Source organism: Passer domesticus, chromosome W (genome assembly GCF_036417665.1).
Source record: "Passer domesticus isolate bPasDom1 chromosome W, bPasDom1.hap1, whole genome shotgun sequence".
Taxonomy (NCBI): Eukaryota; Metazoa; Chordata; class Aves; order Passeriformes; family Passeridae; genus Passer; species Passer domesticus.
In genome coordinates, this window is record NC_087511.1 from 19,859,330 (window position 1) to 20,003,508 (window position 144,179).

Consider the following 144,179-nt stretch of genomic DNA (forward strand, 5'->3'; position numbering starts at 1 on the left):
GCTCTTCCCTTTAGGCTCTGAGATGCAAACAACTCGTGAACTTCAAAGGTCGGGACGGGGGGGATATATACTGTGCTGGCACAGTTTCTCCTTGCTAGACGTAGTGGAAATGCTTTTTGCTGAGATGAAGATCGCAAGAAATGCAGAATACGGAGATACGGAGATGTCCGAAATTAAGTGACGCTACCCGGTGTCTTTCGGCAGAAGGAGTGTCCCGGAGAGCACCGCGAGCGGCACGGTGATCTCTGCGTGAAGATCAACTTCCGCGCATATGAGAGACGGGGAGCACAGCACCTTCTAGGAGGCGAAGACCGAAGCAGCACAACACCCGGGCTATGTCCGCAGCTTTCTAACTTCTCGAAGATAGTGGCTTGCCACTCGCCTGCCTCGTAAATTTTCATTAGCATTCGAATGGAAGGTATTCTTGGAAAACTTTTCTCTGCTTGCTGCTAGTTCTGACCCAGCCCTCCATAGATAACCTTGCTCTTCCCTTTAGGCTCGGAGATGCAAAGACTCGTGAACTTCAAAGGACGAGTCGGGGGATGTATACTATCCTGGCACAGTTTCTTCTTGCTAGACGGAGTGGACAAACTTTCTGGTGAGATGCAGAAGGCAAGAAATGCAGAATACGGAGATACGGAGCTGTCTGAAGTTAAGTGCTGCTGCCGGGCGTCTTTTGGCAGAAGGAGCGCCCCGGAGTGCACCGCGACCGGAACAGTGATCTCTGCGCGAACAGCCACTTCCTCGCATCCAAGAGATGGAGAGCGGGGCACCTTCTAGGAGGCCAAGAATGAAGCAGCACAACACCGGCCTGTATCTGCAGCTTTCTAACTGCTATAATACAGTGGCTTGAAACTCGCCAGCCTTTTAAATTTTCATTCGCATTCAAATGGAAGAGATTCCTTGACTATTTTTCTCTGCTTGCTGCTAGTTCTGCCCCAGCCCTCCGTAGATAACGTTGCTCTTTCCTTTAGGCTCTGACATGCAAAGAACTCTTGAACTACAAAGGGCGGGTCGGGGGAGCTATACTGTGCTGGCACAGTTTCTCCTTGCTAGTCGGAGTGGGAAAGCTTTCTGCTGTAATGCAGAAGGCAAGAAATGCAGAATACGGAGATACTGAGGTGTCCGAAATTAAGTGGCATTGCCAGGCGTCTTTCTTCAGAAAGAGCGTCCCGCACTGCACTGTGACCTGCATGGTCTTCTCTGCGCGAAGAGCCACTTCCTCGCATTCGAGAGACGGAGAGCGCGGCACCTTCTAGGAGGCGAAGAACGAAGCACCACAACACCCGGACTGTGTCCGCAGCTTTCGAACTGCTTGAAGATAGTGGCTTGCCACTCGCCTGCCTCTTACATTTTCATTAGCATTCTAATGGAAGGTATTCTTGGACAACTTTTCTGCGCTTGCTGCTAGTTCTGTCCCCAGGCCCTCCGTAGATAACCTTGCTCTTCCCTTTAGGCTCTGAGACGCAAAGAACTTATGGACTTCAAAGGACGGGTCGGGGGACGTATACTGTGCTGGCTCAGTTTCTCCTTGCCAGACGTAGTGGAAAAGCATTTTGCTTAGATGAAGAAGGCAAGAAATGCAGAATACGGAGATACAGCGCAGTCTGAAAGTAAGTGACAGTGCCAGGCGTATTTCTCCAGAAGGTGCGCCCCGGAGTGCACCACGACCGGCACGGTGATCTCTGCGCGAAGAGCCGCTGCCACGCATCTGAGAGAAGGGGAGCACAGCTCCTTTTAGGAGGCGAAGAATGAAGCAGAACAACAGACGGACTGTGTCCGCAGCTTTCTAACTTCTCGAAGATAGTGGCTTGCCAATCGCCTGCCTCTTAAATTTTCGTTAGCATTCTAATGGATGTTTTTCATGGACAACTTTTCTGTGCTTGCTGCTAGTTCTGCCCCTGCCCTCCGTAGATAACCTTGCTCTTCCCTTTAGGCTCTGAGATGCAAAGAACTCGGGAACATCTAAGGACAAGTCGGGGGATGTATACTGTGCTGTCACCGTTTCCCCTTGCTAGACGGAGTGGAAATGCTTTTTGCTGAGATGAAGGAGGCGAGAAATGCAGAATACAGAGACACGGAGCTGTTCGAAGTTACCTGCCGCTGCCAGGCGTCTTTCAGGAAAAGGAGCGACCCGGAGTGCACCGCGACCGGCACAGTGACCTCTGCGCGAGGAGCCGCTTCCGCGCATCTGAGAGAAGGGGAGCACAGAACCTTTTAGGAGGCGAAGAATGAAGCAGAACAACAGATGGACTGTGTCCACTGCTTTCATACTGCTAGGAGATAATGGCTTGCCACTCACCTGCCTCTTAAATTTTCATTAGCATTCTAATGGAAGGTATTCTTGGACAACTTCTCTGTGCTTGCTGCTGGTTCTGCCCCAGCCCTCCGTAGATAACCTTGCCCTTCCCTTTAGGCTCTAAGATGCAAAGAACTCGTGAACTTGAAAGGAAGGTTCGGGGCACGTATGCAGTGCTGCCACAGTTTCTCCTTGCCAAATGTAGTGGAAAGGGATTTTGCTGAGATGCAGGAGGCATGAAATGCAGAATACGGAGATACGGAGCTGTCTGAAATTAAGTGCCGCTGCCAGGCGTGTTTCGGCAGAAGGAGCGCCCTGGAGTGCTCCGCGACCGGCACAGTGATATCAGTGTGAAGAGCCACTTCTGCGCATCCGAGCAACGGGGAGCACAGCACCTTCCAGGAGGCGAAGACCAAAGCAGCACAACACCCAGACTGTATCCGCAGCTCTCTAACTGCTTGAAGATAGTGGCTTGCCACTCGCCTGCCTCTTAAATTTTCATTAGCATTCTAATGGAAGGTATTCTTGGACAACTTTTCTGTGCTTGCTGCTAGTGCTGCCCCTGCCCTCCGTAGACAACCTTGCTCTTCCCTTTAGGCTCTGAGAGGCAAAGAACTCGTGAACTTCAAAAGGCAGGTGGGGGTACGTATGCTGTGCTGGCAGAGTTTCTCCTTGCCAGACGTAGTGGAAAGGGATTTTGCTGAGATGCAGGAGGCATGAAATGCAGAATACGGAGATACGGAGCTGTCTGAAATTAAGTGCCGCTGCCAGGCATGTTTCGGCATAAGGGGCGCCCCGGAGCGCAACACGACCGGCATGGTGATATCTGCGTGAAGATCAACTTCCTCGCATCCAAGAGATGGGGAGCACAGCACCTTCTAGGAGGCGAAGAACGAAACAGAACAACACCCGGGCTATGTCCGCAGCTTTCTAACTTCTAGAAGATCGTGGCTTGCCACTCAGCTGCCTCTTAAAGTTTCATTAGCATTCGACTGGAAGGTATTCTTGGACAACTTTTCTGTGCTTGCTGCTAGTTCTGCCCCAGCCCTCCATAGACAACCTTACTCCTCCTTTAAATTCTGAGATGCAAAGAACTCGTGAACTTCAAAGGACGAGTCGGGGGATGTATACTGTGCTGGCACAGTTTCGCCTTGCTAAACGGAGTGGAAATGCTTTTTGCTGAGATGAAGAATGCCAGAAATGCAGAATACGGAGACACGGAGCTGATCGAAGTTACATGCCACTTCCAGGCGTCTTTCGGCAGAAGGAGCGCCCCGGAGTGCACCGCGACCGGCACGGTGATCTCTGTGCAAAGAGCCGCTTCTGCGCATCCGAGCAACGGGGAGCACAGCACCTTCCAGGAGGCGAAGACCAAAGCAGCACAACACCCAGACTGTATCCGCAGCTCTCTAACTGCTAGAAGATAGTGGCTTGCCACTCGCCTGCCTCTTAAATTGTCATTAACATTCAAATGGAAGGTATTCTTGGACAACTTTTCTGTGCTTGCTGCTAGTGCTGCCCCTGCCCTCCGTAGACAACCTTGCTCTTCCCTTTAGGCTCTGAGAGGCAAAGAACTCGTGAACTTCAAAAGGCAGGTGGGGGGACGTATGCTGTGCTGGCACAGTTTCTCCTTGCCAAATGTAGTGGAAAGGGATTTTGCTGAGATGTAGGAGGCATGAAATGCAGAATACGGAGATACGGAGCTGTCCGAAATTAAGTGCCGCTGCCAGGCGTGTTTCTTCAGAAAGAGCGCCCCGCACTGCACTGCAACCTGCATGGTCTTCTCTGCGTGAAGAGCCACTTCCGCGCATCCGAGAGACGGGGAGCACGGCACCTTCTAGGTGGTGAAGAACGAAGCAGGACAACACCCGGACTGTGTCCGAAGCTTTCTAACTGCTAGAAGATTGTGGCTTGCCACTCACAAGCCTCTTAAATTTTCATTAGCATTCAAATGGAAGTTTTTCCTGGACAACTTTTCTCTGCTTCCTGCCAGTCCAGCCCCTGCACTCCATAGATAACCTTGCTCTTCCCTTTAGGCTCTGAGAGGCAAAGAACTCGTGAACTTCAAAGGACGGGTTGGGGGATGTATGCTGTGCTGGCACAGTTTCTCCTTGCTAGATGGATTGGAAAAGCTTTCTGCTGAGATGCAGGATGCAAGAAATGCAGAATACGGAGACACGGAGCGGTTCGAATTTGCATGCCGCTGCCAGGAATCTTTCCGTAGAAGGAGCGCCCCGGAGTGCACCCCAACCGGCACGGTGATCTCTGCGCGAAGAGCCGCTTCCCCGCATCCGAGAGACGGGGAGAACAGCACCTCCTAGCAGGCGAAGAACGAAGCAGCACAACACCCAGACTGTGTCCTCAGCTTTCCAACTGCTATAAGATAGTGGCTTGACATTACCCTGCCTCTTAAATTTTCATTAGCATTTAAATGGACGGTATTCTTGGACAACTTTCTGTGCTTGCTGCTAGTTCTTCCCCAGCTGTCCATAGATAACCTTGCTCTTCCTTTTAGGCTGTGAGATGCAAAGAACTCGTCAGCGTCAAAGGACTGGTCACAGGACGTATGCTGTGCTGTCACAGTTTCTCCTTGCTCGACGGTGTGGAAATGTTTTTTTCTGAGATGAAGAAGGCAAGAAATTCAGAATACTGAGTCACGGAGCTATTCGAATTTAAGTGCCACTGCCAGGCATCTTTCGGCATAAGTTGCGCCCCGGAGTGCACCGCGACTGGCACGGAGATCTCTGCGCTACGAGCCACATCCTCGCATCGGAGAGATAGAGAGCACGGCACCTTCTAGGAGGCGAAGGATGAAGCAGCACAACACCCGGACTGTGTCCGCAGCTTTCTAACTGCTAGAAGATGGTGGCTTGCCACTCGCCTGCCTCTTAAATTGTCATTAGCATTCTAATGGAAGGTATTCTTGGACAACTTTTCTGTACTTGCTGGTAGTTCTGCCCCAGCCCTCCATAGACAACCTTACTCTTCCTTTTAGTTCTGAGATGCAAAGAACTCGTGACCTTCAAAGGATGGGTGGGGGGACAAATGCAATCAGGGAACCCCCAGAACTGGTCATGGAAGTTAGTGATCTGTGTCTGGGCCCACAATCACCTGTTCTGCTGCAACATGGCAAGTGAGCCAGGGGAACTGAACTATGGGACAGAACATGTCCATGGAGAGAAACATCTATGCAACCCCACTCACCCTTCTGGGCAACCATGGTTCCCCCATTCTAAATCATGGCTTTAGGTCACTTTTACTATGGGTGTCATGCATACTTCCTGATGCCATCCCTTCTATTTTTACCTTCTGCTTCTCTAACAAGGTCGGTGTTAAGCTCTATGACCTGGCCACCCTGCCTGGCCATGAACCAGAGCTACGAATGCTTTCCACTTGGAGGGCGGTCATGGACATGGTTAAAAAGGAGGGGCCGAGTGAGGCTGCCCTCAAGGCTACCTCTGAAATGGACCCAGCAACTGTGCTGCACCGAAACCTGCCCAGGTCCTACTCCCCCTCCCCCGTCCGCACGCCCTCCCTGATGAGTGCCAGGGATAGAGCCCAGTCGCCACATCCAGTCCCACCACCATACCACCAGCAATCCCAGAGCTGCCAGATGCTTATCACTTATGTGGCAGACACTGACTTGAGCAGTGAAGGGGAGCTGGACCATTTCAACCCCGGCCCTGAAAAAGATCCGGACTTATTCCCCTAGAATACGCACAATAATTGATTATGGATAAAAAGGAAAGGCCTTAAAGACAGAGACTTTGATACTGCAGCAGAAATCTTTGTGGCCCCTGTGTGACTCAGCCTGAGGGGGGGTAACCCACAATGGGATCCCTTAGGTCATTCAGAAATTAAGGAGCTGCACCATACTGCAGCAGAATATGGTTTGGGGTCCCCTTACTTCAGTAATTTATTAAGAGCAACTTTCACTACTCACCTCATGATGTTAAGTTTTTGGCAAATCTTTTGCTCACACTGACACAATATGCAATATTTATGGTGCAATGGAAAAAATGACTGGAGAATTTAAATGCAACATATGCAGGGCACGCAAACCAAGCCCTGACTGCCTTAACCACTGATCACCTAGTGGGGGAGGGGGTGCATACCAATCCTAATGGGCAAGCCACCTTACCTAGAGAAGCCCTAGAGGGGATCATGGAGGCAGTTTGTTTGGCATTTATCAAGGTTCCTGAGGCCAGAACTCTGCAACGGTCCTTCATAAATATTAAACAAACTCCCCAGGAGCCCTATATGCAGTTTGTGGACAGATTAAAACAAACACTGGAGAGACAAATTGATAATGATCAAGCAAGGGAGGTTGTATTCCTCAATTTTGCCATAGAAAATGCTAATGATGACTGTAAGCACCTCTTGAAATCCTTGCCCCTGAACCTGTGACTCCATTACTTCAAATGACACAAGCCTGCAATTGCGTGGGAACATTACAACATACTACGGCAATCAACTATCAAGCCATAAGGCAAGGCACAGCTGATGCTTTTGCTGCCCTGAAATTAATCCCTGGAAAGCAGTTGGTTTGTTTTGTCTGTGAGGAACCTGGACAAATTAAAAGAGTGCCAAAATGCACAAATACAAAAACCCAAGGCCCCAGGTATATGCCCTTGTTGTTGGAAAGGCCCTCACTTCGCTAATCTATGCTGCTCTAAGTTTCACCATGTTATAAATACATATTATGTTGTTGGTTTTTTTGCAAATATTAAGATGAATGTTATATGTATAATGTTAAAATAACTTTGCTTTTATTTCTGCTATTAACAAAAATTTAAGACATAGTAGTAGTGGTAGCTGATATATGAGAGATGCGGGACTCCAGGCGGCTCTTCCAAAACACAGTTTATTACATGCAAGATGTTAGAGCAGTCCAGGGTCGTGGGCGACAGAGCCTGTGCCTAGAGCTGTCAGCTGCAGCTGCAGGCAGGCCTGGAGACCCGTAGTTTAGGTTACAAATGCATTATATACTTTTCTCTCCTGAGCATCTTAATACAGTAGAACCAATCTATACCTTAACTTTTATCTATAGCCTATCATAACTAATACAATTACCATATTCATGTTAGTATTCTCCAATCACTAAATGTTAGTACATTACAGTTTAAGCTAGAAGTTGTTTTTCAGTTTTCTTGCAGTGGAAAATTCTGAGACCTGTTTTCTACTTGCAACATTTGCTGACTTGTTTGCCTGTGCTATCTTTCTGCTTGGTAAAAACATCTTCTTGTTTGAGGTGGGTTTATCCTTTGTTCTGAGTCATAAAAACCCCCTTCTAACTAACATACCCTTTGCCTCCTTGGTTATCCAGCAAGACTGGCTCAGCAATTATTTTCTTCTATATCAAAACTTGCTTCCATCTCTATTTCTTCCTCAGCTTCTACATTCAGAAATCTTTCTGCTAAGCATACATATCTGTGAGACTTTCTTGTCAAACTTTCATCCTTCCCAACAGATATAGTTATGTGTGAACTGTCTGTTTGGTCGGGATAACATCCAGTCAACATGTAATGAGGACCCTGCTGCAGATATGCCAACTGTCAGCACTCACCACCTGAAGACGGTATGGACCAAGGCCCAAACTGGAAGTGATAAGGAGAAGAAGCCAAAACCACAGCCAAGAAACACACATGCTCTAAAAAGGGGGACCCAAGGAGGGGCCATGTAAAATAGTTCCTGGAATATGTAAACTAGTCTATGGATATGCATAAGGGTCTGTGAATATGCAACAGGCTGATGTAATGGAAAAGGTATTTAAGGGGTATCCCTGAAGGTGACCTCGTGCTCTTGGCCGAGTGCCAAGATGCACCCGGCCATAATTTTGCTTTACTGTCTTTTGTCTCCTATTGTCCTTTTGAGAGAAACAACTGCTCACTTTAAAAATTTAAAAGGTTTATTAAACCTTAACAAAAATACAACAAAAGGACTATATAAGGAAACATTCGCAGCAGTGGGAACTGCCCTCGTGGATACCACATGGCCTGTTCATCTTCAAGATGGATGCTCAGTCTTCTATACCCCTGGGGGTTGTATGAGCCAACCCTGGCCCATCCTAAAGTCTGTCAGTCACCTCTTCTTTGCCATTTATTGGTGGAGACTGCTTTCTTGTAACTTGATTGGAGGTCCAGTGTTGCCATGCTGCACCCCCTGAGCAACAAGCTTTTCCATTCCCAACTGCCCCATGCAAGGGGCACATGTGCATGCCTTCTTTTTGACTGTTCTAGACAACCCAGGCTATCTGATGGCAACAATACGGGGGGGGGAGGGGGGGGAAGGGAACTACGGGGAGAACAGAGGACATCTAAACTACAATAACATAACTATACATCACTAAAGCTTTTCTTAATATTCACACAACAGTCATCTCTTAATTGCAAGAGCCGATCATCTCATTATCTACCTATAACACTTTATTAAAGTTCTAAAATTTTCAAAATTTTCACAGGAGAGTGAACATGTTTTTCACAACCAGAACAGCCAGCCTTTACAAGGAAACTCATCTCGGAGCACAGGACAGTGATGCGCACAGACACAAATCCCACAGCCGACAAATCAGCCAACACAGCAATTAGGAGCAACTGTGAATTTTCAACCAGCCCTGCCCCCCACCACTGGACTGTCGCCGACCTATGTGAAGCCACCCCAGGCAGTGCAGGACTGGACATATCAACCAATAACACAGTAATGTTATCTGATTGCTCAGTTTTTTTGTCTCCCTACAGGAATCTATGGACCCTTGAAACCCGGTTACCACGCTTTACTTATATGTAGATCATCTACCTCTATAAGAGAGTTTTTTGTGCTGCCAGGTGAGACAGTGGAAATTTTCCAGAGTAGAAATCCATTTTGATTTAGGTGAAATGTACATCTTTGAATTAAGTCTGTAGCTTGCAAACATAGCTGTTTGGTCTGACTGCTTGTTCTCGCAAAAAACCTATGCTCTAAGAAACTGCTTCAGCGAAGGACAGAGATAAGGAAGGGCCCCTTGAACTCTGAAATAGACTGAGAGGCTGCAGGAGACAGGGCAGGATGACCCAGGCATTCTTTCTGTATTTTCTGATAAAAAAACTGGCTGCAAGTGTAACTGAAATCAGTGAAATGAATATGTATGAATCTATTGTGAAATCGCATGCATATGGATTAGTGAGGGAGATAAAGGATCTGGAGTTCCCAGCATGTAATTTTAATGGGAACGATCCCCACATTCGTCCAGCACTGTAATAAACATACTGGCTTTACAACTTTTACAAAAGTTGTGGAGTTTGTTTCCTCTTCCACAAATCACAGGAGTCATTGACTTTGGCTTGGTTGAGGAAATAAAGATTATGCCTTGGACCACCCAGCTGCCCCGTGTGGTCCTAGCCGGGAGCAATATAGACCAATTCATACTTCTCCCAGCAGCACCCCTATCTGCACCCCCAATAGCTGAACAGAGGGGAGGTGGGTTTGGTTCCACAGGGGTCCTGCAGATTTTTGGGACACAACATATCACATCTCAGTGTCCCACATGATTTGCAGAAAAAGAACTAACTCCACAACTTTGTAAAAGTTGTAAAGCCAGTATGTTTTTTACAGCGCTGGACGCATGTCGGGATTGTTTCCCCTAAAGGACATGAGCACCCCTGAGAATTCTGAACCATTTTGATCTCACATGTACATATGCATAGAGTTTCACAATAGGTTCATACATATTCATTTTACTGGTTTTGCATTACACTTGCAGCTAGTTTTTATCAGTCTTTGTACAGAAAGAACTCCCAGGTCATCCTGTCCAACTCCTGCAGTCTCAGATTTGGGGTTTCGCCATTGTTTCAAAGTTCAAGGGGCCTGTCTTATCTCTTCAGCTTGGAAATTCTCATATTTCCTCAGCCAAGGCAGTTTTTGCTAGCACAGCAGAGTTTAAAAGACTAAACAAGTTAAAACAGCATATCTCGGCTATGCTAGCAAGCTACAGACTTAATAATTCAAAGCAGCACATTTCAGCAAAACCTGAAATGGATTTCTACCCTGTTAAATTTCCACTCTGTTTCACACATTCCAATGCAAAGTGACTCTGAAAGGCAGGGACATAATCTTAACAGGACTCATTAATACTGGTGCAGATGTGACTGTTATCTCAAAAAGCCAATGGCCCAGTGATTGGCCATTAACATCTGTGCCTCAGGTGCTCTCAGGGGTGGGTGGGAATAGCCAGAGCCTGTAGAGCCAACACTTGGTGCAAATTACTGGACCTGAGGAACAGATTGCTATGGTTAAGCCTTTTGTGCTGTCAGTCCCCCTGGTTTTGTGGAGGAGGGATATGTTGACACAGTGGACAATGTTTATGCATTCAAATTTTTATATAAGGGTCATTTGGATGCAGAGCACCCCCAAATTGACTTGGAAAACCTCTGATCCTGTGTGGGTGAATCAGTGGCCCCTATCATTAGACAAACTGCGTGTATTGCAAGAACTTGTACAGATACAGCTGGAAAAAGAACATAGAATCCCATCTAATAGCCCTTGGAATTCACCCGTGTTTGTGATCAGAAATCAATCTGGAGGCTAGAGGCTGTTGCATGACTTGCAGAAAATAAACAAAGTAATGGAAGAAATGAGAGCCCTCCAACTTGGGGTCCCTTCCCCTTCCATGATCCCCAGAAATTGGCATATGACAGTAATTGATTTAAAATATTGTTTCTTTGATATTCCGCTGCATGTGGACAATGCATCAAAATTCAGGTTTTCTGTGCTGAATGTTAATATGCAGGTGCCACTAATTCGATATTGTTATGAATAGAAAATTGTATTTTTTAAAGTTTCAGAGTTAAAAAAAGCAAGTCAAACCGGTCAGACTTCTTTAGGTGTGCTGCCAAAGAAAAGCACTTCAAATACCTGTTAATGGCCGGTGATTAACTGATTGTTTCCCTGATGCTGGCCACTTACCAAAAAAAGACACCAGGACAGACCCCTCCGAGGTAAAGAAAATAGGAGTGACATCGGAGCCAGTATGCAAATAAGAAATGCAGTGCACCTTGGGTTTTTACAGTTTTACAGTTTTTACAAGAAAAACCCCTAAAATCACGAGCCAACAAGTGACTTAAGTGACGTCTAAGGATGGGAGCATAGTCCCGTACCTGCTTGGACCTTTTTATTTCTCACCCTAACCTGAAAAGAAACTGATTAAAGAGACCCCCCGAGTTTTTAAACAAACAAACCAGGACTCCACGACTCTCCCGTGAGGACAGAGTCCCCAGTTCTGTCTGCAGACCAGCGGACAAAACTGCATCATCCTCCTCCTTCGTGCCACGCCTGGGAGCAACGGCGGCGAGGGCGCAACCCGTCGATTTCTCCCCACCTGAGCTGATTCTTCTTAATAAAGGCATTAAAAAGGAGAAAGATCTCCTGCCCATTTATTTCAGCTTGGGGGACTCGTCTGGGATAGCCACGCCTGAAGAGGACACCAGGACTGGGACGGCTGCCCACCCTGGACCTGCAGGACAGCTGGCTATCGGGACCAGAGAAGATCGGCTTGGGACAGTGACACGAAGCAGCACCGGATAGGTGAGAATATCCGGCGGCGGGAGAGGGAGGCGAGCGAGTGTGTGTGAGTGAGACGAGGGCCGGCAGCCCGGCCCCTCGAAGCGAGTGAGGACCCCTCAGTACCGCGGTTCCGCACCCCGCGAGGGGGCCGGCCGGGAACAGGGGGAAGCGAGTGGAATTAGTGATTGAGGCGCCTCCAGAGGGGTAAAAAGGACCCCCCTCCGGGCGTGCGGAGGAAATAGCTGTGTGAGTGGCACGCACCCCAAAGGCCCTGATACAGGTCCTAACGAAGGAAGTTAGGATTTAGGATATCAGGCAGTTTGGCCCTGACAAAGGAGGTCGGGCACCTCAGAAACAAGGGTTTCGAGGTTTGACTGTTTGAGTCTTGGCAAAGGAGGCCGAGGTCTCTCTAAGTCCTGACGAAGGAGGTCAGGCGAACCGCAGAGGTCAAGACCTCGAGGATGTTTTTTTTGTATTTTGGTTGTTTGTTGAGTCTTGGCAAGAGAAGGCCAAGGTCTTAACAAAGTCCTGATGAAAAGGGTCAGTGAAATTGGAGTTTTGGCAGGAGGTCGAGACTTCTTAAATAAGATATATTTCCTTTAGAGAAAAAAGACATCTTTGTGATTTGTTTAGAGGCAGAAAAATATGGGAGGGTGCGGTAGTAAAAAAAGTGGCCAAAGATTGAAGAATATACCTCCCCACAGTCCCCTAGGTGAACTATTAGAGAAATGGGACTTTATAGAAGGCACAGAAGGATTAGATAAAGTTAAGATGATACATTACTGTTCAGAAGTGTGGCCAGAATCAGAGGTGCAAAGAGGATGGCCGTGGTGTGGGACGAAAGACAAGTGGATGTGTCAACAGCTGAGTAATTATCTGACGGCTCGAGATACTGATCCTGAGGAATTATTGTATGTAGCTTGTTGGTTGAATGCTATAAAGAATGAAGGAGTGCAAATTTGTAAAGTGCAGAGCAAGAAAGAAGGGAATGAAAGAGGAGATGCTAGAATTAAGGAAATTGGTAAAAGGTGGGACCCCTAGACTACTTGCCTCCTGATGCCCCTCCACCTTATAATCCTCTCCTTCGAGCACCTCAAATAGCAGATCCAGTTCTTCTCCCGGCTGCTATGGGGGCCATTCCCTCACCACCCCCTTCGACTCATTTAGCTGCTTCTGCACCACCACTAATACCTACTACACCTGCTGCATGCTCCACCCCTTCTCCAGCTCCACCTAACATGCACCCAAGCTCTTCTCCCCCTCCTACTGCTGTCCCTCCACCTCCTCCTAACTGGGACACAAATTCCTCCTTATCTAGTAACCCCATATCACCAGGTACAGCCGTTGACTTACAGCAAGTCCAAGCTAATGCTAATACCCCTCAAATGAGTAATCTTGTGTCTGAAGATGGGCCATACTGTAGTACCCGATCCAAGACCTCCAAGGCAGAGAAACTTTTTCCCCTTAGAGAAGTTCCTATGGGAGGAGTAGCAGGATGTGTTGGTTTTGTAAATGCTCCTCTAACTGCTTCTGAGGTGAGAGGATTCAAGAAGGAGTTAGGGAATCTAGTTGAAGACCCCGTGGGCATTTCTAACCAAGTGGATCAGTTTTTAGGTCCAAATTTCTACACTTGGGGGGAGATGAATTCCATTCTAAATATATTCTTTTCCCCAGAAGAGTCCCGAATGATTAGGGCTGCAAGCATAAGAGTTTGGGAAAAAGATAACCGTCCAGGGCCCCAAGTGCCATCAGGAGAAGAAAAATTACCACTAGTGGATCCCAATTGGAACCCTAACCAGGAGGAAGGGAGGAAGGCCATGATGGAGTACAGGTCCTTGATAATTCGAGGGATAAGAGAATCAATTCCCAAAGGAACCAATACAAAACTGGCATTTGAGGGTATACAGGAGAAAGATGAAACTCCTGCCACTTGGCTTAATCGCCTCAGGCGGAACTTTCAATTGTACTCCAAAACAGACCTGGACACCAGCGAATGTGAAATGCTACTAAAAGTCCAATTTTTTACTAAATCTTGGCCTGATATACGGAGAAAACTAGAAAAGATAGAGGATTGGCAAGAAAAAGATATTAATGAGTTATTGAGGGAAGCATTGAAAGTGTATTTAAGGAGGGAAGAAGAAAAAGCAAAAGCCAAAGCCAAGATCATGGTTGCTATAGCTAAAGAAAGTGTGGGAGCAAACAACTCTTTCCTACAGTACAAGGCCACAAAAGAGTGGGGGGGTCCACCACCAGGAGCAGGCAAGGATAGGCCAGTACTGTCAGGGACAGGAGGCATGGAGAGGCCTCGAGTCCCTTTGAGTGAAAGCTTCTGCTATTACTGTGGAGCAACTGGACCCCCCCCCAAGACTGTTTAGCCTAAAGTTGTGAAACCTTTGCTAGCTGATCAAGATAGCAAAGGAAGCAGCTTTAAGACCAGAAGATCTGGTAAAAGTTTTTTTTAAGCAGAAACCACACCCGAGTAGCGAAAAAGAAAAAAAACCCTCATATTTTGTGAAATTTAAAGTTACATCAAGGGATATGGGGGAGTAGTTAACATCAGACGGACGGGTGTTGCTAAACAAAGCACTTGCTAGGATGGTGCTAACAGAACTACAGAAATTAACCCACTGGGGAGTCCAAGGACTATGTGATTATTTCCTAAGAAATAACCTGTGCATAAGTGTATATGACCTAGCAAAAACAATTATAAAAGAGTGTTTAACTTGCCAAAAAGTGAACCAGAACGGAATGGTGAATACCATAGACTCAGACCAAGGTCCACATTTTGTGGCCCAAACATTGCAAATTATAATTGAAGCTTCAGGAAGAAAATGGAGATTACGCTCCGTAGCACCCCCAGAGTTCTGGGAGGGTGGAATAAATGAACAAAACTCTCAAAAATGAATTGGCTAAAGTGTTTGCCCCTAGCGCTCTTGCGCATCAGAACAAAACCCCGGTCTGATATAGGGATTTCACCTTATGAAATGATGTTTGGACTGTCATTCTTGTTAACACCCTATAGCACAGGAGACTATCTGGAAGAAGAAGAAGCTACAAGGAAATATTTAGAAGTAATTAGAAGAACCCTAGAAGGACTTAGAAAAAGAGGATACCTCCCCCAAACCTCCCCTCTTGATACAAAGGCACACGACATCAACCCAGGAGATTGGATTGTAATGAAATCCTGGAATTATAGACCATTAATGCCTAAATTTGAAGGCCCCTTTCAGGTACTCCTCATCGCTAATTCTGCTGTGCGAACCAGAGAAAAAGGTTGGACCCACATCACAAGAATTAAAGGACCAGTCTCACCCCCGAGTATTAGACAAGATTCGTCAGTGTCTCCCTCTGGTATTGGACCAGATTCTACACCACCCTCACACCCTAACTCGGGACAGGATTCAACCGCATCGGAAGTTAATTCAGCTGAGTATACTATTATAAAAGGACCAAATGACTTAAAATTGACATTCAAAAAGACTGATGAACTGCATAAGAAAAAAGTTTAGAATCATAACATGTCTTGAAGTGTTTTAAGAAAATTGTAAAAGTTAAAAATTTTTAATAAGTAATTCTGGTTAAGTCGTCCCAACTTGGTACCAAAGACCCCAGGTTAATCTTCTGCAGAGTGCTCCCCTAGGAGGGACCAAATTAGCAGGGACAGATCAAGAGAGGTTTAACCAGAGGAGCAAGAGACTCTAAAGAACTTGGAGACTTCTTCTCAGTAAAATCCTCAAGAGGCAAGGCCGGGTGGGCAGGCTGTGCAAGATGACCCATACCGGACTCTTGGGAAGGGTAGCAGTGCTAGCTCTGATTGCTGGTGGTACTCTGGAGAGCCCAGGAGAGCTGTGCAATGAGTACTACCAACCTTTCTATGAGAAAGAAGTAAGCTCCTTGCTGAGAATCCACAACAATTGTATTAACCTCTCCCAATTGATCTTTTATCAAGAGAATAAGAAAATATATTGGATAGCCCAGAACACTGCCACCTTTAGGCAGCCACTCCTGGGAGAGCACCCTGTAGGAGAAGCCTGGTGGTGCTTTGAACGTGATGCTACTGAAGCAAACCTGGTAAATCTGGTAAAAGGAAAAGGTATTTCTAAATATTGGGAGGGCAGGACAAAAACTAATATCTTTCAGGAAATCCCTAAACACCTGTTTTGGGTCAATGGTACCACAGCATCCACTAAATTGCCAAGAGACTGGTCTAGTGGTGGCATCATTAGAATTATAAAACAAACTGTCTTTATAATACACAAAGAATCTGGATCAAGTTTAAGAGTTCCTATATATGAGGATTTAAGAAAAACAAAACTGAAGAAGCAATATATGTTAAACAAAATTTTGAAACTACAATCAGAATTAGAAGTAATATCTAATCAGACCACATTGGCTCTTAATCCCAGGACATGACCAAATCCACCAAACCAAAACAGTAATTTATCAAATCAAATTAATTGTAGCAGTCATTGGAAACACTTTAAACGAAATAAGAAAACTAGCATATTTAAGAAATCAAAGGAGTCCTACACTTGATTCCAGTTGGTGGGATAATCTATGGACTTTCAAAAAAAGTTAGAAAAGTATAACTTTCACTGTGGGTACACTTGTTAGTCTGTTCTTATTTCCATGTTTAACAAAAATAGTGACATCTGCTGTACAGAATAACCTAAGGATCTCTGAAGGAATTAACCTGAAAAAACCAAAAAGGGTAATGAAGTTTAGTAAATATGATCACCTGAGTGCTGAGGAAATGTATAATCAATACAAAAAATATAGGAAATTCTATGTTAATGAGCCAAAAATTATAAGTTGATGCAAGCTTAAGCCTGATCAAAGAAAAAAAGGGGGGAGCTGTTATGAATAGAAAATTGTATTTTTTTAAGTTTCAGAGTTAAAAAAAGCAAGTCAGACCGGTCAGACTTCTTTAGGTGTGTTGCCAAAGAAAAGCCCTTCAAATACCTGTTAATGGCTGGTGATTAACTGATTGTTTCCCTGATGCTGGCCACTTGCCAAAAAAAGACACCAGGACAGACCCCTCCGAGGTAAAGAAAGTAGGAGTGACATCGGAGCCAGTATGCAAATAAGAAATGCAGTGCACCCTGGGTTTTTACAGTTTTACAGTTTTTACAAGAAAAACCCCTAAAATCACGAGCCAACAAGTGACTTAAGTGACGTCTAAGGATGGGAGCATAGTCCCGTACCTGCTTGGACCTTTTTATTTCTCACCCTAACCTGAAAAGAAACTGATTAAAGAGACCCCCCGAGTTTTTAAACAAACAAACCAAGGACTCCACGACTCTCCCGTGAGGACAGAGTCCCCAGCTTTGTCTGCAGACCAGTGGACAAAGCTGCATCATCCTCCTCCTTCATGCCACGCCTGGGAGCAATGGCGGCGAGGGCGCAACCCGTCGATTTCTCCCCACCTGAGCTGATTCTTCTTAATAAAGGCATTAAAAAGGAGAAATATCTCCTGCCCATTTATTTCAGATATCATTGGGTTGTATTACCCCAAGGCATGAAAAACAGCCCCACTATTTGCCAGTGGTATGTTGCAAGGGCCCTGAGCCCAATCCAGGAACGTATGCCTGATGTTCTATTGTATCATTATATGGATGATATTCTGATCTCTGCAGAAACTGTGGTTCGAATGGAAGAAGCAGTGCTGGCCATCAGCCAGGCTGTTACATCAGCGGGTCTAACCTACTTCTGAAAAGGTTCAAAAGACATCCCCATGGAAATATCTGGGCTGGCGCATAGGAATGCACTCTATTTCAGCACAACCTTTGCAAATTTTAACTGAAATGAAAACTCCGCATGATGCACAAAAATTTTTAGGGACCATAAATTGGATTCCTCCCTTGTTTGGAATCTCAAATGCAGATTTGGAGCCATTGTTTGCCCTATTAAAGGGAGACCCCAACCTCTCATCACCTAGACATTTAAACACAAAGGCACAAGCTGCACTTCAAAGAGTAGCTGATGCTATCTGGCAGAGGCAATCAGCTCCCTGAGCTCCAGAGTTACCACTATGATTAATAATTTTAAACCCTAACAGTCAGCCATGTGCCTTGATATTTCAGTGGGACTCAGAAAAAAACACTCTCTGTTAATTATCAAATGGGTCTTTTTGCCTAATAATAAGCCCAAGACTATTTCCATGCAAGATGAACTTATAGCAATCCTAATTGTCAAAGCTCATCAAATACTGACTTCCTTAGCTGGAAGAACCATATATTTTTACCTCTTCCAATGTTCTATTTGGATTGGTTGCTACAGAAATCTGAGAAATTGCAAATTGCTTTAGCAGATTACCTAGGTCAACTATCTATCCATCCGCCTAAGCACAAAATGTTAAGCTGTTCTTTTAATTTCCTCCCAAAACCAAGGAGAAGTGAGATTCCTTTGCAAGCTATGACAATATTCACAGATGGCTCTGGGAAAACCCATAAATCAGTGATTGTGTGGAGGGATTCTGATACCAGAACCTGGCAATCTGACATTGCTGTTGTGGAAGTTTCTCCGTGGATTGTAGAATTAGCTGCTGTGGTCAGAGTGTTTCAGAAATTCAGTGCACCTTTTAACCTAGTAACTGACTCTGTCTACATCACGGGAATTGTGTCTAGAGCAGAAGCTTCTGTCTTAAAACAAGTTTAAAATTATATTCTCTTCTACTGGCTGAAACGACTAGTTTTTCTTTCAGGTCAAAGGACTGCTTCTTACTTTGTGATGCATATAAGGTGGCATTCTAATTTGCCTGGATTTCTTACAGAAGGCAAAGCCCAGGCAGACTTGTTAACCCTACCTGTGCAACATGTTTTACCAAAGTAGAACAGGCTAGAGCGAGTCACTCATTTTTTCATCAGAACGCTGGGGCTTTATTAAGACTTTTTTAGCTCACTCCAGCACAAGCTTCAAGTATTATTGCTACATGTCCTGATTGTCAGCATTGCTCTCTCCCCAATGCGAACACAAGGGTCAACCCGAGAGGTCTACAGAGCCTACAAATTTGGCAAACAGATGTGACACACTTTCCTGAATTTGGCCATTGGAAATTTGTGCATGCTTCTATTGATACCTTTTCAGGTGCTCTGTTTGCCTCAGCCCACACAGGAGAAACAGCAAAGGACGGTTGTCTTCATTTCGCTGCTGCCTTTGCCACATTAGGAATTCTGCAATAGATTAAAACAGATAATGGCCCTGCATACATTTCCCATAAAATCGCCAATTTTTTCTCCTTATGGGATATTACCCACAAGATGGGCATACCCCACTCACCCACTGGGCAGTCCATTATAGAGTGGGCCCATGGCTCCCTCAAGCATCTCCTAGTTCAACAGAAGGGGGGAGCCAGAGACACACCTGCTAAAAGACTGCAGAAAGCCCTATATGTTTTTAATTTTTTGAACTGTTCAATGATGTATTTAAATCCCCCTATGACTAGGCATTTTGCATCATCCACATCACTTTCCTGCAAGAAGCCACCGATACTGATCTGTGACCCAGAATCTGGTAAAATCCTTGGCCCTTACCCTTTGATCACTTGGGGGAGGGGCTTTGCTTGTGTCTCTACAGAGAAGGGACCATGCTGTATCCCCACAAGGAATGTGAAACCATTCCAGGAACCTCTACCAGCAGCTGACAGAGGCCAGAATGCTACCAAGCCCAAGGAAGAGAAGGGGGAGGAGGAACCACACCGAGACCACAGTTCATGACTAACATCTTTTGTCCCACCTGTAAAGGAAACTGTGAACCTTGGGTTTCATGTCAATGTAAAAAGTGTGGAAATCGTTGGTATTGCAGATCCCTTTTGGCAAAAGCATGGTGTGAATCCTGTTATGATGTGGAGTTACAAATAAGGCTATTGAATTTTTAATTGTAGTAGACCATGAGGAAAAGTATAGCCCTCACCTCCCTATTCTCAGGAAGGAAGTTTTGAGGGAATCTGAAAATAGTCATATTTGCAAAGTAGAGTGCAAACAAAACAACTTAGTGCTTTCTATTTGGCCAGTCCCTGAATGAGCTTGGGAAAGGACAAAAAGAGAATGTGCTAAAAGATATGCTTAGAAACTAAAATCTAAAAAGGGTTTTTTGCCACAACATAGTTAAGAAAAAAGCATGGTGTTAAATTGAATGATCCGCTTATGCTTATTAGCATTGCTTGCTTTTACTAGCACAGCCTGGCCTGTTGACCAACCCAAAATAAATATTTGCATAACTCTGGCTAATGTAACAAAACAAGATACCCAATGCTTGGCTACTGCATCCCCAGAAAATCCATTTTCAACCTGTCTAGTTGGCTTGCCATTAGATGACCTGCCAATACCAAAAAATACCGAAAGCGTTGTGCAGAGCTCAAATCCTGTTGATGCATGGGATCAGTGGATCCCTTACCTTCCTGAAGCACCCCTGAAGCCCCAAGAATTAGAGCTCCTGGGTTCTGTGAAAATGGATTTTTGTGTTAATTTTAAATACATGGGAAGGAATCAGTCTAAAGCTTGGGATGTTTCTCCCTATCACCCCATGTATAACAATCAAACCTCTTGGTGCAATTATACTTCTGGCAGCCCTTCTAAATCCAGTAATGGCCCCCTGCGGCTGCCATTGGGAATGTTTTTGGTTTGTGGAGATTGAGCCTGGGCTGCTATCCCTTCGCACATAAAAGGAGGTCCCTGTAGTTTGGGACGATTGACTCTGCTGACACCTAATGCATCCATGATTCTACAGCACAAATATTCCCGCAGAATAAGGCACAGTTTACATGCATTTGATGAATACGGCAATAATAAATTGTCTTTGTGGTCCGAGACCCAGATGAATTGGACATCCTTGCTTTTGTCAGGAGTGGCTGTAAAAAAGGCTTGCTGACTTGCAAAACAGACAAATGCCACCAGCTCTGCTTTATCAAACTGTCCTGGTTTAGGGCAAGTTTGGGAGATAACCCCCAAAGGGGCTTCTCTACAAAAGCAGATTCAATTGCCCCTCCCCCCTCCAACCGGTTCGGGAGAAAATATCTCCTTGGAGAAAAAGTGGAAAGAAACCTGTTTATTAAACAATAGAACCCAAACAATATTAAACAATAAAACTTCTCACTGATCCAAAGAAAGCAAACTCAGAACAGTCCCCTCCCCGGGTTGCAGCTCGGCTCACTCAGTCTCTGATCAGTCTCTCTGGTCCTGGAAAAGCCACGGCCCAGGCCCGGCCAGGGGGGCCACAGGTGGAGCTGCCAGTGCTCTTCTGGGTGTTCAGTCCAGAGCAGGCTTGAACAGGTCCAAGAAAAAAGGAAAAAATCACAGTCCAGGGAACTTCTTTGCCTCAGCTAGCTAAAACTAACTAAAAGCAGAAAAAAAGGGAAAAAGGAGCTCTGTCCGGCTGTCTGTCCATCTGCTGACAACACAGTCCAGGAGCAGGAATGTGGAGGAGTGAGAGCAGTCTGAAAACAAACTGCGCGCTTCTTCCCTCCCCTCCTCACTGTCTGGAAGAGAGTCTTAAAGGTGTAAAACTTATTATTCAGTATAAACAGAACAAGACGATTGGGGATAAAAGCATCATATAGTCAACCCAGGACATTCCACCCCTTATCCCCATATCGTCACCTTACTACTAAAACTAATATATATTCTAACTCTACAAACACATACATTATACATTCAATATACATCTATACACAGACAATTGTGGTAACATTCAGCAAACAGTGATATTTATACATAGTTCTCACCCAACAATCAGATCTCCCTGAGGTACACATCGTGTTCTTCCATCTTTTTGCATTATCCACCATGTGCAACCTGGTCCCTGAGCAAAAACAACCCCGCGAATGGGTCTGTCTGTACTCAAGGCAGGATTGATCCAAACTGTCTTCCCTAACAAACCCCTGACATGTACCACTGGGACTTTGTCTCCATCTACTCTGTGCAAAGGCTCGGATTGGGCAGGGCCCACTCGGTTAGTAGAACCTAGGGTATTATCTAACCAGGTGGCCTTTGCTAAATGCTGCTCCCAATTTTTGAAAGATCCCCCACCTAAGGCTTTTAAGGTGGTTTTTAGCAGCCCATTGTACCTTTCCACTTTGCCCGCAGCTGGTGCATGGTAGGGGATATGGTACACCCACTCAATGCCATGTTCTCTGGCCCAGGTGCTGATAAGGCTGTTCTTGAAATGAGTCCCGTTGTCTGACTCAATCCTCTCAGGGGTACCATGTCTCCACAGGACTTGCTTTTCAAGGCCCAGGATGGTGTTACAGGCAGTAGCATGAGGCACAGGGTAGGTCTCCAACCACCCTGTGGTGGCTTCTACCATTGTGAGCACATAGCGCTTACCTTGGCGTGTCTGGGGCAGTGTGATGTAGTCAGTCTGCCAGGCCTCCCCATAGTTGTACTTGGACCACCGCCCACCATACCATAGGGGCTTCACCCTCTTGGCCTGTTTGATGGCAGCACACGTCTCACAGTCGTGGATAACCTGAGAAATACTGTCCATGGTTAAATCCACCCCTCGGTCTCATGCCCACTTATAGGTGGCATCTCTACCCTGATGACCTGAGGCATCATGGGCCCATCGAGCTACGAATAACTCTCCCTTGTGCTCCCAATCTAGGCCTATCTTGGACACCCCTATCTTAGCAGCCTGGTCTACCTGCTCATTGTTTTGGTGCTCCTCATTGGCTCTACTCTTGGGGACATGGGCATCTACATGGCGGACCTTCACAGGTAGCCTCCCTACCCTGGTAGCGATGTCTTTCCACTCTTCAACAGCCCAAATGGGTTTTCCTCTACGCTGCCAATTAGCCTCTTTCCACCTATCCAGCCATCCCCACAGAGCATTGGCTACCATCCATGAATCAGTGTAGAGGTAGAGCTTTGGCCACCTCTCTCTTTCAGCAATGTCCAAGGCCAGTTGAACAGCTTTGAGTTCAGCAAGTTGGCTTGATCCACCTTCTCCTTCAGTGGCCTCTGCAACGTGTTTTGTGGGGCTCCATACGGCTGCTTTCCACTTCCGATTAATTCCTACCATGCGACAGGAACCATCAGTAAAAAGAGCATATTGTGTTTCTTCCGCTGGCAGTTCGTTATATGGAGGAGCCTCTTCAGCACGTGTCACTTCTTGTTCCTCTTCATCAGTGAGACTGAAGTCTTCACCTTCTGGCCAGTTTGTAATTATTTCCAGAATCCCAGGGCCATTCAGCTTTCCAATACGGGCGCGCTGTGTTATGAGAGCAATCCACTTACTCCATGTAGCACTGGTGGCATGGTGGGTAGAGGGAACCTTTGCTTTGAACATCCACCCCAGTACTGGTAGTCGGGGTGCCAGGAGGAGTTGTGCTTCGGTGCCTATTACCTCTGAGGCAGCTTGGACTCCTTCATAGGCTGCTAAAATTTCCTTCTCTGTTGGAGTATAGTTGGCTTCAGACCCTCTATAGCTTCGACTCCAAAATCCTAGTGGTCGGCCTCGAGTCTCCCCAGGCACCTTCTGCCACAGGCTCCAGGACAAACCATGGTTCCCGGCTGCAGAGTAGAGCACATTCTTCACATCTGGTCCTGTCCTGACTGGCCCAAGGGCTACCGCATGAGCGATCTCCTGCTTAATCTGGACGAAGGCTTGTTGCTGTTCAGGGCCCCAGTGGAAAGTGTTCTTCTTACGGGTGACTAGATAGAGAGGGCTCACGATCTGACTGTACTCAGGAATGTGCATTCTCCAAAAACCGATGGCGCCTAGGAAAGCTTGTGTTTCCTTCTTGTTGGATGGTGGAGACATTGCTGTGATCTTGTTGATGACATCAGTGGGAATCTGATGCCGTCCGTCTTGCCACTTCACTCCCAGAAACTGGATCTCTTGAGCAGGTCCCTTGACTTTGCTCTTCTTGATGGCAAAGCCGGCTTTCAGGAGAATCTGGATGATTTTCTCTTCTTTCTCAAACACTTCTGCTGCTGTCTTCCCCCATACAATGATGTCATCAATATATTGCAGATGTTCTGGAGCTTCACCCTTTTCTAGTGTACTCTGGATCAGTCCATGGCAGATGGTAGGACTGTGCTTCCACCCCTGGGGCAGCCGGTTCCAAGTGTACTGCACACCTCTCCAGGTGAAGGCAAACTGAGGCCTGCATTCTGCTGCCAGCGGAATGGAGAAAAATGCATTTGCAATATCGATAGTGGCATACCACTTCGCTGCCTTGGACTCAAGCTCATACTGGAGCTCTAATATATCTGGCACAGCAGTGCTCAGTGGTGGAGTCACTTCATTCAATGCACGGTAGTCAACCGTCAGTCTCCATTCTCCTTCAGATTTACGCACAGGCCAGATGGGGCTGTTGAAGGGTGAGTGGGTCTTGCTGACCACCCCTTGGCTCTCCAGCTCTCGGATCATCTTATGGATGGGAATCACAGCATCTCGAGTGGTTCTATACTGTCGACGATGCACTGTGGAAGTGGCAATTGGTACCTGTTGCTCTTCTCCCTTCAGAAGCCCTACTGTAGATGGATTCTCAGACAGTCCAGGCAAGGTATTCAATTGCTGGATGCCCTCTGTCACTACAGCTGCTATCCCAAATGCCCACCTCAGTCCTTTTGGGTCTTTGAAATACCCACTTCGGAGATAATCTATGCCCAAAATACATGGGGCCTCTGGGCCAGTCACAATAGGATGTTTCTTCCACTCATTCCCAGTGAAGCTCACATCAGCTTCCACCAAAGGGAAGTCTTGTGATCCCCCTGTCACACCAGCGATAGAAACGGATTCTGTCCCCACATGTCTTGATGGAATTATGGTACACTGCGCACCAGTGTCGACCAAAGCTTTATACTCTTGTGGTTCCAATGTGCCAGGCCAACGAATCCACACCGTCCAGAAAACACGATTTTCCCTAGCCTCTACCTGGCTAGAGGCAGGGCCCCTCTAAGCCTGTTTATCCTTCTTTCCTTGGGCATATGTCTTCGAGGTTCCTTCAAGGGGATCAGACATGTCATAATCATCATCATACCTGGCAGTTTGGCTATGGGCAACTGGAGCTGCTTTCCTTGTGGTGGAACTTCCTCTCTGAGCCCTGTCTTCCTTCAATTCACGCACCCTTCGGGCCAGAGCAGCGGTGGATTTTCCATCCCATAGCCTCATATTTTCTCCAAAATCACGCAGAAAGAACCACAGCTCAGCTCGTGGGGTGTACCTTCTCTCTCCATCCGGGGAACGTCTGCGTTGGGTACCAGAACCTCTGATCTGTACTGCCGAGATTTGGAGAAGGTCTTCTTTAATCTCCTCTCTGAGCTTCTTATGATTCTCCTCTATCTTATCCTCTAATCTCTGCAGATGTGTTTCCACTGCTGTGATTCTGGCATGTGTTGGGCCATGTACAGCATATGCATAAGCTCGGAGCTTCTTTGCCATGTCAAGCACGGTCTCATCTGTGTCATCCCGCTTCATGATAGCTAGAGCAGAAGCATATTCATGTGGCCCAAGTCGTACCAGTTTTTGCCACATCACAGATGTGCATGGTACCAAGTCTGGATTCCTAGTTGTTATGTCATCTGAGAAGATAATCTCCGCCACTGCCATTTCTCTCAGGCATTGAATCCCTTGTTCTATGGTCTTCCACTGTGTTTGCTGCATGTAGAGATCATCGGCATACAGGTATCTTTGCGCTACACTGTCCAAGACCCGTGCCCAGAGGCTGTGAGGGTTAGCCCCCCTCATCATGCCTTGGTCGATGACAGGATCATGTGACAGGGATCCCAAATGCCTCGCTTCCGTGCCATCCAGAATTGTAGCCTCGCCTGCAGCATCCCAAAGATGGACTAACCAGCTAATTATGGATTCATCAGATCGTCGGGTGTAATCCTTCCTTAGGCCACGCAGGTCCTTCAGGGAGAAGGACTCAATATTGGCTTCTGATCTTGTGCCAGTTGCTTTGACTCCTGATTTTATGTCAGGAAATGTTGAGGGTCCTTCTCCTGCATTATCATCATCATCATCCACTGATTGATCAGTCTTGTCTGTGCACTTCCCACTTCTAGTGCTAGTAGCAACAGCTATTGGTTGAGGCTTATTGTTTGGTTTAACTGCTGGCTTAGGCTCACTATGTGGTTTAGCTGCTGGCTTTGAGCCTGGGGTGTTGGTTGCAACCTGAGCGACTGGGATAGCTCTTGATGTATCTCCCTGCCCCCCTTCCTCTGTCTGCTGCCCTAGAGTATCTAGCAGTGTGCGATAAGCATATGCCAGGGCCCAGCTCACTGCAATGATCCTTTTCTCCTTAGGGTCATCATGATACTTCTCTTTCAGATATTTCCCCACCTCAGCTGGGTTCTGAATTTGTTCATGGGGAAAGTCCCAGACTATAGGGTCAGAGAATTCTTTCAGGATTTGGCCCATATTTTCCCTTTCTCCACCCCACTCAGGATTCTCCACACGTGGGTCTACTTCTGGGTCAGGGGTCTTATCAGCTCTTCTAGACATCTCAGCCCTCATTCCAGAGAAGCTGCAGACCATATAGAGGAAGCCTACCAGATTAAATACCAGAAAGATGGTCTCTTTAACATTCAGGGGAAACTGAACATTCTCCACAAGTGACGTAACAGATTCAAAGGAGAAGAAGGAAAGGAAAGGCTGGAAAGCCTCATTCCCTGCTCCTCCTCTAACCAGCTGGGCGCAATTACTAATAAATTCCCAAAACATACTGCTAGAACTGGGATGCAGGGTAGGACGAAGAAACCATAAACCATACATATCGTAAACAGACACCAGTATCTTTGCAAACGCCCTATAAATCATTATCACCAAGGCCAACACAATAGCTAATCCAATCCATGCCCCTTTACCGCAAAAACTACGTGATAGGGACAATAATCCTAGTGACCAGAAAGGTATTGAAACCTCAAAAAGGTCTAGAGACCAGAGCCACATAAAGGCCTCTCCGAGAGACATTACAAATTCAAATAACATGGCTACTGGGTACTTTAACCTACTACACACCAAGCACAACAAACCTGCAATCAATAAAGGGTTCTTTTCCACTTTCTCAAGCCACGCGTTGGGCGCCACTAACTGTATTTGTCCTGGTTTAGGGCAAGTTTGGGAGATAACCCCCAAAGGGGCTTCTGTACAAAAGCAGATTCAATTGCCCCTCCCCCCTCCAACCGGTTCGGGAGAAAATATCTCCTTGGAGAAAAGTGGAAAGAAACCTGTTTATTAAACAATAGAACCCAAACAATATTAAACAATAAAACTTCTCACTGATCCAAAGAAAGCAAACTCAGAACAGTCCCCTCCCCGGGTTGCAGCTCAGCTCACTCAGTCTCTGATCAGTCTCTCTGGTGCTGGAAACGCCGCAGCCCAGGCCCGGCCAGGGGGGCCACAGGTGGAGCTGCCGGTGCTCTTCTGGGTGTTCAGTCCAGAGCAGGCTTGAACAGGTCCAAGAAAAAAAGGAAAAAATCACAGTCCAGGGAACTTCTTTGCCTCAGCTAGCTAAAACTAACTAAAAGCAGAAAAAAAGGGAAAAACGAGCTCTGTCCGGCTGTCTGTCCATCCGCTGACAACACAGTCCAGGAGCAGGAATGTGGAGGAGTGAGAGCAGTCTGAAAACAAACTGCCCGCTTCTTCCCTCCCCTCTTCACTGTCTGGAAGACAGTCTTAAAGGTGTAAAACTTATTATTTGGTATAAACAGAACAAGACGATTGGGGATAAAAGCATCATATAGTCAACCCAGGACATCCCTTCGCACATAAAAGGAGGTCCCTGTAGTTTGGGACGATTGACTCTGCTGACACCTAATGCATCCATGATTCTACAGCACAAATATTCCCGCAGAATAAGGCACAGTTTACATGCATTTGATGAATACGGCAATGATAAATTGTCTTTGTGGTCCGAGACCCAGATGAATTGGACATCCTTGCTTTTGTCAGGAGTGGCTGTAAAAAAGGCTTGCTGACTTGCAAAACAGACAAATGCCACCAGATCTGCTTTATCAAACTTATTAATAGATGTTGACAGTGTAAGGCACGCTACTTTGCAAAATCGGGCTGCAATAGATTTTTGCATCTAGCGCAAGGTCATAGGTATGAACACTTTGATGGAATGTGTTGTATGAATCTGTTTGATCACTCAGAATCTATTCATAAAAGCATACAGCAATTAAAGGATAGTGTGTTTAAACTAAGAGTAGAATCCGTATCTGTCGGAACCCAGGACATCTCTCTGGATGCCCTGGATCTCTCAAAGCCCTGGCAGGGGCTCGGACACCCTGGCAGGAAGCCAAAGACACCTGGAAATTCGATCTTAATTCATGGAGCAAATTGCCAACCTTATATGAAGAATTACAGGCCACAAGAGTTTAAGTAGCATAGTAGCAGCAATCACAGGGTGAAGGGAAAAATTTTGGAGCACTGTACAGGGGGGTTTTGAACCTTGTACAGGGGGGTTTGGAATTCTGTGCATGGGGGTCAGGGGGTTCAAGATGGAGGGATTTGGGCGTGCCCTGTCCTTCTTCTTTTTTCTCCCTGGCATCCATGTCCAGGATGATGTTGGCACTTGTGGATTAGTTCATGGTGAAGGTGCACTTGTTAATAAGGATGAAAGGTATTGGGAATAAAAGGTAAATAGGTTATACATAGTTTTTACTATAAAAGACACAGTCGCCCCGTGGGCGGGCGGAGAGTGCTTTGGGCTGCCTTGCTGACCAGATCTCGGCTGGGCAGACAGAAAACTTTGTAGACAAGAAATAATAAACAAAATTGAATACCAAAAACTTGAGAGTCCAGATTCGTCCTTTGAAAAGCAGGCTGCCCAGAACCACCTTACGTGTATCGGCGCAGAGACGAAACAGCGAACCCCGATATGGACTTTTGCTGGATAACCTATTTAGTGGATAGGGTTTAGCAACCTGGCTAAAAGATTTTTTTAGGATGGGTAGGCATGTGATGATTTTGATAATAATTGCATTAATCATACCTTGCTTGCTTCAGTGTGTGCAGAGATTAATTAGTAAGACCATTAAAGAACTGGTTTTGATTGAAAGAGAAGGGGGAGATATTGTTGCAAAGACAGACAGTACTTTGGGACCTGATTAGCATAAGAGATTTGATAACCAGAATGCCTTGGCAAGACCAAACAGAGCTTTGAAGATTGCAAGAGGATTGGATCAGACTGGTGACAGGAAAGAAGATTGAATGAATTTCTGCAAGTAGAAGAGATGTTGCAAAAATGTATAAGTTTTTTTGTGTGATGATTAACCGAATCATTGTAGTAAAAAATTACTAGCCTTCCTAGCAGGATATGTAGTCCACAGTAAATTCGGATTCTGATCACCAGTCAGTTGTCCCCATCTCTCTCAATCACTGATACATTTCTGCATCCCCTCTGGACTTTATGCATTACAGGGGGACGGTTTGTTTTACCATAGTCCTTACCATGGCTTGCAGAGGAATCTCAGCTCCGACACTTGAAGCATCTCCTCCCCCTCTTTTTTTTCACTGACCTTACTGCCAACATGCTGTTTGCCCTCACATGTCCTCACTTCCTCCTTTTCTCTGACTAGAAGAAAAATTGCTACTTGTAGGTACCATTGCCAACAAGTCCAACTAATTCAAAGATAGCTGCAGGATCCTGCAGTGCCAAGAGGTTGATTTCATCCAGGTTCTGCATAGGGGAATCGCCCGCCATGTTTTTGCTGCTGGCCACGGGGTGTCCGCCGCCACCGCACAGGCGGTGGCAGCTACCATGGCGCTGGTGCTATTTAATTGTCTTAGGTTGCAAATGCAAGATGTGGCTGGGGATGTGCATTCTATTGCCATCTGTTCGAGGCAGGGCAGTTATCTTCTGTTAATTGGACAACCTGTTAAAACCAGGTGGGGTAGTTTTTTTTATCTCTTACACTATACATCCTCCCTCCGGGAAGATATCTTCTGTTAATAGGCCATTGAGTATCACTGCATGACTGATAAAATTACATCATCCCATTGTGAGATGCTCTGCCCAGGGGGAGGAGCCAAACATTCCTACCTGGATATACTCGGAGATTTGGAACACCACAGGTGTCGGAACCCAGAGCATCTCTCTGGATGCCCTGGATCTCTCAAAGCCCTGGCAGGGGCTCGGAGACCCTGGCAGGAAGCCAAAGACACCTGGAAATTCGATCTTAATTCATGGAGCAAATTGCCAACCTTATATGAAGAATTACAGGCCACAAGAGTTTAAGTAGCATAGTAGTAGGAATCACAGGGTGAAGGAAAAACTTTGGAGCACTGTACAGGGGGGTTTTGTATGTTGTACAGGGGGGTTTTAAATTCTGTACATAGGGGTCAGGGGTTCTAAGATGGAGGAATTTGGGCGTGCCCTGTCCTTCTTCTTTCTTCTCCTTGGCATCCATGTTCAGGATGATGTTGGCATGTGTGGATTGGTTCATAGGGAAAGTGCACTTGCTAACAAGGGCGAAAAGTATTGGAAATTAAAGGTAAATATCTTATACGTAGTTTTTACTATAAAAGAGACAACCGCCCCGTGGGCGGGAGAGAGTGCCCTTGGCTGTCTTGCTGATCAGACCTCGGCTGGACAGACAGAAAAACTTTGTAGATAAGGAATAATAAACTCAACTGAAGACCAAAAGCAAGAGTCCAGACTCCTTCTTCGAGAGCGCGGCCTGCCCAGAACCACCTTTTCCCGTGCTGGGGAAGAGAGAATTGACAGCCGACCCCAGCAGACAGGCAGCCTTTCCCACTGGATTCCCAGAGGAAGACCAGGCCCATCTACACCACCACTGGACCTTCAGAGGGAAACTACACTCTTCTACAGGACTACTGCTTCAACAGAACCACATCTGTCACTCCAGGAAGACTGCAGCCACCATTTAATTGGACTGCTACCAACACCCTGACCAACAGGGTGTCAGGTCATATTCTGACTCTGTCAGTGTTGTTTTGAATTATTACATTTTCATTTTTTTAATTTTTATTTTTCTTAATAAAGAACCATTCTTCCTACTCCCATATCTTTGCCTGGGAGCCCCTTGATTTCGAAATTATAATAATTCGGAAGGAGGGGTTTTACATTTTCCATTTCAGGAGAGGCTCCTGCCTTCCTTAGCAGGCACCTGTCTTTTCAAACCAGGTCATTAATTAACCAGCAACATTTGATTAGTCGAAAAAAACCTAAACTCCACAACTTTGTAAAAGTTGTAAAACCGACTAAACAAATTAAACCAGCATATCTCAGCTATGCTAGCAAGCTACAGACTTAATAATTCAAAGCGTCACATTTCACCTAAATCTGAAATGGATTTCTACCCTGGAAAATTTCCACTCTGTTTCACATTAATGCTGCTCTTCATGCAGGGCACTGGGAAAAAGAAGCCACTGCTGCCATCCCTGCCCCTCTGCTTGCGGCACAGCTAGCTAAAGGCAGCCAGGCTGGCAAAGCTTGCTGTGGGCCATGCTGGCATGGCAGTGTCTGCGGTGGTGTACAGCCACAGACCGTGGCACCTCGCCACCCCTCGGGAAAAACTGCATGTGTGCTGTTTTGTTTTTCTTCTTAAATATGTCATCACAGAGGCATTACCAACCTCTCTAATTGGACCAGCAGCATGCCCATCTTCAAAACCATCAGCGATTGGCTCTGTCAGACATGGTGGAAGCTTCTAACAGCTTCTCACTAAAGCTACCCCTGTCGCACTCTCCCACTACCAAGAAATCAGGCTGTGCTAAATCAACACAGTATCTTTCTTAATCACTATAGGCATTATTTTGTAGTAATGATTAGGTGCATTGCTTAGCTTATTCTTCTGTGATTCTTTACAGCTTTGCATTATAGTAAATTACACCATTCCTTAAGTTGGTGTCTGTGTCTTTTGTGCTGACCCTGCCCACTGGCCAAAAAAAATTGGCATAGTCAGCCGGATCAGATCAAAATGTAGCTTTTAAAATCTAAATGTAAAAAATCTAAGTGTAAGGAATTGGTCCCATCCGAAATTCCCTGATGGAAAGATCTTCCCTATAGTTTGCTGGGTCTCAAGTGGGCTAAGGTTGGAGGACCATGCAAGCAATTGAGAAGTTAAATGAAGTTGAACTGCTGGATGTATTGAAATGCATCCAAAAATTGCATATTGAAAAAGGAAAAGAGCTGATGGGTTTGGGAAAACAAGGATGGATTTTGTTAACAGCATATCAAACAAAACACAAACAGAAGGAACAGTTGTTGAAAAACTCTAACATGGAGCGAGAGATGTGTGAGTTGCAGAATCAAATTGTAATGTTACAGTGCCAAAATAAGCTACTTGCTGATAAGTTGGACACTTACAAGACTGTAACCAAGAAGGATGTTGTTTGACCTGCACAGTATAAGAAAAAGACGGGACAAGTGAATCACAAGGAAGAGCATACAGTGATTGCAGAGGCAGGTGTGCAGTGGGATCCTCATAAATGGGAAAGAGATATTGTATTTTCTGGGTTCCCTGACATTGGGAGGAAAGGAAGGAATCTGACTCCATGTTCTTAGAAGGTTAATTTATTATGATATGATATGATATGATATGATATGATATGATATGATATGATGATATGATATGATATGATAGAATGCTATACTAAACTATACTAAAGAATACAGAAAGGATACAGACAGAAAGCTAGAAAGAATACTAATGAAAACTCATGACTTTCTCACCAGAGCCTCGACACAGCTGGCCTGTAATTGACCAATAAGTAAAAACAATTCACATGCAACCAATGAAACAACTACCTGTTGGTTAATAATGTCCAAACACATTCCACAGCAGCAAAGCACAGGAGAAACAAATCAGATAATTATAGTTTTCATTTTTCTCTGAGGCTTCTCAGCTTCCCAGGAGAGAAATCTTGGGCAAGGAGATTTTTCCATAAAATATGATGGTGACAAGGTATTTGGGATTCTACAGGTTCTGATGAGGCTGGTTCCCCAGATGAATTCATAGATGTTGATGCCTTTTCCTTGGTCCTAGAATTAAGAGCTGTTGTATCGTGCTTTTTGTTTTATTAGTAGGTTTATGGTTTGATTTGTGATTTTGTGGTTTTCCTTGGTGCTGTTTTCCTTTTGTCTCCACCTTTTCCCAGTTATTTTGTCAGCTAGTTTCTAGTTTCTATTTCTCCAAACTTTACACATTTATTGGAACTGCTTTTCCTCCCTTGGAATTGTATTGGTTCACTGCCTTTATCCCCGCCTAGGATTTTTACTCCCAACTCCCCTGATTTGTTGAAAGTTGTGCCTACCCCTGACCTCCCACCAAATATAAGTCTTTGTTTTCCCCTTGATCGGGGTCCCAGGAGAGGAAAAGGGGAAGTTTACCATCAAATAAAGTTTCCCTGGGACCCGTGTGCGCTGCCTGTGTTTTATATTGCGCCGAAACAATTGACAACTGGGATTCAACGGAGCTCCAGGGGGAACCTGCCGCCCTCCCCCTCTTATCATCAGCTAGCCGGGGAAAGAGAAGCGGCAAAGAACCAGACACAATTAAGGGATAAAAGGGTTTTTACCTTGGGATTTAATAAGGATCATTATGATGTAACAATTCATCAGGGTGTAATATGCCAAAATGCACATACACTGTAGATCGCATATACAATTTTATAGACCTTGCAAATTGGCATATCTAACAAAGATGACCCAATGACATGCTTAAATGAATAGCGTGACATCTCCCTATTTTAAAGTATTCTCCCCCAGATGGGTCTAATACTGGTTTAGAGGATATGTTCTAGAGGGGGCCTTGGTTTCTCAAGATAGTGTAATGCTTTCCAGCCTCCAGCTGTGAGGCCTTTAGGATATTTGGTCTTCTCGACTAGCAGAATACCAGGACTATGCTATCAGGCTTAAGGAATTACAAGTATGCATGCTAGGGGTACTGAGAATACATAAAAGGGATATAGAAAGAAAAGGCAGAAATCATCATGCCATCATGTGAGACCATCATGAAGATGAAAGATAGAATTAGAGGCTAATGGTCAGCAGGTCAGGAGGGATGTGATAGAGGATTATACTCAGCACAAAGTAAATTATATAAATGAACAGTTTAAGCAAAGACCCAAGGAACCGCTCTCTTAGATGGTACATTTGCATGACCAGGGAGCACCAGGGGTAATCCTAGACTCAGGAGAGTCTAAGAAGTTTTCAGCTTATATTATTTTGTACAGGATGCATTTTAGAATAACATTCACAATACTAATTTTTTAGCTTTGGCTGCTCAGGGATGTAACACCAAATACCCTACAGAAAATGATTGGTCATGATCCAAAAATCAGTGGTATACTTTGCAAGATTGTATACAACAAATAAAGCAGCAAGTAATGAGATCGGCTACCTTTATTGGAGACTTGGACTCTTTGATGTGGAATGCATTGTCTGTTCCTGTGAGAAATAAGCTAATTAGGACTGCTCCACCATCATACAAAAATGTAATCATTATTCTCTTGATTAATGAGACAGGGAATCCCCTAGATGAAGTAATTGAGAAACTACAACAGCTGAGTGATCTTGATGAATGGGGCCTGCACAGTAGTGCAGGGAACCGAGATACTCAAGACAACTTGTCATGGATGGTGGAAATGGAGAGACAACACACACTGTGGTTTCATGCAGCAGAAAGAGAGTTTAATGGCTTACACAGCTCTTATTGTTTCATTCCCTACTTCTTCTTTGGAATGAGTAAATTCTTTTACTCAATATGCAGATTCTTCTTTGTTTGCCCAAGACATGTGCCTAGTGTCTCTCAAGACTAAACTATATGCTTTTGATAGTGAAGTTAGGGCCGTCATCCATCGTGTCATCTTCCAATTCCAAACAAGTATCACAATAGACAAAACTAAGCTTATACTAACTAAAATAAGCAACACAATGATAGCATGAATTAAAGTACTAAGTATGCCGGTTTCTGTTGCTGACCTTCCAAAAAGCACATCCGACCAATGATGAGACAAGTGTTCCTCAAATCGTTTAAAAACCCCTTTGATGGTTTCTGTGTCATGGTGTATAGTGATTAAAGTCTTTTTCACTGCATCTCTAATATCTTTCAAAATTTCTCTCAGTTCTTGATGTTTCAACAACTGAGCAACTAAAGTCAAATTAATTCCTATGGGCTGTTGCCTTGCAGGCAAGGCGTAACGACCTGGTTCCAAGGAAACGCAGCACGACGGCCCAATGCTCTTGGCCGCTCGGGCTAAGGACACGCAGACATCAATGTGATAGACGGTCCAAAGGCCCTTTATTGGTTTTCTCCTCGGTATATATACCCTTGGTCCTTCCCCTACCTTTGGGGTCTGACTTTTACCTTATATGGTTAGTAAGGGGACTGGGTGGAGGCCGTGTTAGGTAGGGTTACAACATTCTTGGGGGGATTACAACATTCTTGGCCTCTTGTCCTGCGGCTATCCTTATCTCTGGGAGTCAGGTGAGGGAGGCCCTATCAGGTTTCCGTGACAGCCCGAAATCTTCCGACCGCCTGTCCCTATTCTCTCTGCCACATCTCCCCCCCCTTCTCCCACAAATGGATGAGGTAGTTGTCTACATGCTGATATGAGGTATCTAAGGTTGTTGCTTGACAAGGAAAGGGGATTTGGGGTTCCTGAGTTAGTTTTTCTGCCTGGCAAGTTCTTTCTCGGGTTCTTGCGTCCGGCAGCGTTCCCTGTTGAACTTCTTGTTGAATTCACAGCATCGGATGTCTGCCTAAGAGCAGGATGTTGGTCCGTTCCAAGCGGGTCCGGACGAATGAGACTAGCTTGTTCAGTAGGCACGGTCCGAACGTGACGGCTAGAAGCAGGATTGCTAACGGACCTATTAGGGAAGAAATTAGAGTGGTTAGCCATGGTGATTGATTGAACCAGGATTCGAACCAGCTTTGTTGGTCGTCTCTGTCTCTCTGTCTCTGAGCCAGTCTGTTTCGGAGTTCCGCCATGGAGTCTCTGACGACTCCTGTGTGGTCTGCGTAGAAACAGCATTCCTCCTTTAAGGCGGCGCACAGGCCTCCTTGTTGCATGAGTAGGAGGTCCAGTCCTCGCCTGTTCTGCAGGACCACCTCTGAAAGTGAGGAAACTGATTTCTCTAGAAAGGATATGGATTTCTCTATTCTCTGTAGATCCTCGTCGACGGTCCTCTGCAGCTGGGACAAACCTTGGTGATGGGTCGCCAAGGCCGCGACTCCCGTTGCTGTTCCTGCCGCTCCTAGGCCGAGCAACATTGCGATTGTTATGCCTGTTATTATTTCTCTCTTGTGGAGTCGGCTGGGTTCTCCGAGGAGTTGGTACACCTCCTCGTCTGAGTGATACAGGATCCTGGGAACGATTAAGACTTGGACACAGAAGTCTGTTGAGTCATTGAATTTGTCTAGGAACACACAGGGACTCACTCCGGATCTTTGGCAAACCCACATGCCCGATGCGGATGGGACTACCCACTTTTTTCTCCTGTCGGGTTTGACTACTTTGGTGCACACGTTGCCTTCCCGCCTAGCTAGGGCTGCATTTCCAAAGCATCTCCCCCTCCCCGTGACCTGACTCAGGGTGATTCCTTTGCGGGGAGTGTCCCATCTGCATTGGTGAGGGGCGTCTGCTGAGGAATATGTGAAAGGGGTATCTAAGGCGACTCATTCGTAAAAGGGTGGTTTGACATCGTAACATAGCCAACAGGAATTGGTTAGGTTAGGGTTGGATTCGTTTAGGGATAGGAAGGTAGCTTCTAACATGCGAAGGATTGGGTCTGAATCCGACTTAGCTAAGCGATGTGTCTGAATGGTTCTCGCTAGGCCTGTCTGGGTATTCGCGACCCTTGTAGGTAAGGTTTTGGGGTAGGTCGTGTTTTTCCCTTTCTGCACGCTTTTGATTGCTTTGTTTGGTCCGACCGCTCGGGGTACTGACGGTATGAGCCTGATAATCTGCACGTTTACCCACTCGTTTGTCCCGTGAAGGACTACTGTCCACATTTTTCCGAAGGCCCAACTGGGGTCTCTGGGCTGCAAGACTGTCATGTTGTACCTAATACATTTCTGGATTTTTGGGAGTTTGTGGCTGTTTCGATGGGTGCTTTCGTGATGGAAGAGTGGTGTTTTGCAGCCTTTTGGCGCCCAAGTGAACTGTAAGAATCTGTCGGGTTCCTGTGGGTCCCACCCCGGCCCTGTCGGTCTGGTGTCTGTGACTATTGTTTCACAACCGTAGTGTCCGCAATATCCCCACCCCGGGCGATTACAGTAACTTTTTCCGGGGTTTAAGGCTGGGCACCAATAGGATAGGTATGTGTTTTTGGCGTATGGGGAATGAGGGTCTGGCTTTGGTCGTCCCGGGAACAGGTCTGTAATGCGAAGTATGAAGGATGGGGCGTCTGGTGTAATGACGTGTCTGAGCACCTTGTCATTGGTGAGGTGCCGTATGACCCACCTGAATGGCTGATGGGGATAGTACTGTGAGCTGGCTTGCCCCCTGGCAACTAGCCCCAGCAGCAACATTACCCAGAGATACCCTTGATGACTGGATCTCGCCCATGCCGGTCCTTCGGGTGCTGTCTGGCGGTTCGGTGGTCTGTCTCTCTCCTCCAGAACGCGAGTGTGCACGTCTCGCGGACGTCCCTCGATCATGTCCTGCAAACAGAGACTCGCCATTCTCATTAGCGTCACCCTGCTCCTTTTGGAGATCTGGTTTGATCGATTTAAGTGGACACCACCTGATTTCTCCGTCTTTTTTGACTGCTGCGTACCCTCGTCCCGTGAGCATTAACCTCCAACCCCGTTCCCATTCGCCTAGCTCGTTCCTTATTATTACTCGTGGACCCTCCTCCTGCATTCGAGTGGTCCAATGTTTTTGGACGGGACTGTTTGTCTCGTCCCCCCTGGGAAATTGATTGAGCGCTAACAGAGCTGTTGCTAGTATGCGTGCCTGCTCTCCTGGGGGAATGGAGTTGGCAAAGCCGTCTGCTTTTGCCAACACCTCTATTCTGGTTTTTAGGGTCTGATTTGCCCGCTCTACTATTGCCTGCCTGGTACTGTTGTAAGGGATACCTTGTACCAGGGTGATACCCCATTTTTTGGCGAATTCTTGCGCCTGCTTGGAAGTGAAATTCGACCCGTTATCTGTTTTGATTTGTCTGGGGACACCGAGCCATGCCATGGCTGTCAGCCAGTGCTGAATCGTGGCTTTTGAGTCCGTTTTGAGGTGCTGCGTGGCTACTATCGTTCCGCTGAAGGTGTCTACTGTCACTGCTAGCCACGCTCTTGGCTTCATCAGTTGGCACACGGTGAAGTCTGATTGCCAGATTTCTGAGGGCTTGAGGCCTCTTGGATTGACTCCGCTGGTCCACAGTGGTGACTTCTGGCAATGAGGACAGGTCGCCACTACGTGTTTCGCGTCTGCTGTTGAGATTTCGCATCTCTTTGCCAGTGCTTTTGCCCCGATGTGAAGCGATTCGTGCAGCTGACGCGCTTCTTGCAACGTCCAAACTCCTTTTGCTGCGGCGTCCGCTTTGTCGTTGCCGATCTGGAAGTAACCTTTGACTGGGTTGTGGCTGTTGATGTGTATGACGGATATGGTGCCCCGTCGTGAGGAGAGCGCTTCTTCCAGCATTTGGGCTGCTGCTGATGTTGACACCCCCGGTTCTGCCATGGCTAGGCAGAGTTTTGCCACGAATATGGAGTCTGTCACGATGTTGAGGTGTTCCTCTCGGAAGAGTCCGCACGCCAAGGCTACTGCCGCTGCCTCCAGTTGCTGCACTGACAGTGTTGGGTCACACGCTTTGATGCAATGCCATTGCTCTCCTGCCTGCCACACTGCCGTTGCGGTCGAGGTCATGGAGGAAGCGTCCGTGAAGACTGTTGGTCCTGGCTGCGGTCTGTCTCTGACCTTCGGTGGCATGTCTATGTCGACGATGGTCAGCAGCTGAGTCCAAGGCGGCTTGGCGGAGTAGGAGATTTCTCCTCCGAAGCCGGTGAGTGCAAGGGCTAGGTGCTCCGATATTGTTGTCGATTCCGTTGCCGGTTGCTTGCGAAGCGGAAGGTGGATCCTTGTTGGCTCCGTTCCTAGGCGTTTCAGGGCAAGTTTTCTGCCTTTTATGATGAGGTTCGCGATGCATTCCGTCCCTGGGGAGAACGCTCGAGCTGGTCTTCCGAGGACCACCCATTGGATCGGTCAGGACTTCTCGGTAGGTCCTTGGGCCAATGCTCCCACTCCTCCTTTCGGCGTGAAGTGGACGTACAAGTCCAGGGGCATAGCTGGGTTCCACCTGGCAAGCGTGCCAGTGGACATCTGGTGTTCGATGAAGTCGAGGGAGCTCTTTGCTTGCGGTGTCAGCTCCTTTGGTTCCCAGGGCTGCTTCCCTTTCAGGAGGTCGTGCAAAGGGTCCATGACCTCCGGAGGAACCAGGATGATGTTGCGAAGCCACTGCAGTGATCCTACCAGGCGCTGGACGTCGTGTAGTGTCTTGACGTCTCGGTTCACTCTCACCCTTGGAGGGGTCACGTAGGAGCTTGTGATCCCTACTCCCAGGAATGTCACGCAGGGTCCTTTCTTGATCTTTGCGGTCGCGATCTCGAAACCGTTGGCTCGCAGGGTTTCTGTGACTGTGGACACCAGGTGATCCACCTGGCTCGTTGATGGAGCTGCGATCAGGATGTCGTCCATGTATTGGATGATGGTTGCGGTGGGATAGGAGTGTCGAACTGGCGTCAGCGCTTTGTCCACGGAGATCTGGCATATAGTCGGACTGTCCACCAAACCTTGTGGTAGCACTCTCCACTGGAAGCGCAGATTTGGCCGCTTACCGTTCGGAAACACAACGGAAAAGGCGAATCGTTCTTTGTCCTCAGGGTGCAAGGGTATGGAAAAGAAACAGTCTTTGATGTCCAGCACTGCGCATGGCTGTCCCTCGGGTATGGCCGAGTTTGCGGGTATCAGGGTCTGAACTGGACCCTTGGGTTGAATTGTCTTATTCACTTCTCTTAGGTCGTGGATGAGGCGATAGCCTTCCCCTGACCTTTTGGGGATCATGAATACAGGGGTATTCCATGGGCTAGTGGTCGGTTCTATGTGACCCTTTTGTAACTCACGATCGACCAATTCTAATAAGGCTGCCACTCGAGGCTCAGATAGGGGCCACTGCTCGACCCATATGGGGTCTGATGATTTCCAAGTTATCTTGATTGGCAGCGCTGGGTGTATGGCAGTGGCCCTCATTATAAATTTGTGATCCTGACTCCTAACATAGCAAGGACGTCCCTTCCCAACAGGGGTGGAGAATTCTGCAGGATGTATGGATAGACTGCTACTGTTTTTTCTGGCCCCTCTTTTGTGTGAAGCGTTATAGCTACCAGCTGGGTGCTCTTCCACGCTCGGGATTGCCCCCCCACTCCGTTCACTGGTGGGACTTCTTTAATTTGCCAATGTCTGGGCCAACTTGCTAGGGGAAAAACCGTGCAGTCTGACCCCGTGTCCGCCCAAAACTGAAGCCCTATGACGTGGGGGTCTAGGCTGTTATAAAGGCGACATGCCGCCCACACCTTTGAAGGCTCCTTCCCTATTTTCATGGCCAAGGCCACCCAGGGGCCCCGTTCTGGGGCACTCCCTGCTGGCCCTGCGGCATCGGCGTGGTTTGTGGCTGTGGCGGATGCGAAAGTACCGCTGGTGGTGCTGGGCAGCTCTGCCATTGTATTGCTGGCAGGGGTGTGGTACTGACTGCTCCTTGTGATGGCATAGGGTACGAGGGTCCCCTGCCCCACCGGGGATTGGCATAGGTGGGCCGTCTCATATTCATTGCGGGAGGAGGCCGAATATGGCCCGTGTGGCTCCTCCCTCTCCCGTTTCCCCGGGGCCTAGACCTGCAATCCCTGGCCATGTGACCCTTCCTCCCACAGCTCCAGCAAATCTCCCCTGTGCGTGTCTGGAGCGATGGTGCTGCTAGAGGAGGTTGTGTCGGGTGAGGACAGCTTGCTGCAACATGGCCTGCCTGGCCACATTTAAAGCAAGCCATGACACTGGTTAGGGTATTGACGGCTGCCTGAATAGGTGTCAGCTGTTCCTCCCTTACCACGTGTTTTATCATTCCAGCTAGGTTGGTTCCGGCTGGCAGGGAACGCAGGATCTCTTTGGTGACTGAGTTACACTGCTGGCGAAGGCAGTCGGTCACCACTGATTCTATGGCTGCTACGGGTATTGTGGAGGAATCCAGGGCTGTTTTCAGCCGGTCTACGAAATGTGTGAAGCTTTCACTCTCTCCCTGTTGGATGGTAGACCAAGGTGCTGGTCTGGTTACCACCCCAGAGGCTGCCTTTATAGCCTGTCTGGCTGCCCTAGTTGTTGCTCTGACCTCCTCAGCTCGTAGCTGTGCTGCTTGCTGTTGTGGTGTAGCTACGTCGTCATGCCTCCCCAGCAACCTGGCTAAACTCGAGCCATGAAGTTGTTGCCCCTCGCCCGATGCCTGGGCTAAAGCTGTTGTGCAATTGTCTGTCCATTCTTGTTTAAATACAATCATACCCGCCGCGTCAAATATCATACGAGCGATTTGTCTAATGTCGAAGGGAAGTAAATCGTCATTGCTAAAAAGCCCGTCTATTAAAGTAGTAACCACTGCTGAGTTGATCCCTTTTTCTGAAATTGCTTTCGCTATTGTCTGAACCTCTTTTACATTTACTGGTGTATACGTTCGCTGCTGATTTCCCTGGGCCCCTGTAACTCTGACTGGGTAAGCATGAACGCTGGTCATATCCACCCAATCTGCACATGCTATCTTTATTTTGCCCCAGTCTGTAAGCTTATGTTGTGTTTGCTTCCCGGTTTTATTGAAAGCTTTATTCGGTTTCGCTTGAAACCGCGTTAATTCTGCCCTCTCGGCTTCCGAGTCACAGTCTGACTCGGTAAGCTCGGTTGAGCTGACTGAGGAGCTCTCACTTGTCTCCGAGCCGGAAGTTGAATGCCAGTACGCTTCCGGTCTGCTCTGCGTTTTCCCGCGGCTCCGCCCCCGCTCCTCCCCTCGGGGGTGGAATCGCGCCTCCCCTCGCGAGCGGTGTCGCTCTCGTTCCTCCCCTCTGGAGCGGTGTCGCTCCGCCTCTCGGGGGGGGCGCCGCTCTCGCCCCCCCGTGTGTTTCCTGCCCCCTGCGGGGCGGGGTCTCCCCCTTATACGGTGGCGCCGCTGGGCGCGGCTCCCGTTCGGGTGTCCGCCCCCCCGCACTGCCCCGCGCATGCGCGGTAGTGCTCCTTCTCGGCTCCGTGCCGTTCTCGCCGCTGGGCGGCTGGCCCCGCCCCTCTCCCGCGTGGCCCGCGCCATTTTCAAACCCGTATGGCGGCGGTGCGGCTCTGGCGCCGGGTCCGCCGGCCGCCGCCGGCACGGCGTTGCCGGATTCCGCGGCCGCGATACTCTCCGCGCGGCGCGCGTCCGCCATTAAACCTTCCCAGAACGAACGCGAGTCCTGTTCCGCCGTCAGCGTCCCCGAATCGGCGGTTCGCGGTGGGGGGAGGGGAGGGGGCAGCGGCTCCGCGACCCCGGCGGGCTCCTCGGGCGGGCCGGGGCCGGGCGCACTCCGCGGGGGGTTCAAGGGGTCCCGCAAGGTGGGCTGTGGGGTCGGGGAGTCCCGCGGGCACTGCGGAGGGGTCGGGGGGTCCCCCCGGGGCGCCGGGTGGTCGCGACCCGGGCTCGCGTCCGCGCGCGGGTTCGGGCGGGGAACGCCCGCCTCCCGCGTGTTGCCCCCCCCCCTCCGGGCTGTTTCCCGGGGCCGTTTGGGTCGCAGCCACGCTCCCGATTTTTGGGGTTGCTAACAGCATGGTCTTCGCTGCTTCCCATGCCTCCTGCTGTTCTGAGGCCTTTTTTAAAGCTTCCTCTGCTTTAGCCCACGCCTTAAGACATTTCCCACTGCCTGTAACCTTTAAATCCTCGGCTAAAGCGAGTGTACATCTCTCCCACACCTCTGAATTTAATATGTCTATGGGACGAGTTATCGTCCTTAGCTCTTGGAGCTTATTAATAGCAAGCTGAAAATGCTTGAAGTCACATCTAATACCCCATTGTAAATTAAAATAACTCACGACTCGGGCTACAGCTTCCATGAGGCTGAGGCGGTCCCCACGCGACTCGGGCCACGACTTCCACGAGACTGGCGGTCCTACACGACTCTGGTCACAACTTCTACAAGGTTGCGGCGGTCCTCGTAAAACTCAGGCCACAGCTTGTATGAGGCTATGGCGGTTCCAATTCAAACTCAGGCCACAGCTTCTATGAGGCTGTGGCGGTTCCGGAGGCGTCCCTCCTCGCTGTGGTGGAGTCCAGGACCCCCCGCAGCCGCTGGCCTTGTCCAGGAGACTCCCGATCCCGGGTTCTGTTTCTTTTGTGTTCCCGGGTTTCGGCACCACTTGTTGCCTTGCAGGCAAGGCGTAACGACCTGGTTCCAAGGAAACGCAGCACGACGGCCCAATGCTCTTGGCCGCTCGGGCTAAGGACACGCAGACATCAATGTGATAGACGGTCCAAAGGCCCTTTATTGGTTTTCTCCTCGGTATATATACCCTTGGTCCTTCCCCTACCTTTGGGGTCTGACTTTTACCTTATATGGTTAGTAAGGGGACTGGGTGGAGGCCGTGTTAGGTAGGGTTACAACATTCTTGGGGGGATTACAACATTCTTGGCCTCTTGTCCTGCGGCTATCCTTATCTCTGGGAGTCAGGTGAGGGAGGCCCTATCAGGTTTCCGTGACAGCCCGAAATCTTCCGACCGCCTGTCCCTATTCTCTCTGCCACAATGGGCACAGACACTATTTCTTGCACAGTAACTAAGTTGGCTTTTATATACTGGTGTGATATTACAGGTGTCTGATAGGAGAAGTCACATCCCTCAATTTTGACGAAGTTACAGACACATAAATTAAACTGAGTCTCATTCATGCTTAGATTGTCTATCATTACGGTGGGGCATGCTGTCCTGAGACAGACACAACCTTGTCCTATATATACAAGCAAAGTTGTCTGATTGCCTGAATGCGTTTCAAAGTGGCAGATGCTTTGGTCCGTGTCCAAACATGTGTCTTTATCACCTTCTATTGTCTCCTCACATATGTACCCCAGTTATTTTCTCATAGAACAGGGCTCTAGGTTGATGGTCTGCCACTCTCCTCTAATTTCTTGTGCCCACGTTCTATGTTCAGAAGGATATAACACAGTCCCTTCATGGTTTAATCCCGGGGAACTACTGGGTGAATTAAGCTCACTGATGCATTATGTATTGTTAAAACAAAGGCTGTTACTTTACTAGTCATAGGGTTATAAGTGAAGTTGACCACAGTCCACCAAGCTTGCCGTTCCCTTTCCATATTGGATGCGCTATCCCAAAAAATTTTGCCGAGTTCAGCAGGGAATATTCCCTCTCCACCCTCCCTGATGACTGCAGCAGCCACTGACTGCATCCATAGTTGTGCTTGAGTACACCCAAGAGCTAGTGAGACATTTTCACTGGCTGTGCCTAATGCATTAATTATTACCTCATGGTTCTGTTTTTCAGTGTTCTCCCATCTCCCATTCTGGTAATACTTTGGATAACTTCCAATGGTTGTCACCTAGTGCTAGTAGGGAGGATTGTAAAGGTTGCTGTAATTTAACTAAGTCACTCCCCACCATGGTTCATTTATTCATCAACACTTCTGAATCTATGGTGTTTAGCACTCCCAGTCCAGTCCCTAGCAGCCCAGTGATGTCTCCGATGTCTCCGTCTCTCTGGGGGTGCCTCCCAGTGAGCCCCAGCAAGCCCCTGGTCGGCAGACAACGGGGGGGGGGGGGGGGGGGGGGCAGACCCGAAGTGGCTGACAGCAGGGGGTGGAGGACACACTCTCTGGTGCCCCGAGGGTACAGAGGGCAGCTAGGCTAGTCACCTTTGCAGCAGAAGAGACGCTGGAGACATCGGTAGAGAATAAAAGGCCGACTCTCAGCAGGGGGCCAGTCCAAGGTTTATTCAGAGCTCCCCAGGGAGCCCCACACCTCAGTGGTGCACCTTGCTGAGAGTAAAACAAAAGGAATCTCAAGGTTACATTTAAAGGGGGGGAGGAAACCGAAGGTAGATACATTTGCTGACCAATAAAGACCCTTCAGGGATGAAACCTTAGGGATGGACATTTGGGATAGCGTATAAAATAATACTTAGTGGGCTGACCCCTGGCCTTGGACTAATCACTCGACAACTTAGACCAAAAGTTCTAGATAGAGAGGATGGGATGCTGAGTGACTGACAGAGAGCCAGGGCGGGGATTTGGCGATGATCTCAACACAGGAGAATGATTACGCAGGTAGAGGAAGGGGGTACAAAAAGGGGTACACCATTTGGGAAAAACAAGGGGATACAAAACCAAAACTATTACAAAGTATTACAAAGTATAAAAGCACACTACAACACAGTGAGATCCCTTTTACCACTAAAGTTAGAGGGCAGTCATTTTTGAAGCCAAGTGGTCGAGTCCATGAAAGGATTTCTGAGAAATGGGACACACTCTGGTCGGATGTCCGAAGCATTTACTTGTATTCCCATTTCTACTCGCTTCAGAGACCATTCTGGATTAACCAGCAGTCTCTGAATTCCTGTTTTCTTAATAGCATACGGCCCAATTCTAGTAATCATAGGATCTATAGGCTGGTCTTCTACTTCTGGAATAATTGGCCTTTGGGTAGTAACAGCTTTCTTTTGCGTTGGTGGGGTAGTTCTGGTCTTGTTCTTATGATATTCAGTACACACTTGAGTGATGTTAAAGTCAAGATCATACCTTCTTATTGCACACCCCTCTATTTTTAGTCTAAACTCAGGACACTTACTCAAACATTTGTCACAGCATTCAGAGCTAATCCGAATGAGTTTAATGGGTGGATGGTAAGCCTCATAGAACCCATCTTGCACAAAGGCATAGTTACATGCTCAAATATTTCTCCCTTCCCACAAATGTGCATTTGTGACATTTAGGATCTCATTTAGGGCCTTACGAGAGTGGGGATTGTAGGCCCTCCCTTGGCACCAGTATATTCCAGTTATGTTGTACTTGCTGACACGATCCGTCCTAAGGACATTATTCGTGAAGGTTCTTTTCACTGATCTCAGGGTGCAAAAACTGACACGACAAGGGGGTTTTGCAGTAAAAATCAAAACAAATGTACTTTTATTGAATAACCACAGTGAAATGTGTTAGGGAGAAGGGGAATGAAGAGAAGGGAAAGAATAAGGAAAAAGAGAGAGAAAGAAAAAGGAAAGAGGGGTATAGCTACCAGACGTGGGATGACGGGGTCCTTTGAAGTCCAGTCGACGAAGCCTGTTGCATGCACGTCAGTGGAGATCTCAAAAGCCCCTAGCTAACCCAGGGGTTTTTATTATTGAAAATTGCAAAGGGGGGATAGAACAGATACAATAGTTCATGATCTCAGCAGTGGGCGAGAGCCATTGTGGTTTTGGTCCAGTGGTCACTTGCAAACTTGCTCTGGTCACCTGGCCTTCCCCACACATGCCTCCCCCCACCCTTCAGTAGGGATTTCAGTCTGTCTTTTAGGGAAGAAGAGGGGTTTTTCCATATAGGGGTCACATGTCTCAGTCCTTTATGGGAGAACTTTCTCCAATCTCAGTCCATCTGTCACGGTGGTACGATGAAGGGGAATGGAGGGTCTTTTTGTGGTGACCCCCGAGAGGGTCATTCCAGAGAGAAAGTCCAGCCAAGTCAGGAGACGAGAAATTCCAGGATCAGCGTTGCTAAATGATGCAGGTGTAAAAGGGCACAGTGTCCCTCTCCTCATTCATCGAGTGCAGCGTCCCATAGGGTAGCAAACACACCTGTGGAAACACTAGCTTGGCCTGGTGGATGACAATTCAAGCAGGACCAAGATCCTAAAACAGGATCTTTTTCCTCAGTGGTCTTGGCTTTTCATGATGGTTGTGAGGCAAAGAATGAGGGCAATTTCGGACAGACACTCACACCTGCCTGGTATTGCATTGGCTCTTGTTACAACTATGGCAATGGCTATTGTTGCCAGGATTTTTAGTGAAAAAGCCTCTGCTAGGATTTTTCCTGTCCTGAGGAGCTGAGAGCCTCAGGAAAGAAATGTAAACAATAACTATCTGCTGCTGTGGAGTGCCACAGGTGAATCTTCCATTGGTCCATGTGGATTGTTTTCAATCAGTGACCAATCACAGCCACCTGTGCCAAGGCTGTGAGCAGTCACAGGATTTTTGTTATTGATTCCTGTTCTATTCTTGTCTTTGTAGCCTTCTGATCCCTTTCTCTCTGTTCTTTTAGTACAGTTGTAATGTAGCATTTTAGTATAATATATATCATAATAAATCAGCCTTCTGATCAAAATGGAGTCAAGCCTCGTGTCCTCGCACCAGGGGTCCAAGTCTAAGCAAGAGGCTATAATAATTACGACCTTCTCCATTATGTCCATGATTTCTGTAAGTCCATTTATTCACTGTTCCTGGTGAGCTTCAGCTTCAGTTCGTTGTCGCCTGGTGTCACTTTCCAGACTCCCTCAGGGACTTTCTTCACTCGGGAGTGATGGATCCAGACCTTCTGTTCTTTGATCTTGATTGCAATAAAGGTAGTGAGGAGGACCTGGAATGGTCCTTCCCACTGCGGTTCCAGGGTCTTTTCTGCAAAAGACTTAATATATACATAATCCCCAGGTTGTACATCATGTACTGGTCCATCTAATTCTCTGTTTTGAGCTCCAGCCACATATTTTTCAATTTCTCTCAGTTGTTTATTCAGGGCTACCATATACTTGTGTAGGGTTTCCTCCCCTACTTGTGTAGGTGTGGTTCCTTCTTGAACTGCATATAGTCTCCCATATAATATTTCAAAGGGGCTCAATATTTCTCTTGTCCTTGGTTTTGTTCGAATTCGCAATAATGCTAATGGAAGAGCCTGGGGCCATGGTAGGTTTGCCTCTTGTCCCAATCTCACAATTTGTTGCTTAATCAAGTGATTCATCTTTTCCACTTGACCACTCAGTTGAGGATGATATGTGGTATGCAGCTCCCAGTCTATCCCCAGGTGGTGGCTAATTTGTTGCACAATTTTGGAAACAAAATGCGGCCCTCTATCTGAGGATGTGGTGGCTGGAACCCCAAACCTCGGTATTATTTCTTGCAACAGTGCTATGGTTACCTCTCGTGCTTTAGCTGTCCTAGTAGGGAAAGCTTCTGGACAACCTGAAAAGGTATCAGTCAATACCAAGAGGTAACGATATCCCCCCTTCCTGGGTAATTCTGTGAAATAGATTTGCCACTGTTGCCCAGGTCCACAACCTTTCCCAATTTGTCCAACTTTAGGCTTTGGGATGTTTTTATGATTAGTTCGGAGGCAAAGACTACACTGACGAGTTACCTGTATTACTGTGCCCTGTAGTTTCCTGGCCATAATTTTTCCTTTCAGATGGTTATACGGGGCATCCACTCCCCAATGTGTTTTTTCATGTTCCTTTTGCACTAATGACCACAGAAAACAGGAAGGCACTACAATTTTCCCTTCCTCTGTTACAGCCCATCCTTCTTGTTTATAATTTGCTTTTTCTGCCTTAATAAGTTTCTTATCCTTTTTATTGTATACTGGCTTACCTTCAATGAAAATTTTTCCATCTGGGATCAATGTTGCCTCCACTGTCTCCTCAAATACCTCACCTTTGGCTGCGTCTTTTGCCTCTCTGTCTGCCAGCATGTTCCCTTCTTCCAATTCAGAGCTCACTTTTTGGTGTGCCTTAATGTGCATGATGGCTACCGTCTCAGGTAGTTGTACTGCATCTAGTAGTCTCAGTATCTCTTGTGCATGTTTAATATTCTTCCCTTGCAAATTCAACAGTCCCCTCTCTCTCCAAATGGCTCTATGTGCATGAACCACCCCAAATGCATACCTTGAGTCCGTGTAGATGTTAATCTCTTTTCTTTTTGCCAGCTCTAAGGCTCGAGTTAAGGTGATTATTTCAGCCTTCTGTGCAGAGGTGTTTGTTGATAAAAGTCCAGACTCTATTACCTCTCTGCTTGTGGTAACCGCATATCCAGCATGCCTTTTTCCACTGATGACATAGCTGCTTCCATCAGTAAACCAGGTCTCAGCATCTTCAAGTGGGATGTCCTTCAGATCCAGGCAGCTGGAGCAGGTGGCTTCAGTGATCTCCAGACAGTCATGGATCACTGGTTCTCCCATACTCCTGCTGAGAAAGGAAGCTGGATTCACAGTGTTAGTTACCACAATTTCAACATCATCTTGTTCTACTAGTATAGCTTGGTACTTCAGAAACCTCTGTGGGGAGAGCTAATATGTCCCCCTTTTGCCTCAAGGACTACAGACACCTTGTGGGATACCAGCACAGTCATTTTCTGGCCCAGGGTGAATTTGTGTGCTTCCTGGATGTTCACTGCCACTGCTGCAACAGCTCTGAGACACCCTGGCCATCCTTTAGCTGCCGTGTCCAGCTGTTTGGAGAGATAGGCCACTGCTCTCCGATACGGGCCTAAGTTCTGTGCTAATATTCCCAGGGCAATCCCTTGTTTTTTGTGGGAAAACAGGAAAAATGGTTTACTCACGTCTGGAAGTCCTAAAGCCGGAGCTGACATGAGGGCCTTCTTTAGTTGGTTGAAGGCTTGGGTTGCTTCTTTTGTCCACTGAACATCTCTGCTCCCTTCCGTGATCAGGGCATATAGAGGTTTAACAAGTAACCCATAGTTATAAATCCATAGCCTGCACCACCCTGTCATGCCTAAAATGGTTGTCAGTTCCTTCACTGTCTGAGGTCTCGGGGTCTGGCATATTGCTTCTTTGCGATCCTGCCCCAAGGTCCTTTGACCAGCACTCACTTCATAACCCAGGTAAATGACTGTTTGCCTCATCATCTGGGCTTTCTTCTGGGATACTCGATACCTCTGCAGGCCCAAAAAGTTTAGGAGGCTTACCGTCCAGTCCACGCATGTCTCCTGGGTCTGGGTGGCTCTTAGGAGGTCATCCACATACTGGAGCAACTGCCCTTCTCATGGTGGAGGTTCCCAAGACTCTAAATCCTTGGCAAGTTGCTCCCCAAATATAGTGGGGGAGTTCTTGTATCCCTGTGGTAATACAGACCATGTGAGCTGGTTCCTTTGTCCAGTTTTGGGGTTCTCCCATTCAAATGCAAAAATTTTCTGGCTGGCTTCGTGGAGAGGGAGGCAAAAGAAGGAATCCTTCAAATCTAAAACAGTAAACCAGGTTAGTTCAGGTGTTAAACGAGTTAATAAGGTATAAGGGTTAGCAACTACTGGATACAAATCTTCAGTTACTTTGTTAACAGCCCGTAGATCTTGTACTAACCTGTATGACCCATCAGGCTTCTTTACTGGCAAAATGGGTGTATTGAAATCAGACTGACACTTTCTTAACAGTCCTATTTGCAAAAGGTTTTCTATGATTGGGCTAGTCCCTTCTCTGTCTTCCTTCTTTAGGGGGTATTTTTTAACCCTTACTGGTCGTTCCCCTTCCTTGAGCTTAATTTGTATGGGCAATGCATTCTTTGCTTTCCCTGGTATATTAGAAGCCCATACCCCAGGGAATACTTGATCCATTATTTTCTTGAAGTTTTTCTCTTCTTCACTTACAATTTCAATTTCTTTGGTTATTAACATTTGGCTTAACAGCTCCACATATTGTTGGTCCTTTACCTCCAAACTAATTTCTCTGTTTTTAAATATTATTTTTGCATCCAGCTTCTCTGGTAGATCCCTGCCCAAAAGTGCAGATGGAGCATTAGGCATATATAAAAACAGGTGAATCCCCTATTGCTTTCCCAATTTATACTTTAATGGTTTGCAAAAATATGCTCTTTCAGATTGACCAGTAGCCCCCTTTACCATAACATCATCATTTGTTAGAGGTATTAGGGCCTTATTCAACACTGAAAATGTTGCCCCTGTGTCCACTAAAAATTCCACTTCCTTTTCTTTGTTCCCCGGTTTAACTATAACCAGAGGGTCCCCTAGGGTAGGGCCCTCTGCTCCTCCTCAGTCCTCCTTCACATAAGCAACCACCCTTTCTCCCCCCCCTATTGCCTTTCCTCTGTTCATCAACCCCTTCTTCGTTCTGGGCACTGTTTTTTCCAGTGTCCAAATTTCTTGCAAAATGCACATTGATCCTTTCCCAGTCGGGGTGGTCCTTGTCTCGGCGGGTCTTGCTCACGTTTCTCCTTTTCTCCCTCCCTTACTACTGCTACTAATTTCTTCATCTCTTGTTTATATCCTTCCTCCTGATTACTAAAGACTCTCCAAGTCTCAGCTATTTGGGCCCCGGATCTTCTGAAGTTTCCACTTGATATCTCCTGTGGATTGTCCTAAAAATAAATTTATTAGTTGTTGTATTCCTTCATCCGATCCAGAGTCCAGGGTGGTATATCGCCGCATTGCGTCCCGCAGGCGATCTAAAAATTCAGAAGGTCTTTGAGAGGGACCTTGTTTTACAGCATATAAGGCTGACCAATTTATGGTTTTAGGAATTGCTTGTTCTAGTCCTTTCACTATAAAGTCTTGGTATCTTTTACGTTGTGCTAATTCATTGGGTTCATTGGGATCCCACATTGGATCCTGAAGAGGAAATATGTCTTTGATATCCTCTTGTGCTGGTGCGCAAGCATCTTCATCTAAATCCTTGGCTACCTTCAAAACCAACTGCTTCTCTCTTTCTGTTAAGGCATCAAGTAGTAACTGCATGTCTGCCCAATCAAGTAAATGCTGCTTAACCATAAACTTTACCTTTTTAGGAGCCCCTATTGGGTCATTCTGATAACCCTTAGCAGTCTTTTCCCAAGCCTCCAAATCCACAGAGAAAAAGGGGACTGTAATCATCCTTGGTTCCCCATTAGAGGTTATAGCCTGCCTTAACGGTGCTTGTATGACTCCTTTAGTTTGCTTTGTAGTTGTTTGTGGTGGTGGGTTCATTCTGGTTTGCCTTCTGGTCCTTGATGCTATCGGACCTTGTGGGGAAGACTTAGGACTTGGTTCAGATTCATCCCATTCACTATCACTACTAGGCAATGGTGGGTAAAGCCTCAATGGTTCCCTTGATTCAGGAGTTAGTGGGGAAACCCCTACCTCAATTACTGTTTTTCCCAGTGCAGATGAACCATAAGATAAGTTAGGGGAGGCTAAAGTTGGTGAGGGTTCCGATTTTACTCATTCCTCTACCCTCCCTCCTTCCGGTTTCTAGGGGGTGGTAAAAGTGCCTCTGCTGTCTCTTGTTCTAAAATCTTTGTTGGATACACTTTACTTGGGTGCGAGCATCTTTGATTTATTGAGCATGTGCTACAACACCGTTTGAGCTTTTCCCTGTTAGATTTATTATCCTTTTCAAGAGCCAGTACCAGTGGATCAGATGGTGGCCTAATCCCACAATCCCTTTGCCACTCAGGGTGATTTCGAAGACTGAAAAACATACCAGCATAAGTCACTTCTTGCCACTTCTGTTCACGTGTAAGGAAAAGCATTAACTGTAATAGAGTCTCATAGTCCAGTGTACCATTTGCTGGCCACTTCACTCCTCCATCAAGTCTATAAAGTGGCCACCACTGCATGGAAAATTTGACAAGTTCCCTTTTAGTTTCACTACCACCATAGCCCACCAGCTCCTTCCAGTGTGTTAAGATACACCCTAAAGGACTTCCTCTGGGAATCTCTTTGCTCTCATTTGCCCCCATGTTTAGGATTTTCTTTTTCACAATGTCTTTTGATCTTATCCCAGTTCTTAAGTTTCACTTGGAATTCCCTTGGTACAAAAATATACTGGCCACACTCAACTCTAAGAATTTCCACTGGTTTCTTTAAGGTTCCCAAAACCCCATTTTCCAACAACTCAAATATTTTACTGCTATCCTGTACCTCTTGACCAGTTGCCAACAAAATTTGTATAGCTATCTGGGTAGCCTTTTGTTCCTTTGTATAACAGAGAGCACAAATTCCAGTCTTAGGTATTAGCCACCTATACCCTTGCCGGACCCACAAGTCCTGACAGACTGCACACCGAAACACAATCCACGGATTACAGCAGCACTCTTTCCTTGGGCAGGGGAATACCCCTGAACCAGGCTCTCAATTCCTGTGCCTCCTGCTCATATAGTTGTGCTAGCAAATAAAAGGGATAAAATAGCTTATTAATTAATTTTCTTCTTTTCTCTAAAAAAGAAAGGGTTAGCAGTCCTCCAAAAGCAGGGTTCGGAGAAGCAGCTGTTATGGAAAAAACTTGTAGTTATACAAAAAGGGGGGGGGGGGGAACTCCTTTTCATTCAATCTAAAGAAACCACACAATGTAGTTAGGCACTCCACCCAAGTTGCAGGTTATTAATAATTTATTAAATCAGGTCCTCTGTTATGCTTTGCTCCGGGTATATTACTATTAAAATACGTTTAAAAATTGTAAGCAACTTTTAATACACTGTAGTGAGTGTGCAGCTGAGAGCAAAGCGTATCTCTTGTCGTGCTGTAACCAAAGGAGAGATGGAAACCTTGCAAAGTATCAGTCGACCTTCAGCAGAAATTTCACAATTCCACACTGCACCAAGAGCTGTGTGAATCACTACTATAGCCCCTTCCGAAGCTTTTAGGATTGCTGACCAAATTTCTCTCATCCTTTGATCGAAAATATTACAGAACACAGAGGTCAGCTGCATATCTCGGCACCAAAGAAGTCTCTTGGCTACCTCTGCCAGCACTAGTTCTGGGCTCTCTGTTTTCTGCATGCAACCAAAGCTGCTAAACTGAATTTCTCTTTTCTCGCAGAGACCTGACTCCTAACACTAATAGTTTAGGCTCACAAAAAAGAAACAGCCAGGGGTTTTTCACGACCCCAAACACACTCAACAAAAGTTTTAACAAGGTCCTGCTGAAAATCACACAAACTTCGGACGGAGAACAGCACAAATCCCTCCACAAGAAGTGGGGGGATTAAACTACCAACAGTTTAAAATATTACCACACACTCTAGCAACTGCAAACCTCACATCCAAATAAAATTATCGAAACATGCACTCGCCAAACTCTCGGGGTTTTACAGGGAGTTAAAAAGACGTATCCCAAGGCTACAAAGTCTGGACTCCTCTCCAGTTACTTGGGAGACAAATTACTCCCCGATCACCGGGACTGTGTCAGGAATAGTTTTGGGCTTTCCACTCTCTCTTTTAACTACAAAGTAAACAAATTTAACTCACACAAAGCCTTTTTCACCTGACAATACATCAAATAAAATTTTACAGCCAAAAACACATGCTATCCAGGCTCACACACAGCCTAATTCCCCTCTAACACGTATTCTAAGCACAATACAAACACTTTAAATCAGTCCACTCTCCCAAACAAAAGTGTCAGTGTCCCTCCGAAAGCAGGCAGGGATTTCAAAAACCTTTTACAACTTTAAGCTTACAAAACTCCCAAAAACACTTACAAAGGTCAATAACACACACCAAATCACACAAATTATAATGCTTACAACACAAAATCTCACAAACCACAACAAATACGGTGCATCTACAACCTAAACACACAAAATCACAAAACCACCAAACAAACATGGATCCGATTACAATACACACACACAGCGCTTGGGGCCACAACCAGGATTGTCTGCGACCCACAACAGGACCCTTCGCGTCCCAAAAATTCAGACTAGCCACCCAGATTATGAATCACTGAGGTGCACCTTTAAACTAAAAACTGAAACCAGAGACACCCCTGCTCCAATCCAAATTCACAACACCACAGCTGTCATCTCCACTACAAGACACGGACTACCAGATCCCTGGGTCCCCACTACGGGATAAGGGTTACCAGACCACTGAGGTGGGACGTCTCCCGCATCCTATTAACTGCTTATATAATAAGGTACCTTTCCCCAAATGTAAACATAACTTTTTTTCTGTAGTTCCAGCATGTTCTGGTCTTTCCCCGGGTAGTCAGCGGGATCACAGGATCCCCCTTCCCAGAAATTCCTGGGTGGATGCCCAGAGGAGTCTCAGACCCCCACTGGCCCCACGGCCAGAGAGAGCAGTAGTCCTGCTGTGGTCACCAAAATGATTTATTAAAAAATATGGATATTGATCTAGTACGGATATCCAACTGTGACGGACAAAAACTCTCTAACAGTTTAAAGTTAGAAAGTGTATGTTTATTGTGACGCTGGGCAGCATGCGGGATAACTCCCAAATACACACCACAATTTACAGGTGATTACAGAGTCCTTTTATCTATACAAGTATCAAATACCCAAAATACAAATGCATAACTTTGGTACATCCCATTCCCCGCGTATGCTAATTAGTTCAAAAGCTATTAAGCATGCGTAGTTTGTTCCTTGAAATGTGTCGGTGGTCCCTTTCAAGGGGAGGGGTCCCAAAATGAGGATGTAAATGAAGTCTTCCTCATTCTGACCTTTCTACCTTTTCAATGCAAATGTGACAAATGAACCCTTGGTAGAACTCCTACTCCCTGTCTTCAGTTGGTTTCAGAACAGAGGAGGCCCACAATTGTCTTATGTTCCTAAAAGCTATTTATCAGTTTCTATATTCTTCATTATAAATGCAGTTAAGCAAACATTATGTTGACAAGCAATCAATTATTAGTTAACTACTAACTCTTAACTTCATCAGGGTCTACCCATTTATTTTAATTAACTCAAATAAAGCTTATCTCTAACTAAAATCTTAGCTCCTCTAAAATCTCTAAATTCCTTAAAGTTTATGTCTCGAAATGAGTCCCCGGATAAGACAATGATAGGTTGGATTTGAACTCAAACCGGGGACCCCAGTCAATCCCATTCAATCCTGAATGCAGACATCTAGTTGGCCAGTAAGCTGGTCAGTGTTGAGACCTCAACCAATCGTGTGTTCAAGCACGGGAATTTTGAACCCCCTCTAAAAGGGGGCATCCATGAATAAATGTTGGCTGTTGTTGCATGATCTTGGCATGTTCAGTCGCGTTCCTGTCTCCAAAACTGCAACAAATGGAACAAGTGGTGAACTCCAGATGTGATGCAACAGCTGCTGTGGGAAGAGTAGGGAGACAGAGGGCGGAGTGTAGAGCTTTCCTGCAGCGTAGAGGGCTGCCTAAAAATATGGATAAAGATTTGCACCCTCCTTTTACAGGAATGGGGGGTAGAATATGAAGAGCAGGCTTTATTAGCCTTGCTGATGTGGACTAAGAACCACGGGTAAGACACAACTAAAGAAGCCTCCCTTGATATAAAAACTTGGGAGCGGACTGGGAGATTCATAACCAAAGCAGCCTTCACAGGTGATGAAGCCACCATAAAAGTTACAAAACCCTGGTGGCTCATTTTGGGCTTGTTGAGGCAGTTAAAAACTGAGAAGTGCAGCGAGGATGGGGCACTGGACACGCTGGAGGAGTGGATGGGCGAGACGGCCGCTTCACACTGCCACGCTATGCTGAAGAGGTGCCCTGCTGAGTGGCGGAGCCATGGCAGGTGGCAGAGCCATGGCTGTGCCAGGCTGCACTGCCCCCCTGCTGCCTGCACTGCTCACGCCAGAGCTGTCCTCTGTTGCCATGGAAACACTCGGAATGCCTCTGCACATGGCTGATTGGCTTGGCTCCAAAACCACTCCCGTGGTCCCACCTCCGCCTGGCATGCCCACTCACCACTGCAACTTGTGGGCGGACAACAGAGATGCGTCATCATGGATACCCGGAACTCAAGCCACCATCATACCTGGAAGTATGGATGGGATGCAGAATCCCAGAAGTACGGCACCATGCACTCTGCTGCAGCTGCTGCCGAGAATGGGACAGCCACAGGGACACATACCAACAAGGAACTTCAGCGACACCTGTGGAGAGAACCTGAGCCACTGCCTTTTTGTCGAACCCTAAGAGAATGCCACCGCTGTGCTGCCAGCATCTAGGCTCAATCCGGTCAGTGTCTGGCAACAGGTAAAGCAAGCTGTGGTTGCACGTGGGGATTTCAAAGGAGCAGACAAAATTGACATGCCCATGCCAGGTGGCTGGGAGCCTGGGGAGAGGGCAGTTGAAATTTACCCAGTGCTGAGAGGCAGCAGAACCATGCCCAATAAATATACACCTTTTCAATGGCCAGTTCTTTCTGAATTGCACCAGCTCATTGTAAAGTATAGCCTGGGGTCTCCTGCAGTAGCAAACATGCTGCAATTTCTAACTGCAGAAGAAATAATTCCTTTTGATATTAAGCAGCTAGCTAAATTGATATATACCCCAGTTCAGTATACAGTTTTCGAGTCCACCTGGTGACGTAGTGCAGAGCAGCAGGAATTACGAAACTTAAAGAATTTTGCAACAAGATCCACACTTTGGGGCAAGGGTTTCTCAGCTCCTAGGATTTCCACCGGTGGGGGACCTACAACTTCAAGCAAGGTTACACCCATTGGTGCTGGCACAAGTAAAAGATTTGGGGATACAGGCATTGTTCAAAGTGGCAAACATGGCTAACCTGACCCAGAGATATTCAAAGATTTAACAAGGTGTTATAGAGCCATACCTGAAATTTATAGAAAGACTTCAGTATGCCATGGAAAAACAAATAGTAAATACTGAGGCCAGAAATCAATTAATTTTACAATTGGTAGGTAAGGGACAATGCTAATGAAGATCGCAGAAAAATCATAGAACTGTTGCCAAATGAAAATCCATCTTTACATGACATGATAAATGCCTGTGCCAAAGTTGGATCTGAATCCCATAGCATGCCTTTGTTAGCAGATTCTATTACAGCTGTGTCCTGGTTTAGGGCAAATTTTGGAAGAAACCTCCGAATTGGGGTCCTCCAGAAAGCAAATCCAAGTGGCTCCTCCCCCAACTGGTTCAGGAAAATATTTCCTTGGAGATAAGTGGAAAAAAACCTGTTTATTTAACAGGCAAAGCATGCACCAGCACAAAAATTATCAATATTAAACAATAAAACCTCTCACCGCTCCAAAGAGATGACAAACTCAGAAAGTCCCTGTCATGGGCTGCAGCTTGGCTCACTCAGTCTCTTATCAGTCCCTCCGCCGCTGGGAAATGCCATGGCCCAGACCAGGTCCCGATGGGCCACAGGTGTGAACCTCCGGTGCTCTTCTGGGTTTCCAGTCCAGAGCAGGTTCAAACAGTTCCAAGAGAAATAAAAAAACCACAGTCCAGGGAACTTCTCTGCCTCAGCTAGCTAAAAGCTAACTAAAAAGCAAAGGAGAACTCTGTCTCTCTGTCCGTTCCCGAGATAACACAGTCCAGGAGCAGGAATGTGGAAGAGTGAGTGCAGTTTCTGAAAACAAACTGCATGCTTCTTCTCTCTCCCCCCCCCCCCCCCCCCCTTCATTCTCAGAACCAGTCTTAAAGGTGCAAAACTTATTTCTGGGCTAAACAGACAAATGGGGATACAATTCAGCATCATAAAGTCACCCCAGGACAAGCTGCTGTAAGGCTGACATCCCATTGCTAAAGATGTGGACAACAAGGTCACATGAAAGCAAACTGTCCCCACAAGCCCATTCCACTGGGGACATTTCAAGGACAGAGGAATATAGATGTCACTGTGAACTGCAACCAATGTGGGAGATCCGGACAAGTGACCAGACTATGCAAATCCAAATTCCATATTACTGGACAACTTCTTAAGGACCAGGGAAATGAGCGACTGAGTGCAAGGGGGAGACGTGTGACAATACAAGTATCTTCCTGCCCTCCTGTGCAAGCTTATGTGACCAGCTCACAGGAAGGACAAGAGGATCATTTGGAATAGATGTTTCCACCTCAATCCCAACAACTATAAGCACATTAAAAGTACATAAGGTCCCTCTGAAGGTCCAGCGGCCCATAGGGAAAGGACTGAGTGCACTGCTGATCGGTAGATCCAATGCCACTCTACAAGGTATTTTTGTGCATCCACGTGTTATAGACTTTGATTTTACAGGACAAATACATGCTTTGGTATCAACCCCTACTCCACCTGCGACTATCCCTGCTAAAACCAGAATTGCTCAACTCATTACTTTTAAGTCTTCTGTCTCTAGAACAGAAACTAGGGTGAGAGGACACCAAGGCTTTGGATCAACAGGAGAGCCCCAGGTGTACCGGACTCAGGTCATATGTGATCAAAGACCTAATATCATTTGTACCATCATGATGCCTTGGGCAAGTCCCTCACAGATAGAGGTCAGTGGAATGATCGATACGGGGCAGACATCACCATCATTTCTGCCAATATTTGGCCTCCATCATGGCCTACCATGCCTGTGGGATCTGCCATTGCTGGTCTCAGAGGGACCACACAGAGCTGCTTGAGTAGCAAACCTGTGTTGGTCAAAAATCCTGAGGGTCAGACAGCTATGATTCAGCCATACATCACTGTTACACCACTTAACCTGCTGGGAGGAATGTTCTGTCAGCATGGAGAGTCCAGGTGGGGACGGATTTTTAACAGGGGCCACTGTATTAGAGGGTGTAAAGTATCCCACATTAGCTCTAAAATGGCTCACTACACAACCTGTGTGGGTTCCACAGTAGTCCTTTGATAAACTGGATGCCCTTAAATCCCTGGTACAAGAACAACTAGCTCAAGGGCACATTGAACCTTCTATGAGCCCATGGAACACTCCGGTATTTGTTATAAAAAAGAAATCTGGTAAATGGAGGTTGCTCCATGACAAGAAAAATCACTGCTGTCATGGAAAGCATGGGTGCTTGGCAACCTGGTATGCCATCTCCTACCATGATACCTGCCACCTGAGACATTCTGGTTGTGGACTTAAAAGATTGCTTTTACTATTCCATTACACCCTGAAGATACCCCAAAGTTTGCTTTTACAGTGCCATCTATTAATAACACTGCACCAGTCGAGCATTATCCAGTGGAAAGTTTTGCCACAGAGCATGAAAAGCAGCCTCACGTTTTGTCAGCGGTATGTTGCACAGGATCTCTCATCAGTAAGATAACAATTTCCAGGGGCATACTGCTATCACTACATGGATGATATCTTGATAGCAACCCCAACCAAAAAAGACCTTTCACAGATTCGGCCAAGCCTGATGCAAACATTAAAAACATTTGGGCTGCAGGTAGCACCAGAAAAGGTGCAGCAGCAACCACCATGGAAATACCTAGGACTCAAAATAATGGATCAGCCCATACAACCACAAACGATTCAACTTTCAACCAAAATTCAAACTTCAAATGATGCACAAAAACTTTTGGGTATCATAAACTGGATTAGACCCTATCTAGGATTGACCACCCAACAACTGGCACCCTTATTCAACATTCTTAAAAGTGATCCTGAGCTAATTTCTCCAAGAAAATTAACCCCAGAGGCAAAAGCAACTCTTGAAATAGTAGAACAAGCCATAACAAACAGACACGTCCACTGGATATGCCCAGACGTGTGCATAACTGTATTTATTCTCATTGTTGATTTTCACCCTACTGGTATTATTTGACAGTGGGATACTCACTGGCCCTACCCATTGCACATTCTAGAGTGGATTTTCCTACCTCACCAACCTAAAAAGAAGACACCTACCGTCTTTGAGCTGATTGCACAATAATTATCAAATGCCATCAGAAACACTAATTTTGTGTAGTGGTTTTGGTTCACTAATTTGAGATTTTGTTAATTGTGGTATTCACATGCCCTCTGAAAAGAGAGGAGCTGTGAGAGAAGCAGAGAAAAAAATTATCAAAACAATTCTTATCTCATTTGCTGCTCCTGTGTTTGTGCTCATGTGGAATGTGTTCTGGAGATTTTTTACCCAAGGTGATTGCTTGATTGGATTCTGGTGGAATTGTTTATGTTAATTAGCCTACCAGGTCCAAGCTGTGTAGACTGTTGGTCTGGAGACAGTCACGAGTTTTTCAGTAGTTAGAAGAAAGTATGATATAGTATAGTATCTCTCTTTTATGCAGTATAATGTAATATAGTATAGTTTTAATAAAGCATGTGTTCAGCATTCCAAAGCCTTGGAGTCAGATGCCAATCATTCCCGTGACAGGGGTACCCTGCATCTTCGATAGTTAATTTTGAGATTTCTTGGGTGGTGTACTAATGAGAGTGGTAGGTTTTAGTGTTGGTTAATCACTAGTGTACTCATTTCCTGCTGTGAGGTAGGATTAGGAGAAAGGCATAGCAGGCTCAAAATTTTAAATGTGTATAAAGAAAAATTTATTAACAGTAACTAAAAGAAAGAGTAATAAAAATCAGAACAAAACTTTCAGAACACTTCTCCTCCCCCCACAACTTTTTTCTTCTTACTGATAATGTAAAGAAACAAAACTTAAAATTTTAGTTAGTTTATCACTTCTAAAATAGTCGTATTTTAGTTTACTTAGGGAGAGAAGTCCCTCATGTTAATGTTATGGAGACTTCTCCACAAGAACAAAACAGGTCTCTCATGGGTCTGTCATGAATAGCAGCCGCCCGGGGAAATCTGTAATTGTGAAGTCCCTCTAATTTTTTACAAGCTTTTCTTACAGCTGTGTTTATGGGCTATGTCAGATTATGTGGTATTGTTTTAAAGATGAGCTGTATAAAGGTAAAAATTCTCATTAGCTATTTTTAAAATCATCCTCATCCTTGGGAACAGACATGATCTCTTCCTGGGGGCACAGGATTTTCATCACTCTCGTCTGTTCAAACTTCTCATAAGATCACAGCTATTTTAACATCTGTTTACTTTAGCATGGAGGCTTTTGCTCCATATCAATTTGAACTTTTCGTCTCCTTATGTTTTCATGTGTTATAGGGGAAAAGAGTATTTTCTCTATAGTTTTAGAAGAGGATTTCAGCCCCAAGATCAAGGAATCTCCTTGTGCCTCCCAGTTGGGACTTGACTTCTTTTTTACTGACTTTGGTCTCTTTATGTTGTTCTTTTACATATTTGCACTTTGTTCTTTTCTCTCACTCAAGGGAGGATTGAAGCACTAAAAGAGTTAACATCTTGCCTGGGGCCTGCAGATGGTCACCTGACCCCGGTTGACTCAGTGCTGCTGCTGGGGCTGTGGCAGGATCGGTTGCATGGCTGGTCTTTGGTTTTTGTTGTATTTAATTCTAGCTCTAAGACTACTCTGTACAGGATGCAGGGCTACCTCTGGTCTCAGCTGTATGATTTCGTGTGGCAGCTGCACTGGGGGGAGGAGACCTGGTGGCAAGATGTTATTAGCCTCAGCCTGGCTCTGCCCTGCCTCATCCAGGGCTCCAGAACCGCACTGCCCCATGCCTGGTAGCTGCTGGGGCCTGGCCTGGCCTGGGACGGGGCCCAGTGGGCTCCCCAGAAAAGGGCCCTGTCGATGTGTTTGCAGGTCCCAGGACAAGGGAAGAGATTAATCTGACTCCATATTTCTTAGAAGGCTGATTTATTATATTATGATATTATATTATATAAAAAGTGCTATACTAAAGCTATACTAAACTATAGAAAGGAATACATCAGAATGCTAGGAAAGGAATGAATAATAAAAACCCATGACAGACCAGAGTCCCGACACAGCTGGACTGGGATTGGTCATTAAGTAAAAACAATACATATGCTGGGATAAACTATTCTCCAAATCACATTCCGAAGTAGCAAAACAGGGAGAAGCTGAAGCTTCCCAGCTTCTCATGAGAAAAAATCCTGGTGAAGGGATTTTTCAGAAAAATATCATGGTGACAGGGCCTGGCCCTGCATCAGACCCTGCCTGACCCTGCCCAGCTGAGACAAGGGCTGGGCCAGCCTTGTTACCTGTTCCCAGTCAGGAAGGAAAAAAGAGATTTTCTGGGATTTTTCCATCTTTAACGTGTATTTTTCACAGAGGCATGTACAGCTTCCTAGTAGTTTTACAGACTGTCAGTTACACAGAAACTTTTGCATCACTTTCCTAAATGTCTCTCATGCAAAACCACGACAGCTGTTTACAATTAAATGCTAGACATCCTTCCAAATGTATTATACCTGTGACACAAGAACATTTTGAATGATGCTTTGCAAACAGCACAGCTTTACAAAGTGCCTTGCAAAATTTCTCAGGACAAATTACTTACTGTGGAGACAGATGGGCATGCCAGGCCTCTCCCTTGGAGAGATGTCCCTTGAATAGGTTGTGATAAGATCTTCTCAACCCTCCTGGATTGAGAAACCCTGCGTGGTCATGGCAAGTTCCCAGCATGCTTTGGAGTCCCATGTAGATTCTTTGTAACCCACTGGTATTTCCCCTTTGTACCACCCCTGCTTTTCCCCCTAAAAACCCCAGTTTCTTCCCTGTTAGGAAGGGAGATGTCATTCCTGGCCTCCTTCACAGGGTGCTGGAATAACTGCTACCTCTGTGGAATAGCTACCCGGTGCTCCTGTCTCTTTGTCCCTGTGTTTGCCTGGGGACACCTTGCAAGGCAGAGCTGAAATTATTGCTAAGAGCTGAGCTGCCTGCCCCTTCCTGAGGTTACCCAGCAGCTGAAGGACTGCCTGAGATTCCTAGAAAGTTGTCTCTTGCAGGACCTCTCTCTGGGAAGGTTGTGGCATCCTGGTCGAGCCATCAGACCCTTGACCGGCCATCATAACAAGTGGCGCCCCAAACTCCATGTGGACCACCCTCAGTTGGAAGTCTCTGGAGAGAGCGGCGTCCCGCACAGTGTGGGAATGATCCACCTCAATTCATCATTCCTCTGAAGCTACCCCCTGCGTTCTAGCAGAGAATATCCAAAGAGGCATTCTGAGACCCTTGACCTCACCACCTGGGAGAAGAAACCCTGAGGATCAGAATACAGAGGCTGACCACCAAACCAACTTTCTTTTGACCCATCCAGCCAGAGTGTAAGTTAAACTCAGCCTTTTTTCTTTTGCACACTTCTAAATATTTGGGTCTTTTTGCTTTTTTATCTCATTTTTCCTGCTGAGTTGGGAACAGGACCACCAGCACAGGAATATGGCTGGGAAAATTTTGGCTATCCCATACTGAGAGACATCTATATTCACAAATTCTAACTAGCCTTTCTTCTAGTAATTTCAAATTTTCTAAAGGAAATCTTTCTAAGAAAACTCTTAAATCGTTTATCCACTGGATCTGTGTAGTATTGCATTTTATTTAAATGGTATGCTCTGTCTCACCCCTCCAAAATATATGGTATATTCCAAGCCTGTGGTTCTGCCCGGAACCATCATGTATCTGTAATCCCATTGGCCCAAGTCTGATTCCACGCCCATTTTCAATCCCCCTCTTAAACCGTGTGAGCGAGACCAGTCGCTCTCTTAGCCTTTCCCCTCTCTTAGCCCCTTTTTCTCCCCTCTTGTCCCTCCCCTAGGCTCTCCCCCTCCCTCCCCCTTTCCCCCTCAGTAACCATGCTCCCGGGGATGGGACCCCCAATAAACTCTCATCTAATCAGCACCCTCAAAAACCGTGTGGAGTCTCCTTGCCTGCCTGCTGCTGCCAGTGAACTCACAGCCTAGGGGGCCCTCTGGGGACACCCTGGGGTGCCCCCCCCCAAAACGAATAACAACAGATCTGTAAGCAATTTCCTGACTACAATGGACACACTGTCTCAACTATTTCTGGGATCATATAGGGACAAAGATTTATACTCTTCAGGTGAATTGTGATTTTTCTGTTTCTCATTTTATCCCTCTATTCCATATTATTACAAAGTACAAAAAAACTTATCATCTACCAAGCCATAAATTACTTCAGTTAAGTAGGGCCACTGCACTGTCTCTAAAACCACTAGTCGCACACCCCTAAAAGGTGTTACAGTATTCACTGATGGTTCTGGGAAAATTGGAAAAGCCATTGTAACATGGAAAGAGGAAGGTGGATGGCAAACGTTGGAAGGTTGTGAGAGTGGATCACCTCAGTTGGTGGAGCTACATGCTGTAGCTATGGCTTTCCAACATTTTCCACACACTCCTCTAAATGTTTTAACTGACTCTACCTATGTTGCTGATATTACACAGAGATTAGACCAAGCACTATTAAGAGAAACTGACAACGCACCACTATTTGACTTAATAAAAACTTTGTGGCATGCCATCCAGGCCAGAACTTGCCCATATTACATCTTACACATCAGAAGTCATACAAATTTACCAAGTGTCATTACAGAGGGCAACGCTTGAGCAGATTGGCTAGCTAGCCCTGCTTGGACAGCACCGCAGCCAGACATGCTTGCACAAGCAAAGCATCACACGCTTTTTTCCATCAAGGTGTTCGAGCCCTACAGCGACAATTCTGGCTGTCAAACACAGAGGCTTGTAATATAGTTAACACCTGTGCTGACTGCCAAGGCCACGCTGCACCACTGCAGATGGGGGTAAACCCTCGTGGTCTGCATGCTTTACAAATCTGGCAAACTGATGTCACACATATCCCTGAATTAGGCTGTTTAAAGTATGTGCATGTATCAATCAGTACCTTTTCGAGTGCTATGTGGGCTTCACTACACACAGGGGAAAGGAGTCAGGATACTATCGCACACTGGCGATCAGCCTTTGCTGCTTTAGGTATTCCCCATACCATTAAAACAGACAATGGCCCTGCATATACCTTACAAAATACAAGACAATTTCTACAGCTCTGGGGTGTGTCACACCACACTGGTATTCCCCACTCACCAACAGGTCAGGCCATTGTGGAACATGCACATGGCACTTTAAAACGTATTCTTGACAAGCAGAAAGGGGGAATATCTGCTGACAACCCACAGAGTAGAGTGGCTAAAGCTATCTATACCCTAAACCATTTAACAGTATTTAAAAATTCCAGGAATCCAGTAATTTTAAAACACTTTTTATCATTACAATCATCCAGTGATGCCCAGTTGCTCAAGCCCAAGGTAATTATCACCATTAGATGGGAAGGTCCTTGGGATCTTCTTACTTGGGGATGTGGATACGCTTGTGTCTCCACAGATACCGGAATGCGATGGGTACCTGCTGTGAAAAACAGAATTCACTGCGCAGAGTTTTTAAAAGTTTAACAATAACAATAATAATTGTAACAGGATTTTAAAAGGACAATATTTCCTGTGCTGGGGTGCTCCTGGCCAACAGCCAAAGAACACACCGGTGTACACAGACAATATGTTACCTTTATAGTGTTACATGCTGAGATACATGCATATTTGTGTGTTTCATGCATTATTCAAACATTCTTGCAAACTCTCTGATGCTTTGGGAACACCTTTGTATGACTTCACACTCCAGCTTATCTGCATGACATCCTGTGTGTCAGGTCAATATATTTTATTTCTTCTTGTGTCTCCATCCTGCTGTTTCACATCCTCTGATAAGGATTTAGTATATCTTCCTTAAATTTAACATGGTATTCTCTAATTGTCCTCCGGTGCTCTGGTTTATGTCACGGTTATCTTATCACTTGGACATGTTGGTTCTCGGGATTTCCTCTGGTCGAGCTGATCCCGAGGTGTGTTAAAAAGTCTCTTTTCCCCAACCCAGCTGTCGAAGAAGGAGTCAGAAGTCTTTGGCTGTCGTTCTCTAGGTTGTTTATTATTTCTTACCTAAAACATTTTCTGTCTGGCCTGCCAAGGTCTGTTCTGCACATCAGTCTGAGGCACACTGCCCACCCACAGGGCTGGTGTTGTCTTTTATACGATAACCTACGTATTCGATATTTACAGTTATGTTCCAATACCTATCACCTATGTTAGACAGTGACTTTCTACTCTAAACCAATCCCAAAGTGCCACCATCACCAAGAAGATGGAGGCTAGGAAGAAGAAGGAAGGACAGGACAACTCCCAGATTCGTCCACCTTGTGCCCTAGACCCCCATAGTCAAATTCTTCAAAATTTCACCTTTCACCCTGTGACAACTACTATTATGATACTTAAACTTTTGTGACTTGTAATTCTTCATATAAAGTTGGTAATTTGTTCCATGGGTTAAGATTGAATTCCCAAGTGTCTTTGGCTTCCTGCCAGGGTCTCCGAGCCCCTGCCAGGATTTTGAGCCATCCAGGGCATCCAGAGGGATGTCCTGGGTTCCAACAGTTGGTCAGTGGATGGCCTTACACTGTTTTTAGGTACACAAAACCCTTTTCTTTTTTTTTTTTTTTTTTTTTTACATCTTATGTTTTGCTAAGGTCTGTAACACAGTACATTCAGAACACTATTATTTCCATAAGTGATACATAGATATTATATTCATTACAGTATTATTTCTATGAGGAACAAAGTGCACTCAAGCTGATTGATTATATTATAATATATTAACAAGCAGCTAAAAAGAGTTATAATTGATACTATTTCTAAATACTTATAATCACTAACAACATGCATAGACTTATACATAAATGCAAAAGCCAAGATTATCTAGTCATTTTTCACACTGCCAGGTGTGTATGCCCTGCTCTACGTCCTGTGATAGTCCTGGTGTTCCCAGACCGAACAATAGCCAGTTTAAAAAAACCAACAACTTCTGACCTCAGCTTATCAGTCTGGAGCTCGTTGTGACCCCTTTATTCTGCTTGGCCATAGGGAGCTGCCAAAAGGAGGGATGGGAATGATGGTTTTGCCCAGAAAATAAAAACTTTAATAACAAAATTAACAAATGTGGAAACCACAAAGTACAGCAGGCAAGATCCAAAGACCTGTGGGCGTGGTAAATGCAGCCAGGCGTAGGGGTATCTGAGGGCAAAGGTCCAGTCATGTACGCAAACTTGGAACATGACCTTATTTGTACCAGGTACTGAACCAACTGAGAAGACCCAGAAACTTGACCAAATATAAGATGGTTCTATTACCATACTACTTATTCCCATGACCCCACTCTTACCACCGTTGTCTGGTTCCCCTGGTGTCTCCCCTAATTATCCTGTTTCCCATGGCCTGAGGTTTATGCTTTCTGTAAATGCTGCTGAGGCAAAAATCCCAGCTGGACACGATTCCATATTAGCTAACTAGAAAAAACTAAAAGCAAAGGAGAGCTCTCTCCCACTGTCCGTGCTGCAGACAACATAGTCCATAAGAAAAGAATTCCAGAGGAGTAAAATGAAGCTTCTGCAGATAAACAGTGTACATCTTCTCCCCCCCCCCCCCCTTCAGTCTCTCTGTCTCTCTGGGCCTAGCTTAAAGCTACAGGACCCATTTCTGAGCAGGAAAAAAACAGATGATGGGGATACTGGAGCATTCAGTCACCCCAGGACATAGGCCTAAATTAGTTAGATATCCTAGGTACTTAAACATCTAAAAAAGTAGGATTTCTCTCAGATTTGCTATAGCATATGTGCACAGAGATAAAGACTCAGTGCAAGTAAGGTACCTGTGAGAAATTCCCCTTTAAGGTAAGTAAAATACTCTGGATGCCTTGGTATCTCCCCAACAGGTGAAGGGTTGGTCCTTGAGGTGTGAGAGTATCAGCCCAGAATTTGTCGTCATTCAGTGATCCTCTGAGTACAGCAAACTTGAGTTTGCTGGCTCTGAGAGGTATCCTGCTCAGAAGGAGGTTGCTGATTGCAGCCCCCTGCAGTCCAGAAGAGCTAAAAGGGTGTAATTTTGGGCCACTGTTTAGAGGGTCACAAAAGAGTGAGCTTTAGTCATGACAATGTTTCATGCTGGCCACAGTTTGGGTCAGCACTTTCTTTGAAAGTGTGAGAACAGGGATGTTATGCCATTCAGGCAAGAAAAATAGTTTCCAAGTGTGAAAAATGCCAATCACTTGTTTTTAAATTTTTTTACAGTTTAATAGTAATAAAATTGTTATAACAATAGTAATATAATTAGAGTAATAAAATTTGAACAATTAAGGTTAGGACAATACAAGACAATAAAAACCAGAGTTACAGACATCCGGGTACCTCTTTCTGGGGGAAATAAGCCCGAAAAAGGACACCCGTTAACAGAGTATTAACCCTTAAAACAATTGCCTGTTGCATATTCATACATCTCATAGATGATGCATAAATTCCATTCAAACAAAGGATTCTGTCTGGTGATCAACTTCTTCCTCTTAATCCTAACGTGGTGTTCATGGCTGAGGTGGTCTTCATGGCTGAGAGAGGCAGGAAGAAGTTAGTTTCTTCTGATAAGAAAGCAATAAATTCTTTTCTCTGAGAGATTTAGGTGTCCCGTGGCTGCTATCTGGTGCAAGTACCTCATTCCTTTCTTTAAAAAATATATCCCACATACGTAGCTTCTATTTTAACATTATGTTATAACCTAAAACTATATTTAACACTCTACTTGAGAAAATTAATATAGCATAACTTTCTAACATAACACATATAATATTCATTTTAATATTTGCGAAAAGCCAATTATAAAATACATATTTTTCACAATTCCCCCTCTTTGTAAATCATTTGTCTTGAGCAATATTTCTTGTTTACTTCCATCTTCTAGACTATGCTGGCAAAATAAAACAGAGGATTACACAAGGAAGAAATATCAAAACAGTTGTATCACATAAAAGGAAAAATCTTAATTTCTTCTAATACATTACCCCACCAGCTAGGTTTTAACACTGTTTTCTAATTTTTGGACTGGTACCTGTGTTTTTGGGGTTTTTTTTATATCTTTTGCTTTTTCTAGAATGACTTTTCTGTGGTCATCAATTTTCAACAATCTGATATATTAAACTCTCCACAAACATCCCCTTCTTTAGCCAATAAATAGTCCAAAGCCAACCTATTCTGATACACTACAGTTTTTGTTTGGCTTTGCTGACTTGATATTAATTCTAATGCCTGAGCGGCTTTATTTGTTATCATTTCTATAACTGCTTGGAGTCTTCTAATATGACTCAACATATAGTTTGGGGTAAATACAGAGTTAGATTGCTGTGCTGGTTTTACCTTTTTGTTTACTAGTTGTTTTTTTACCAAATCCTGAACTGTATCTTTAAGATTAAATGTAAAAAAAATCCATCTCTCTCCTTTTGGACATTCATGTCCCCATCTATTACCACTTTTTCCTAAGTTTCTTGCAATCCAATAATTTTCTCCATTTTGCCTGCAGGTTCTTAATTTGGATGGGTTATAACAGTGGCTGTTGACATGGGTGTGTGTAATAAGAGAGGAACTTTGGTTTCTTTCTGTGTGCTGATTTCTGTAGCATTTGTGACATGATCTTGCTGGTATCCCAAAAGGGAAAAGACAACAAATGACTGACAGAAACAGGAATAACAGAGGTCCAGTATGGATTATACTCCCACGCCTGGGAGGTTTGCAACTCACAGCAGGTGTATTTGATCTTCTTGGTGGCGAAATAGAGGCCAATCTGGTCTTGCCCTCTATTTCCTTGTCATTTTCTCTTAGCTAATTTCCAGGCAAATCGTTTTTGACACTCCTTAACTGTGGTTTCCCACGTTTCTCAGGTATCTCCCATTCAACGGGTACTAATAATTCCCATCCACAAAACAAAGTTATTACTTTAACACTTTTTGCAACAAGAACATAAATTTTGTGAACCACAATACTAATTATTCCCACATTTCATACATTTACTTGTAACCCAGCTAGCATATCCAGTATCAGGATGAATCAAATAAAGTTTACAGTATGGTACTAATGGAAATGGTAATTCCCCTTCTTCCCTGTACAATTCACAGGCTAAGGTCCGAAGATAAGAGCTCTTTGACTAAAACACTTCTGATCCTTCTGTCTGAAGTATTCCTCCCCAAGGAGATGTTTTATTCAGGCAGTGCTTGAAACCAGTGATGTAAGCTTTGCCTTATTTCTTAATTAGGTGTTATTCTTTGTACATTTCTTAGATCATTTGGGTTTTCCAAATCATTACCACCCAGTCCCCATTTGAAAGTCAATTTGGTATCACCCGGTTTTAATGTGATAGTCCATTCTTCAGGTTCCTTCACAAGTCCTTTGATTCTGCTGGCATGAATTCACCCTCTTTCTGTGGTTTGGATTGCTGTTTCAAGAGTACCTGGAAAGGACTTAATAGCATAGTAATAAAAGAAAGACAATACTGCATTAACTTTTGCCATTAGCCTTTTTTTTTCCCTCAAACTTTCTGGGTTTAGCTAAAAGCTTTCTCCACAGCCACCTCTTCTTCTTGTATCCAGCTGTGCTAATAACTGCAAAAGCAAATTCTTCTTTCTCTGAGCTACAATTAGTTAAACAAGAAAGGCCAGGCTGATTTTAACGCGAGATATATCATATCTATTGCTTTTTACTTTTTGGGCACCATTTAACTGTTTTAGCCTTACAGACCCATTCCTCAAAAAAAAAAGCCTCCTCTTTTTAACCGCAAACAAAATGAAAAAAACCCTCTTACTTTAAAAAATAAACCACTTTGTGAGGTTTGTAGAGTCAGCAATCTCTGCCTTGTTTTTATCTTTTAGTGCTGGCCCCCATCCCCCTCCCCCCCTCTTTTTCTCTCTTTCTTTCTCTTTTTGTTGCTCTCTCTCTTTTGACCTACTTGCTGGGGCCGATGCTGCCATCCTGGACTCAGGACCCCGACAGTCTGGGAGCCACTCTGGCAGTTCTGCCACTGAGCCAGCCCACTCCTGGCCGGCAAACCTGTGTAATCTGCTCCCAGCACCGCCGCTGGGTCACCTCCATGAATCGGTCCCTGCCACAGCCCCTGAGACCCCACCACTCGTATGGGAGGGGTCAAACACCTCCCAACCTTGACAACCTCAAACTTGGTGTCTCCAGGTGCTCCTGACATTCTTTTTCTTTTCTTAGTCAGCATATCCTCTTTTCCCTTCAAGGAGGGCCCATTCTGCTAAACCTTTTCTGGACCCCAGTTCGGCATTGAGCACTCTTCTAACAGCCATGTGTTAAGACACTTCCCTGCCCTTTATGCAGAAACTGCATTCACACTTCTGTTCTCTTCTACCACCAAGACATCATCACTCCACCTTCCAACATCCCAGAGTCTGCTAACTACCTGTCCCCCTTCTTCAATTTCTCTCTTTCGTCTCTTCTTACTTTCTTTTTATTTTCCTTATCTTTTTCTCTTTTCCTTGATTCTACATACCTCAGACTGTACGAGGTGTACACACAACTAGTTTACTTCCAAAAGTAAGCTTACAACTTTCTTTTACTAGGATTGCAGTAGTTGTTATAGCTTAAATACATACTGGCCAGCTGTGGCTTACTGGGTCTAACATCTTTGATAAATAAGCTACCGGTCTCTATACTCCTCCCCACTCCTGAATTAAAATTTTATGAGCTACTCCATTTTCTACATTTATGTATAAATGAAAAGGGTTTTTCTAACAAGGGTAAGCTTAAAGCTGGTACTTAGGCTAGTTTTAACTTCAACTTTTCTAATTTAATATAATTTTCCTTGGTGCATTTTATATAATCTCCCTTTGTCAATTTTTTCATATAAAAATTTTACTGTCTGTGTGTACCCGTCAATCCATAATCTACAATATCTCAATAATCCAAGTAGTTTTCTGATCTCCCTCTTTGAAGAAGGGGGGGGGAAGGGAAAAAATTCCTGCAATTCTCTCATGGTTGAGTTTCCAGCTACCTTTATTTATTAAGTGTCTCAGATATTTTACCTCTGGTTCTACAAATTACAGTTTGTCTTGATACCTTTAATCCTTTTCCCCCCAGAAAATTCAAAAGTATATAGTGGCTTTTAACTTTGTTTTCTCAAAAAAAAATATTTTTTATTTGGCTTCTTTACTAGAAGAATAGGGATATTATGAGAAGACATGTAAAGTTCTAATGTCTTATCTTTTATATGTTCTTTTATTACTAGCTTCAAATTTTTCCGTCCTTCTAAAGATATGGGATACTGACATACATGTATGGGACAATCTTCTCTCTCAGTTGTAACCCTTATGGGTCAATATTTAATCCTCCCCTATTTCCTTCCCAGCCCAAACTTCCTTTTAATTTTTTTTTTTCTTCATCCTTTTGGCCTAATTTAAAAACTCTAGCTGTCATTTTCCCATCTTCTGGTATAACTTCTTAATTGCACTTGTAAGTCTCTTCCCAATAAGTTGCTACCTGCCCTAGGCACTAATAAAACATCTCCCATCCAAATTTTAGTTTCCCCCTCAATTACCACATCTTTAATGACAGGAACTGTGAAACTCTTTCCTTTTGTTTCTGTTACTTTTACAGTGTCTTTGCTTACAGTATAACCTTTTGGAATATTTAACAGGCAGGTTATTTCTGCCCCTGTGTCTACTACAAATTCCAATTCTTCTTCTTGGGGACCCACTTTTAAAGTTATCACAGGCTCCAGATGGTATTTGTCCCTTAAAAAAATATAGCCTATGACTTCCCTATTCCTCCTCTGTGCCTATCTCTTTAAAGATTTTCAGATCTTTCGCCTGCTTAGGACAATTTTTCCTATAATGCCCCTTTGCCCCCCACAGTAAAAACAGGCATTTCTGGAATGCTCCCGAGACTTGGTTTGTATTGGGGTTCTATTCTTTTCCTTTCCCCTGTCTCTACCACCTTCATCTTTAGGAGTAGTGCCTGTGTGGTTTTGATTTTTCTGGAAATTGTTTTCTCGAATGGTGGCTACCATAAGTTTTTCTTTCAGTTTAGCCTTTTCTTCATCTCTCCAGACATAAACTTTCTGAGCTTCCTTTAATAAATCATCTAATGATATATTATGCCAATCCTCAATTTTTCTAATTTTTTTCTAATATCTGGCCAAGCATTAGTAACAAAGTTAATCCTTAGTAAAGCTTTTTCCACATCAGTTTCAGGGTCTATCCTGGAATATTGTTTCATATTTCTCCTAAGTCTGTCTAACCATTCAGTTGGAGTCTCTTCTTTCCCCTGCTGTGCCTCAAAAGCTTTTTTTAGCATTTTGCCCTCTGGGTGCTGCCTCTCTTATTCCTTTGATTATTAAATTATGATAGTCATTCATTTCCTCCCTTCTTCATTATTTTGACCCCACTCAGGAGGTGCAATTGGCATTTTGTCTTCTCTGGGGAGCCCCTGTGGATTATCTTTTTCCCAAGCTTTTTATTCTAGCTGGTCTGCTTAATTGCCTCTCTTGCTGAGAAAATATAATTTTCATTATGGACTGCATCTCTTCCCAAGTATAAATGTTTGGACCTGAAAATAGGCCTAATTGTTCAGCTGTGCCTATGGGATCCTCTAAAACCCCTTTGATTTTTTTTTTTTTGTTTAAATGTCTGACCTCAGAAGAAGTCAAAGGGGCATTTACAAACCCTGTTCCACCCCCTCCCATGGGAACTGTGATAAATAGAGACACGCCTTATTGGTATACTCAAATAAGAATTTATTGATTACAGCAAGCAAGGCATAAGCAAATCAGTGCTGGGTGACAGGGGAGTCTGTGCTCCGCCAACTGCTGCAACCACAGTCAGTTCCAGTTGGTTTTCATGCTGTATCGTTTCCTGCCGACGTGTCCTTTAAGTTGTACTCTGCGTATGTGTTCTTCTGTTGCTAGGTGGTTGTATCCTGCCTCCCAGTGATCTCTAGATGAAGGCCGGTAGTCCCCTCAGATTTCCTCTGGGCGACCCTTTCCTTATTTAGTACCAATGCTTGTCTCTCTGAAACTTAAAAGTTGTTAGGCAAGCGCATTTTGGACAATGTGGGTTTTATCAAGAGCTGGAAGTCTGTTTCTTGTTATCTTACTTTAGTCCCGGGTTTATCAAGTGCTGGAAGTCTGTTTCCTGTTATCTTACTTTAATCCCTTAGTGAACAAAACATGCTGTGTTCTATCACAGGAACCTCTCTTAATGGAAATAGACAAATCCCTTCATCTAACTATTTTTCTTTTTTATCTTCTGTTATAGGTAAAAATGAAATAGGCCCAAGTCTAATAAAAATCAAAATAAAAATTTATTCGTGACCGTGTTACAGTCCCGACAGCCAACAATCAAACTGACAGCGCAAAACCCCCGGGAGATAGGCTGGGTGAACGTGGATTTGGCCTCTATCGCACCAAATCCCCCTCCATCCACCCTAGCTGCTCCGAGGGGACAGCTTTTATGCTCTTTATTCTGCCCGCAGCAGAGTCCCTTTGTTTCCTTTGAGAGTTCTTCATATTCAAGTTGGTTCTTTTCTTCAGTCTGAGCTGTACAAAGCCTCGTCTGGGAATAGATTAATGCTTCTCCCCCGATTCTCAGAATCCTGTATTCAGGTGGCAGGTGTTGATGGCCCTTGCTATCTCAGATGGGTATCTTTGCAGGCTGTTGCTCTGATTTTTTAAGATTTTCTAAGTCTTCTGATGTTTGCATTTTTGTATCAAACTTTCTTACACACTTTCTGTAAACAACTTATTGTTTTGTATTCTTTTATGGAGGAGGAGAAACTTGATGGACTGTTGGTTTGTCTAGTGTCCTTGGAGAGATGGCACTTTCACCCTCCAATCCACTGTCACCTTTGGAAATTTATAAATGTTGGAGTCAGAAAATAAACTAGTTTTTTTCCTGCTTTGAGAGCAACAGCGTGTCTGGATACATGCCACCGTGAACGACCATCTCCTGTGCAGCTGAGGTTTCCTTCGTATGTAAATGACATGGTATTCCCTTGCCGATCTGCCACGGTTTCGCCATCCTGAGAAGGAAATCCCTAGCCCCCAGCCAGTTTAATTCATATACTTTATAGAAGTCTATATTTTATCGGCAGGAATTACTAACTATATCCCTAACATCTTCTATAGCCTTTCTTCCGTGTTTTGAGAAAGAATTTGGAGAGGGCTGCCTTTTAACTGAGCTCCTAGTATTTCGATAAGGTGCTTCTCCTAAAGAGAAAGTTTCCCTGAACAGCCGGAGCTGTGGTTACCAAGGGAATGGAGCTCAGGGCAGGACGGGGGGGTGAGGGGAAGATATCACGCCGAGGCTCAGTCCTCTAAAGACAGACCTCCAACCCTCCCCGGCACGACCAGCAGAGCGGCTGCGGGCCAGGCGGCTGGGACCGGGGCAGATGAACTCATTGGCGGGGCCAGAGCCGGCACCAGGGGCTGGGGGGGTGCAGCCGGGAACGGGTGGGGGAACAAACGGGAACAGAGGAGGTAATCTTTTGTTCCCAGCCCTTTTCTTTCACACACCCCCCCCCTTTTTTTTCTTTTTTTGTTTCGGGGATTTTTGATATTTTAAAGATGTTATTTTCATACAATTTCTCCCCTAGCATGCGGTATATTCTTTTTCTTCAGGATTAAACGGTTTTTACAAATAAATCCAGAGCATAACAAATACAAACTTCTGCTTAGATACTTGGAAATGGTCGAAGAGCTAACTCACAACCTCCTAATGTTGTTTTTCTCATCACTTTTTGTTATGAATAGAAAGTTATATTTTTTTTTAGGTTGCAGAGTTAAAAACAAGTCAGACCAGTTGCTGTAAGCTAGTTTCACTGCTAAAGAGGAGTTCTTCAATTACCTGTTAATGGCTGGTGATTAACCATTGTCCCCCTGATGCTGGCCGCTTGCCAGGGAGGGACACCAGGACAGACCCTCCAGGTATGAAGAGAATAGGAGTGACATCAGAGCCAGTATGCAGATGAGAAATGCATTGCACCCCGAATTTTTACAGTTTTCCCAGGAAAACCCCTAAAATTACAAGCCAACAAGTGACCTAAGTGACGTCTAAGGATGGGAGCATAGTCCCGTACCTGCTTGGATCCTTTTTGCTTCTCACCCTAACCTGAAAAGATGTTGATTAAAGAGACGCCCTGGGGTGTTAGACAAAAAAGCAGGAATCTGCTAATCTCCCGTGAGGACGGAATCCCCAGCTCTGCCTGCAGACCAGCGGACAAAGCTGCATCACCCTCCTCCTCCGTGCCACACCTGGGAGCAGTGGCGGCGTGGGCACGACCCGTCGATTTCTCCCCACCTGAGCTGATTCTTCTTAATAAAGGCATTAAAAAAGGAGAAAGATCTCCTGCCCATTTATTTCACTTTTTATTTATCCTTTAACAAATTATACGTCTTTCAGTTACTTGCTTTGCTACTCCAAAAATCCCAATGCACCCATAGTTCCTTAAAAAATGATCACACAAAACCTGAGTACCTCAGCTGGTTATCTGATGGATGTCTTCTAATATTTTCCTAGTAAGAATTTTATTGAATAATTGTTTTCCATCAGGAAGTTTCTATTCCCCTGCTTCACCTTGTTCACCACCTATCTTGTTGAATTCTTTTTTCTCTGCTTCCCTAAACTTTGGAATTTCCAATTTTTCCTCATTTGGAGTTAATATTAAATCTTTCAGCTCCATTTTCTGCTGCATCTTTAGCTTCCTGATCTGCCAAATTATTTCCTCTTATTTCTGGGTTTTTTTTTACTTTTTGGTGTCCCTTGATATGTACTTTAGCTCTTTTAGGTAATTTTAATGCCTCTAAAATAAGTTCCTCATATACTAATCCTTTTATTATGTGCTAAATATTTTAGTGCTCTTTTTAGAGTATGTAATTCACAAGTTTGAGCTTTCTAGTTTAAGGTTAATTTCCCTTTTTCCATAGTTTGCATGTTTTTCCCATCAACTACTGCATACCCTGTATTTTTTTTTTTCTTTTGCAAGGAGTTGTATTTCTGTTATCTACCACAACTCCCCAAGGGCTATCTTGGGGTATCTCTGCTAGTATGCTTTTATTCCCCCCTTTTTTTTTCCTGTATCCAACTTACTGGTTTTCTGTTCCATTTTCAAGATCTTATCTATGTATCCCCTGCCTCTGTTTCTCACTTTCACTAATAGCTTAAATACCACTTTTCTTTCAACTATACGAACACAAAAACTTTTTCCTCACACTACTTTTCAATACAATACACCTCCCTCCAAGGAGATATAGTGAAGCTTAAAATGCACAATCTACATTACATATACTTTCATTCATTTACATTCACTCACTTTTATTTCTCATTCACTTTCACACATTCTTTTACACCCTCAGGACCCGAAGTGGATCCCTGTCGTCAGAAAATCACGGGTCCCTGTGCCCCCCCCCCCCCCCCCCCCCCCCGCCCACCGTGGGGTTGCCCTCGGGGTTTCAGTATCACCGGGCCTCCTGGAAGGGCCCTGACTCTGGTTGCCTCTGGTGCCGGTTCACCTGTGAGGCTGTCTGCATGTCACTCACACTCTTTAGCCATGGCCCTCTTTACAGGCCCGGGAGAACAATGGCTTTTTTGTGGGTCACACACACGTTCTTTCCACAGCCCCCCCCCCCCCCCCCTTCCCACCCACCTGGGAAGTTGAGGCTGATTTTGTGTTTGACTCACTCTCTCACACACACACAACAAGACAGCAATAAGGTACCTTTTACTTTCAAATCACCTATTGCAATTTTAGGTGTTACTGGCCAGTCCCGGTGCTATTGGATATCCCTCAATCCATCTGTGCTGTCCAACCCCAGATGCTCTTGGGCTTTTTTTTTTTTTTTTACCCCTTGTAATAAATGTATTAAATTTGTGCTCATATAAACATGATAAATATGTTCATACTTAGGGAAATATATATCGAATCGCGCTTTAGAATATGTTATAGAAAGCACCCAGGTTTTTAGAAATCTTACACAAGAGTTGGGAAATCGCTTACCTCACTAGATTGTAGCACACACAGGTGTTCACTGAATAAGAGTCCAAATTAGCAAGTGAAGGGAGTAGCTCCTATGGAAATTTTGAGCAAGTCTCAGAGCGCCCAAGCCATCATCTGCCAATAACGACTGAGGACAGCTCTGGACTAGCATGTGAATGCTCGATTCCTGTAACTCGAACTTTATATGCATCATTTCCTGGACCCGGTATTGTTTGTCCCAAGGCAGCTTTGTCTGAGCAGGAGATGAGATTCCTCCAACACCAGACAGAGGACAGAGGGCTACATGAATATTCAAATCCTTCCCCAGACACTGTTCTGTCTACTCGAAGATAGAATTCTTCTAACACCAGACTGGATGAGGACCGCATGAATATTCGGAGAAAGAGAAAGAAACAAAGGAAACCTAGCTTCGGGCAAGAAAAACAGTATATAACCGCGGCTCACCAGACGAACTTTGTGAACTCCACAGGTCTGATGCGAGCGGGGGTCAGACCTGTGTTCACCCAGGGTCGAGTCCTGGGCTCAACGCTGTCCCTTTGATTGTGGCTGACAGAGATTGTAATTCGCAAAATAAAATCTATTTCCTTTTTATTTTAATCTGGCTTCCTCAAATTATTGATTTGGCCTAATCTGGTTGTTGCCTATAACATCCCTCAATCCAGATGTGTGATAAAACTGCAGATGCTCTTAGGCATTTTTGGTTTTTTTAGCTGTCTTGTCCAACCCTGGATGCTCTTGGGCATTTCTTTATCTCTCAATCTAGCCGTGTTTTCTGTTATGAATAAGGTGGTAATTCATGATGGAAATGTAAGATTATTAATGTAATATAAAAGAAAGTCTTAAGATCACACCAACAAAGGAGAGAGGGAGATTCCCACACAGGATGATGAAAGCCACAACGCAGCCAAGGAGGAGGTGTATCATTAACATACGAAGTAAACCTAGCCTGCACAGGAGATGGACACTCCCGATGACATGAACTAGAAAACACCCAGCGATGATGGCCCATGAAGATGTCCACCTCACATGGACAGGACCATCAAGGACATACATCTGAATGAAGGATTCCAGGAACTGGGGACAGATACACATCAATTCCCGGACAAGGCTTTGTCCAGTGCAGGACAGAGAATAGAAAAACATGAATATGAAGAACTCCAAGAGGGGACAAAGGGACTCCACTGCGGGCAAGAAAAAGAGTATAAAAATCGAACTCTGCCAGGCATCAGTGGTGAACAGTGAGATTCGGTGTGATAGAGGCTGAATCATAGTTCACCCGCTCAGATCCTGGGGTCGGTGCTGCTTTTTGATTGTCGGCGCTCGGGACTGAACATCGGTCGCAAATAAATTTTATTTTTATTTTTGATTTAATTGGCTGGATCAATTTTTACCTATAACAATTTTGGTGACCTTTCCTGATGTGATCTGATCCCAGATTCCAGGGACCCCTCTCTCAGCCCAGGCGGCACCCCACTGATTTCAGCAGCCGGGCGGGATTGGGAAACCCGACAGAACCAATCAGAACCACAAACAAGAAAGCCAAAGCCACAATCAAAAAGGATAAAAACAGGCCCAGAGCTCTCAAAATCGGAGTGGAACCTCTGAGACTGCGGAATTTTTTCACTCATAAAAACAACGTGCATGAAGAAACCACGTGGGAAAAAGGACCATAAGTATCGCGTGGTTGAGTGGGGTGTGATCGAATATGTGTAAGATGTGACACCTTCACAAAGTGAGTGTGGACCCCAAGATCACAGTTCCACTCATCCGCGAGGAAAATGGTCAGTCTAGGGGGAAGCAGACGAGAAACTCCTTTTTGAACACACACCAAAACCCTGAAAACCCAGGAAAATTGGGAAAGGGAGGGCGTTGATCACGGGTGGGATCAAAAAGGAGTAGGAAAGAACTCTGACACTAGGGAATTGGCAACTCCCTTGGATCCAGGAAAAGGTAAGAATGAGACCACATTTTCAGGCAAAAATCCACAGACCGGTTCACTGTATGATTGAAACGTTCCCTTGGAAGACCCGGGGAATAAGGAAAATTTTTTTAGGTCCCTCCAGCACAACGAAAAGGTACGTAAAGGGAATTTGTTTAACCAAGTGGGATGGGACAAAGAAAGAGTAAAATCTTAGGGAAAACTCAAGGTAAGAGAGAAAAAGGAGAAAAGTACTGTTTACTGAACATACCTAGGAACAGTCAATTGGGATGGATGTTAGAACACTGGGATGAGTGCCCAACAAGGCGGAGGAGGTCAAGGGAAAGAATGATTTAGTATTGCATGGAGAAATGGGCGAACTCGGAGGTTAAGAAATATTTATTCTGGCCTCTGTTCGGCACCTTCAAAAAGGAAACATGCTGAGCCTTGGATGAATTAGTTTCTGAGGAGGTGGGGCCAATCAGTGAGGAAAGAGAATATGCCCGACTGGGAAAATGCCAGTACGGGACTTTTCCTGGTTAAAACCTATAGAAATCAGACAAACCCTGGTGAGACATGGAAACCCTTAGACAATCTCCCTCCACCTTACCCAACACCACAAGACCTTCTCCCTCTCCCTGTTCCAGTAAATCCTGCACACCAACCTGTATTACCCCAAGCACCGCCAAAGGAAGCCTTACCTGTACAAGGATCGGCTTTGGCGATGCAACATTTGCAAGAGCCGTCCCTGCCCCTTCCTCCCTCACAACAAGTAGAAAACACAAGGCACAATGTTCCCACAGGCAGGAACGGATCTCTGCCTGCTAGTAGGACAAGACAGCAGACTCAGAAGGTAAACTTCGATGACAGTGAGGATGAGGATGGTCAACACAATCTTTTCCCACTAAGGGAGGTTCCAACAGCTCCGGGAGTCATCGGATATGTAAACGTGCCCATAAACTCTGGGGATGTATGGGCATTCAAGAAAGAAATGGGGAAGATAATGGATGATCCACTGGGGGTGGCAGAGAGGCTGGATGAATTTCTGGGGAACAGCATATATTCCTATGATTATATCAGTGCCATCCTGAGGTCATTGTTCAATGTGGAAGAAAGGGAGATGATTAGGTCAGCTGCAATAAAGGACTGGGAGCATAGAAACCCTCAAGGGGGGAGTAGGGAAGATAAATGGCCTAACCAAAAACCTTCATGGAATGCACAGACGGAGGAAGATAGACGTAAAATGATAGAATTAAGAAATATGGTCATACAAGGTATCAGGGGGGTGGTTCCAAAGGGACAAAATCTGAGCAAGGCATCAGATTTCATCCCAAGGGAGGGATGAAACTCCCACCGAGTGGCTGGAGAGATTAAGGAAAAGCCTCCAGATGTACTCCGGGACAGATCCGGACTCCCCAGTAGGGGCAATCTTGCTAAAAACCCAGTTTGTAGTCAAACTAGAAAAGATGGAAAATTGGCAGGAAAGAACGCTGAAGGAATTACTAAGGGAAGCCCAGAGGGTTTATATGAGCAGTGAGGATGAAAAGCAAAAGGCACAGGCAAAGGTCTTGGTGGCTGCAGTAAGGGAAGCCCAGAAGCAAGAGAAGGATGCAAATGCAGGTAAGACTAGTCAGGCACACAAACCTCAAGGGAAACCTAAGTAACCCCAAAAGAAACCCACAAATAGGCAGGGGGAGGGACTTGAGTGCTACTACTGCAAGCAAAGAGGTCATTTTAAGAGGGAATGTAAGAAAAGGCTGAGGGATGAAAGGATCTTTCAGGAACACTAGAGGTGTCAGGGGCTTTTTAATTTGGGGTCCATAACACCCAGAGACCCCTTGATAAAATTAAAAATAGGACCCCATAAGCAAGAATTGGTATTCTTGGTGGATTCGGGAGCCGAGCGGAGCATGGTGCAACAATTACCTAGTGGATGCTTTAAAACCAAAGATTCCATGATGGTCATTGGAGCAAAAGGAGAACCCTTTAAGGTACCAGTTATAAAGGGTGTGGAAATAGAATCAGAAACCAAGTTCTGTTTGGGAAATATCCTATTAGTGGAAGAAGCAGATTATAATTTGCTGGGACGAGATTTGATGGTGGATCTAGGGATTAGCCTGATTGCTCAGGATTCACAGTTTATGGTAAGTTTGTGCCAATTAACTACTGAGGATGAGGGAGAAATCAATCCTAACGTCTGGCATTAAAAGGGAGAAGCAAGGAAATTAAAAATGGAACAAATACATATTGAAATTGAGAGACCCGAAGATCCAATCCAGGTCAAACAATACCCCATACCAATGGAAGGAAGGAAAGGGCTGAAACCAATAATCAAGGATTTAATTAAAAGAGGCACACTGGAACCTTGTATGTCCAGGCACAACACTCCTAGCAGTACAAAAACCAGATGGCAGTTACAGGTTGGTACAACATTTAAGGGTGGTTAATCAAAGGACTAAAACTCTATTTCTCACAGTTTCAAACCCTTATATGCTATTAAATAACGTCTCTCCAGAGGATACTTGGTATAGCGTAATAGACCTAAAAGATGCCTTTTGGATTTGCCCACTGGCAAGGGAAAGTCGGGATTATTTTGCATTTCAATGGGAGGATCCTGACATAAATCATAAACAACAACTAAGGTGGACTTCCCTGCCTCAGGGGTTTGTAGACTCACCAAACCTCTTCTGCCAGGCTCTCGAGCAGGTATTGAGTGAGTTTGTCCCCGTTAAAGGGACCAAACTACTACAATATGTCGATGATTTGCTAGTGGCGGGTCCCCAAGAAGAACTGGTAAGGGTAAGCACTATAACCCTCCTAAACTTTTTGGGAGACAAGGGTTTGAAAGTCTTGAAATATAAATTGCAATTCACTGAACCTGAAGTCAAGTACCTGGGGCACTGGCTGACAAAAGGTAAGAAGAAATTAGGCCCAGATAGAGTAGCTGGAATAATTGCCTTACCCCCTTCCCAATAAAAGAGGGAAGTAAGGCAGGTACTGGGGCTTTTGGGGTTTTGTAGACAATGGATTGAGGGATATAGTGAAAAGGTAAAATTTCTTTATGAAAAGCTCACCATGGATAAACCAAAGTGGACCAGGCAAGATGAGGAGAGATTCAAAGAGCTGAAAGAAATGCTTATGACAGCTCCGGTGTTGAGTCTCCCGGACGTGAAAAGACCATTTCAGCTATTCGTGGACATGAGTAACCATACGGCCCATGGAGTATTGACTCAGGAGTGGGCCGGGTCAAAGAAACCTGTGGGGTATGTATCAAAATTATTAGATCCTGTTAGCCGAGGGTGGCATACATGCTTGCAAGCCATTGTGGGGGTGGCTGTTTTGGTAGAAGAAGATAAGAAAATAACCTTTGGAGCGCCCTTGGTTGTTTTTTCTCCGCATAATGTGAGGAGCATTTTGCAACAAAAAGTTGAAAAGTGGCTCATGGATGCCCGGCTTCTTAAATATGAAGCTATCTTGATCCACTCACACGATTTAGAACTAAAAATGACCACAGCACAAAATCCAGCACAGTTCCTGTACGGGGAAATTCCCGGGGAACCTTCCCATGACTGCGCTGAGATAGTGGAATTACAAACCAAAATAAGACCAGACCTAGAAGAGGAAGAACTGGAAGAAGGGGGAAAATGGTTTGTAGATGGGTCAGCCAGAATCATAGGGGGAAAAAGGAAATTGGGATATGCAGTGGTAGATGGAAAAACGGGGGAAACTGTGAAATTGGGGCTCTTGAATGCCAGTTGGTCAGCCCAGGCCTGTGAAGTATATGCAGTACTGAGGGCTTTGCAGACGCTAAAAAGGGGACGATTTTCACAGACTCGAAATACGCATTTGGGATAGTTCACACTTTCAGGAAGATATGGGAAGAAAGGGGGCTGATTAACACCAGAGGGTGACGGTTGATGCATGAAGGGACAATAAAACAAATTTTGGAGGCTATAAGGGAACCTGAAGCAATTGCAGTCATTCATGTAAAAGGACACCAGGCGGGAGTACAGTTTTGGACCCGCGGAAACAGCTTAGCTGATAAGGAGGCTAGAAATGCAGCACTGCTGCAGGTAAGCACCCCAGAAGTCGAAAGGGGGAGGTACAAGAATTTCCCCCATGACCCTCTCAGAAAGAAATTGAGGGGTATGAGAAGATCGGGGGAAAACTAGAGGAAGGTAAGTGGAAATTACCAGATGGGAGGGAATTGCTATCTAAAGAGTATACTAGAAAAATTTTGAAGAGGCTTCACTCGGAAACTCACTGGGGAGCACAAGCACTAGCTGAGCAGTTTTTTAAGTTTTTTGGATGCAAAGGAATTTACGAGCTAGCTAAACAAGAAATACAAGGATGCATGATATGTCAAAGGGTTAATCAGGCAAGGGTGAGACAAGTAGCATCGGGTAGCCGCCCGGTGGCATACCGACCATTTGAAAGGATCCAGGTGGATTTCACCAATATGCCTAAGGTAGGGAGATACCAATGCCTTCTAGTAATGGTAGATAAGCTGACACACTGGGTGGAAGCTTTTCCAAGCTCCAGGGCCACAGCACAAGTAGTGTCAAGATGCCTACTAGAAGAAATTATACCTCGGTACGGTTTGGTAAAGTATATCGATTCGGACCAGGGCACACACTTTACCTCAAGAATCATCAAACAATTAGCCAAGGCATTAGGAATCTGCTGGGAATACCACACCCCATGGCATCCCCAGAGTTCAGGGCAGGTTGAAAGAATGAACCAGACTTTGAAATCTCAACTATCCAAATTAATTTTGGAAACCAAGATGTCCTGGATAAAGTGCTTTCCCTTGGCCCTATTAAATATCAGGACACGGCATCATTCTGAAACTGGATTATCACCTTTTGAAATGCTATATGGGATGCCCTAAGAACACAGGATGCCTGTAGGACACCCAAGAGTAGAAGATGGTCAAATACGACCTTACCTGATAACCATAGGTTAAAACCTACAGGAACTGAGGAAGCAGGGAATTTTAATGCAAAACACTTCTCTAGGGTTCACGGTACACCAAATTCAACCCGGGGATAAGGTACTCATAAAGACCTGGAGAGACATTCCCCTCTCCCCACACTGGGAAGGGCCTTTTCTTGTTCTCCTAACCACAGATACAGCAGTGCAAACGGCAGAAAAAGGCTGGACCCACGCTTCGCGAGTAAAGAGGGTCGAACTACGAGAAGAGGAGCCTGAGTGGAAAGTCACTTCTCCTCTCGGGGACCTGAAATTAACTCTGTGTAGGCCAAGTTAATGACCGAGAATGACCGAATAAGATGCTCAGAGCCAGGCTGTAATTGCTACCCATTCGCGCAGTTCAAATGCGAATATTGTAACGAGGTGTGGGTGGTGCACTGCGAAAGAGGGGGGCGGCCAAGGGGTCTGTGTGATAAGTCCTTGGACAGAGAAGTGCGTCTGACTAACCTAATCTTAATGCTCCTCACAGAGTTGGGGGTAATCGAAACAGATTCATTAATGTGGTTTTGGTTATTTCAAAACAGGGTAAGGGGAAAACTGAGATCCAGAGCAAAAATCTTATCAGTCGAGTGCTGGAGACTAAACAAAGTACCTTGCAGCGCCATAGCAGTCAAGTTATCAAGGTGGGACACTTTTAAAGGGAGATACGCGGCTCGAGCCAGGAACGATACCTGTGAAGGATCTTCCTGCTGTCAAGAAGATGGTTTTCCCAGCTACTGGAGGCACTCCAGTGGGCATAGGCAGAGGCAGAGGAATGAAACTAGGGGAAGTCTTGACGAGCCTGAGTCTAGTCATGTGCCTCAAGATTAGCACCCACTCACACAGCTTGAGAGAACGGGTCTCCAGCAACGAGTGTGGACTGTGCATGCGAACCATCCTGGATGGACGGGGCAAAGTGGAAGCTTCGACCCACCCAGCCTTGGGAAATTGCGAAGAAGGTAGAAGAGGCAGGTACTGTTTCTTCAACTACACCCAATAAATGGAAAGATGTGCTACTTGAAAGAGGCAGCATCTAAGATTGGAGAGTCAGAGCATGCCCGACACAAAAGAGAGGTGAGATAAGCACCCATCCTAATTTGTAACAGATGTAATCATACTGTATGGACTGGGGGTAGGATGGAATCAGTGTTTGTCGGATACTTCCAGGTGAACAAACTGTGTTATGATAATAACCTACTGGAAATGTGTATAATGGGGGGAAAAACATACTGGGTGGGAAAGAGCTTAAAATACGGGAATAAGTTGCCACTCAAAAAGGAGCTGGTTATCATTCACCTTCTCGAAGATCATGATGACCGAACATGTTTACAGTATGACATGACTTTTTGTTTCTCTCGGAACAAAGAGGGAATGGACCCAGAGAGTAAAATACAAGTGGCCCAAGAGCTAAAAAGACAGGAGACAGAAATGAGGAAAAAGGGGGTGGAACAAGAAAGGTTGAGGACCTTAATTGAACAATATGATCAATTAGAGAAACAGTATAACGATCTGGGGTTGCCTGCTTCAGACAAAAATATTTTTATAGACTTGATGCAGGAGATTGCAACAGAATTAAGATTGTCTAATTGTTGGATTTGTGGAGGACTGAAATCAGCGGAGAAATGGCCTTGGAAAGGTGACAGTTTAGCTCCAGAGCAGCTTCTTAAATGGGATAACACTAAAATATCCAGACTAATACAACGACCAGAGGGTTGGGTTTTGGACCAATGAGTAATTGGAACAATCTGTATCAGCTGAGAAGGGAGGGAGTATACCGAAGTAGTTGGATATACCTTGTATATCTCCACTCTAGCAATAAATTCAAATACTAAAAGTAAAACCTGGCAACCAGAGCCCCTGGCAGGGTATTGGAGCCGGGAAAAGGGAAACAATTGTGAATGGAGTGATAAAATTGGACTATGCTGGAATAAAGCCTCTGGAGCTAACCCTTACCAATCTCTGGAAGGATTGAAAGGTTATTGGAATGAACCAGGGAGCACTACCAGTAAATGGAAGGCCCTTAATGGTTTATACTGGATCTGTGGGAAAAAGGTTTATAGCGAATTGCCCCAGAAATGGAAAGGGTCCTGTACCTCAGGAATAATAAGACCTGTGTTCTTTACCTCGGTCAGAAAGCAGCTTGCTAGGAGCTCCTTTGTACAAAACTCTGAATAGACAAAAAAGGGAGGTAAAGAAGAAATTTCCTATTTTTGAAGGATGCCAAACTTGGGGAGGGGAAGAGTGGCCTGCGGAGAGAATTATAGAATATTCTGGACCAGCAACCTAAGCCCAACATGGAAGTTGGGGTTACAGAACCCCAATATACCTACTAAACCGATTAATAAGACTCCAAGCAGTAGTGGAAATAGTTTCAAATCATACTTCAAACGCCCTGGAATTACTATCTAAACAGCACTCTCAAATGAGGGCATTTGTGTACCAAAACTGGGCAGGATGTGCCTTCCTCTCTCTGACTGTCCTAACGCACTGGCAGCAAGGTGTTAGGAACCATCCTCTGCTACCATAATTGTGAAAAACACCAATCACTTGTTTTTAAATTTTAAAAAGTTTAATCGTAATTAAAAGGTTATAACAATAGTAATATAATTAGAGTAATAAAATTTGAACAATTGAGATTAGGAAAATATGAGACAATAAAAAAGAAAGAGTTACAGACATCTGGGTAGCTCTTTCTGGGCAAAACAAGCCCAAAAATGGTCCAGGTACCTCTTTCTGGGGAAAATAAGCCCAAAAAAGGACACCCGTTAACAGAGTATTAACCCTTAAAAACAATTGCCTGTTGCATATTCATACATCTCATACATGATGCATAAGTTCCATTCAAACAAAGGATTCTGTCTGGTCATCGTCAACTTCTTCCTCTTAATCCTAACGTGGTCTTCATGGCTGAGAGGCAGGAAGAAGTTAGTTTCTTCTGATAAGAGAGCAATAAATTCTTTTTCTCTGAGAGATTTAGGTGTCCTGTGGCTGCTATCTGGTGCGAGTACCTCATTCCTTTCTTTAAAAAAAATATCACACATACATAGCTTCTATTTTAACATTATGTTATAACCTAAAACTATATTTAACACACTACTTGAGAGAATTAATACAGCATAACTTTCTAACATAACACATATAATATTAATATTTGTGAAAAGCCAATCATAAAATACACATTTTTCACACCAAAGCTGTTCATAAAGACAACAGGACATCAGCAGTTCCTGGGAGCAGGCAGTTTCTGATAAGCTCAAGAAGAGCTCAGCCCAGGTACTGAGGCATTTCTCAGATCACAGTGAGCCCTGGGAATAATGATTGGAGGGGGGGGGGGGGAAGGGAGGGGGGCAGGGCAGAGAAATGCACCACAACAGGTGGGCACCTGGAGTCCAGAGCCCAGCCAAGGTTAACCCACTGTTTTCCCTAAAACAAGATTCTTTTTGATTTGCGGAAAAAAACTCCACAACTTGTAAAAGTTGTAAAGCTAGTATGATATATTTCAGTGCTAGACGCATGCTCCCCAAGGACAGGTGCACCCTCGAAAATTCCCAAGTCTATTTTATCCCCTAACTTGTTGCATATGCATATAAGACATATGCATATGTATTAGACTGTCTTATCAATTTTATGAACCTGCTATGAGCAGTTCTTCAGTCACGTAGTTGTAATGTGGTGTTTGTAATGCAGATTCAGTTTTTGAGTCTGCTTCAGCCCCAAGGACAGTGGGGGTGGGGGGGCCTCTTCTTATCTCTCTTCAGCTTGGGGGCTTACATTCTTTTCTAAGCAGCCTTGAATCTCATTTGTTGTCTCTGCAGGCCTTTTTTGTAAGCACACAAGTTAACAGACTAAACAAGCAGACTCCAGCTAAATCCAAAATTGGTTTCTACCCTGAGTTAAGTTTCCAACCCCCTGTAATAAATGTATCATATTCATGCTCAAATAAATGTAATAAATATATTCGTACTTAGGAAAATATATATCGAATCACTCTTTAGAATATGTTACAAAAAGGACACAGGCTTTTAGAAATCTCACACAAGGGTTGGGAAATTAGTTACCTCACTAGATTGTAGCACCCACAGGTATCTGGCTCGGAGCCCCGGCTATCTGCTCGGGGGGTCAGCTATTGCCGGTCACTACCCACCAGACAGATAGCCCAGCAGGGAGAGCCGGAGGCCGGGATAGCTCAGCGGGGGCTCAGGCAACCTAGGCAAGCTACAGTGATTTGCAGCTCTTAGTGATAATCAGCTCTTTTGTGATCTCCAGCTCTCTTAGCTTGCTAGGTGACGCGGCAGCAGATGCAGGGGAGAGAGATGAGAAGCGCTGTATGGGGTTCTGCAGGGTTCTTTTATTCGGGTCTCCGCGAAGGGTCCAGTGACAGCTCTTCTGCCGAACCGGGCAGAATTAGGTGTTTTTATACCCTACAGGGGTTTTGAAAACTGTCCAATAGTAAGGGTCAGGGGAAAGTGACCTATGGATTTACAGGGAGATAAGCAGGGTCTGAAAGGCGGAAGAGAGGGGCTTCTAAGGCCCAGTCATGCTGACTTGGCATTTCCTAGCTCAGGCTTCTGATCGCCAAGGCCTTGCAGGCCCTGTGCCTGCTACACACAGGTGTTCACTGAATAAAAGTCCAAATTAGCAAGTGAAGGGAGTAGCCCCAACAGAAATTCTGAGCGAGTCTCAGAGCACCCAAGCCATCATGGGACAATAACGACTGTAGATAACTGAGACAGCTCAGTTCCCTTAACTCGACTAGCATGTGAATGCCCGGTTCCCGTAACTTCTATCTTACATGTATCTGTTCCCAGACACGGTATTGTTTGCCCCAAGACAGCTTTGTCCCAGCAGGAGACGGGATTCCTCCAACACCGGACAGAGGACAGAGGACTACATGAATATTCGAATCCTTCCCAGGACACTGTGAATATAGAATTTATCTAACACCAGACAGGGGATGAGGACTGCATGAATATTTGGAGAAAGAGAAAGAAACAAAAGAAACCTAGCTTCGGGCAAGAAAAACAGTATATAACCGCAGCTCACCAGAGTGGACTTTGTGAACTTCAAAGATCTGATGCGAGAGGGGGTCAGACCTGTGTTCACCCAGGGTTGAGTCCTGGGCTCGATGCTGTCCTTTTGATTGTGGCTGGCAGAGATTGTAATTCGATTCGTGAAATAAAATCTATTTCTTTTTTTTTTTTTATCTGGCTTTCTCAAATTATTGATTTGGCCTGATCTGGTTGTTGCCTATAACAATCTTGGTGACTTGCCCCACGTGTTCTGATTCAGAGGTCCGGGGGACCCTGTTCTCCAGTCAGGAGGCTCCCCACTGAATTCAGCAGCCTGACTGGGCTGGGAGATCCTGTGACACCAATCAGATACAGAACCAAAAATCAAAGCCACAGTCGAGGGAAGGATAAAACGGGCCCTTTTAAGCTCTCACACACTCAGAGAAAATTCTCTGGAAACCGTGGAAAAAAATTTTTTCACTTGTAAAATAGACATGTACGAAGAATCCACATGGGAAAAGGAATCGTAAGTATTGTGTGGTTGAGTGAGGTGTGATTGAGCACGTGGGTGAGACGTGATTTTATCACAAACTGAGTGCAGACCCCCAAGACCGCAGTTCCCCTATCCCGTGAGGGATGGGGTCGGGCACGGGGGAAATTAACGAACTCGTCTCAAGCATGAAGCCTGTAACTCGGGGGGGGGGGGGGGTCCGAAAAGGGAAGGGTACGTTCTCCGGAGTCTGGGAATTGGTAAACCTTTTTGGATGCAAGAACTGGGTAAGTCCAGGGAGGAAAAATTAACTAAGAGCTTCTTACCAGCCAAAAACCCACAGAATGATTCACTGTAAGGTCAGTAGGCTGGTAAAACAAGTAAGAATTAACATTTAAGACAGGTAAACCTGTGGCATTCTGGTTTGGAACTCTGAGAAAAATCAAGGTAAGCAGGGTCTTACAAGCGACACGAGAAAAATGGGACAGAGAAAAAGCAAAAGTCTGAGGAAAGACCAGGACAAGCACGAGAAAGAACAAGGTAAGAAATCTCCAGAAATAGAAATCCTGATGAATAGTTCGTTGGGGTGAATGCTAGAGCGATGGGAAGAATGCCCTGAGGGACAGAGTAGATCACAGGAGAGAATGATACATTTTTGCGTGGAGGTGGGGGGGGGGTGGGGAAAGTTGATCAGGAGACATGTGGTCTGGCCGGTGTTTGGTACTTTTGAAAGGAGGGCTTGTCAGGCTTTACATGATTACGTATATGATGTACACTCACCTAATAGGGAGGAAAGAGGCTATGCGAGGTTGTGGGAGCAGGGAAGCACAGGCTTATACCCTGTCAAAACCTATAAGGGGAACACAATTCAGACAGAAACATGGGAACCCTTAGATAACCTTCCACCCCCATATCCTCTATCTCAGGCATCGGGTTCTTTGCCCCCACCTGTAAATCCTCAACAACAACTTGAGCAAGTTCAGACATCCCCACCTTCTGTACAATTTCCAGAAGGCTCGTCCTTAACAAGACAAGCCTCAGGATCACAAGGCACACAAAGTCACACACAGCCAGTGGGGAATGAACAGCAAGTCCTCACTGGAGAAACCAGTTCCCCTCCAGCAAGGAGAATACAAAGTAAGAAAAAAAAGGTAAACACAGATGATAGTGAGGATGAGGGGGAAAACAAAACCTTTTTCCGCTTCGGGAAGTACCCACGGCCCCCAGTGTTATCGGGTATGTAAACATCCCGATAAACACTGGAGACGTAAGGGCTTTTAAGAAGGAAATGAGGAAGCTTATGGATGACCCACTGGGGGTAGCGGAGAGACTGGACGAATTTTTGGGGAATAGTATATATTCATATGATGATATCCAGGCTATTCTAAGGACATTGTTTAACATGGAAGAGCAGGATTTGATCAGGCAAGCAGCAATAAAGGATTGGGAACACAGAAATCCCCAAGGGGGCCGGGGTGACCAGAAATGGCCAGACCAGAGGCCATCATGGAATGCTCAGACGGAGGAGGGGAGGAGGAAAATGATAATTCAGGGGGTGCGGGGGGCTGTACCGAAGGGTCAAAATATCAGCAAAGCATTAGGAGAATGCCAAAGGAAGGATGAGACTCCCACTGAATGGCTTGAAAGGTTAAGAAAAAGCTTCCAGATGTACTCTGGAAAGGAACCTGACTCACCAGTCGGGGTGATTTTGTTAAAAACACAATTTGTGGCCATATCGTGGGAGGACATCTGGAAAAAATCAGAGAAAATAGAAAGCTGGCAGGAAAAGCCATTACAGGATTTACTTCAGGAGGCACAACAGGTTTATATGAGAAGGGATGATGAACAGCAAAAGTCACAAGCAAAGGTTTTGGTGGCGGCGGTTCAGGAGGCTCAGAAACAGGAACGGACTAAGGAAACAGAGAAACCCTCGCAGACACACCAACCCCCAAGGAAGCCAAACCCTCCCCAGAAAAGGTACCCCAATATCCAAAAGAATATCCCAGAGTGCTTTTACTGCAAGCAAAAAGGTCACTTTAAAAGGGATTGTAGAAAAAGGCTAAGAAGATGAAAGGATTGTCCAAGAGCATTAGCGGTGTCAGGGGCTCTTTAATCTGGGGTCGGTAACACCTAAAGAGCCCTTGATAAAATTAAAAATCAGACCCCGGAAACAGGAACTGATTTTTCTCATGGATTCAGGGGCTGAACAAAATACAGTTCAGCAGCTGCGACTAGGATGTACAACAAGCAATGACTCTATGATGGTAATTGGGGCTAAGGGGGAGCCTTTTAAAGTGCCGGTTATTGAAGATGTTGAAATAGAATCGGAAAATAAAATTTGTTTGGGGAATATATTGCTGGTAGAAGACGCAGATTATAATTTGCTTGGGAGGGATCTTATGGTCACTTTAGGGATAAGTTTAATCGCCCAAGAATCCCAGTTTATGGTAAGTTTATATAAGCTAACAGTTAAAGATGAAGATATGATAAATCCAAAAGTATGGCATACAAAGGGGGAGGCGGGAAGGTTGAAAATGGAACCAATACGTATCAAAATAGAGAGACCAGAAGACCCCATCAGGGTCAAACAATATCCCATCCCTTTGGAAGGTAAGAAAGGACCGAAACCAGTCATAGAGGAATTGATAAGAAAAGGGACTTTAGAACCGTGCATGTCGAGGCATAATACTCTTATTCTGTCAGTAAAGAAGCCAGACAGCAGCTTCAGATTGGTTCAAGATCCGAGAGCTGTAAACAGCTGGACCAAGACTTTATTTCCCACTGCACCTAATCCATATACGTTATTAAACATTTCTTCTGAAGACACATCGTATAGTGTGATAGATTTGAAGGATGCTTTTTGGACTTGTCCATTAGAGAAAGACAGTTGAGATTTCTTTGTATTTCAGTGGGAGGACTCAGAGACAAATAGAAAACAACAGCTCAGATGGACTTCTTTTCCCCAGGGGTTTGTTGATTCCCCAAACTTATTTGGACAGGCACTTGAGCAACTGCTAAGTCAGTTTGTGCCGACTGAGGGGACCAAGTTGCTGCAATATGTAGATGACCTTTTGGTGGCAGGTCCTGAGGAGAAGACAGTGAGGCAGTGTACAATAGCATTGTTGAACTTCTTGGGGGGAAAAGGATTGAAAGTGTTAAAATCTAAACTGCAGTTCACAGAGCTGGAGGTAAGGTACCTGGGGCACTGGTTATCAAAGGGGAAAAAGAAGTTGGATCCCAAAAGGATAGCAGGAATAATGGCTCTGCCCTCCCCACAAACAAAGAGGGAGGTCAGGCAGTTGATGAGACATTTAGGGTACTGCAGGCAATGGATTGAAGGATACAGCTGAAGAATCGTGTTTCCTGGGCTGTTGGGGTCCACTCCAGCTAGCTATAGACCCTTGCCCATATGATACTTCATAGATGAATGTTATGAATAGAAAATTGTATTTTTTTTAGTTTCAGAGTTAAAAAAAAGCAAGTCAAACCGGTCAGACTTCTTTAGGTGTGCTGCCAAAGAAAAGCACTTCAAATACCTGTTAATGGCCGGTGATTAACTGATTGTTTCCCTGATGCTGGCCACTTACCAAAAAAAGACACCAGGACAGACCCCTCCGAGGTAAAGAAAATAGGAGTGACATCGGAGCCAGTATGCAAATAAGAAATGCAGTGCACCTTGGGTTTTTACAGTTTTACAGTTTTTACAAGAAAAACCCCTAAAATCACGAGCCAACAAGTGACTTAAGTGACGTCTAAGGATGGGAGCATAGTCCCGTACCTGCTTGGACCTTTTTATTTTCTCACCCTAACCTGAAAAGAAACTGATTAAAGAGACCCCCCGGGTTTTTAAACAAACAAACTAAGGACTCCACGACTCTCCCGTGAGGACAGAGTCCCCAGTTCTGTCTGCAGACCAGCGGACAAAGCTGCATCATCCTCCTCCTTCGTGCCACGCCTGGGAGCAACGGCGGCGAGGGCGCAACCCGTCGATTTCTCCCCACCTGAGCTGATTCTTCTTAATAAAGGCATTAAAAAGGAGAAAGATCTCCTGCCCATTTATTTCAATGAAGGTAAAAGACTAGAGAAGCACTCTCCTCCACGTGGGAAACGTCCTTTATTCCAAGACACACATCAGGCGGACAAACCCATGGGAGAAAGAGAGAGCATTCCCTGGCAGCAGGGAGCTTTTAAACCCCTCTGGATGGGGACAGAGGGAGAGGTCCACAGCCAATGGGATACCAGTGAGGAGTGGCTAGGGGAAGGGTAACCCAGGGGAGAGACCACCAGGTGGTACCAGGACAGGTGAAGGAAAGACCATATGACTGGGGAAAAGGGGTAACAAACCACATGATGTAACATAAGCTATACACTGCAATATAAAACTATTCTGTGCAAATTCCCAATCACCCAGTGCAACTAAACTGGTGCACCACAACATGCTGCGAAAAGGTAAAATTTCTCTGTGAGAAACTTACCACAGATAGGTTAAAATGGATGGAGCAGGATGAGAAAGGGTTCAAACAGTTAAAGGAAACACTTATGACAGCTCCTGTGTTAAGTCTCCCTGACATCAGGAGACCATTACAATTATTTGTGGATGTTAGCAGCCATACTGCCCCCAGAGTCCTAACGCAGGACTGGGCAGGGGACAGGAAGCCAGTAGGATATGTATCCAAGCTTTTGGATCTGGTAAGTAGGGGCTGGCCCACTTGCTTGTGAGCAATTGTGGCTGTAACTCTGCTGGTTGAGGAAGCTAAAAAGGAAACTTTTGGGGCCCCATGAACAGTGTTTACCCACACAATGTTAGGAGTGTTTTACAACAAAAAGCTGACAAATGGTTCACTGACACCCGGCTTCTGAAATATGAAGCCATATTAATACATGCTCCTGATTTAGAATTAAGAACCACTGCTGCTCAGAACACTGCCCAATTTCTGTTCAGGGAATGCTCAGGTGTACCGGTCCATGACTGCACTGAGATAGTGGAATTGCGAACAAAGATTAGGTTGGATTTAGAAGAAGAAGAAATGGAGGAGGGGGAGAAATGGTTTGTGGATGGGTCAGCTAGAGTCATTGAAGGTAAGAGAAAATCAGGATATGCCGCTGTGGATGGGAAAACTGGGGAGGTAATAGAGTCAGGACCTCTGAATGCCAGTTGGTCAGCACAAGCATGCAAACTCTATGCAGTTTTAAGGGCTCTGCAAAGGTTAAAAGGGAAAAAGGGGACAATTTTCACAGACTCGAAATATGCATTTGGGGTAGTGCACACCTTCGGGAAAATTTAGGAAGAGAGGGGGTTGATTAACACTCGAGGGCGGGGGTTGGTGCATGGCAAAATCATCAGGCAAATCTTAGAAGCTATTAGGGAGCCTGAGGCAATTGCAATTGTCCACGTGAAAGGGCACCAAACAGGAATGCAGTTTCTAACTAGAGGGAATAATCTAGCAGACAAAGAAGCCAAAAGTGCAGCTTTACTAAGGGTAAGTACCACCGAAATTGAGGAGGGTGAAACCCAAGAATATCCTCCATATCCCTCCCCAAAGGAGTTCGAAGGATATGAGATGATGGGAGGAAAGTTAGAAGGAGGTAAGTGGAAACTACCGGATGGGAGGGAGTTACTTTCTAAGGATTACACCAGAAAGATTCTCAGGAGGCTGCATCAGCAGACACACTAGGGAGCTCAAGTGCTCACAGAACAATTTTTAAGATTCTTTGGGTGCAAGGGGATTTATGAATTAGCCAAACAGGAGGTACAAGGGTGCATGGTTTGTCAGAAGATCAACAAAGCGAAGGTAGGGCAAGTGGCTCTGGGGAGCCGTCCCATAGCCTACCGACCCTTTGAACGAATCCAGGTGGATTTTACTGAGCTTCCTAAGGTAGGAAGGTATAAGTTCTTGTTGGTAATAGTGGATAAATTAACCCACTGGGTGGAGGCATTTCCAAGCTCAAGGGCTACAGCCCAGATGGTATCAAAATACCTGCTTGAAGAAATTGTACCTCGTTATGGATTGGTAAAATTTATAGATTAGGATCAAGGGACACACTTCACTTCAAAAATTATCAAACAATTGGCAGAAGCCCTGGGAATCCGATAGGAGTATCACACTCCGTGGCATCCCCAGAGCTCGGGACAAGTCGAAAGAATGAATCAAACATTAAAAGCACAATTATCAAAATTGATGTTGGAGACAAAAATGTCTTGGTTAAAGTGTCTTCCATTGGCTCTGTTAAATATTAGAACTATGCCTCATTCTGAAACAGGGATGTCACCTTTGAGCTAATGTATGGAATGCCTTATGAACATGGTCTGCCTGTAGGGCACCTGAGGATGGAGGATGGGCAAATTCAGCCCTACCACATAGCAATAAGCAAAAACCTCCAGGAATTAAGAAAACAAGGAGTAATAATGCAAAATACACTTTTGGGTTTCACCATACATAAAATACAACCAGGGGACAAAGTACTGGCAAAATCATGGAAAGAAATCCCACTCTCCCCTCACTGGGAAGGTCCGTTTCTTGTCCTCTTAACAACAGATACAGCAATTCGCATAGCTGAAAAGGGTTGGACACATGCATCATGAGTCAAGAAAGTCGAACTCCGGGAAGAGACCCCCGAGGGGAGGATTACCTCTTCCCCCAGGGACCTCAGAATAAAACTGCGTCAGTCAAGTAAATGACCGAGGGGGACAAGATAAGTTGTGTTGTGACCAGCTGTGAATGTTATCCTTTTGTACATTTTAAGTGTACATATTGTAACAAGGTGTGGGTTACTCATTGTCCAAACGGGTACAGACCTAGGGGATTGTGCACAAGGTGTTTTAAACTTGAGCAGGAACTGACTAACTGTCTCTTGTTGATCGCTACTCTGGTGGGTGCAATTGAATTAGATTCAGAGGAGTGCTATCACTGGTATCTAAACAGGACTGGGGGAAAATTAAATTCAAAAGCCCAAGTTCAAATTAAGTTCAAAAGCCCAGCTGGGCAGGGGAGGAGGTCAGATCAACTCACCGGCCAGTCCCTCTGGGAATCCTCTGCTTTTAACCCCTGTGTGTTCTCAGAGGCGTATCCTGGTCCCCAGTGGCCACACCAGGTGCCAATTTTCAAATCTGGCCACTGATTGGTTTGATCACAACTTTCCCAGAAACCCACTTCCTGGTCAAACCACGACACTGCCCCAGGCAGAAAAAAACTGTATAAAAACTACCTTGACAGAGACAGCATTTGTGAACAGAGGGGTTCCGAAGTGGTACAGTTCGGATCAGAGTTCACCTAGCACCCATCCCGGGCTCTACGTTGTCCCTTTGATTGTGGCTATCGGAGACTGAATCTCGGTCATGAAATAAAACCTATTTTATTAATTATTAATTCAGCTTTATCATTTATTATCTATAACAGGTGTGTGTACTCAAATCCTCCCATTGAATGTAAGCTTTAGAGTGTCTTCTAATAAGGTAGCTGTGGCTGCCACAGCTTGAATACAGGCTGGCCACCCTCTTGCAATTGCATCCAAGAATTTTGACAGATAAGCCACCAGCTTCCTGCTTCCCCCCCAGTCTTGGGTTATTACTTCATATGCTATCCCTTCATTAACATTAACAAACAGATCACATGGTTTTCTTAAATTAGGCAGACCCAAAACTGGGGCTTTTGTTAATCAAGCCTTTAAGTCTTGGAACCGTTCGGTATCCTCCGGAGTCCAGGCTACAGGTTCTGTGCCTATTAATTTTTCATACAAAAATTTTATAGTTTGAGTTTACAGATCAATCCATAACTTACAATACCTCATCAGACCTAATAGCTTTCTTACATCTCTTTTTGTCTTGGGTGGTGGAAATGACAGGATCCCCACAACTCTTTCAGGACTGAGTTTCTTGTACCATTTTCCAATTAGATGCCCCAGGTACTTTACTACTTTTTCTACAAATTGGAGTTTTTTCTTTGATATTTTTAATCCTTTTTCTCCCAGGAAATTTAGTAAACTTATACTGGCCTGTTGGACCTGTTCTTGATCTTTGCCTGATATTAGTAGGTCATCCACATATTGTAGAATTTGTATTTCTTCCTCAGGTACAAAGGACTATAAGATACTCTAAGGCTCATCCAAATAGGTATGGGGACTCTGTGAATCCCTGTGGGAGGTGAGTCTACCTAAGTTGTTGTTTACGTTTGCAGTCTGGGTCTTCCCATTCAAAGGCAAACCAATTCCTGCTCCCCATCTCTAACGGACAGTCCCAGAAAGCATCTTTCAAATCTGTTACTGAGAACCATGCATGTTCTCATGGAATTTGACTGAGAAGAGTATATGGATTTTATACTATTGGATATCGATAACTGAAAATAGTTAATTTCCCTCAAATCCTGCACCAATCAATAGGTTCGATGGTTCCATCAGCCTTTTTGACAGCTGGAATCGGTGTATTATGTGGTGACATGCATGGTTCTAGTATGCCTTCTTCCACGAGTCCCTGTATCACAGGTGTTAGTCCTCTCCGGCCTTCAGGGGAGATGGGATATTGTTTTATCCAAACAGTGTGGAAACTCAGGGCACCAGGAATATTTCTCTGTCTGCTCTGGGGTGTCCTGACCCCCAGGGGAGCACTGACTTTGACCCTCATTCATGGAGAAAGTTTCCTAGATTTCAAGATAGACTAGAATTCACAAAAGTGTGAAATACATTGTAGAGAATAGTGTAGGTGTATCACTTAGCTGAGAAATTCAAATTTGGGGATTTTTAGTATGTTGTGGATGGAAGCAAGATGAAGGGCAGAGGGTGTCGTCCTGAGTTTCTTCTTCATGCTTCTTCTTCCTTCTTCTTCATGGGTTTGGGTGGCATTTTGTAATTGGACAGAAAAGTGCTTCCAGGGATCAGTTATTGGGTTAAAAGGGAAAATAATCTAGGTGTCCTTTTTAAATTAGATAGTTTTGACTTAAAAGACCTTGTAAGAAGAGATAGTTAGCCATTTTGTGCCTTGCTAATGAAAAGCTGCTGAACTCATAGTTGTGAGACTGTTTTACTGATAAGAAATAATAAACACCTGAGTCCAAACATGAATTACTGTCTCAAGTGCCTTCAGTCCAGACCCAGAGAAACCGATAGAACGGGGAATTTTTGACTGCATTTCTATCTTAATTGGTGGGATATTTAACAACCCTCGCCCTCCTCTATCTGCGCAGATTATTGGGTTAATTTCTCCCATATCCCGTTCAGTTAATAATATTATTTGGGGTACCATCCGCTCCTCCTTTGGTACTACTCCAATTCCCATCTTTACTTGCAGGTCCTGCCCCAATAAGGTACAACCTAGTTTTGGGATATAAAGGAAATCAGCCCTGCATTCCTTTGAATTGCCTTTTATAATTATGCTCTCTATAACCTGGGCTCTGAACGGTTTCCCTTTTGCTCTCCGCACTTGGCAGATCTTTTTGCTTAGCTGAGCCCCTCTGGGGAGCTTCGTCACACAGGATCGATTAGCACCTGTGTCAAATAAAAACTCATATTCTTTGCTCTGGGGGCCAATTTCTAAGTTTACATGGGGGTCTATCTGGTGTCCGCTCTCATCCCCCAGAGCATAGAGCCCCTGACACCCCTAATCATCATCTCATCTCAGAATCTTCTCCAGGGTGTCCTGTTCTTTCTCAGTTGCTTCATACATTTCTAATTTTTTACAGGACCACTTAACATGCCATTTTCTGCCACAGTAATAGCAATATACATCATCTAAAGGTGTTTTTTTTTTCCATTTACCCAGCTTCCCTTTATTTTCTGCTCCCCCTCTTGGCTCCCCTCTTCCCATTCCTACACTTTCTCTTGCTACCGCCACCATAATTTTTGCTTTTGTTCTGTTCTTCTTCTCATCTCTCCTTAAATACATTTTCAGAGCTTCCCTTAACAGATCTTTAATTCCCCTTTCTTGCCAGCCTTCCAATTTTTCTAGCTTCTGTCTAATGTCAGGCCAAGCTTTGGTAACAAACTGTACTTGTCCCTCTGGTCCATCAGGATCAATGTCGGAATGTAACTGAATATTTTGTTTTAATTGATTTAGCCATGCCCCTGGGGACTCATCCTTTTCCTGACTCCCATCAAATGCCAATTTGGTATTGCTGCTTTTGGGTACAGATTCTTTTATGTCCCTTATAAGAAGGGTCCTGTAGTCTTGCATGTTTCTCCAGCCCTCATCCTGGTTGGGATTCCAATTTGGGTCCACTACAGGGAGTTTTTGCTCACCCAGGGGTCCAGTATGATTCTCCTTCTCCCCGATCTTTATCCCTGCTGACTTTATGAGGCCTATCTCCTCTGAGGAGAAGAGGATGTTCATAATAGAATGCAGCTCCCCCCATATATATATTGGAACCCAGGAACGGATCTATTTGCTGTGCTGTGCTAATTGGGTCTTCCACTAAACTAACTAGCTCTTTTTAAAATATTCTTACTTCAGAGGTGCATTTACAAAACCTATTCCTTCTACCCCTCCACATAGTGGAACTTCCCTCAGGGGAAACAGCCTGTCTGGATTTACCTCTGGCCTTACAACACTTTTTGATCTGGTATTACAGTAAGGGCCAGCATCTGAAGGGTCATTTGACTGGCTCACTAATTCTTTGTTATACTTTTGGGATGGTTCAGTTGTTTGGTTGGAGGACATATTCAGAGGTTTTTTCTGAGGGAAAAGTGTTGCATTCTGACTTACAGGTTAAGCATGCTGCAGGTTAGTGGGTGTAGGAGGTGGTGGGGGAGAAGCATCAAGGGGTGGATATATACGAGGGAGTGGGGTTGTTGGAGGGGGTAAAAATGACATGGAGATTCCCTGAGGAGATAAAGGAGAGGTGGGGATCATTGGAGAGGATAAAGGTAGGTTTTGAGAAGCAGGAGGCTGGGTGTTAAGTGGGGGGGGTGGCTTGATACTTTGGAGGAAGAGCTGGTGGGACTACATAATCAAGGGGATCCCACCTCTTTTGAATAACTCCCTTGTTTTCTTTATCTTTTTCCCTCTGATTTCTGCTTTTTATCCCTTTTTTAGTTTTTATACCTTAAAATCTCCTTCTAAGAATTTGACCCAGCAAGTAACATCCTCTGCTGCTTCTGAATTAGGGTTTTCTTGGTTACACACTTGCTGATATAATTAATTACATAACCACTTATCTCTACTTCCATACCAGTGAATCATGATTTTAAAGGGTTAAGATTTTAGCTGAGGGTTAGAACCAACTCATATTGAAGTTAGATACACCAATGATAAGTTAATGATTATTAGATGCTTAAGCTAAAGCTAATTGTTATATTATGAGCATATTTGTGGAAGGAAATGGAGCAAGTGAACCATTATAGGAACATATTGAAACCAGTAGAACAATGCCCAGCACCTGGACTCTGTGCCAATCCATCACAAAGCAGAGGGTCACAGAGACCTGACAAAGAATTTCCTGACTTCATCCCTGGGACCACTGACCTAATTCAAGAGAAGAATTGCACACGCATGAAAGACTAATAAACGCATTTTAATACAAAGCAGGGATGGGAGGTGCTGGGGTAATGCATATGTAGTATTTTGGGAAATAAATTGAAGGTAAAAATCCTTATGTAGTGCGGTCACACATTTTGGGGATGATCCCCACGGTGCCGCCCACCGGTGTAATAAACATACCACTTTGTAACTTTGACTAGTTAGAGAGTGTTTGTCCATGATTTTCAGTTTTAACAATTTACCAGGGCCACTTTAAGGGTTTTTGTTGCAATTTCCTCTTTGGCCAATGTTCCACACAATAATAAACCATCCTCACTTGATCTAACTTTTTAGTTGTTTCCCACTTAATCCAGTCATCCAGTATATCACCAAGGGGGCTTCCAGGAGGAATATTCTTATTCTTTTTCCTTGGTCACCGTCTTTGTCTACTGTGGCTGTGACCAATAGTGATTTTCAGTTACTATAAGCTTTCGGGCTGGTAAATAAAACTGCTTACTGTTACTGGCCCTTTAAAAAGTTCTGTCTTACTCTTTTTTAACTTGAGAGAAGATGTCCTTATCTCTTTCTATCTTTCTATTTACCCAACAGGTCTCCTTGCCCTCAACAATGACTTTGGTGCCCCTGGGCACTCTTATCTGGTGTTCTTATCTAAGGAGCACTTACTCTTTGTCACTCACACACACACATTCATTCACACCTTCAGGCCTGTTCATTCATACCTCTGGACTTCTGCTTAGCCGAGTTTTTGGCTCGTGGTGCCTCACCCACTCAGACTATGTAAGGTACTTTTTTTCCACACTCCAGAGCCCTTGAGTACTGACACCCCAAGTTTCCCCACTGACTTAGGTTCAGCAGCCCCATAAATTTTCCCTTTTCTTTTATTGAACAGAGGAAGGAAACATTATCAAACCTCTTAGACTTACATGAAGCGGACCCCTGTTGCCAGAGAATCACTCGTCTCTGTAGGCCCCCCAGCCTGACCCCTTCCACCTCCCCTGAGGTTTGGCTATCCTTATTCCCTAGAGATAGCCTGAGAGTCAAGGGTTCAGACCTCTGCACCTTGCCCAAGTTGGACTTCCCACCCTCTGTACCCTGAGGAACGGGCCACACGACTACCCCTCGCAGCCGTGGTGTTAAAAAGTCCTGCGATACTGTAGCCCCCCTCGCCTTGGGGTCAGCCTCTCCAGGCTTCAGTACAGCTGGGCCTCTGGGAAGGACCCTGAATCTGGTTGCCTCTGGTGTCAGTTCACCTGTGAGGCTGTCTGTGTGTCACTCAAACCTTCTCCACAGTCCCCCACACCCCCGGGAAGCTGAAGCTGATTTGTTTGTGACTCACTCTCTTTCACCACAGCGTACCCCACCCAGGGAACAATGGCTTGTTTGCAGGTCACTCACACCCTTTTTCCACAGCCCCCCACCCACCAGGGGAACAGTGGATCGTCAGGCTTTAATGTGGCCTGCCTGAACTAGGAGGGGTGGGGGGGTGCCTCAATTGGTCTTCCCTCTTTCACTTCCCTCCGTTCCCAGCCAGTCTCCTCGTGGAAAGCTGGAACCGTGGTACTAGGAGGTCCTCACTCATTTCAGGGCTCCAAGCCGGCCCCGTCTCAAGCACTCTTCACACACTTGCACTCCCTGTCCCCTTGGGCCCTCCCCTGCCCGTGGATGGGTGATACCAGCTAGCGTCCCGCTGCACTGTGCCTCATATGTGCTTGAGGCCTTTTTCCCGGATACCCACGCAAGGTCCCTCTGTGGAGGACAGGTGGCTGTCCCGCTCTCCAGTCTCAGTTGAGTGAGGTCATATCTCGGCTAAGGCCCCAGCTCTTAAAAATGGGACCACGTTGCTGGTACTAAAAGTGATTTCAGCATTTATTATAATTAGACCTAAAGCATGGGGGGCCCACGGGTCAGAGCAGGAGCATTCCCTTCGAGGATGCTGCAGTGCTGGCATTGGGTCTTCCTTTCTTGAGCAGGGATGTTCCCAATGTTCCAGGTGGAGCAGCACAGATTCACTGAGTCGGATGCCCCCTTTTATACAGTATTTTATTCCTTTGGATTGGTTTCTGTTTGGTTCCTTCATTTGCATGAAGGTTTAAGGCACTTGATTGGCCCATTACAGTTCTGTCCAGGCTGGCTCGTTTCACTTGGAGGGGGGGGTTTCACTTGGAGGGGGGGGTTGGTGCTCTTTACTTAGGTGTGATACAGTATGTTGAGTACCGTATTTCTTATAACTACCCTTTTAACCCCTTTTACAATATAATAACCAAACTAACAGTACATGCTTGACAATTATCAACAATTTTACAGCAGTTTCTAACCTATTTTTGACACCAACACATCATCAGTGCATTGGTAAAGCTGCACTCCTTCCTGTTTTTTTATTTGTTGAACAAGTTCGGCTAACACATTGTGAGCAATGGTTGGGGAATGCTTATACCCCTGGGGTAGGCGATTTCATGTGTATTTGTGGCAGCAGCTGGCTGCAGAGACCAGCACACAAGTTTTCCAGGCATAGTGCTCGGAAAGGTTGTTGAGAAGATCAAAGAATGAGAAACAATTCTTGTCTTAACCTGCTGCACCTGGTGTTGTGGACATGTGGAATGTGTTATGGAGATTTGTTTACCAAAGGGTGGTTTCTTAATTAGCCAATGGTGATGGTGTTTTGAATAGAGGACCAATTAGGTCAAGGTATATCGTAACTGTCTATAAAAGCAATGGGTTTCTTAATAATTATATATATATATATATATATATATATATATATATATATATAATAAAGTGATTTATCAGCCTTCTGTGAATCATGGATTCAATGCTAATTATTACCAGTTTGGGGATGTCCTACAACATGTATTGTGTTCCTTCCCAAATGAATGCAAATTTGGGTTTTTCTTCCTCCTGAACTGGCACCATAAAAAACATGTCTTTTATATCTAACACTGCCATCCACTTGCAGTGTAACAGTGAAATTTGCAATATTTGTGACAGCTGCAGTCAAGGGTCCCATGTTTGCGTTAAGTCTCCGATAATCAACTGTTAAGCGCCAGGTCCCAGATGTTTTTTTCACTGGCCAGACAGGGAAGTTGTATGCAGAGTGTGATTTAAATATGATGTCTTTCTGTTCTAAATTTTTAATTACTTCATTTATCCATTGTTTGGTGTTGCAGTGTGGCAGGATGGTAGAAATGCTGCAACCTTCTTGGAAGTGTCTCCTTCAGAAGCCGCTTGGAGTAAGGCCATGAGAACAGCCATTTCAAGTCCATGCGTACACACACGCCACAGATAGCTCAGCGGAGGAAAAACAGGAAGGATCTTTTTATTATGTATTCCACTGAATGTTTATTGCATCCACCACGCCAAAGGGATCAGGGACAAAGACGAAGACCATGTGGTCTGCACAAGCTTAAGCATGGGGTCAGCAGCCAATGACCTGAGGGCACTGGGGCGGTGCAAAGGGCAGCAACCTGTAGGGGGGATGAGGGATGAACAGTTGGGGTGGGCAGGGTCAACTGGCCAATAGGGGAAGCAATATAATGTAGATTGGCAGTAGTGCTGCAGAGCACCATGGGGCAAGTCCTCTCTATCAGCTTAGGTGGGGAAAACTCTATGGTACGTTCCCACAACTCCCCTGTTTTTTCTTACTGTGAAAACTTCTCTAATGGACTTTCGCAGACACTTAACTAAACAGGGAAACTTAAGTGGCTACTGGGGTATATATATGTGTATATATATAGCTTGATATTAGTTGCATCAGAGGCAGGCAATATTGGAGTGTTATAGATGAGTAGTGGGATGATTTGCTCTCTCAATTAAGGGATAAATATTGTGTGTATGTTAAGAGAAGCTTTATTCATATATAGTTATGTTATTGTAGTTTGTTGTTTAGATGTCCTCTGTTTTCCCCATAGTCCCCTTTCCCCCCCTGTATGTTGTTGCAACCAGACAGCCTGGGTTGTCCGAGACATGTAGAAAGAAGGCATGTACATGTGCCCCTTGCATGGGGCAGTTAAGAATGGGGGAAGCTTGTTGCTGAGGGAGTGCAGCACGACAACACCTGATCTCCAATCAAGTTCCAAAAAAGTAGTCTTCACCAATAAATGGCAAAGAAGAGTAGACTGACAGACTTTGGGAGGGGTCAGGGTTGCCTAATGCAACCCAGGGGTATAAAAGGCGGAGCAGCCATTTTGCAGATGAGCTTGTGGCTTCCGGGTCATTTACTCCCAGCGCGCTGCCCTTTTTCCTTGTTCAGTCCTTTGTTGTATTTGTTAAGGTTTCATAAACCTCCTAAAATTTTAAAGTAAACAGTCATTTCTCACAGGAGCCATTCTAAGGAGGTTGATATTTTAATTTTTCCTAAAGAGATTTCTGTGTGAGGTTTCCACAGACCCAAAAGACCACATAGCTCCATTTGGTAACTGCCAAATTTTTCCTTGAAGGTTATCATATGCTAAAATGTTTTCCTCATGATCTGTGATTGCAAACATATATGAAGTCATCCGTTTTTCTCCAGGTAACCATAAACGGACTTCAGCAATACAAACTATATTGTGGTTTCCATTAAAGCTGGTCAAATGAGTATTTTTCTTTTTAAAATTTAAGTTTAATTTTGCAGCCTCTGTGAGAGTGATTAAAGAAATTTGGGCTATGGTGTCAATTAGGAATTTTTAAAGGATTTTTCTTGTGTCCCACTGGCAAATATACATAAGGGCTAATCTGGTTAGGAATGTACTGATATGCAGGTATGCGCAGCTGCCCTAATGGCTCCTCAGCACCCATTAGTTTTCCTGTGTTGTAAAAGGATTGGGACTGATCATTTTCCTGTGAAGTGTTTGTGCTGTCTGCCATTTTTCCTTTTGCCTTTTCCATAGTTTGAATTAACTCTGCTATCACAGCGTTAGACTGCTTTTTTAAGGCAGATCTGGATATTCCCAGGGCTATAGCAGTCCTCCACAATTCATTCCTTTTCTCTCTGTGGGGGTTAATTTGTCTAGGGTTTTCCCTTTTCTCGGGTGAATTGTGTTTAACAGCTCTCACCCTCGTTTCAGGGGACTTTCCCTATTTCTGGGGACTTTGCGTATTTAGGCACTTGGATCTTTTTCCTGGGTGTCCCAAACTATTTCTTTTGCATGGGCTGCTATTTTGTGTGAGCGATCCACCCAGGTCGGGATCGGTCTCCGTGGGGCTTGTGGATTGTGTAAGGCTCTGTTATAGGCTATATAGTTTTTGATTTCATTTCGTCTCCCCACCAAATAATTTTTTAATACAGATGGGGCTACTCTAATGAGGGGTCTCATTCTATCAGCATCTACATCTGCAGAGATCGGAATGTCTCTGCACAATCATGCATTGCTTGTATACAGGCAGCTTTTGTTACTGCAATATTAACATCGTCTACCAAATGCATAGGAATCAAGGCTGGTTCCCCCTTTTCCATATTATTCAGTCTGCCTGGCCAAAATGCAACTCTGCTTGTAATAGAGTGCAGTTCACTAGCGGGTTGTGGCCTGTAGCAGGCCCAAGGCCTCCAAGGCTCCCCTGGAGGCCAGAAGGCTAAGACAGGAAATGCCAAGTCATGATGACTGGACCTTAGAAGCCCCTCTCTTCTGCCTTTGGACCCTTGCTTATCTCTCTGTAAGCCTATAGGTCACTTTCCTTTGACCCTTACTATGGGACAATTTCCAAAATCCCTGTAACGTATATAAACCCCTACTTCTTCCCAGTTCAGCAGAAGAACTGTCACTGAGAACCTTTGTAGAAGACCCAATAAAGAATTCCTGTGGAACCTCACATGGCCTTCTCCTCTCTCTCCCTGCGTCTCCTGTGGCACCTAGCAAGCTAAAGAGCTGAAATCACAAATGAGCTGATAATCACTAAGAGCTGATATCACTTGAGCTTGCTAAGGTTGCCTGCAGCTAGCAGCTACTTGGGAACTCAGGCTGTGCTGAGCAGGACTGCGCTATCCAGACCAAGGCAGCCCACTGGGCATACCCTGGCTGGAAACAGTCATATTAACTGGCAACCGAACAGCACTATAACCCTGGAGCAGCATTTCTTCTTGAAAGTGTTATTGCCTTCGCTCACCAAGACCCCCTGAAGAAAAGGCTTTTCTTATAGCAGGACTCTTCTGAAAGGGCTGTCAGTTGACCCTCACCGCTGACATGTGGACGAGTGTCCGAGGAGACTGACACGGCAGACCACCTCCAGCAGACCTTTGACCCACATCTAGCTGAAGAAGTGTAAGTTTTAAAACAGCCTTTCCTTGGGTCCTTTTTTGGTTTTTTTTTTCTTTTTTTTTCCTTTTATTTCTGCTTGCAGGGTAACGGGAAATATGGGATCGACACTTAGTATATTAAAACAATCCCAGAATGAGAGAGATTTATATTTACTAATCCTAGAAATCTTATCTTCTAACAGCTTTTCTTTTTCTAAAGGTAATCTTTCAAAAAAATTTTGAAAAAATTTATAAAATGGATTCTTTCCCAATTTCCAGACACTAACACACACACTATCACTTTAGACTCCTTTTGGGATACAATTGGGACCAGGATATATATGGTTCAAACTAGTCAAGATTTTTCTGTAACTCGGTTTATCCCTATATTTCATGTTAGAACCAAAGTTGTAGAGAGAAAAAATACAGAAAATCCAGCTCCTCTGCAATCGCCCCCCTGCAGAAAAGATTCCAGCCTTATCTCCCTCACCAGATAAAAATGCTAATTACGCTGATAACATTCTTCCCTCAGCCCTGAAACCCAGCACTCCACTTTCCCTGGGCCATAGTGTCTCCCTTAGCGCTGTTTTACCCTCTGCCCCTCTCCCTGCCATGGGGAACACAAAATTTGCCCCTCTCCCACCCACCCCCTCCGCACCCACGGGGTCCTCCTATCCCTCACCCTCCCCTTCGAACGTGGCAAGCAGGAACTCCATTCCAGCTGCGCAACTTGCAGTATCCTGCGAGCACCCTTCCTGTGTGTTATCTCCAAGTGTAACTGCTCCTGTTTCCATTGGGTCAACCCCCCCCACCCCTCCCACCGTCCCTCTCACCCTCGCTGCGAGCCCCTCAATGCCACTTACCACCCCTGCTGCTGCCCCCCCACCCTCGCGTGTCCCCTTACCCCCTCTACCATCCCTGCCACAGCAGGAGGTCTCCCTGCCTGCCTGCCAGCCGCAGCCCCAGCAAACCACGCTGTACCCAGGGCATCCGCTTCCAATCCCACCGCCTCCTTTCCCCTGCTTCTCCCTTGCCCCCATCCCCAGGCTCTGCAGCCACACACCCACCCTCAGAGTCCCCTGAACAGAACCTCCCAGACCCCCCATGGTGGCACCCCACTTCCCCATGCACCCCAGTCTTGTGCATGCTGTGCCACCCGTGGCGCTGCCATTCCAGCCCCACTGCTGCCTCCCTCTAGCCAAGCTCTGCCATGTGCTGCCTCACATTGTCTCCAGCAACATACACCCCTGCAAAATCTCACTCCAACACACCATAAAAAGCATAGGGCACTGCTTGTTTGCTCTCACTCCTCTTCTGAGGACAGTAGTGACAGTCACTCTGTTTCTGATAGAGAGGACATTGATGCATGGGCTCTAATAAAAATGGAAGCGACACAGGCAGGGAATTGGCAAATGGCTCAGAGAATTAATGCCTTCCCAGTAGATTATAAAAAGGGAAAAAGAGGTGCTGCCACTACTAGAAAGACATGGGAACCTAACACAAATAAAGAACTTATACAACTAAGAAATATAGCTAAAGAACATGGTAGAAGTTCACATATTTTTAGAAACTTCCTAGAAGCTATGTTCTCAGCACTTTTCTACTATTAAACAAGGAATAGATGAAAGCTTTATCAAATTTGTGGATAGAATTAAGGATGCTCTGGAAAAACAGATAGAGAGCACAGAGGCAAGAAAAGAACTGTTGTGCAAACTTGCCATGAGTAATTCAAATGAAAAATGTAAACCAATTCTGAGGGCCCTACCCTTGGATACAGAACCTACCCTAGGGCAAATGATGAAAAGCTGTACATGCCACTTGTCCACTGAAGATACAGTGGCCCAAGCAGGTACTAAGGGTATTGGAGAAGGAGTTTCTGGTGCATATGCAGTAATAGCTTCTAAAGACCAGGCCCGCTGCTTCCACTGCAGAGACTTTGGACATTTTATAAAGGACTGTCCAGACAGGTCACATATCCGATCACACAGTGATCAGTTCCATGCCGAGCCCGGGAAAGACAAAGGGCAGGGCGATCGGATATGGAAATGGGAGATGTTTGCACCAGGGGGGTCACCGCGAGCGGCCCAGCCCCACCACTCCCTCTCTGTTTCAGCTGTACGGTTTTCCGGGGCAGACACAGAAACTTTCCCCTTCCTTGTGGGTGAATTTACACCAACAATGCTTAGTACATTGGTGGCAAGGTGGGGGTGGCGGGGGCCTGGGGAAACCCACTCACTCTTGTTATAGATACATATTATAATACTGGCTTTTTGCAAATGTTAAAATGGATTTTATATGTGTGATGTTAAAGTAACTTTGTTATAAAGATATAGTTTTTATTTCTGTTGTTAATTAGGCTTAGCCATAGTAATGAAATAAGTATGCTTGTGTTAAAATGCCTGCTTGGATGGGATAACATCCAATGAACGTTGGATGAGGACACCTGCTACAGATATGTCAACTATCAGCACTCACCGTCTGAAGAAAGTATGGACCAAGACCCAAAGTGGAAGTGATGAAGAGGAGGAGCCAAAACCACACCCAAGAAACATGCATGCTCTGAAAAGGTGGACCCAAGGAGGGGCCATGTAAAATAGTTCCTGGAATATGTAAACTAGTTTATGGATATGCATAAGGGTCTATGACTATGCAACAGGCTGATGTAATGGAATAGGTATTTAGGGGGTATCCCCGAAGGTGACAGGGTGGTCTTGCTTGAATGCCAAGATGAACCTGGCTGTAATAACCTTTGCTCTATGGTCCTTGTCTCCTATTGTCCTTTATTAAACTTTTAAAATTTTCACAGGACAGTGAACGTGTTTTTCACACTCTTGCATAACATCTTTCCTTGTAAAATACTTTATTAAGTAATGAAACTAAGTTGTAAAAATTCACCTCACTCAGAAAACCAAAAGATCGGCTTCCCGGCTTCCCCCCCTCCCCCAGGCAGCTGAGATCTCACCACAGGAGCGAAGGCAGCTGCCAGGTGGGTGGTGGCTCAGCCCCCCCCCCCCCCCCCCCCCCCCCGCTCTTGGCTTTTCAGGTGACTTCACTCCCTCCTCTGCAGTGCAGATCAGTTTCTGTCTACCTCTGTTTAATGAAGCCCTACGTACTGTGCTTATATGCCTTGAAAGTGTGTTGATATATGTTTTATTAAGTTTATTTTAGAAGATTTCATTTCTGTTAAGTTTCAGTATAGGTATTAAACTTCAATAAGTTAAGTATTGATAAGTGTAGCAGGCTCAGGGCCTGCAAGGCCTTGGCGGTCAGAGGCCTAAGAGCTAGGAAATGCCAAGTCAGCATGACTGGACCCTAGCAGCCTCTCTCTTCCTTTTACGGACCCTGCTTATCTCCCTGTAAGCCCATAGATCACTTTCCCCTGACCCTTACTATTGGACAGTTTTCAAAACCCCTGTAGGGTATAAAAACCCCTGATTCTGCCGGGTTCGGCAGAAGAGCTGTCACTGGGGACCTTCGCGGAACACCCGAATAAAAGAACCCTGCGGAACCTCATACAGCGCTTCTCCTCTCTCTCTCTACGTCTGCTGCCGCGGCACCTAGCAAGCTAAAGAGCTGATAATCACTGAGACCTGATAATCACTGAGACCTGAAAATCACTATAGCTTGCTTAGGTGGCCTGAGCTCCCACTGAGCTATCCCGGCTTCCGGCACTCCCTGCTGGGCATCTGCCCCGTGGGTAGCGGCCGGCCACAACTGGCACCCGAACCGCCACGATATCCTGGCCGCGGAACTGAATGCCGGACCTGGCATTTCAGAGGAGTAGCATTTCTTCTTGAAATTGTCACTGCCTTCACTCGCCAGAAACCCTGGAAGGAGAAGCCTCCGTTTTAGCAGGACTCTTCTGAAAGGCGGTCAGCCGACCCTCACCGCTGAAATCTGAGCACACCCTGCTCAAGGAGGCTGACTCAGCAGACGACCCCCAGCAGAACTTTGACCCACATCTGGCTGAAGAAGTGTAAGTTTTAAAACAGCCTTTCTTGCGCGCAAAAAACTTTTTCCTTGGGTCCTTTTTTTTTTTTTTTTTTTCTCTTTTTTCTGCTGGCAGGGAACGGGAACATGGGATCAAATCTTAGTACATTGAAACGATCCCAGAACAAGAGAGATTTATATTTACTAATCCTAGAAATCCTATCTTCTAACGACTTTTCTTTTTCTAAAGGTAACCTTTCAAAAACTAACCTGAAAAAATTTATAAAGTGGATTCTCTGCCACTTTCCAGATACTAATACACAGACTATTACCTTAGACTCCTTTTGGGATACAATTGGGACCACAATATATAAGTTTCAAACTAACCAAGATTTTTCGGTAACTCGGTTTATACCTATATTTCACATTATAACTAAAGCCATAGAAAAAACTAACAAAAAGACTGTAACTTCAGGGCAAACTCCTGTTGAACAAAGCGCGAAATTCTTATCTGCCGTAACAGAAGTCTCTCTTTCAAATGCTAATCGCGCTGATAACACTCCATCTACCCTGGAATCCAGTACTCCTCTGGGTCCTATCGTCCTGCCGTCAGTGCCCGCGCCCCCTGTATGCCTGCCCCCCTGCCCCGCGGATGTAAATTCCATGGCGCAGCCCCCTATATCCTGCGTGCCACCTTGCTCTGCGTTATCTCCAAGAGCAACTGTGCCAGTTTCCGTCGGGTCCGACCCAAACCCCACCCCTCCTACTGCTCCCCCTGTCCCTACCGCGGCCCCCCCGACTCCCTCTCCCGCCCCTCCCGCCCTTGCTTCCCCACTCCCATCCACCATCCCTGCTGCCTTCCCCCCCACCCTCGTGTCTTTCCCTGCCACCGGAATCATCCCCGCTGCAACAGGGGACATCCCCGCCCGCGTACCTGCCCCAGACCCAAGCCACCCTGTATCCATTACACCCTCTAACAGACCCGCCATGTCCACTCTGCCGCTTCGCCCTGGCCCCCACCCCCAGGCTTTGCAGCCACACACCCACCCTCAGGGACCCCCCGGTCGGGACCTCCCAGACTTCCCTCGGTACTACCCCACTTCCCCATGTGCCCCAGTCCTGTGCATGCTGTGTCACGCATTGCACGGCCACTCCAGACCTGCTGCCTCCCTCTAGCCACGTTCTGCCACGTGCTGCCTTACACCCTGTCCAGCCACATGCACCTGTGCAAAATGGAGCTCCAGCCTGCCATAAAAAACATAAGGCACGGCCTGCTAGCTCTCACTTATCGTCATCTGATGACAGAAGTGACAGCGATTCTGATTCGGAAATAGAGTATATTGATCCATGGGCAAAAATAAAAATGGAAGCGAGGCAGGCAGGGGACTGGCAATTGGCTCAGAGAATTACTGCCTTTCCAGGAGATTATAAAAAGGGAAAAAGAGGGGGCGCTACTACTAGAAAGACGTGGGAACCTATCACAAATAAAGAAGTTGTACAATTAAGAAATACTGCCAAAGAACATGGTAGAAGTTCACATATTTTTAGAAATTTCCTAGAAGCTACTTTCTCAGCACAAGTTCTGGTACCCCATGATATTAAAAATATTGCCCAGTGCCTCCTTTCTCCTGCCGAGTACATGTTTTGGGAAAGGCATTGGAAAAAGCAATTAAAAACATTATCAGATAACTATGCTGCAGATGCTGATAAGTCAAACTTTACACTCAAACAGCTGGCTGGTGAAGGGGATTTGCAGAAACCCTCTGACCAAGCTGATACCTTACCTAAGGCAACACTACAAGACGTGGCTATAGCAGCAAAAACCTCCTTACTTCTTACCCCTGATGACTCTACTCCTATCCAATACTTTTCTACTATTAAACAAGGAATAGATGAAAGCTTTATCAAATTTGTGGATAGAATTAAGGATGCTCTGGAAAAACAGATAGAGAGCACAGAGGCAAGAAAAGAACTGTTGTGCAAATTTGCCATGAGTAATTCGAATGAAAACTGTAAAAAAATTTTGAGAGCCTTACCCTTAGACACAGAACCTACATAGAGCAAATGCTGGAAAGTTGCACACGCCACTTGTCCACTGAAGATACAGTGGCCCAAGCAGTTACTAAGGGTATTGGAGAAGGAGTTTCTGGTGCATATGCAGTAATAGCTTCTAAAGACCAGATCCGCTGCTACCACTGCGGAGACTTTGGACACTTTATAAAGGACTGTCCAGAGAGGTCACATGCCAGGTACCTTCGCAATTTCTAGCAAAGGCCTCAGAATCAGCAGTACTATCAGCAGCGTCCGGGAAACTTCCATCGGAGCGTGGTGGGGCCCCACGCAAAGACACCAAATCAAAGGCCATCCAGACCCTGTTGCGCACCATCCCAGGAGATACCAGACCACATCAGGAGGACCCAACACAAGGAGCGATACCGAGGGGAACCCGCCGCCAACTGGTAACTGCTCTGTCCATTGACTTTAATAATGAGAATGTGTATCATGTTCCCACAGGCAAATGTGGGCCAAAAGGTGGTCCTTCTAACATCCTAATTATAGGTGACACTCTCCATAGCCCAAAGGAAATATTTGTTGTTCCGGAAGTACAAACAGTGCACCCGGGACAAGAAATCTCTGTCCAGGTGTACTGCACAGACTTACCATTTTTTCTTCCAAAGGGAACTCCATTTGCACAGCCCTTCTTACTCCCTAAGAATCACAGGGAAAAGCTTCCTCTCAACCCCATGGCAATGTGGACACAAGTTGTGGGACCAAGTAAGCCGGTCATCGAGTGCAGTCTTACCTGCAGGGGAGAGAAGATCCACCTACCAGGGATGCTGGACACTGGTGCAGATGTGACCATCATCACCCGCTCAGAATGGCCAGCACACTGGGAACTACAACCTGTGGCAGGCATGATTTCAGGGATTGGTGGAGCTACAGTTTCCATGAGAAGCAAGAACAGCATTCTCGTCGAAGGGCCTGAAGGCAAGTTGGCAACCATCCGCCCATTCGTGGTAAGGGCCCCCATCACCCTATATGGACGGGACATTTTATCTCAGTGGAAAGCTTCCCTACGTATTCCCAGTCCGAATTTCTAATTGGGGCCACTGAGGAGCGCGCACTGCCAAACACTCCTCGTCTCACCTGGAAATGCCATAACCCGATCTGGATCGAGCAGTGGCCCGCCCCACTCTAAATTCAAACTGTGCGCACTTCATGCCCTTGTGGATGAACAGCTCACCAAAGGCCACATCGTAGAGACTACCAGCCCTTGGAATTCTCCAGTCTTCGTACTACAAAAGCCTGGAAAGGGCAGGTGGAGGCTCCTCCACGATCTTCACAAAATCAACGAGGTCATCGAGGACATGGGTCCCCTCCAGCCTGGCCTGCCTTCACCATCGATGCTGCCTAGAGACTGGACACTTGCTGTCATTGATGTTAAAGACTGTTTCTCCAGCATCCCACTGCATCCCCAGGACGCTCCACGGTTTTCTTTCCCCGTTCCCTCTCTTAACAGAGAAGCTCCACTCTAAAGATATCATTGGCTTTTTCTTCCTCAAGGATCTCAAGTGCAGTCCCAGTATATGCCAGTGGTATGTTGCTCACATCATTTCTCCTGTTCGGAACCTATTCCCAGATGCAATCATCCATCACTATATGGATGATATCCTGGTCTGTGCACCAGAAAAAGCTTACTTGGACAAAGCAGTTAAAAAGACTATTGAAACCATGGAAAAGGCAGGATTCGAGATCCATGAGGACAAAATACAGTACACCAATCCATGGACTTACCTTGGACTCCAGATCCGGGAAAGGACCATTGTACCCCAGCAGCTCACCATCCGAGACGACCCAAAAACCCTGAGAGACTTGTACAGTCTGTGCGGATCCATCAACTGGGTACCTCCACTGCTAGGAATTACAAAAGAGGACCTCGCTCCGCTGTTCAACCTTCTTTGGGGCAAGGAGGATCTGGACTCTCCATGCACTCTTACACCAGAAGCCCGAGATGCCATCACCAAGGTCCAAGAAGCCCCGTCTTCCCGCAAAGCCCATCGCTTTGAGCCCAGCCTGCCTTTCCAGTTCGTCATTCTGGGAAAAGCACCTGGGTTCTATGGACTGATTTTCCAATGGGACACTCAACTTTGAGACCCTTTACTAATACTGGAATGGATCTTTACAAATAACCAACCCACAAAGACAATTACCACCTTCCAAGAAATTATGTCACATTTAATTAAAAAGGCAAGAACTCGCCGCCGCTCCCTTGCAGGGTGTGAGTTCACCTGCATATATTTGCCACTGACCACCGGGGACCTGGAGCATTTGCTCCAGACCAATGAAAACCTCCAGTTTTCCCTAGATAGCTATACAGGCCAAATTTCAGTACATATCCCAAAACATAAGCTTTTTAATCGTGATGTAACCTTTCATCTGACCCCAAAATTAGTCCAAACTAGGACACCTCTCAAAGCTCTAACCATCTTTACAGATGGCTCAGGGTCATCCCACAAGTCGGTAATGACATGGAAAGACCCTAAAACCCAAAATTGGGAATCTGACATAGAAATAGTGGAGGGACCTCCACAGATTGCCGAGTTAGCAGCTGTTGTCAGAGCCTTTGAGAAATTCAAAGACGAACCTTTTTATCTGGTTACAGATTCAGCTTATGTTGCTGGCATAGCTATGAGAGCAGAACATGCTCTTCTCAAAGAGGTTTCCAATCCAAAATTATACTAATTGATTTTTGTTTTCTGTGGGAAATTAAACGTGTTAATGTGGAAATCAATTAGTACTGGCAGGTACATGGATTCAGAGCTATCACACACTAACTGCATGTTTTTGGAGTTACTTTAATAATGGTACCTACTGTGAGGAAATGACACGGGGGGAAACTTTCTCCCAACCTTTTAACCATCTTTTTGGGTCTGCTCCACCAGTTTTCGAAGGGTTAAGATCCACTCTAAGTGCTAATGATATCATACAATGGGTGGTGTTGCTGATATGCCTGTTATGTTTAGCACTCAGAGATAAGAGAAGATTAACCTGGATAACTACCCTGACACCTACACCAGAGACTAGGGATGCTGCTGCAGAGCCTGACACTACCCCAGAGACTGGAGATGCTACTGCTCCAGAGCCTGCCCCTGCCCCACAGCCTGCCTCAGAAACGAACCACCCAGATTGGGTGAGGGTGCTGGTTAAGGAGATGCAGGAGATGCAAGAGATGCTGAAGGGGTGCATTTCACCAGCTGGTGAGAAACCCGCCCTTTGCCGTGAAGAGGGACAGTCTAATAGTACAGCTGTGGAACCCACAAATGTTACAACTGTCCAGGTTCCAGCTGAACCACAAAGGCAGTCACAGCCAGCAGCAGTTGCCCCGGTAGAAACAAGGAGGTCTAAGATGAAAGCAGAGCACCCAGATAGAGATAGGAATGGAGGAACCTCACAACCCACAGGGGAGCCAGAAGTTGCGATCATCACCGAGTCCCTGACGTACGAAAGTCTCCGTAATCTGCACAAAGACATTGTGCGACAAGGGCGTGAGGCTTATACTACCTGGCTACTCCGGGTCTGGGACCTTATGGGTACAGGCGTGCAGCTGGACGGTGGTGAGGCAAGGAACTTGGGACCCTTAACCCAGGACTCAGGTATGAATCAGATTTTTGTAAGGGAGCCAGGATCCCTTTCTCTCTGGGAGCGGCTTTTAATGAGTGTCAGAGAGAGGTTTGTCCACAGGGAGAGAATGCAGGAGCACCACCATAGAATGCGTTGGAAGACCCTGGAGGAAGGGATCCAACAGTTAAGGGAAGTGGCAGTATTAGAGGTACTCTTTGGGAGGGATGGACAACATAATAATGACCCCGACAAGGTCAGGTGCACAGGGCAAATGCTGTGGAGTCTGGCAAATCTGGGGCCATCTCAGTACACCACTTTCATTGCAACAATTGATGCTGACACTAACCGAGAGACAGTGGGTTTTGTTGCCAACAAACTTAGGAATTATGAGAGTATGATTAATGGCCCAATGCAGGCTCATATCTCAGCTGTGATTAAGGAGTTCAAAGAAGAGATGAGGGAGGAAATGAGGAAGGTTCATGCAGCACCCGTACGAGTCACAGGCCCCAAAGTCAGAGCCCAACATTCCCCAGCTAGAGAGAGAGGGTACACCCCAAGGGCTAATCTGTGGTTCTTCCTGCGTGACCACGGGGAAGACATGGGGAGGTGGGATGGGAAACCCACTTCTGTCCTGGCAGCACGGGTCCGTCAACTCAAGGAGGGAAACTCTAACCGGGGGAGTTCCACCAAGGTGAAGGTAGCCTCAACCTCCCATGACCAAGCTTTTGGGTACGATCTGTCAGATCCCCTTGAAGGGACCTCTAGGATGTATACCCAGGAGAGGAATAATAACCAGTGTTAGAGGGGCCCTGCCTCTAGCCAGGGAGAGGCATGGGAAAACCGGATCTTCTGGACGGTGTGGATCCGATGGCCTGGCACATCAGAGCCACAAAAATATGATGCCCTAGTTGATACTGGTGCGCAGTGTACCCTGATACCATCGGGACATGTGGGGGCAGAGCCTGTTTCTATTGCTGGTGTGACAGGGGGATCACAGCAATTGACCCTGGTGGAAGCCGAAGTGAGCCTGACTGGGAAGGAGTGGCAGAAACATCCTATAGTGACTGGCCCAGAGGCCCCGTGTATTCTGGACATAGACTTCCTCCGGAACGGCTATTACAAAGACCCAAAGGGACTCAGGTGGGCTTTTGGCATAGCTGCTGTAGAGGCAGGGGACATTAAGCAATTGAACACCTTGCCTGGACTGTCAGAAAACCCGTCTGCAGTAGGACTCCTGAGGGTGGAAGAGCAACTCGTGCCAATTGCGACCTCGACAGTGCACCGCCGGCAGTATCGGACGGATCGAGATGCCGTGATCCCCATCCACAGAATGATTCGTGAGCTGGAGAGCCAAGGGGTGGTCAGCAAAACCCACTCACCCTTCAACAGCGCCATCTGGCCTGTGCGCAAATCTGATGGAGAATGGAGATTGACTGTGGACTATCGTGCCTTGAATGAAGTGACTCCACCGCTGAGCGCCGCTGTACCGGATATGCTGGAACTCCAGTACGAGCTGGAGTCCAAGGCAGCGAAGTGGTATGCCACTATTGATATTGCTAATGCGTTTTTCTCCATTCCTCTGGCAGCAGAATGCAGGCCTCAGTTTGCTTTCACCTGGAGGGGCGTGCAGTACACCTGGAACCGACTGCCCCAGGGGTGGAAACACAGTCCCACTATCTGCCATGGACTGATCCAGACTGCACTAGAAAAGGGTGAGGCTCCAGAACACCTGCAGTACATCGATGACATCATTGTGTGGGGGAACACAGCGGCAGAAGTGTTTGAGAAAGGTAAGAGGATCATCCAGATACTGCTAGAATCTGGCTTCGCCATCAAGAAGAGCAAAGTCAAGGGACCTGCCCGAGAAATCCAGTTCCTGGGAGTGAAATGGCAAAACGGACGGCGCCAGATTCCCACTGAGGTCATCAACAAGATCACCGCTATGTCCCCACCAACCAGCAAGAAGGAAACACAAGCTTTCCTAGGTGCCATAGGTTTTTGGAGGATGCACATTCCTGAGTATAGCCAGATTGTGAGCCCTCTTTACCTGGTTACCCGCAAAAAGAACGATTTCCACTGGGGCCCTGAGCAGCAACAAGCCTTCACCCAGATCAAGCAGGAGATCGCTCATGCTGTAGCCCTTGGCCCAGTCAGAAAGGGACCAGAAGTCAAAAATGTGCTCTACTCTGCAGCCGGGAACAATGGTTTGTCCTGGAGCCTTTGGCAGAAGGTGCCTAGTGAGACTTGAGGTCGACCATTGGGATTCTGGAGCCGAAGTTTCAAAGGGTCCGAAGCCAACTACATCCCAACAGAGAAGGAAATCTTGGCTGCCTATGAAGGAGTTCAAGCCGCCTCGGAGGTGATTGGCACGGAAGCACAACTCCTCCTGGCACCCCGACTACCAGTGCTGGGGTGGATGTTCAAAGGAAAGGTTCCTACTACCCACCACGCCACCGACGCCACATGGAGCAAATGGATTGCCCTCATCACCCAGCGCGCCCGTATTGGAAACCTGAATCACCCTGGGATTTTAGAGATAATTACGAACTGGCCAGAAGGTGAAAACTTTAGTCTCACTGACGATGAGGAGCAGGTACAAGCGACAAGAGCTGAAGAAGCTCCACCCTATAACCAACTACCAGCAGAGGAAACACGTTACGCTCTTTTCACTGACGGTTCTTGTCGCATCGTAGGGATGAACCGGAAGTGGAAAGCAGCCGTATGGAGCCCCACACGACAGGTTGCACAAGCTACCGAAGGAGAAGGTGGATCGAGCCAACTTGCTGAACTCAAGGCCGTTCAGCTGGCCCTGGACATTGCTGAAAGGGAGAAGTGGCCAAAGCTCTACCTTTATACTGATTCATGGATGGTAGCCAATGCTCTATGGGGCTGGCTGGGAAGGTGGAGAAAAGCCAACTGGCAACGTAAAGGAAAACCAATCTGGGCTGCTGATATATGGAAAGACATTGCCTCTCGGGTGGAGAAACTAACGGTGAAAGTCCGTCATGTAGATGCCCATGTCCCCAAAAGTCGGGCTAATGAGGAACACCGAAACAACGAGCAGGTAGATCAGGCAGCGAGAATAGAAGTGTCAAAGATAGACTTAGATTGGCACCATAAGGGGGAGTTGTTCCTGGCTCGATGGGCTCACGATGCCTCGGGTCATCAGGGCAGAGACGCCACCTACAAGTGGGCACGAGACCGAGGGGTGGATCTAACCATGGACAGTATTTCTCAGGTTATCCACGACTGTGAGACATGTGCTGCCATCAAACAGGCCAAGCGGGTGAAGCGCCTGTGGTATGGGGGGCGGTGGTCCAAGTACAAGTATGGGGAGGCCTGGCAGATTGACTACATCACACTGCCCCAGACACGCCAAGGCAAGCGCTACGTGCTGACCATGGTGGAAGCCACCACTGGATGGCTAGAGACCTACCCTGTACCTCATGCCACTGCCCGGAACACCATCTTAGGCCTGGAAAAGCAAGTCCTATGGAGACATGGCACACCTGAAAGGATTGAATCTGACAATGGCACCCATTTCAAGAACGGCCATATCAACACCTGGGCCAGAGAACATGGTATTGAATGGATATATCATATCCCCTATCATGCTCCAGCTGCTGGCAAAGTTGAACGGTGCAACGGACTCCTTAAGACTACCCTGAAGGCACTTGGTGGGGGAACATTTAGAAACTGGGAAAATAACCTGGCAAAAGCAACCTGGATGGTCAACACCCGAGGGTCCATCAATCGAGCTGGCCCTGCCCAGTCTGAACCCTTGCACACAATAGATGGAGATAAAGTCCCTGTGGTACATATGAAGGGTATCTTAGGGAAAACTGTCTGGATTAATCCCACCTCAGGCAGAGACAAACCCATCCGTGGGATTGTTTTTGCTCAAGGACCTGGTTACACTTGGTGGGTAATGCAGAAAGATGGGGAAACCCGTTGTGTACCACAGGGAAACCTGGTCTTAAGTGAAAACTGAGTATAAGATTTCATTGTGACACAGATGGAAATAGAATAAGGGGTGGATAATGTCCTGGCTTGTAAAGTAGGCATGTATTCTATTTTGCCATCTGTTGGGGGTTGGGCAGTTTTTCTTATCTCTTTCAAGAACAATGACACTGCCAGGAAGATAATCTCCTGCTAATGGGCTATATGGTGTCCTGGCCTGTAAAATAGGCATGTATTCTTTTTTTGCCATCTGTTGGGGGTTGGGCAGTTTTTCTTATCTCTTTCAAGAACAATGACACTGCCAGGAAGATAATCTCCTGCTGATGGGCTATTGAATTACTCACTGTGGCTGGTAAGATTAGTTACATCATCCCATTGAGAGATGCTCCACCCAGAGGGAGGAGCCAAGCATCCCTGACACCATAAAACAAGCATTTCTGAGACCACAGACAGCCTTCTTCGCTGGATTTCTCAGAGGAATCAGGAACCAAGGCCCAGCTGCTCCTTCGCCGTGTTTTCAGAAAGGATCTACACCCTTCTGCAGATCGCCGCTCCAGGAGGAGCAGCCACCATTTGGCTGGACTGCTATCAGCACCCTGACTTCTCAGGGTGTCAGGTTTTTCTCACTCTGCCAGTGGTTTCTTTGCTTGTGCTAAATTACATTGTTATTTAGTTTTTTTTTTTCTTCCTAGTAAAGAACTGTTATTCCCGTTCCCATATCTTTGCCTGAGAGCCCTTTTTAATTCTGAAGTTGTGATAATTTGGAGGGAGGGGGTTTACCTTTTCCATTTCACAGGAGGCTTTTGCCTTCCTTCACAGGCTCCTGTCTTTTCAAACCAAGACACTGTCTTGGTTAGTAAAAGGTATTTTTCTTGTTCATCAAATCTCTCTATTCTTAAATTGTTTACATATTTTCTTCACTGATTCCCATGGGACAGATTTAATGTTTATACAGGTGCTAGTTGTTTTTCACCCAGGAATAGATTGTTATGTAAACAAACTGTTCACACCAGGATTGTTTTCACGAGGGAACTTGCAAAGTGCTAGCTTTGCTTAGAAGAAATGACAGGCCACTGATCTAACAGAGAAGGCCTGATTTTATGAGGCCTTTCTTTTATAATTTTTCTACCTTACTGCAACACAAATGATCCAAGGAATGTTCCAAGGATCACAGACAATTGGGAAATAAAGCCAAGTTCATATCAGTGGTTTCAAATACTGTCTGAATAAGTTTTTAGAAACCTCCAATATCCATCTGGGGAGGGACACTTTTGCTCCAAGCAGGAGGATCAGGACTGTATTGGTCAGGGGGATCCTAATGTACTGGCATTAGCATGTGATTTGTACCAATATAATAATCTTACTTTGTGGATGGGAACTACTAGTGTCTGTTGAATGGGAAGTACCTGAGGAACAGTGGAAAAATCACAATATAGAAGTGCAAAAAGCAATTTACCTGGAAATTAGAAAAAAGAGGGTGACAAGAAAATAGAGGGCAAGACCTGGTTTGCCACTGTACTTGCCGCCAAGAAGATACACCTGCTATGGGTAGCAACCCCATAGGTATGAGACGTGGGGGTAGAAACCATACTGGACCTCTGTTATTCCTTTTTTGTCTGTTACTCCTTTTTTATCTTTTCCCTCCTGGAATTCAAGCAAATCCATGTCATAAGTGCTACCAATCACTTTACTTAGGAAAATCCAACGTTCTTTTTTCACTGCTCACACCCACATCAACAGATACTGTTATGACTCATCCAAATTAGAAACCTGTACACAGAACGGGCAGACATTCTGGGTGTCAGAAAACTTAGGACAAGGTGGTCAAAGGCTGGGAAGTAAATGTCCAAAGGGGGAAAGATGGGTTTGCTTTACAATTGCTCTCAGGGGTGTAGTCCAGGATTTGGTAAAAGAACAGATAGTAAGCAAGATGACAAAGCAAATACAGCAATCTAACCCAGGGTCAACCCCACATGAAGATTTGTATAAAAAACTCAAATGACAATTGGAAAATGTGGATATGACAGTCAGGTCAGAGAGAGAGAAAGCTAGATAAGCTTTCCCGTGAATTGGTCTGGGAACTTTTAGGGAGCTGAAGAGAAAGAATTGTAAACAATCTGCAGGTGGTGTTTATAACAAGTTGTTTTTCCTCATAAAGAGGGTGTCTTCTTAATTAGCCAGTCATGTGAAATGTGTTGATTAAATGACCAATCAGGTCCACCTGTAGCGAACCAAGGTATAAAAGAAGTGGATTCAATAAATGGGCTGGTTTTTAGCCTTCTGATCTGAGTCCGTGCCATTTCTGACTCAATGGTGACAGGAAAAGGAAATAGAAATCCCTAGACTAGGGAAAAACCTGTTTGTGGATTTGGGGGAAAGAATAAGTAGAGAACTAAACGTAACCCACTGCTAGGTCTTGGGGGGTCCATAATGATAGAGGAATGGCCATGGAAAGGCAGTAGCCTAGGCCCTGTTGAACTCCTTAAATGGAACTGAACAAATATAAGAGGGGACAACCAACCAGAAGGATGTATCTTGAATTCAACAGTGATAGGAGAAGAGTACTTTGGTGCACTGGGAAAAATTTTCTTAATAGAGTAGGAAGTACCACCTGTAAGAGATAAAGTTAGTAATGAGACTTTAGCATGGTAGGTCCCTGAAGAATCGACAGTGTACTGGGCCCAGAAAAAAAAAAGAATAAAAATTGTGAATATAATAATGTAGCTGGACTTTTTCTGTGCAATGATACAGGCAAGAATCCCTATTCTGAAATCCCAGAGATATCCAAATTTGGGGGAAATATAAAGCAACAGAGTAACGATTATTGGAGAGCACCAGATGGCTTATTCTGGATATGTGAGAAAAGAGCTTACCCAAAACTTCCCCTCCCCCCCCCCCCCCGGTGGAAAGGGAGTTGTACTCTGGGAATTATACAGCTAGGATTTTTTCTTTTATCAGGGCAGGATGGGGATGACTTAGTTGTACCAACTTATGAAGCCTTGAAAAGAAAGAAAAGGGAATTAATTGGAGGATCTCAAAAATGGGGGAATGAGAAATAGCCTCTGGAAAAAAATTATCATTGCAGGAATTAATTGTTATAGAAAACTTATGTTTAATTTAAATTGAAACACTTCAAGTTCATCCTTTATTATCACAACTGTGAGTATGGCCTTTCTGCAGGGCCCTTTGCAAGGAAGGCAATACCCAGGGTCTAAAGGGCAATTCTATAATTTAATTTTTAATTTTTAAAGCTTATAAAATTTGTAAAAATATAAACCAAATAGATATTTGTACTTATACTAATTTGTAGTAATATAAAAATTAAAAGGAACGTTGGGTAGGGTCTGAGTAGGAGAATGGACAGAGAACTTGAGCAGCCACTTCTTACAGTTAAAAGTTAAAAAACTTGAATTATTAAAAACATATGAAAAATTGTTGAAAAAGTGGCAAAACATGTTCCAAATTATTCTTTTAGTTCTCTATTTAATCATTTGTTGTGGTCGCTAAAATTTGCAAATCTATAATTTAAAAGGGTTTCTACAGGGATTTAAAAGGATCTAAGTTTTCTGGAAAATCTTTATAAACATTAAATGCTGATTGGATCCAAATTTTACAGGGAATGTTACGATAAAATTGGTGGCTGCTGCAAGTGAGTAAGGGGTAGGTGGGAATGGATCCAGGCACTGCTGTCCTCGGGGGGGGGAACAAGACAGCGGTTTCCGGATCTGGGTTTCCGGCTCCCCCTCCCCCGAGAGAGGCCTCTCCAAAAGGAGGAGCGACCCCTCAAGAAAGGAGGTCCCCTGAAGGGAGGCCCCACTGGAGACCCTGCCCCCAGAGGAGGAGCTGGAAGAAGGATTAGGATTGCTTCAGTCTCACCCCCCTGCAAGGGGAACTGGCCTACAACACATACTGTGGGCGTTGGCCCTTGTGGAAGGGGTGGGGCTGGCGGTAAAATCAGGACTGGAAAAGAAGGCTGTAACAGGAAAGCGTGCTCCAAGCAGCGTGACCATCTTGTAAAAAAAAGGGGGGGGGTGCAGCTCAGCACACTGCAGTTCCCTAAGTTCCCTACTAAGGTCTGAACCAGACCACCTCGGCCACCAGCCCTTGGAGACGAATTCCAACCCCCCGGGGACAAAACAAAACAAAGAAAACCCCACTCAGACTCACTTACCCTCCAAGCTCGGGTGTCTGGTCTTTGTCTGGTGGGCAAACGATCCTCAACCCGTTGGCCTACTTGGCTGACGAATTTCCCCCGAGGATGTACCAGTCCCTCTGTTTACCAGGGTTTGCTGGATGGATGTGATGGTTGCTGGTAGTCTGGGGACCTTTTCTTTCCCAACTCACCACCTCCAGGGACCTGAGTGTTCCTGGTGCTTCAAGGCCCATCCCCAGAGCCTTGAGCATGGCCACTGTCAGTCCCTGGTGCGCCCGTCCCAGTGCGAGCACCTTGCCCTGCTTGCAGCTGCCACACAGCTCCACGCTACTGTCTGCTCAGGGCCCTGACTCAGTTTTTGAGCCTTCTCGCAAGCTTCCTCTCCCTGCCTCTAGGAAAGCGTCTGAATTCGGGAAGGGCAGGAGAGTCCTGGAGCCTTGAAAAATGCCACTCGGCTCCTCTTAGAGTCACAGACGGAGCATGGCTGATGTTTTCAAGCCCTATGTTGGGCGCCATCTGTCGCATGTCCCAGCTAGATGGTGACGGGGGAGCAACAGAGCCCCCCTTTGACCTCACTGAATCCCAGCTACCAGTCAAGGCGCAGCACGGAAACAAAAGAGCAGCACGGTCCTGGGGTGGAACTGGGGTAACTTTATTCAATGGCAAAACTCCCCCTCCCCATCACCCCAGGACTCTGAATTGAGGGCAGACAATGACTTATAAAGGGGAGCAGGTCTCAGGGGAGGATACAATCTTTAACTAATCAGGAGAACTGGGAGTGAAAAACAAGGTGGGGAATACAATGTGTAAACCAATCAAGAATTTCAAGGGAGAAAAACAACTCCAGTGAACTAATGGGGTGTGGAAAAACACAAAACTGACAGGGAAGTTTCTAGGGGGAAGGCAGGTTCAGGGAGAGTGACATTTAATGAAAGGAGGAGTGAGGAAACTTCTGGGGAAAGGGCAGGGACAGGAGGGGTTAGCAGCTGGAAAGGGGAGGGGCTTTAAAGCTTGTCAGGGAGTAGCTAAGTAAGAAACAAAAGAAACAACACTTAACTAAAACTAAATAACAATAAGGGAACAGGTCTAGTTTTAAAAACATAAAATACAAAATGGAAAACCTGTGCCACTCTAAAGGCAAAAAAGGACAGCATAAGTGTCCTGGTTTACGGCAAGTTTGGGAGATAACCCCCAAAGGGGCTTCTCTACAAAAGCAGATTCAATTGCCCCTCCCCCCTCCAACCGGTTCGGGAGAAAATATCTCCTTGGAGAAAAAGTGGAAAGAAACCTGTTTATTAAACAATAGAAACCAAACAATATTAAACAATAAAACTTCTCACTGCTCCAAAGAAAGCAAACTCAGAACAGTCCCCTCCTCGGGTTGCAGCTCGGCTCACTCAGTCTTTGATCAGTCTCTCTGGTGCTGGAAATGCCGCGGCCCAGGCCCGGCCAGGGGGGCCACAGGTGGAGCTGCTGGTGCTCTTCTGGGTGTTCAGTCCAGAGCAGGCTTGAACAGGTCCAAGAAAAAAGGAAAAAATCACAGTCCAGGAAACTTCTTTGCCTCAGCTAGCTAAAACTAACTAAAAGCAGAAAAAAAGGGAAAAAGGAGCTCTGTCCGGCTGTCTGTCCATCCGCAGAAAACACAGTCCAGGAGCAGGAATGTGGAGGAGTGAGAGCAGTCTGAAAACAAACTGCGCGCTTCTTCCCTCCCCTCTTCACTGTTTGGAAGAGAGTCTTAAAGGTGTAAAACTTATTATTTGGTATAAACAGAACAAGACGATTGGGGATAAAAGCATCATATAGTCAACCCAGGACAATAAGAAAATTACAAAATTAAAAATCAAACAATAAACAAACTAATAAAACAAAAAAAACACACCACTACAAAAAATAGTGCAAATATATGGGCCAGACACATGGGCACAAGATGGGAGTTGGGAATACCAAACCCCAATTTATATGCTAAATCATATTATAAGACTCCAAGCAGTTGTAGAAATAATAACTAACAAAACTGCCCTAGCACGGGAATTAATATCAAGCCAACAAAGGCAAACAACATCTGCAGTGTATTAGAATAGGTTGACTTTAGGCTACTTGTTAGCAGAAGAAGGGGATGTCTGTGGAAAATTTAATACATCCAACTGTTGCTTGAAAAAAATTATAACAGTGATACCATCCTGGATATAGCCAAGGATATCAGAAAAATAGCCCATTTCCCAGTCCAGAAATGGGAATTGATACTAAAAGCCAGTTGGGGGGGCAATTTATTGGGAATTAAATGGTGTAAAAAGTTAAGCTTCTTCCTCTTATGTGCAGCAGCTGGTTTATTATTTCTTCCTTGTCTGATTCCCTCTTTTATTCAGCTAATCACCAGCGTAGTCCAGGGTATGCCAGTAGTGGCAGTGCCTATGGACCCGAAATTGGCTATATCTAGAACAACACAAAAGATAACGGTGTTAAAGAAACAAGACAAAACAAAGGACCCCTTAGAAGAAGCTAAATTGATTTATGAAAAACATGAGCACATCAACAAAAAACAAGAATTATTGTTCAAGTGAAATGATTTATGAAAAGGAAGAGGACAGATTGTGATAAATATATTACAGTGTTGGCTTTTGCAATTGTTAGAGTGAATACTATGTGTTTTATAATGTTGACTTTTGTAGGAGAAGTTTTGCTAAAGTTTAATGTTCTTTTAATGTGAATGTTGGGTTGTGATACCAATGTTGGTGAAGAATTGTAATGTTAACATTTAACCAATGAAGGAATCAAAACCTGCTGAATGTGTCGAAAAGTAACAAATGACTATGACTAGGACAACTGCACATGCTCCAAAAAGGTGGGAAGGAGGAGGAACTATGCTAAAATGTTTGGATATGTATAACCATTGTAAATATGTATTAGGCTGATGCAATACCCAGGGTATATAAGGGGTGTTGCTGGGTTGGCTAGTGTGCCTCTGGCTGCGGCTAAGCACTGAGCACTGTTCTTTTGCTTTATTGACTTTGTCCCTTATTGTCTCTTAGGAAAATTTCTTTAAATTTGAAGTGAGGAGTGAGCTTCATTTCTCACACAGTTAACCTTAAATCTCTCTAATAAAGTCATGTCAAAATCTACAGGTTAGTGAAAATGCAAAGTTAGTTTTAACAAAAGCCAAAAATGGTTTTTTTCAATATGAATAATTTGCATTCGTAAAGACACTAAGGTTGGGACAAATTAAGTATTTCCCACAAGCTCAAAATGAAACAAGGTTCCTTAACTATCAACTGGAACACAAACATACTGACTTCACAAGAGCTTATCTCCCCCACTTTACAGGGGGGCAGATATTATAAATGACAATATGGTTACTGGCTTTCACATTTATGTATTGGCTTTCTCAAATTATTATTGATCACAACGATTTTAATATAGTACTATTTGTAACACCTTTTAACTGCTTTAATATAGTGTAATCTGTCAGCTTCTGTATGCACGATGTAACTTTTATAAATAGTGGTGTGATAAACATATATTGTAGTTTAGGCTTTCACAAAATATTAAAATAAAGACTATGTACAGGATGCTTTTTTTTTTAAACTAACTAACAATAGATAAGTTTGTGGAAATAGCTAAAACTGTCTGTATGATTAGATAACATTGAAGGAACCACACAAAAAAAATCAAAAGAAAGGATGTTAAAAGGACTCCTGCTACTGACCCTGCAGCTATCAATAATTCCCCATCTGTTGTTGTGAGGAAATGACATCCACGACTCCCAAAAATCAAGTCTACACTATTGCATGATGTGTCAAGGGTCAAACAAAGCTAAGGAATTCCCAGAACATGTAAAAGAACTCACAGGACTGTTTGAATACATATAATCCTCATGAATATGCATGTAACCAATGTAATGAAAAAGCATGTAAGAAAATTGTTTTAAGCTAACGGTGTGCTTCTGGCAGTTTGACAGGCACCCCAGCAGTGGATATTGTCCCTTTTATCCCTTATTAAACTTTAAAAAAATTTAAAGACTGAGCCTTGTTTCTCACATAGATCAAAACACCCAATAACTGATAAAAACACACATCTCTTTCCCATGAATGGGGACAGTGATTACACAGACAGAACCTTGGAAAACAAAATTACAAGGGAATGTTTCTGCCTACACACAAGAACTGTAAATATGCAAAACAGAAAGGAGTTAATGATTTAATTTATCACAAAAAGCAATCAAACAACACAGGCAGTCACAAAGTGGTATGGTTAAAAAAAACCCCAATCCCTGAGATCAATAACCATGACAGCCCAGGATTGTGGCAACATTCTGAATAACATAAACAGGAGAGTTCCACGGACCAGCTGCAGGAACAACATGTGTCGCCCTGTTCTTCTAAGTCCTTCTAAGTTCTTCTAAGTTCTTCTAAGCCTTCTGATGCTTACATTCTTGTAATGAAGTTTCTCAAGCATTTTTATGTAAATAATTAATGTTTTACATTCTTTTCTGGAGGAGGAGAAATTTGGTGGACTGTTGGTTTGTTCACTGCCAATGGAGAGGTGGAACTTTCATCCTCCAATACACTGTCACTTTTAAAAGTCTATAAATATTGGAGTCAGAGAATAAACTTCCCTTCTTCTTCTTCTTCTTCTTCTTCTTCTTCTTCTTCTTCTTCTTCTTCTTCTTCTTCTTCTTCTTCTTCTTCTTCCCGTGGAGTTCCAGTGCCCAAGTAATTTTATTTTGCATCCTATTGCGACAGACATGCCCAGCCCTCAGCCAGCCCCAAACAAACTGCTGCAAATGCTGCAGCTTCTCCCAAGGAAATGGCCAACTGTCTACCCAGGTCTTTTCTCCAGCACAGTGTCAACTCAAGAGGGTCCACAGGAGATGGGAGCCCTGGCTGTAGCGGCTGCACTGAGGCAGCTCGCAGGGCTCCACCGGTGCACAAGATGGTGGCCACGCCTCCCTGGGAAAATCCTGCCATGTGTGCAGCACAGGGACATGGAGCTGCCCCTGTTGGCACTGCCTGGTTTGCCTCCTCACTTCCCACATGCAGAGAGCCACACTTGCCCCTCCAGACCCACTATGACACTGGCACGGGGCTCGCTGCCATCCCCCCAGCTATGCCATGTGCTCGTCACCGCAGCACGGCTTTGCCCATGTCCTTGCCGCTGTCAGGAAAATCCACAAACGCCAGAGGTTTATGTGCAAAAAGGAAACAGAGGAGTCCTTCAACTTTATTCTAATAAAGAGAGAGTCCACTGAGGGACACACCTGTGGGGTTTTTCTCTTTCGAGGTTTTGGGGGAGACACAGCCTCTTTTTTTTCCTAACTCCCAACTGCATGTTGCCTTCTTTCTTTCCCCATTGGCTGAGGTACTAGGAAGATACAGCCTTCCCAAACAGCCTACCCCATATCCCCACTTGTACCTGTCACTTTACCCTCAAAGTTCAGATACTCAGGCTTGTGCAGACCCTTATCTGGCCCGGTAACAAACATGCTGCCCAAAGTCAGCAGAAACATTAAGACCCATTTCAGAGACTTTAACACCCATCAAATTGTTTATAAAGACACCAGCACACATCTTACCTCTCAATGCCTCCTCTTCTTATTTCTCCCTTTGTCTTTACAAACTCTAGTTATTATTAACTTCACCTTTTTAACAACCTGGAACATTTGAAACACCCCCTCTGGACTTTTCCATGTCTTCTTCCTGCACTGGGTGTGGCAAGTAAATACAGAGAACAAGGTAGACAATGACAGTTTACATTTGCCCACTAATACCCGGGGCTTAATGATTTGGTCCACTTCTGCAGAGAGGTAGCCATGGTCTCCCATCTTTTTCTTCCAGACGAGAAATCCAAATGTGTTCACCTCTCTTGACAGCTGTTTCTGTGGTCAGTAACACTTGGAATGAGCCACGCCACTTAGCCACCAGGGGTGCTTCTTTCCACTCCTTAACCAGGACCCATTCTCCTGGATGCATGTTATGAACAGCAAAGTCCAAAGGCAGGGTCTGGGGTCTGTGCCAGCTGAGCTTCCTGTCAAAGAGATTTCACACAAGACAGTATCCTGGCCACATATTGTTTTAAATATACATCACTTATCTACACCCCCGACCAGGTCGAGAAATGGCAGGGTAAGGAATCCCAAACATTAATTCAAAGGAGATAATTGAATATCCTCTCTGGGTCTGGTTCTTATTCCTGCCAGAGTTAATGGCAAAAGTCATACTCATGGCATCTTGGTTTCTATCACTAGCTTCAAAAAGTGTTTCTTCATCTCCCCATTCATTCTTTCTACCTGAGTCAAGCTCTGCAGGTTCCAGGGGGTATGGAGGCCCCATTGTATTCCTAAAACAGCCATAACCCCCTGAAGGATCTTTCCTGTAATAAGTAGTAATATGTTTGTTCATTAATTAAATCAATAGCTAAATAACTATACAATATAAAACAATAGTTAAATAGCTAAGAAAACTTCTTGTGCAGATACATATGGTTGCTGGTTTACTATAGTGCCTTGGGAATTCCATTGTAAAGGTATGCCCTGTGAAAGTAATGAGAAGCAGCTGTAACAACAATCCTTAAACTTGCTAGAATTGCTTAGCTTGCAGAAAGTGTATAGTGTTCTGTATAGATATGCCTTATAAGGCATAAGTTCACCCAGCGTTCACAAAGAAGAAGACTAAGGGGGACTAAGCCTTCATCCCACGACCACCAGAAGGCAGAAAAAGACCCCCTAGCAACTGAACGAGCAAGCGCAGAAGACAGATCACGTCATCCCTAAACCCGGAGAAGAAGGCAATAAAAGGTGGACTCAGGGGATAGGAATTTCGCGAGCCAGAGCGGAGTGGAGACTCTGGGCCGCCCAGCGCTGTCCTTGCTTATTCTTGCTTGCAAAATAATAAAGATAATTATATGATCCTTAAATTCAGTGGATTTGTTTATCACAATTTGGTGCCGTGGCTTGGATCCAGAAAGCAGGGTCAGTTCGGGAATCCTGGGGAGGCGCCCCACCATCTGGTGGCCCCGGCCTTCTCACCTGACCCCTCATCTGGACTGACGAATCTAAATTCGGGAATAAGCAAGGAAAAACACCAGTAACCCTGTAAACTTTGTGCATGAAGATCCCAGCGACGACGCAGGACGCGTGAGTATATAAGGCAAACCGCTCGGTTGGGGTTGGGATCCCAAGGCACGGTGAATGAGACGTCCACCTGCGGACGACGCAAGTGGGACCCTCTAGTAGTGCGGTTCTCGTAGCCCGAAGGGAGCGAGCCACGACCGAGGGGGTTTGTGTGTGTGTGTGTGTGTGTGTGTGTGTGTGTGTGGAGGTGCCTTGGAAGATGGGAGAGAAGAAGAGCAAGCCTTCTGATTCCATGTGGGAGGGTCCCCGGTTACCCCCAATACCTAAGGACAGTCTGTTAGGATTAATGATCAAGTATTGGGATGACTTTCCCTCCAGAAAAGGGAAGGATAAGGCAGAAATGATAAATTATTTTATGGTAGTATGGGGAGGTAAGAATCTGGATTCAGGAAGTATATACTGGCCCATTTTCAGATCCTCCGAGGATTGGGTTTGTCAAGCCCTGAATAATTATGTGAATTCTGAAGAGCCAGTGAATCCGGAGGAGAGTGAATATGCTAAATTATGGTTGTTAGAAAGTAATGAGCGAATGACTCGGTTGTTCCCCCTTAAGGGAAGTCAAGGGGAGGAAGACAAAAAGAAAAAGTCTCGACCAGAGGAATGTGTTTCTATTTATCCTCCCCCGTATATACCACCACCAGCTCCCCCTGAGCCCCTCCCGAACACACTCCCAGCATCGGCTCCTAATAGACAACAGATGGCGGACTCCCCGGATTGCAGAAGGCGTACTCGGAGTCAGACAAGAACAGCAATTGAGGAAGGAGAGGGCAGTGGGTTATTCCCCCTCAGGGAAATAGCATTAGGAGGACCCCAGGCTGGGATGGGGTTTGTCACTGTCCCCTTGAACTCGGGAGATGTCCGTGAATTTAAGAAAGAGATGGGAAAATCATTAGAAGACCCTATAGGGGTAGCAGAAAGAGTGGATCAGTTCCTGGGGCCAAATATATACACTTGGGTAGAAATGCAGTCCATTTTAGGCATCCTATTTACAACAGAGGAGAGAGGGACGATTAGAAGGGCAGGGATGAGGATTTGAGACACCCAACATGTTCAAGGTCCCGCAGCTGATGTGAAATGGCCCTTGCAAAATCCCAACTGGAATAATCAAGACCCCAATCATCGTGGTCATATGCAGGATTTAAGAACCATCATAATCCAGGGTAGACGAGAAGCTGTGCCGCGGGGACAAAATATAAGCAAGGAATTCAAAGAGTGCCAAGGAAAAGATGAAACCCCCACTGAATGGTTAGAAAGATTAAGGAAGAGTTTTCAGTTATATTCAGGGGTGGATCCAGAGACGCCAATGGGGCAAGCACTCCTTAAAACACAGTTTGTAGCTAAATCATGGGAGGATGTTCAAAAGAAATTAGAAAAGTTAGAGGATTGGCAGGACAAAGGACTCGATGAATTGCAGTCAGGGAGGGACAGCAAAATAACCCTCTACCACGGGAAAGAAATGGTATGAGGAGAGGTCCCCGGGATTTAGGAGGGCCTCCAACTGGAGGGAGAGAAGGAGTAGTGTGTTATTATTGTGATGGAAAAGGACACATGAGGAGGGAATGTCGAAAGAGGCTTAGGGATAAGAAGATGTTCGAAGAGGAATAGGGGGGTCGAGGGCTCTATCTATTGGGTACCCAAATGTCATCGGAGCCCTTGGTAAAACTTAAGGTGGGTCCCCAGAAAACCCTCCTAACCTTCCTTGTAGATACAGGGGCCGAGAGATCAACAGTTCAATCTTTGCCCCCAGGATGTAAGATTTCACCTTCTACAGTACAGGTTATTGGGGCAAAAGGAGAATCCTTTAAGGTTCCTGTAATTAAAGATGTCTTAATAGAATCAGAAAAGAAAATAGGGATAGGATCACTGTTGCTGGTCCCCGAAGCCGACTACAATTTATTAGGAAGAGATTTAATGGTGGAATTAGGGATAAATATAAATATTGAAGAAAGACAGCTGAAAGTCAGGTCGTGCTCTTTACGGGCCACTGACGAAGAGAAAATCAACCCAGAAGTCTGGTATACCCCTGATACAGCAGGGAGACTGAATATAGAGCCCTTCACAGTCAACATTCAAAACCCAGAAATCCCAGTAAGGATAAAACAATATCCCATATCAGATGAGGGGCGAAGGGGACTAAAGCCAGAGGTAGAACGGTTAATACAACAAGGGCTCTTGGAACCTTGCATGTCTCCCTTCAACACCCCCATCTTACCTGTAAAGAAATCGGATGGAAAATACCGATTAGTACATGATCTAAGGGAAATAAATAAGAGAACCATTGCCCGGTTCCCTGTGGTAGCAAACCCCCACACATTGTTCAGTCAATTGAAACCTGATGATCACTGGTATAGTGTTATAGATTTGAAAGATGCCTTTTGGGCGTGCCCCTTGAAAGAAGAATGTAGAGATTATTTTGCATTTGAATGGGAAGATCCCAATACCCACCGAAAACAACAACTAAGGTGGACGGTGCTCCCACAAGGATTTGTTGAATCCCCGAATTTGTTTGGGCAGGCACTAGAGCAAATAATGAAATCCTATACCCCGAACCAGGGAATAACCATTGTTCAATATGTAGATGACCTGTTAATTGCTGGAAAAAGCCAGGAATCAGTTAGAGAAGAAAGCATTAAGCTTCTGAACTTTTTAAGCATCCAGGGGCTGAAGGTGTCCAAAAGTAAATTGCAATTCGTAGAAGAAGTGAAGTACCTAGGACACCGACTTAGCAAAGGAACAAAAACACTAGACCCAGAGACGGTTAAGGGAATACTCTCCCTTCCTCCCCCAAGAAATAAAAGACAAATCAGGCAATTACTGGGTCTTGTAGGATACTGCAGACAATGAGTTGAAAACTTTAGAGGTAAAGTAAAATTTTTGTATGAAAAACTAGCTGCTGAAGGTTTGATGAAATGGACTGAGAAGGATGATAATGATAAATCATTAGAACAACTAAAAGAGGAATTGGCTAATGCTCCGGTGCTAAGCCTCCCGGATGTTAGGAGGCCTTTTTATTTGTTCGTTAACACTGAGGCAGGAGTAGCATTTGGGGTACTGGCTCAGGACTGGGCCAGCAGGCAAAAACCAGTAGCATTTATTTCTAAATTACTAGACCCTGTAAGTAGAGGATGGCCGACATGCTTGCAGATTATAGTGGCAACAGCCCTCTTAGTGGAAGAAGCTCTCAAAATTACCTATGGAGGAGAGCTGAAAGTCTTTACCCCCCATAACATACGGGCAGTATTGCAACAAAATGCAGAAAAATGGATAACAGACTCAAGACTTTTGAAATACGAGGGTATTTTACTGTCATCCCCTCGGTTGATACTTGAAACCACCTCTCTGCAAAACCCCGCTGAGTTCTTGTTTGGGGATCCACAGGAGAATTTAACTCATGATTGCTTACATAGCATAGAAAAACAAACAAAAATTAGGCCGGACCTTGAAGAGGAAGAACTGGAAGGGGGAGAAAGATTATTTGTGGATGGGTCCTCTAGAGTTGTTGAGGGAAAGCGAATCTCTGGATATGCGAGTGTGGGAGGTGAAAATTTGGAAATAATAGACTCTGGACCTTTGAGTCCTAGCTGGTCAGCCCAGGCTTGTGAGCTATATGCAGTATTGCGGGCTCTAAAATTATTGGAAGCTAAGGTTGGGACCATCTACACCGATTCAAAATACACTTTTGGAGTGGTGCATACTTTTGGAAAAATTTGGGAAGAAAGAGGGTTAATAAACTCCCGAGGAAGAGAATTAATACATCAGGAATTAATTACTCAGGTACTACAAGCTTTAAGAGGCCCAAAGAAAATAGCAATAGTACATGTTAAAGGATATCAAAAGGGTCTCTCCCATCTGATCAGAGGGAATAATGTGGCAGACAGAGAAGCAAAGAAAGCTGCCTTTCGAAAATTCCAGGATCAGGGGATAAGGAGAACAGGAGGTGATGAAAGAGTTTGTGTCCTGAGCTTCACAGCCCAGGAAAAGGAGAAATTAGACAAAATGGGAATAAAGGAGAATGAAGGTATTCGAAAATTGCCAGACGATAGGGAAGTACTGCCAAAGTCTATGGCCAGAAGAATAGTGCAACAGCTGCATGACCAGACTCGTTGGGGAACCCAGGCTTTGGTAGACCAGTTTACTATTAAGTATATGTGTATAGGAATTTACGATATAGCAAAACAAGTAGTTAGGGGATGCATAACATGCCAAAGAGTTAATAGACATCAAGCTCGAGAAACGATTCCAGGAGGAAGGGAATTAGCACACCAACCTTTTTCACGTGTGCAAATAGATTTCACCGAGCTACCAAAAGTAGGGAGATACAAGTACCTATTGGTACTGGTAGACCATCTAACCCACTTTGTAGAAGCATATCCTACATCACGGGCTACTGCAAATGTGGTGATTGAAACCCTGCTGGAAGAAATAATCCCTAGGTATGGACTAGTAGAAATATTAGACTCTGATAGAGGTCCCCATTTTGCAAACAAAGTATTGAGAGAAGTAACCATGGCTTTAGGCACTAGATGGCAATATCACACTCCTTGGCACCCTCAAAGCTCAGGGGTGGTGGAAAGGGCAAATGGAGAAATCAAGAAGCAACTCACCAAGCTCATGGTAGAAACTAAAATGTCTTGGATCAGATGTTTACCCATGGCATTGTTAAGCATTAGAACCCAACCTAGAGCGGATGTGGGAATCTCTCTTTTTGAAATGCTTTATGGGATGCCTTACGACTTAGAACTCCCGGGGAACCATCCTTGCATCCAAGATAGTCAAATTCAGGGTTACATACAACAGTTAATGAAACGGAGGGAAGAATTAAAACGAAAAGGGCTATTGGTACAAAGACCCCCTTTGGATATAATAATGCATAAACTTAAATCCAGAGATAGGGTCCTAATTAAGACCTGGAAAGAGACATCCCTAACACCCCAATGGGAAGGTCCCTATGTTGGCCTGTTTACCACAGAAACAGCCATCTGAACTGCTGAAAAAGGCTGGACACATGCCAGTCGAGTGAAAGGACCCATCACTGCAGACACCCCTTGGGAGGTGACCAGTCACCCTGGAGATCTACGGCTAACCCTTCGGAAGGCACGGGAACCTGCGGTAGCTGGTAACGTGAATGACTGAATTAGGGGACAGAGAATCATACCGATTGAGACTCTTGGTAAGAAAACCCCTACAGGAACTGGAACGGGAGTTAAAGTGCCCTCTGCCATGGAAAACGTGGAATGAACTGACACTTGCTCTTTCAGTAGTGGCTGAAGTGAGGTGAGAATTATTCAATTACACTGGGTGTCTTAAATGCCGAGAATCTTCTTGTCAGGCATGGGTAAAAATCTTTTGCGGGAGCTGTAAGGACAAATGGTGGATTCTTCAGTCACATTTGGTGGGGAGCACATGGTGTCTTACTTGTGATCGGGATTGGAGAAGAGCAAATCCATTAAGAGCCTTGAGACAATTTATAAGGATCCCTGGAGGTTGGGAGATCCCCGACAGAGAAGCAGCATCACTAGTTGAAAATCTAGAACAGAGAAGAGATTGGGCCCTGGCATGGGAATTCCAACACCAATTGCATAAGATCACAAGCCAAAACCAGACAGTCATACTAACTACCTTGTGTAAGAAGGGAATCCACGTCCCTCCGGTGTGGCAAGTGAGGCCTGACGAGTGGAATAGCACGATTCGCTGCTATTACCGAGTCTATAAACAGCAAAAACGTAGAGAGCGTAGGGAAGAACGACGTAACTCTAGAGAGAAAGGAGAAAGGAGAAAGGGAATAAAAAGCAGAGGGTGAACCCTAAGCAGGCCCTATAAAGCTCGCTAGGGACGGCAGGGAGTCCGACATAAATTTTTAAGATATCCTTTGCAAGAGAACCTTTGCCTGGAGGCCTGGTAGCCTGCCCTTAGGAGTGGGGGGGGGGGGGGGGGCAGGAGTTAAGGAGATGGTTCAAATGATGCACCCCCTGAAGACTACCCCTGCTGCCGAGAAGATAACGATCCCTGCAGACCGACGCACCCGGGCTGGCAGGTGAGGCAGAGAGGTAAGGAGTAGTGGGGGAGAGCAACGGACCATAGGAACAATAACGGAGCACAGGAAAGCCCCAGGTAAAAGAGGTATGATTACAAAAGGAGAAAGAAATTGGTTGCTAGGACCCTGCCCTGCTTGGCGAGCTACCTTAATTACTATAATCCTGAGCCTCCCGGCTGCCTGGGGAAACCCTCATCAGCCTTACAAAGAGAACATGACCCATAAAGGGACCCTGACCCCTGACTGGTCTCAGGCCTTTTTGCAATCTACCGGATCGATGGGGAATATCACAGGTTTAAGTTTACTAACATTAGTACTGCATGATGGTCTGCCATATGCTAAACACGAATGGAAGAAACAGAAGACCTGGCAGCTTCAAGGAGTAGTGGGAGAACACATTAATATTGGATGTCGAATGGTTAATGGGTCTGACTATACTAATGCAATTGCAATCAGTGTCTCCATGGGTCAGGAGGAAAAACAAATAGCAGACTGCGCATACCCAATCACACAAGACTGCTGGAAAAACTTCACATTAACACACACTGTAGAGGTAGTCTTTCTTTGGTCAAAAGGTACACAGGGCCTTTCTTTTAAATTTATAATAGATACTAAAGCGTACTCTACCACTGCTGAACCTCACAATATCACCACCTCACCTGCACCACCAGTTATACTCACCCCAAAAATTTCCAAAATTTGACTTTATATAATCAGGAAAACTGATCAACAACAGATATTATTCAATCCAGCATGGTCTCTAAAACAGGTCGAGTTGCTGATGCAGACTAATGTTTCAGACATCCAGCCAGCTTGCTCCCTGTTTTTGCAAACATCCTTTGAAGGCTGGACCATTTGGCTCCAGAAATGCAGCTCTTTTAAAACAAGGAAACCTAGAAATATAACCGGTGTTCTAGGTACAGGATTGGGAATTCTGAATAGCATTGATTCAGAAGTACTAATGAATAAATTGGCTGCTACAACTAGAGATCTGTCCAAATTACAGCAACCACTGAAGTCATCTCTGTCAGCCTTGGGGACACACCAGTGGATGCTGTCAAACATTTTGCCAAATTGGGAAAGAGTAAATGCGAACGATCACAAATTGGTGATTGATGCACTTAGTGCTGCACAAAATAATGTTTCCTTAGCCCTCAGCTGTATCCAGGCACAATTGTGGATGCAGTCAGTTTCTGCCTCGATCCTAAGAGAAGGCGAGGAAGGCACTTTCCCCACAGAAATTCAAAAAGTAATCTGGGACAATGCCACTGATTTTGAAAGGGAATTCAAATCCTGGTGGAAACTGGTAAATTTCACCTACAACCCTATTACAAATACAGCTACTGCGTTTGTCTTGACAATAAGCAATGCCTCTGTACATCTAGTTTTTCCTGTTATTGCATGAGGAATAAACTATGACTGAGCTGTTCTCTACCCTACAGGACATAGAGGATGGGCCCGTCAGCTTGATGATAAATGGCAAACTGTTGATTTGGAATCTTGTATGATTCGGGAACAATTGGGGTTCATTTGTGAAGGCAATGTAACTATAGCTCAAGATATCTGTTTAGACACGGAGCAAAACATCTGCCATTTTGAGATTCGTCCTAACGAGACTTCTAAAACAGTTCTTATATACATAGGCAATGGATGTGCATGTTTTAGAACTATTTGTGATTCTATGCTTGTAGATAATATTGTGATGGATACAAAGAATCACTCAAACTTCTGTGCTTGTAACTTCACTAAGATTACAGGGTGTGATATCACTTATGAAACTAAGGTTACCTCTCACCACCTATTAAAATCCAACTACACACTGCTTTACAAGCTAATGCCCACCCCAATTGGGATGAACCTTACTCTGGTGAGACAACTGTTGCTCCATCAGGACCTGATCAAAATCCTCGAGAATATCAAGGAAAGCGGACAGAAGACCCTAGTGACTGTTCATCATGACGTAGAAAAAATACACCAGGTTATAGAGAGGGTAAAGCAAGATGGCGAGCACAGGTGGTGGGATACCCTTTTCAGTTGGTCTCCTAATGCCACAGGGGTCCTAAACAGTATATGCCATCCCATTGTTGTTCTGTTGATATTGACTGTGCTTGGTTTTATTTTGTCGGCAGTTCTATTCATTATTAATTGGAATATGATGAAGAAACTAAGGAAGTTAGCACCTATAATTAGTGCATATAGCTTAAATGATGAGGCAGTTCATTTAATGCTTGCTAGGAAGGAACTAGAAAGATTTAATGAACAAAATTGGTAAAAAAAAAGAAATGGGGGATTTGTAAGAAGTAGTAATATGTTTGTTCATTAATTAAATCAATAGCTAAATAACTATACAATATAAAACAATAGTTAAATAGCTAAGAAAACTTCTTGTGCAGATACATATGGTTGCTGGTTTACTATAGTGCCTTGGGAATTCCATTGTAAAGGTATGCCCTGTGAAAGGATAGTAATGAGAAGCAGCTGTAACAACAATCCTTAAACTCGCTAGAATTGCTTAGCTCGCAGAAAGTGTATAGTACTAGTAAGAATTGCTTAGCTTGCAGAAAGTGTATAGTGTTCTGTATAGATATGCCTTATAAGGCATAAGTTCACCCAGCGTTCACAAAGAGGAAGACTAAGGGGGACTAAGCCTTCATCCCACGACCACCAGAAGGCAGAAAAAGACCCCCTAGCAACTGAACGAGCAAGCGCAGAAGACAGATCAGGTCATCCCTAAACCCGGAGAAGGCGGCAATAAAAGGTGGACTCAGGGGATAGGAATTTTGCGAGCCAGAGCGGAGCGGAGACTCCGGGCTGCCCAGCGCTTTCCTTGCTTATTCTTGCTTGCAAAATAATAAAGATAATTATATGATCCTTAAATTCAGTGGATTTGTTTATCATATTTCCTATCAAATGAGTTCTCCTATCTGAGCCTATTGCTTCCACAATCCCATATCTTGGGATTATTTGATCTAAAAATACATTAATAACTGATCCTGTAGCTGCTGAAGCAGTCAGGAATGCTTCTGGCCACCCTATTAGCTGACATACTATTGCTAGAAGATATCTGAGCCTTCCTGCTTGGGCCATTTCAGTAAAATCTACCTGGCATAGTTGGAAAGGACAAGGTTGTCCCCGCCACTTTGCAATTTCTTTTGTAGTCCAGCTATTCACTTTAGCACAAACCGTGCACCTCTCAACAGCTTGTTTTGCCAGAGCAAAAAGACCCAAAGAAGAATATATCTTGAGGAAAGCCTCTGTTAATCCTCAAGACCCCAGATGACTGCCTTCATGGAGTTGCTTTAATATTGGCAGGGCCAAAGCTTTTGATATCCATTGTTTACCGCTCTTTGTGAACCAATTATGGCCTCTTTACTCTGCCCCACTCTCCTTAATGATCTCCAACTCCTCTGGCAGAAAAGACATTTTCTCTGTTTGTTAGTTTAACATAATCTGGCTTTTAGTGAGGGCAGAGGAAGCCACAGAGGCTGCTTCTGAGACAGAAGGTCTTCGAAACTTCCACTATGTCCAGCAGAGCCAATCCCTAAAGGCTCTGACGATTTACATATTGGCTGGCCCAATTATAGAAGTTAGCAATGCCTCTGTCATTACATATTTAAGAAAGAAAAAATGGGGGAAATGCCTCTTTCTTTCTCTCCTTGGAGGGGTGGTGGGGACACTGCCTATCCCCTTCCCAAGGGGGTTGCTGGGCCATTTCCAGGTGGGGCCACTGGGCCATGCCACCAGGGGCCATCCCGGCCCCATGAGAGGCCATGCAGCCAAGACCATGCAGCCAGGGTCAGCGTCTGGAGTGTTTATGCAGCTGAGGGTGGTCCGCGGCAGAAGCTGAGAGCGGCTGGGGCCAGGAGTGGTCACACAGCTCACAATGAACTTTACTTGTTTAGCTGCCATGCTGTGGACAGAAGGGCAGAAGTCGTGGCTGTTGTAGTGTGTTTTTATACTTTGTAATGTTTTTGTATCCCCTTATTTTTCCCAAATGGTTTACCCTTGATTGTACCCCCTCCCTCTACCTGTGAAATCCCTCTCCTTTGTTGAGATCATCCCCAAATCCCTGCCCTGGCTCTTTGTCAGTCACTCAGCATCCCATCCTCTCTATCCAGAACTTTTGGTCCAGGTCGTCAAGTGATTAGTCAGAGGCCAGGGGTCAGCCCCCCAAGTGCTACCCCATAAGCTATCCCAAATGTCCATTCCCTAAGTTTTCACCTGTGAAGTTTCTTTATTGGTCAGCAAATATATCTACTTTTTAGTTCACACCTCCCTTTAAATGTAACCTTGGCACCTCCCCCAGGCACTCTGAGCAGGAGGCCCCCTGAGGTGTGGGAGCATCCATGAGCTCCGAATAAAACCTTGGATTAATGCCTGCTAAGAGTCAGCCCTTTTATCCTCTACTGATGTCTCTAGCGTCTCTGCTGCTGCAAAGGCGAATAGCCTAGCTACCTTCAGTACCCTCGGGGCACGAGAGAGTGTCCACCCGCTGTCAGCTGTGTTGGGGCTGCCCCCCTGCTGTCTGCCAAGCCTGGACTGGACGGGGTTCCTGAGGGGCTCTCAGAGAGATGGAGACAGTGGTGGCAGCAGCTTTTTCTTTTTGGCTGCCTTCATGAGAGGTGCTAAGTGGAGCTGGCAGCAGGCGTGACTTGTGCGGTGCAGGTGGAAGCCACATGACCAGCAGCAAGAGGCATGGCAAGCAATCTTCCAATGCAGAGCATTCATGAGACCAACCTTTCAGCACTGTGAAACTCTATAAGAACTTTTCAATTAACAGAGCTTGAGAAGAAATGAACCCACAGACACCAATTCTCTCCAGAGTCAGAAAAAGGGGAAAGGTGAAGACATGTAAGGTTTATTAAACCTTAACGAAAAACAACAAAAGGACTAAATAAGGAAAAATTGCAGTGCTGGGAACTGCCCTCGTGGCTGCCTACCACATGGTTGTCTCATCTTCAAGACGGATGCTCAGTCTTTTATAATCCTGGGGGTTGCATCAGCCAACCCTGGCCCCTCCCAAATTTTGCCAGTCAACTCTTCTTTACTGTTTATTGGTGGAGACTGCTTTCTTGTAATTTGATTGG

General features: G+C 45.3%; 1 long non-coding RNA gene and 1 pseudogene across 2 annotated transcripts; one reads left to right on the top strand and one right to left on the bottom strand.

Moving 5' to 3' along the window:
* Nucleotides 1-40,178: 40,178 nt before the first annotated feature.
* LOC135289052 (uncharacterized) lies at nt 40,179-50,420 on the bottom strand (annotated as a pseudogene).
* A 6,083-nt stretch (nt 50,421-56,503) lies between these two features.
* LOC135289120 (uncharacterized) lies at nt 56,504-86,164 on the top strand. 2 transcript variants are annotated; one of them, XR_010351919.1, is made up of 3 exons: nt 56,504-56,699; nt 63,258-63,575; nt 85,642-86,164. It is a non-coding gene; the product is annotated as an uncharacterized LOC135289120 (long non-coding RNA). The 2 variants fall into 2 exon arrangements; XR_010351918.1 differs by lacking the exon at nt 85,642-86,164 and adding an exon at nt 75,985-76,424.
* The last annotated feature ends 58,015 nt before the right edge of the window (nt 86,165-144,179 follow it).